The 120,614-nt window shown below is 45.1% G+C and overlaps 1 protein-coding gene across 1 annotated transcript; it reads left to right on the forward strand.

Annotated features, from left to right (window-relative positions):
• The first annotated feature begins 47,325 nt into the window (after positions 1-47,325).
• LOC137374266 (ATP-binding cassette sub-family G member 1) lies at positions 47,326-111,531 on the forward strand. Its single transcript, XM_068040062.1, has 15 exons — positions 47,326-47,343; positions 51,343-51,571; positions 69,485-69,602; positions 70,975-71,107; positions 72,862-72,912; positions 77,105-77,250; positions 79,275-79,398; positions 85,133-85,247; positions 87,300-87,448; positions 88,377-88,478; positions 93,869-94,037; positions 96,555-96,655; positions 97,995-98,153; positions 110,020-110,138; positions 111,303-111,531. The coding sequence occupies exons 2-15, from the start codon at positions 51,352-51,354 to the stop codon at positions 111,529-111,531; spliced, it is 1,935 nt and encodes a 644-aa protein (XP_067896163.1). The 5' UTR covers positions 47,326-47,343; positions 51,343-51,351.
• Positions 111,532-120,614: the final 9,083 nt, after the last annotated feature.

Raw genomic sequence — 120,614 nt, forward strand, 5'->3', positions numbered from 1 at the left:
TTGCGTTGATGTTCAGTGGAACACTGCAGCAATCCCAGGATAGAGATGTGAGCATGAGAGCAGGGGGGAGTGTTGAAATGGCAAGCAACCAGAAGCTCAGGGTCCTGCTTGCGGACTGAGCAGAGGTGTTCAGCAAAGTGGTCACCCAGTCTGCATTTGGTCTCCCCAATGTAGAGGAGACCACATTGTGAGCAGCGAATACAGTATACTACATTGAAGGAAGTACAAGTAAATCGCTGCTTCACCTGAAAGGAGTGTTTGGGGCCTGGGATAGTGAGGAGAGAGAAGGTAAATGGGCAGGTATTACACCTCCTGCAATTGCAGGGTAAGGTGCCATGGGACAGGGACAAGGTGGTGGGGGTAATGGAGGAGTGGACCAGGGTGTCGCGGAGGGAACGATCCCTTCGGAATGCTGACAGGGGAAGGGAGGGGAAGATGCATTTGGTGGTGGCATCACGCTGGAGGTGGTGGAAATGGCGGAGGATGATCCTTTGGATATGGAGGCTGATGGGGTGGAAAGTGAGGACAAGGGGAACCCTGTCACGGTTCTGGGAGGGAGGAGAAGGGGTGAGGGTAGAGGTGCAGGAAATGGGCCGGACACGGTTGAGGGCCCTGTGAACAACAGTGGGGGGATTCCTTGGTTGAGGAAAAAAGAGGTCATATCAGAATTATATTAGCACAGTAATGTTGCGTTTATTATATCTCAACAATAGGCTTCATCCTGATCTTCTGCTGCAGCAGTCTGTAATTTTCTGCATCATAGAATTATAGAATGGTTGCATCACAGATGGAGGCTATTCAGCCCATCGAGCCCTTGCCAGCTCTTTGCAAAAGCAACTCAGCTAGTCCTACTCACCTGCTCTTTCCCCATACCCTGCATTCTTTTTTCCTTTCAGGTGCTTATCTAATTTCCTTTTGAAAGCCATAATTGAATCTGCCTCCACCATCGTTTCAGGCAGTGCCTTCCCGATCCTAACCACTCGCTGCATAAAAAAAGCTTTTCCTCGTGTCACCTTGGTTCTTTTTCCAAACCCATTTCAATTTGTGTCGTCTGTTTCTCGACTATTTTGCCAATGGAAACAGTTTCCCTCCACCTGCTCTGTCTAGACCTCTGATGATTTTGAACACCACTACCAAATTTCGTCTCAACCCTCTCTTCTCCTAGGAGAACAGCCCCAGCTTCTCCAATCGGTGCAAATAACTGTGAGATCTCTCAGTCAATTTAATGCCAACCATTGACAAAATCAGGCCAGTTTTGTGCAGTAGACACATGCTTATTGGACCGAACCTCAGTTCACTCCTGACCCCCAAGGCTGGCAGAATGAGGAGACAGCGGCCACAACAGTTTGCACAGAATTCAAACAAACATACCACTGTATTATCCGGTCATTTAGAGCTAGTTTTCAAAGAGAGATTCTACAATATTTAAGAGTATAGTTCCACATCATTTGTGGACCAGTTTGGCTCAGTTGACAGCATTCTTTGGATTAGATGGGCTTGGAATGTATGCTCACATTTTGGGCTCATCATTTAAAGTAATGCTTCAATGCAGTAATAATGGAGTACTACATTGCCAGAGGTGCTGTTTTTCAGATGAGTTAAACAGAGGTTTCATCTATATGTCAGGTTTCAGGTCAGTGCTAGAGATACCGTTAGTTTGATGAAGACCAGGGACTATATCTGTTGTTTTGGCCAACATTTCTCTCCAACCAACACCACCCAAAAACAGAACTGGTCTTTTATCCCATTGCTTTGTGTGGATCTTGTTGCATGCAAAATGGCTGCTATGTGTCACTATATAACCACAGTCATTGCACTTCATTATATCTGAAACGGTTTAAGGTTATGATAAAGTGTGTTATGAATAATATACGTTCAGCTGTAAGAAGGAGCTAGTTATAACACTTTCTCCTGAGCTCATTGCATGCAACGCCACTTACTGGCTGTCTTATTCATCGACAGATATTCTGATGTAAAAGCCTTTATTTTAGCAGTAGAGATTAATGTTTCCAGAAAAAGAATGTTATTTACCTTGGTTCCTGCCTCAAATTGGTCAATAAAGGTTGTGAGCCCGAAGTTAAAAAGTCTGCAATGTAGAACCCTTGATGGCTTAGTGGAGGACTACGCTATCTGCTAACTTCCATTGACTGGACAGGTCGAAGCTTCCACCATACCCATCTGCCCGCCGCCCCCAGGATGTGTGAAATGCTGGCTTTAGGGATGGGGAAAATAAGCCTGAGTTCGTGCTCCTAATCAATATCCTGTAACCCCAGTGACAACTGTTTTCTTGTATGAGAATCAATATGTATAATGTCCTTAGTGCTATTTTTAATGCAGTGGCTTTGTATGTCCTGTCATTATGAAAGGTTCTGTATAATACCAGTTCTTTCAACAGCATATTATTTGTAAACATAACCCGGTCATCATCCACTTGAATAACTAGTTTTGTAACAATCCTCCTAAGAGTCACCAGATGGCATCAAGTGGAGAAAATATGTAACTTCGAAATTATGTATTAATACATAAACAATGACTTTTAAAATACACTTTTGATACACGCGTCACTTGTCAACTTCCACCCACTGAAGGCATTTCAAAATTCTTCAATGCCGACAATAATTTTTTCCTAAATCAACATTGCTCGAAGGAAATCTCCAATCAGAAGGATATAGGCTCATTGTAATTGGAGTTGAAAAGTCCCAACATGTACAGACCCTCCTCCTGCTGGCACATGTGCCTGACAAAACAACAGCAACCTGCATGTGTATAGTGATTGCTGTTTGTGGGATCATTCAATGCACAAAATGGCTTCTATATTAGCCTACATCCATTGTGTTTCAAAAGTAATACAGTCTGTTTCAAGCACCTTGAAATGATTCTGCTCAATCTGCAGCCAATCTGTTAACAATTCACTTCGTTATGCATGTAAAGCAGTCAAGATGTTCTCTCGGTGAAAATCTGTCTCCGTAGGTGAATAGGATGTTTGTAGTACCAGTTTTGTGTTATATTGCCTGACAACCTTACAAATTCCTCATTCTGATAGGGCCGGGGGTGGAAATCATGTGAATCACAAATGGTGTGGGGCCACGATTTCGGCTGGAATCAGGATCTGCTGCGTTTCAAGTTCAAGTCCAGGATCGGGATGGGAATCTACACCTTCGGCAGCAAAGAAGGGACACAAGAAAATGGGCCCATATGCGATGAATTTCCTTGGGGAGTACGTTAATCGACTGCTGTAACTGCACAGTTGGTGGAGTTCCTGTTTACATGTCTATCCAAAGTTTCTGAGAAAGTTATAGTGACCATTTGGGACAATATCTAAGGAAATTCCTGGAGAATGTTTTTCATGTATGTGAAGAGGCACTAGACCTGTCAGTTTTAGTCCTCAGGCTAGAATTAAACCAAGATGTTCAACCATTTAAAGCTTGAGGCAGAAAAATCAACATTATGCAACTCAGCAAATGCAGTGTAAAGACCTAATTACTCTAATTATACCAACTGTCATGCAAGATGTTTGTTTGACATTTAGCTATAAATGTGGCTTTTGAAATACTTGAAATCTCTCATTCCCATATCTATATGTCACCACACACACAAACACACACATTCCTCTTCCGTTTTGTGGTGTAATATTAACCTTTGGCAATAGTGTAAAATAAGCAATATTGGGTTGGCCGCCTATTATGTGCAGTGCCTAATTTTCCCTTCCCATTGACAATATCGAGCATGGCGTATAATCGATGGCTGATTTGATATCTCCCGCTTGACGCCATTGCTCAAAGTTAAAATTACTGCCCACACCCCACCAACCCCTCACTCTCCCAAAACACCCCCTCCCACCCCCACCCCTGCCCCAGCCTCTGCTGACCCACTGTCTCATTCCCATCTCACATTGATAGCACTATTGCCAGCAGGTAATAGGTTCTCCTCCAGGTTTCACACTACATCGCAGTATTGAGAGAGTGCTACACTTTCAGAGGTGCTATTTTCAGACAAGACGTTAAAGTAAAGCACCATCTGCCTGATTCCAGAAGTTCGTGTGGTTGATAGAGTTCCCACGTAACTATTTGAAGAACAGAAGAAAGTGAAGTCGCATGGGGTCCAGGGTGTACTAGCCAGATGGATAAAGAACTGGCTGGGCAACAGGAGACAGAGAGTAGCAGTGGAAGGGAGTTTCTCAAAATGGAGACGTGTGACCAGTGGTGTTCCACAGGGATCCGTGCTGGGACCACTGTTGTTTGTGATATACATAAATGATTTGGAGGAAAGTATAGGTGGTCTGATTAGCAAGTTTGCAGATGACACTAAGATTGGTGCAGTAGCAGATAGTGAAGGGGACTGTCAGAGAATACAGCAAAATATAGATAGATTGGAGAGTTGGGCAGAGAAATGGCAGATGGAGTTCAATCAAGGCAAATGCGAGGTGATGCATTTTGGAAGATCCAATTCAAGAGTGAACTATACAGTAAATGGAAAAGTCCTGGGGAAAATTGATGTACAGAGAGATTTGGGTGTTCAGGTCCATTGTTCCCTGAAGGTGGCAACGCAGGTCAATAGAGTGGTCAAGAAGGCATACGGCATGCTTTCCTTCATCGGACGGGGTATTGAGTACAAGGGTTGGCAGGTCATGTTACAGTTGTATAAGACTTTGGTTCGGCCACATTTGGAATACTGCATGCAGTTCTGGTCGCCACATTACCAAAAGGATGTAGATGCTTTAGAGAGGGTGCAGAGGAAGTTCACCAGGATGTTGCCTGGTATGGAGGGCGCTAGCTATGAAGAGAGGTTGAGTAGATTAGGATTATTTTCATTAGAAAGACAGAGGTTGAGGGGGGACCTGATTGAGGTGTACAAAATCATGAGAGGTATAGACAGGGTGGATAGCAAGAAGCTTTTTCCCAGAGTGGGGGATTCAATTACTAGGGGTCACGAGTTCAAAGTGAAAGGGGAAAAGTTTAGGGGGGATATGCATGGAAAGTTCTTTACGCAGAGGGTGGTGGGTGCCTGGAACGCGTTGCCAGTGGAGGTGGTAGACGCGGGCACGATAGCGTCTTTTAAGATGTATCTAGACAGATACATGAATGGGCAGGAAGCAAAGAGATACAGACCCTTAGAAAATAGGCGACATGTTTAGATAGAGGATCTGGATCGGCGCAGGCTTGGAGAGTCGAAGGGCCTGTTCCTGTGCTGTAGTTTTCTTTGTTCTTTGTTCTAGTGGGGAATTCGCTCAGTGTCCTAGGCAATGCACTTGTCTCAACCAACACCACAAGAAATAAAAGCAAAATACTGCAGATGCTGGAAATCTGAAATAAAAACTGAAATAAATGTTGGAAATACTCAGCAGGTCTGGCAGCATCTGTGGAGAGAGAAGCAGAGTTAACGTTTCAGGTCAGTGACCCTTCTTCAGAACTGGCAAATATTAGAAATGTGAAAGGTTATAAGCAAGTAAGGCGGGGGTGGGGCAAGAGATAACAAAAGAGGTGCAGATCGGACAAGGTCACAGAATAGCTCAACAGAAGGTCATGGAGCAAAGGCAAACAATATGTTCATGGTGTGTTGAAAGTCAAAGCATTAGTACAGATAGGGTGTTCACGGACTGTAAATTGAACAGCCGCAAGTACAAACATTAAAAAATTCACTCCGATGATGAAGAGTTCATTTTGATTGTGTCAAGATTTACTGATGATTGACTGATGTTTCTGACTAGTCCTGTGGAAAATGGAAGAATAAACTTACCTTTCTCAGTCTCTGAGTTAGCTGCTGTGTTTGCCGACAAGCCAACAGTCATGGGACTTCAAAAATAATTCAGCAGTGTAGTATTTTGTGACATCTTAAAGATGTGAAAAGCACTATATAAATGCAAGTCCTTCCCCCCCCCCCCCCCCCCCACTTTGTTCCTAACAACATACAGTCTTTTAAAACATCAGCTTGTTGATACCTAAGCATTACTCTGCCTTCCATTTTTCTCCCTCTTCTTATCAAACCTGGTGAAGAGTTGCTTGCTGCATTAGGTATCAGTCATGGCTCAGTTGCTTAGGGACTTACTTCTGGATTAGAAGATTGTGGGCTCAAATCCCATTCTGGGAAGCTTGAATATAAAGTCTAGGTTGATGCTCCAGTACAGTATTAAGGGATTGTTGGAATGTATTGTACAGTTCAGCCATTAAACTGAGGCCCTCTCTGCTCTTTCACGTGGTATAAAAGATCCCATGGCATTATTTTGAAGAAGAGCAGGGGAGTTCACCTTGGTATCCCAGCCAATATTAATCTCTCAACCATCATTAAAAAAAAACAGGTGATCTGCTCATTGTCATGTTGCTGTTTGTGGGGGCTTGCTGTGTGTAAATTGGCTGCTGCTTTTCCAACATTGCAACAGTGACTACACTTCAAAAGTCGTTCATTGGCTGCAGAGTGTACAGAAGTTGTGAAAGGTGCTATGGAAATGCAAGTCTTTCTTTTCTTTACATGTCCTGGCCCTTCACCTAAGTTTCTTAATGTAAAAAAAAGAACACTGTTATGAAATATGAAATTGCCTGGTAAAATATGTGGTAAACTATTACATAGACTGGTGCACTGGATGTACAAACCAATACATGAAAATATGTGTGAGGGTCAGGGTGGTAAGGAGGGGGAAATCGGGAATGGAATAAATAGAATAAATCTTTCTGCATAAATTGTTGAGTCATGGAGAGTTGCTGATCCAAAAAGGAGAGCTATAACTTAATAAGTGTTTATTATAACAATATTGTACAGGATATAATGAGGACATCTGACCTACCTTCAACCAACTATAACAATGGCACATTGTATTTCATTAAGGAAAACTTAACTCACTATCAAAAAAGCACTAAAGTATGTTTCAACTGATTTGATCTCAGTCATATAAAATGCCATATCTCACAATTGCATCACTAGTGTCAGTCAATGCACCGCATTTGCATCACTTACCTACCAACAATCTCTATCAATCACAACACATTCCTAACACTTAGCATTGCTGCAAGCCTCAAACCCATATCTCACAGCTGGCACACACTGTCAACTATTCAACCATGACATCATCCAAACAGATTGGACCACACAGAGGGAAGGTAGGGGTAGGACTGGTGGTGAATGGGATATCACAGTTGATAAGGTTTTTAGATTTAGATTTTTAGATTTAGAGATACAGCACTGAAACAGGCCCTTCGGCCCACCGAGTCTGTGACGACCATTAACCACCCATTTATACTAATCCTACACTAATTCCATATTCCTACCACATCCCCACCTGTCCCTATATTTCCCTACCACCTACCTATACTAGGGGCAATTTATAATGGCCAATTAACCTATCAACCTGCAAGTCTTTGGCATGTGGGAGGAAACTGGAGCACCCGGAGGAAACCCACGCAGACACAGGGAGAACTTGCAAACTCCACACAGGCAGTACCCAGAACTGAACCCGGGTCGCTGGAGCTGTGAGGCTGCAGTGCTAACCACTGTGTCGCCCAAAGGTGATCATAGATAGTCCAGCCAGAAAGGGGTTTTGTTGGTGTCTTCTCCTTTCTCCTTCCTCCTCCTCCTCCTCCTGCTCCTCAGCTGGTTGCCATATAGTTGGTGGCAAGGTCTGTGCCCTCATGCTGGTGAGGTTGTGCAGCATACAGCAGATCACCATGAATCTGGACACAGGCTCTGCGAGTATTGCAGGGCTCCTCTAGAGCAGTCCAGGCAGTGAAAGTGCTGTTTCAGCACCACAATAGTCTGCTCCTTCTCACATTTTGTGTAACAGCATGATTCTTGTTTTATGCACACTACCCATGTATGCATGGGTTGTGCCCTGGAGTGGGCACAATGACACATTGAATGATGGGCCATGTGGTCAGCGGAGAGCCCTTGTCACCCAGTAGCCACCTCTGGTTTACTGTGGTGACTCAGATGCAGCTGGGACAACAGACTGCTGGACTACTGCCAGGATATCGGTCATTGACCAGAGTGATTCACTGCCTATGGTCATTGAAGTGTGACCAGTAGGGTAACATTAGCTGATTATTTAGCATTAGGATACGTTAACAGTCTTATGAGGAAGATGGAAGCATTGTAGTTGTGGGGAACCAGGGCATGATGGGATGCGTGGCAATGTTTATGTGAAGCTATACAACTCAGATGTCTATTTGCCTTTACATCTGTGTAAACATGTTGTCGTTGAGTAAAGACTGCAACTGGGGAAGAGACAACATGGGTAATGATTAGTGAGACAATAAACTTCAGCTTATCGATCAAGCTGCAGCTTTGGAATGTCTCGGGGTTTGGGGGGTGGTAGTGTGGACAAATAAATAGTGGTTATTGTATTCTATAAAAGCATGAGATGTGCGCATACACCGCAGAAGCAACTTGGAGCCAAAACGACACTTGTAGTGCTGAAAAACTGGGCGCTATGGAGTTGAATTTCGCTGTCAGTGTTTTCCATAAACGTGCCCAAATATGTTGGGCAAAGCACATGCCCAATTCCTGCTCATTATATCAAGAGCACCATCTAGTGGTGAAAATGAAGCAGGTGGCTGCCGGTTTGATCTCCAGTCTTTGGTGACTTATCTGATCGCAGCTGTGCTGGCTTCAGCACTCTGGAACTAGGAACAGAAGAATAGTCGAGGACGTCCCAAAGTGCTTTATAGCCTATGAAGTACTTTTGAAGTGTAATGAGAGAGATAGGTTTTAAAGAGCATTCTGAAAGAGAGACCTTAAGAGGCAGAGAGGGTTAGGATGGAAATTTCCAAACCTAGGGCCTAGACATCTGAAAGTACAGCCACTAATGGTGGGGTGAAGAAAATCAGGGGTACACAAGAGGTCAGAACTAGAGGAGTGCAGATATCTCAGAGGCTTGTAGGGTGTAGGAGGTTACAGAGAAGGAGGCCATGGAGGGATTTAGAAACAGATTTGAAATGGTGATGAAACTCTAAGACCTTCTTTATGAGACCATCCTCAAGGAAATAGGCCAGGAATTCAAAGTTCAATGCAGAGTGGGTAAGTAGTGAGCCAACAATTCCCTCGTGCCCATTTGTATGTTCCTTACCCACTGAAATTGCAGGATGATACCTAGATTGTATCGTTGGAAATGTTCAGTAAACCTGCAGAGAATGCAGTTGTGCAACAGCACTGAGGTCATAACCATTGCTTTTCTGTGTTCATAACCATTTGTTTTCTGATTTGCCAACCATCCGATCTGAATGGAATGATTCAGTAGGTGCTGCCTGTAGACAGATTTGATAATGGTACAATTACTTCAACCTTTAGCAATGTGCCTCTGCTGCCTCCTTGTGGATTAAAACAAAACTGTTAGCAGAAAATGTAAGTTTGACCTTTCGTGAAAATACTCTTCAATTGAAAATGTTAGATTGCAGTTCAAAATAAACGCTTTGTTAGTAATAAACAAAAAGGCAGGACAACAATGGTAGGAAAATAATTGAAGGAAAAACCCAAGTCAAGGCTCTTCTCTCTCCCCAGTTTCTTCCGTCCTTGCTCTCTTATCTCCTAAGTTCACATCCTGTCATAGGCACGGTTCTAATGAGGACACTCGGCATTGGCTGGTCTCTGATGTTTCACCCAAGCAGCAGCTTAGACAGTCAGGGCTAAACAACAGTGGGGTGCATCACTGTCATATTTAATCCTGTCCTTGTCCAACATATGTGCACTTTTCATTGATCAGGATTGGAAAGGCTGCTGATTTCTTTGTGATATTTAGGGCAGGGTTTTGCTTTTTGGGTTGGGACCCCAAAGTCAGGGTCAGATGGGGATCGGACATGGCACTGTGTCAGGAACAGACACCCAACGATGATTTCCCCTGAATTGGCCAATTAGTGGCCAGAGGGCAGGCTTGCCGTCAAATTAAGGCAGGCGAGCTCTCAAAGCTGAAGGGCCAATAAGTGGCCCTCAAGTGCGGAAGGAGCTGCAGCTGCCATTGCAGGCAAGGGAGACAGAGGGCACCTCATCGTGAGGGGCCCTCTCAGCAACTTTAACAAAATCGAAACAAAAAATGGAATCAGCTGCTCGACCACCATTGTTCAGGGAGAACCCCACTACAGGGCTGCCTGTGGCCGCAGATGTGGACAGGGAGGCAGTGGGGGCCTTAAAGGCATTCTGGAGTCTTTGCCCCTCCCCACACCCCCCCCCCCCCCCCCCCACCGCACCCCCCCCAACCCCCACCAAGTCTGCCACTGGGAGGCTGAGTCCAGGCAGCTGCCTTTCTGCCGATGCTGTGGTGAGCCCACAGGCTAGCTGGAAAATTCCAGTCGACCTCTGAACAATTGCCTTCAACTGGCCTTTAAATGAGCTTAACAAGCTTGTGGAAGGGTAGCTGTTCTGCCCCAAACCAGCCTCCAGCAAAATGGCAGGATATTGCCAGCATGACATCCAGCAACACGAAACTATCAGCCCGCCCGCCTCCAATCTCACCAAAAGTCCTGCCCATAATCTTCCCAAATCCCAGGAGTCAATAATTGCATCCCTACCAGTAGTATAGTGGAGATCAGTTTACTAGGGAAACTCTGCGGATTAGAGCCGTGCCCATCCTGATCTAGCTGGGGATCGAATGTAACTCACTGGTGTTAAAGTCCTTGTCTGCAGCTGGAAGGGTTTCTTGTGAACGACCCACTGAGATTTTCCATACATCCAGGTTCATTGGCATTTTTGTCTTTCACAGAATCATAGAATGGTTGCAGCACAGAAGGAGGCCATTCAGCCCATCATGTATGTGCCAGCTGTCTGCAAGAGCAACTCACCAAGTCCCACTTCCCTTTTTCCCTGTAGCCGTGCAATTTTTTTCTCTTCAGATAATTGTCAAATTCCCATTTGAAGGCTCGATTGAATCTCCCTCCACCGCACGCTCCGGGAGTGCATTCCAGATCCTAAACACTCATTGCTCATAAAAGTTTTTCCTCATGCTGCTCTTGCTTCTTTTGCCAATCATCTTAAACCAGTGTCCTCTGATTCTTCTGCCAAGGGAACAGTTTCTGTCCATCTACTCTGTCCAAGCACTGTATGATTTTGAATACCTCTATCAAATCTTCTCTTAATTTTCTCTTCTCCAAGAAGAACAGTCCCAGCTTCTCCAATCGATCCTCGAAACTGAAGTTCCTCAACCCTGCAACCATTCTTGTGAATCTTTTATTGCACCCTCTCGAAAGCCTTAACATCCTTCTTAAAGTGCGGTGTCCAGAATTGGACACAATAGTCCAGTTGAGCCTGAACCAGTGTTTTATAAGGGGTCACCATAATTTCCTTGCTTTTGTGCTCTGTGCCTCTATTTATCAAGCCCAGTATCCCATAGGCCAGGGATTCTTTAGTGAGAGCTACTTCTGATAAAGGAAAAATATCACCAGCCACCCCCGCCCCACCTCCTCAATTGGCCCCCCTGCTCACTTCGTCCCCACTCCCCTCCTCGCCACTCGCTCCTTCCTCCACTCACTCACCCTCCTCGCCGCTCGCTCCCCCACTCCGCTAGCTCCCCGCCTCCTCGCTGCTCCCACTTCTACTCCACTAACTCCTCCTCTTCACCGCTTGCTCCCCCTCCTCGCTGCTCACTCCCCTTTCCACTCTGCTCATACCTTCCCTCTCCTTGCCGCCCGTTCCCCCTTCACCACCCGCCTCCCCCACTCCTTGCTGCTCACTCCTTCTGCCGCTCACTCCCTCCACTGCTCACTCCCCCTCTTTGCTGCTCCCTCCCTCCTTGCTGCTCGCTCCCTCCCCTCCACTCCACTTGCTTCTCCTCCTCACCGCTCCCTCCCTCCCTCCACTCCACTCCCTCCCCCTTTTCACCATTTGCTGTTCCCGTTGTGACATCAGTGCGTGTGGTGACGTCAGACTGCTTATGCATGGATTAATGTTGCCAGGTTGACGTGGGCGATTGGCCTACGTTGGCAGGAGCTTTATGTGAGATACGCAAAGGCTAATGCGAGCTACAAGCAGTTTGCAATCGATGTGTTGGCGACCCGTGCCATATGTTTTACCAACTACTTTCACAATTTGCCCTGCCAGCATCAATGATTTGTGCAGATATACTCCCAGGCCCCTCTGCTCCTGCACCCCCTTTAGAATTGTATCCTTTATTTTGTATTGCCTCTCCTCATTCTTCCTACCAAATGAATCACTTCACACTTCTCTGCATTAAGTTTCATCTGCCACTTCCATGCGTTTAACATTTCTTTATTATTCATTCACAGGATATGGGTGTCACTGGCAAGTCCAGCATTTATTATACATTCCTAATTGCCCTTGAGAAGATGATGGCAAGCCACCCCCTTAAATATAACTGAGTGGCTTGCTAGACCATTTCAGATCAACCATATTGCTGTGGGTCTGGAGTCACAAGTAGGTCAGACCAGCTAAGGATGGCAGATTTCCTTCCCTAACGGACATTATTGAACAATCTAGTAGTTTCACGGGCACCATTACTGAGACTGGCTTTGTATTCCAGAGGTATTTAATTAATTCCATTTAAAGTCCACAGCTGCCGTGTTGGGATTCGAATATTTTATTAGTGGGATTGTTTGTTAGTCTAGGCCTCTGGATTACTAGTCCAGCAAAATAACCAGTAACCACCTATGCCACTGTTCCCAATACCTCTGTGCAGTTGAGTGTGGCTGATGATGGGGGAGGGCTTGGTACAATGAGATCAGAACTGAAGAGATATGTAAAAGGCAGAAAGAGCAGGTGAGCAAAAGAAATTATTAAAGAAAGTGAGATAGGGAGAGAGAGAGACTCCCCAGTGGTGCAGGGCATGAGTCAGCATGACAAACAGTTCAATATTCAATCTTTCCCACAAGCTTGTGTTGTAGATGGAATATTAAAAACAGATGTTTTATTCTTGAAAGTGTTCAATATCGAGCAGATATGGCATAATTTAGCAGGAATGAATATTGGGGCCAATATTCACTTCATATGATTGCTATTAATGAGGTGGTAATGGCCTCAAAATGGCGTTGACTTTCCTGCATTATAAACCCAGGTGACACAGCAGACTCCAGTTTGAAAGGGGCCCATTGCCAGGTGCCCGTGGCACTTGAATGTTTTAGAAGGTAGGCCCATTTTAATACACAACTCAAGGTCCTAGGACCCCCAAATATCATTTTAAATTGAAACTGGTTAGAACTGGCTTGTCCAATCAAGGGGCGCCTGTCATTTCTTTGCCCTCATCTTCCCCTGTTACCAGGGTTTCTGTTCTATTCTTAAGTCGAGTCATGCGACAACCAGTAAATTGTTGCCAAACCAGTTCTTTCAGTATCCCCTTGAAGTCAAAGAAAGATTTTGATTACAGTGGAATCCACTTTCCTGATTTCTCCCCTTGTCTCATTGCTCTCCTCTAGTGTCTCATTCAGCTTGAGGCTCAACTGATAGGTTCTCTTTATCTGGACCTATTTGTCTGTTCAATCTGATCCTTTAATCAGCCCTATCCAACTTCCCTATTACTGCTAATTATAAGGAGGTGATTGATCTACATGGAAAAGGAGGGTGACGAGAGAAGAAGAAGAAGGAAGGAGAGAAAGAAGAATGAACCTGCATTTATCTAGCACCTTCCACAACCAAGTGCTTCGTAGCTTTTGAAGTATTGTTTTCAGTGTAGTCCCTGTGGTAATTTCAGGGAACACAGCGGCAATGGCCCCCAAAACAGCACCAAGATAAATAAGTTGATAATCAGTTCAAAATGTTGGTTGAGGAATAAATATTGACCAGGACACTGGGTGAGTTCCCTTGCTCTTCTTCAAGTAATGCATTGGGATCTTTTACAACCACCCAATGGGGCTCAAGCCTCTGGGGTGGGCTTTGAACCCACAGTATTCTGGTAAGAGTGCAGCCACATAGCCATGGATGATACCAATTCTGAAGCCACAGGCTGTGTTTATCAAACAAACATCGAGGAAATCAAGATTCTCACCAAGGTTGATTTCTCTCCGGCTTACCAATAGATATGGCTCAATTATAACTGTGTCCATTTTCTGTTTAACACCGAGTAACACACTCAACTGCAGAGTAACCTACACTGCCATCACCTCTTAAAAGAACAAAGAATCAAATCGTATGTAAGTAACATGACTTGAGCCACTGGTAAGTATCAGTTCTGCAGCCTTACTCCCAGTTTCAAACTTAAACAATATTAAGCTTCCAAACCTACCTTTGCATTGGCTGAAGACTCTTTTTAACAGCGTGCATTTCACCCAATGGAAACCCAAGGGGTTATAATTGTGGTGATGCAATGTTACTAATGAGTGTACAAATGCAATCATATGACATTCCTCTGTCTGCAGTTTTGACTGAAGGCATCAAATTACATTTAAAATAATGTGTGTTACCGCATTTAATAGGAGTTTCAGTGTTCCGTTTTAATCCCCAGTTTTAAACACTTGTCTCCTGTCGCCAAGCTGATTGGTAAAAGGTAAGAGACAGAAGAAGTGGGGCAGGGAGGAGGAGGAGGGGAGGAGGAGGAGTGGGCAGGGAGGAAGGATTGGGAAGTGGAGGGGGAGCAGGAAGGGAAGTGGAGTGGGAAGGGGAAGGGGGGGGAATGGGAAGGGGAGCGGGAATGGGAGAGGGAGCGGGAAGGGAGGGAGGAGCGGAAGAGGAAAGTGAAGGAGAGGGAGAGAAAGAAGGGGGGGAGGGAGAGGGAAGGTGTCGAGGAGAGGAAAGGAGTAAGCGGGGGGGGGCAGGGGAGGGGGAGGGGGAAGGGGAGGGGGAAGTGAAGGGGAGGGGGAAAGGAGGTGAGAGGAGGGGAGAGGGAGAAGAGGAGGGTTAAAGGGAGATGGAAGGGGAAGGGAGTGAGGGAGGAGGAAAGAGTGTTTGTCCTGATAGTGTATTTGTTAGTTGTTAAATATATTCATTTTAAATATATTTTGTACTAATCTGTATGTCATCACAGGAAGTGATGCAATATCATGTGATTCAGTTCTCTTGCAGTCTGTTCGCATGTATAAGCTGAAGCAGCGATAAGTCTCCATTAAAGCTTTGCGTTCAAACCTTTATGCCTGCCATTCAGCTTCATTTGCATTCGTCTAGAAAGAGATAATACAATCTGGTGGCAGGAGTAGTGAGTGAACAGCATTAATCAGCAGCTGAAAGCAACAGTTCAAGTCAGAAGCCTTACCTGAAGCACTGTGACTGGATCACAGCTCTCACATCGGGAGAGCAATGATATGAGTAGAGATCAAAGATGATTTGGGCGCACTCCCAGTTTTGCCCTGAGCCAGCAAGACAAAATTATCGGTAGTTTCAGCCACAGAGATCAGTGCAGTGTGGTGTTTTGGTGCGGATCCCTTCCCGCCGTTGCCGCATTCGTGTGCCATTAGCCGACTCCGATGCCAGGGCCCCTCCCACCTACAAGCTCACAAGCCCACGCTGCAGCAGCACTGCTCAGGGCGTGGCTCCTGCTCAGCTCTGCAGACATCGCAACTTGATACAGCTGTTAAAGCAAGGTTTGCTCCTCAGGCAGAGAAAAGAGTAGAAGGCTGAGGAAATGGCAGCCAGATTTCCAGAGATAGACTGGAAAGCATTGGATGTCCCAGGCGAATTCAAACTGTTTAAGCGGAGGATTGAACTGTGCTTCCTAGACCACTAGGTTGTAGACGCAAAGAAACAGATGATAAAACGTAAGATTGCCATAGAAAATGGAGGTCTGTGCAAAATCAATACCTCTGGTTTATCTGATGCTGATCCGAGGATCCATCAAAGCAATGGGCAACATTCGAAAATCAGCTTAGGATTAAAGTAAATTTCAGAGTACACCACCTGGAACTCAAACGGTTATAGACAGAATGCCGAGAGCTTTGACGACTTTGTTAATCGATTCAGAGAGAAAGCAAAAGAATGCAACTCCTTTGATGCTGAACTTTTGGAAAGAATTATGGAGTTAGTGATCACCTCCACTCCCATTGAGGCATTCCAGAAAAACCTCCTGGAAAAGCTGAAGAGACAGAGATAAAAACAGTGTGGAGTGTTTGCTCCAGAACAGATGCAGATATGAGGCAATTATTGCAGGGAGACAGTGTTTGCAAGTTGTAACGACCAAGGTGGGAGTAATGCACTGTTAATTCAGTCCCACTACTCCATAGGTCATAGCATATTAGTAAAGTTTCCTACCTACCAGAAAAATAGCCAAATTAATCACTTTATTTATCCCCAGAACAAAGCAAACATTTTTCTTTAAGCAACAAAATTAACTATTTATTGATAAACCAAATTTTAAATGATAATGAGATGAATCTATATGTATGAAAAGATTTTATAACTCCTAACCCTCATGCACACACATACATTCAATTACCAATATTGACATTACAGCAGTTTCTTAGGAATAAGAAAATAACTGGGTTGTAACTTCTGGTAATATTTTCCGGATCAGTGAGGTGTCCCAGAGTCAAATAGGTAGATGCCACTCGATGTCTCCAGGTGAAATTAATGAACAGTCTGTGGTGGGTAGGCATTCAATGTTGTTTGTCTGCAGCAGGCATTACACAGATCTTTCAGCAACAGGTTGTAGCAACAGGTCTATTTAAATTTTAAAGCAGCAGTCTCACAGTAGAAACTGTCTTGAGGGTTCAGGAACTTCCAAAACACAAAAGTCAATAGGACTTACTCTCAGCAAAGTAGCCTTTTCCACAGAGCACAGCAACTATGGAACTCACTCTTGAGGCAGGGATTCTTGACTAGAGGCAACAGCAACCTGACACACCCGAAACACAGACTTCCTTTCTGCAAAGCAGTGTTTCTTTGGGTCTCTTCCTCTCTTCGGGCATAAACAACAAGGGCTTTAGCTCCCATACATTAGATTTGTGACTCCTTCAAAGTTCTTTTGACTTCATGAAGAGATCAGAATTTTACTCAATACAGGAATTATTTTTCAAGAGAAAGACTTTTCTCTGGGCTGTATTGCTGACCAGTCACCAGCAGTAACTGAACAACCCAAAAGTGACTAGCTTTTCATAAACAATAAGAGTCACAAGACAATCATAAAACCTTCAGGTTGCTTGGATACAGATTGCGCTGTAGGGAGCACTTTTCAAATACTAAGCCTCTGCAGTCTTTGTTCACAGCAAGTCTTATTTATCAGTCTTAAAGGCACACAGACCTCTTAGTTTTTAAAAAAAACATAACTCTTCTGACAAAGCCTTCAAGTCTGAAACGCCTGTCGGCACTATATCCAAGGTAGCCAGGCAGAACAAGATGTGCAGTAACTATAGGCTCTCCCACCAACCACATAGATGCCCAGCAAACACAGACATGTGCAAGGCATGTGGGCTTAGAGGGCACTGGACCAAACTTTGCAGAAGGTCCAGCAGCAGGAACGCAGGGAGAAGCCAGAGCAGGCAACGGTCAAACCACAGAACTATACCACCCAGGGGCAAAGGAAGGCAAGACACTTCCAGGCACCACCAAAAGCATAGAACCATCCACGAAATGGGGGAACTCCTGACCAAAATGGATAAGGTGGATTGAGGTGAAGATACTACAGGTGAACAGATATTTCATACAATCACCTTAGTGGAACAGGTCCATTCCATTAACAAAACGGAAGCTTTCACAAACAATAAGACTGGACGACATCGACTGAGAGTGAATATTGACACAGGGGCAAGTGCCAACACTCTACCTTTCTGTATTCTCAAGGACATTTACCATGAGGCATGGAAGTCTGTGGTCAACCCACAAGCGTTAAGCTTACAGCATACAATGGCTCGTCAATAAAGTGTCAAGGTTCCCTAGACCTGGAATTCAGATACAAAGGGTCAACATGGTCTACTCAGATATTCTACATAGTGGAGGTGTCAGAACCAACAGTAGCAGGGCTGCCGGTGTGCAACAAACTTAATGTAATCACCGTCTATGAGCTAACCCAGTCAGAAGACCACAGCAGTCAAAAGAGGTGCACATACATTAGATCTGTATAAGATTCCCCTATGAAATCTGAGAGTATGGGGAGAGAATCTGATGAAAAAGCCTTAACAATGGACAACCAGCAAGAATCAGATTGTCAATCAGGTTGATCAATTGAGTATCCTGCATCTCACATTCTCAAATGGTACAAATGGAACAGAAGCAAACAAGAGCCTCTCCAACCACGTGACATACCATCATCACCATGGAGAAAGGCAGCAATCGATCTGTGCTCTGTGCAGAAACATCGATGCACATCGAGTACAGCAGTGGCCAACACTATTAGTGCCATCTTTAGTCTTTTTGGTATCCCTGTGGAAGTGGTAGCTGACAACAGGCCACAATACACTGGAAAACTGTTCGAGGATATCTGTGAATGATGGTTCATCAACCATGTCACATCATCGCCCAGATATCCTCGTTTAAACAGGCTGGCTGTAAATATGGTCAGGACAGTCAAATCGCTGATCGAAAAGTGTTCAGAAACCAGGCAGGATATCCAAGTTGCATTATTGCATCTTCACGCAATGCCATTGAACTCTGGATTGCATCACCTACTGAAATTATGTTTGAGAACCACATTACCAAGTTATCATCTTACCAGGTCATCCTTGATCACAGACCAGTTACATCAAAAACAAAATAAGATGAAGGACCTAGATGACGTGCATGTGGGTGCAGAATTGCCGCCACTATACATTGGCCAGAAGGTGAGGGTTCTTCACCCACAAGAACAGACATGGATCCCAGTAGAGATGTCCAAAGTGTGCAAAGAGCCATGTTCATATGAGGTGACAACACCAAAGGGTGCAGTTCTGTGAAGGAATCAATCTCACCTTAGGGGACTCTCTGCTAGCTGTGCACAAGGCAACCAGCCAGCATTGTCTACGTGTACCTGCATATGTTTTGAAGATGAAGAGACAACAAGCAACACACTGATAAGTGAGGACCTAGATGACATGCACGCGGGTGCAGAATTGCTGCCACTAAACATTGGCCAGAAGATGAGTGTTCATCAACCATGTCACATCATCACCATCACCACTCCCAAACACAATTTTCAGGAGGAGAGGATGAACAGTTCAAGAATATATTCACGTCATTGTCACAAGGTCTGGTCAAGTCAGCCGATGACCAGCATGGTTCCAAACGTAGACAACACCTTGAAGAAGAGTGTTCCAAACATTGAACAGTTGAATGTTTGGTGTAAATAGTGTTATAGTTGTCAGATTTCTTATATCACATAAGGGTGGCTTGTTCATATACATATTAATGTTATACTACATGGGGTTGTTATTTAAGGGAAGGGGATTGTGCGATAGTGTATTTGTCAGTATGTTAAATATAATCATTTAAATATATGCATATGCAAATCTGCATGTCATCAGAGGAAGTGATGCAATATCGTGATTCCATTCTCTTGCACAATCAGTTAGCACATGAAAGCTGAAGCAACAACAGGTCTCTATTAAAGCTCTGCATTCAAAACCTTTATGCCTGCCCTTCAGTTTCATTTATATTAATCTAGAAAGAGATAATACAACAGGGTGAAGGGGAGGGGGAAGGGGAGGGGGAAGGGTAGGGAGTAGGGAGAGCACAAAACAAGTGGTAATGATTGGTTGCTTGTATACATGCCATCTGATGTTCTATTCCACTGACCCAAATCACAGCACTCAATGCAGAAATAGTCAGCACTAGGAAGACCTGAATTTCCCAGGATCTGTTGACTGGTTTTGCTGGTGTGAAATGGGCACAATGGATGTTCTTTGGCCTCCTTGTCTCGAGAGACAATGGGTAAACACCTGGAGGTGGTCAGTGGTTTGTGAAGCAGCGCCTGGAGTGGCTATAAAGGCCAATACTAGAGTGACAGACTCTTCCACAGGTGCTGCAGATAAAATTGCTTGTCAGGGCTGTTACACAGTTGGCTTCCTGCCAATAGCTAAATCTCTTTGACTCGCCACTCTTTAGCCCCACATTTATGGCTGCCCGCCAGCATAACTGGCAACTGATTCCCACAACTTGTGATCAATGTCACAGGACTTCATGTCGCGTTTGCAGACGTTTTTAAAGCGGAGACATGGACGGCCGGTGGGTCTGATACCAGTGATGAGCTTGCTGTACAATAAGTCCTTGGGGATCCTGCCATCTTCCATGCGGCTCACATGGCCAAGCCATCTCAAGTGCCGTTGGCTCAGTAGGGTGTATATGCTGGGGCTGTCGGCCGCCTCGAGGACTTCTGCATTGGAGATACGGTCCTGCCACCTGATGCCAAGGATTCTCCGGAGGCAGTGAAGATGGAATGAATTGAGACGTCGCTCTTGGCTGACATACGTTGTCCAGGCCTCGCTGCCATAGAGCAAGGTACTGAGGACACAGGCTTGATACACTCGGACTTCTGTGTTCCGTGTCAGTGCGCCATTTTCCCGCACTGTCTTGGCCAGTTTGGACATAGCAGTGGACGCCTTTCCCATGCGCTTGTTGATTTCTGCATTGAGAGACAGGTTACTGGTGATAGTTGAGCCTAGGTAGGTGAACTCTTGAACCACTTCTAGAGCGTGGTCGCCAATATTGATGGATGGAGCATTTCTGACGTCCTGTCCCATGATGTTCATTTTCTTGACGCTGATGGTTAGGCCAAATTCGTTGCAGGCAGCCACAATCATGTCGATGAGTCTCTGCAGACACTCTTCAGTGTGGGTGTACATTGATGGAAAAGCATTGTATAGCTCAGGTGTCAGGATAATCATCCAAAACCTTTAATGCTTTGCTACGTTAAAGGCACTATATATGCAAGATGTTGTTATTACACAGAAACTAGGGGATGTGTGATTAATTCCAGGGCAACTGCAACATGGGGGTGTTATCCAATTGCTATGTCAAAATTGAAGGGAATTTATTTTTCAGTCTTCTTAGTGTTAGTTGAAAGCAGAAGCTACAAACATTTAAAAATTAAATCAAAGGATTTAACCTCAATGTCCTGGTAGCTAACTCTACATACTGTATAATCACTGCCTACCCATTCTCACCTTTCTACTCCCTACCTGAACTATAACTATATCTCCCCCACCCTGGCCTACATTACTGAGGTCGGCAAACCTACATGTTGGGCCATGCCTTAAAACTGCTGCACCAAAGTAGGAACGGTTGACAGGCCCAGAGGCACTTTACAATGCTTTAAAGATTTCTCTGGGCACCACCATTGGATGCGATGCAATGGGATGCTTACTGGGACCTGTAAAAAAAACAGGCTTGCATTTCTACAGCACCTTTCACAACTTCAGGATCTCCCAAAGTGCTTCAAATCCAATGCAGTACTTTTGAGGGGAGATGGTGGCATAGTGCTAATATCACTGAAATAGTAATCCAGAGTGCAGGTTAATTTCCTGTGAACATGGGGTCAAATCCCACCACAGCAGCTGGTGGAATTTAAATGCAATTAATTAAAACAATTACTTGATTAACAATACTGGGATTGAAAGCTAGTCTCAGTAATAGTGCTATAAACTGTCATTGATTGTTGCAAAATCGGGTTCACTAATGTCCTTATGAAATGTGCTGTCCTTACCTGGTCTGGCCTCCATGTAACTCCAGACCCATAACAATGTGGTTGACTCTTAACTGCCATCTGAATTAGCCCAGCAAGCACTCAGTTAACAAGGGCCATTAGGGATGGGCAACAAATGCTAGCCTTGCCTGTGATGCCCACATCCCATGCAAGAATTTAAAAAAAAGAAATGTGTAGCCAATTTACTCACAGCAAACTCCCACAAATAGCAATGTGATAGTGACCAGATAATCTGTTTTTAGCGATGTTGGTTGAGGGATAAATATCCGGAAGGACACCAGGGAGAACCATGTGATCCTTTGCCAATGGTGCAGCACTGGATTTTGTCATAGTGTGATACAACACTGAAACAGGCCCTTTGGCCTACTGAGTCTGTGCCAACCAACAACCACCCATTTATACTAATCCTACATTAATCCCATATTCCCTTCCACCTACCTACACTAGGGGCAATTTACAATGGCCAATTTATCTATCAACCTGCAAGTCTTTGGCTGTGGGAGGAAACCAGAGGACCCAGCAGAAACCCACACAGTCACAGGGAGAACTTGCAAACTCTGCACAGGCAGTACCCAGAACTGAACCTGGGGTCACTGGAGCTGTGAGGCTGCAGTGCTAATCACTGCGCCGAGGAGCTAGAACCCACAACCTTTTGATTCAAAGGTGAGTGAAAAGGGGATGGTGATGAGGGGGCCACTTACTTGCATCTAATGGCAAGGATTTTTGTAATGAGGCTGTGCCAAGCGATGATATTCCAGATAATCTGCAAGCTGTAAGAGGTTCCTGCTCCCGTTTCCCCCCTTACTGATGGTTCTTGACTTTAGGATTTTATAAAGGACAAATTGCACAGACACAGGGTTGGGCTGAACCACAACCTTGTTTATTAAAACCCTCCTAACACTCTGATATAAAGACCCTCTAAACTAATTTAAAGGACATCACACAACACTTTGATTTGTTAGTCCGATTTAAATCCCTCCATGATTTAACCTCGACTCCCACCCAAACACACAAGTCACCAGGATTTATAAGATAAATCTTTTCAAAAAAAAAACACAGGCAAAACCCCACATTTCTGCCCCAAATTCATTCAATTCAAAACCCAAACCCTCCCAGGATTTGATTGTTACACTTAAACTCTCAGCCCCAAATACCCCTTGGATTTGACTGATAACTTACAATCCTCCATGCAGTTGATCCTTTCGGTGAAAATTTGAGGGTCCATGAGCCAGGTTGACCGTTCCTGACCCTCCTTCTGGACTGCAGTGCCAAACCCTTCAATCTTGTCCTGTTTATGATGATCCTTATCGAAATATCATAAACACATCTCCTGAAGCCATCCTGTTGGATGATCAGCGCTTAGCACCTTTTAATCTCTTTCATCTGTAACCTGCCTGGTCCAGACAGATCCACTCAGTGCTGATGTTATTTCTATGACTGAGAACAATGAACTCCACCAAGGTGAGGCATTCCAGGCTCCAGAGCTGATATACATGAAAAGGTTTTTCTCCTGCATTGACAGGAGTGAATGCTATGGTCTGGGGCTGGTTATTTGTAACAATGGCCTCCCCAGTTACTGAATTGGGTTACTGGATGGCAATTATTCTGTGTCACTGTTTTGATAATATCCCAAATTCCAGTCCTGTAACAGTATCAGTTCTGTTGTGATGTTGGAATGCTTGAAATTGACCCCTTGGAATGCAACCTGCCTCTGTGTGTTTAGTGTTGAGGTTTGGCTTTTATTCACAGTACTATTGTCCGTGGGGGTTTTTCCCCATATTTCATAAAGTCCAGTTTGGTTGGGGGTAAGGAATTCCAATGCCGCATCTCCCCCCTTTAATATCTCGAATACTAGAGATATTACCTCTGATGAAATATTCTGTCACGTTACGGGAATTATGAGCCTCAGCCAAATCACTATCTGCACAATGGAATCCATTATCAAATCCCTTCTTAACCATTTCCCCATGTTTTGTCTTTTGGTTTTTCGTTTCAGTTTACACGACAATCTTAACACATACAATATTATAATCATTTGTACAATCACCAACATGAGCAAAGCAACTTGAATCCAGGAGGGAATTTCAATATTGAAACCAACGGGACATTGACAGGATGCAGAGCTGGGCTGAGAAGTGGCAGATGGAGTTCAACCTGGAAAAATGTGAAGTGATTCATTTTGGAAGGTCGAATTTGAATGCAGAATACAGGCTTAAAGACAGGATTCTTGGTAGTGTGGAGGAACAGAGGTATCTTGGGGTCCATGTCCATAGATTGCTCAAAGTTGCCACCCAAGTTGATAGCGTTGTTAAGAAGGCATATGGTGTGTTGGCTTTCATTAACAGGGGGATTGAGTTTAAGAGCTGCGAGGTTATGCTGCAGCTCTATAAAGCCCTGGTTAGACCACACTTGGAATATTGTGTTCAGTTCTGGTCGCCTCATTATAGGAAGGATGTGGAAGCTTTAGAGAGGGTGCAGAGGAGATTTACAAGGATGGTGCCTGGACTGGAGGGCATGTCTTATGAAGAAAGGTTGAGGGAGCTAGGGCTTTTCTCATTGGAGCGAAGAAGGATGAGAGGTGACTTGATAGAGGGGTACAAGATGATGAGAGGCATAGATAGAGTGGATAGCCAGAGACTTTTTCCCAGGGTGGAAAGGGCTATCACCAGGGGGCATAATTTTAAGGTGATTGGAGGAAGGTTTCGGGGAGATGTCAGAGGTAGGTTCTTTACACAGAGAGTGGTGGGTGCGTGGAATGCACTGCCAGCGGTGGTAGTAGAAGCAGATACATTAGGGACATTTAAGCGACTCTTGGATAGGTACATGGATGATAGTAGAATGAAGGGTATGTAGGTAGTTTGATCTTAGAGTAGGTTAAAGGTTCGGCACAACATCGTGGGCCGAAGGGCCTGTACTGTGCTGTACTGTTCGATGTTCTATGTTCTATCCCACCAGGGTGGGGAGGCTATTTCCCTAATATCATCCCCTGTGTCTCTGTTCCGCTGCTCAGGTATATAATAGTGCTTTTGAGACAGTTCCACCTCCTTCACCAATTTTGTGAGGTGCTCGGGCAGGGATGGAATGTCATCTTCTCCATCTCTGCTGGGCACCGCCAGGGCAGTCGTACCTCCATCAAATTGAGGATGATAGATGCTGTCTTATAGTGCACGTCATAGTACAACACCTTCCCTGTTGGAATAGCACAAATTTGTTTCTGGGTGTTGTTAGGGGACACTTGACTTCTATAACCTGGGTCTTTGGATTCCTGGGTGGGGGCTGTTTTCCAAGTGCTGTCAGTTCGATAGCATAGACGGTGTTTGAGGGATCTGGGACTACGCAAGAGTTTAGACTCTGAGTCCAGTCCAGTCCGGATCCAGAATCCTGCCATTGGCATTTGAAAACAATGGCTGCCCCCTTCTGGCATTTATGTTCTGATTCCCCACACACACACATAAATCCCTTGCTCCTCCTTCCACCACTTGTCCCAACACAATTTCACTCCCCTCTTTGTCCCAGTAACCCGTCTAAATGAGTCTTTTTCCAATCTTTCCCAGTTCTCAAATACATCACCCTTAGCCTGATCGGTCTTTTGCAACCACCACCACCATCCCACTGAGATGCTCCCCTGGCACTCCAGGCACACTTGCCTTCCCTCTTTCACCCGTACCTTGCTGGCTGTAATATTTAATCTTGGGCAGGGCGCTGATACTTCACCGAACTGGTATCTGGTGGAATTGGAGTATTTGGTTGAATTTGACACCAACCAATGCGGCCACTTTCCCTCATGGGAATATATGGTTGCCCCATCTGTGTCCCTTGTCTTGCCCCCCTGTGTTATGATGGGTCCAGCTTCCCCCATACACCCATAGGTGAAAGACATCTCGGTGTCACCCCGATCCATCTGTCCGGCTCTCACCAGGATTGTCATTGCACTCAGCCATGGGGTACGTCCCATCTTGTGCCTTTGGATCTGATTTGCTTCTACAGAAAAGAAGAAAAATAACACTTCTTTGTGAGGGCTCCTCCCTCCACAGGTCAAACTTTGGTTATGTACAAATTTACATGGGGTACCCCAATTACCGTGTCCCCACTTCCTGTCTGTCAGGGTGGGGTCTCTTTTTTTATTTTTTTTTTATTTTAGAGATACAGCACTGAAACAGGCCCTTCGGCCCACCGAGTCTGTGCCAACCATTAACCACCCATTTATACTAATCCTACACTAATCCCATATTCCTACCACATCCCCACCTGTCCCTATATTCTCCTACCACCTACCTATACTAGGGGCAATTTATAATGGCCAATTTACCTATCAACCTGCAAGTCTTTTGGCTGTGGGAGGAAACCGGAGCACCCGGAGGAAACCCACGCAGACGCAGGGAGAACTTGCAAACTCCACACAGGCAGTACCCAGAATTGAACCCGGGTCACTGGAGCTGTGAGGCTGCGGTGCTAACCACTGCGCCACTGTGTCTCTTGCAGCTCGGGGTTGGTGTGCAGGGAGACGTGCAGGGCACCCTGGGTCGTGGTGTTTGACTGCTCCTCCTTACCGCCCTGCTGTCTGGGTCTTGCCTTTAAACAAAGAAAATTCCCTTTCCAAAATTAAAACCTCTTTATTTAAAAAAAACAATTATCCAAATTGCCTTATTTCACCCTATAAATTCCTTTTGTCAAATGATCCTTTGTTCTTCCCAGAGTGTGAGCTTAAAACACACAGTTTGAGTGTGGTTTTTTAAAATTCCAATCCCTAACACGCGTGTGTGAATTTATGTCTGTAATAAAATCGCCACATGTATAACAAAATAAAATTCCATACCAATTGAAATTTTGATCAGAAATTCCAACTCGAATTTATAACTTTGAACATATGCTTATTTCCATTACTGTCCCCCTTTAACTAGGTCACAATTCCCATTGTGAAATCCCCTTTTACCCAAAAGTAGTAAAACTTAAGACTACAAAATCACAATTTCAGAAAACAAACTTAAAACATACATCCTCCACACAAAACCTTTATTACATACATACATTCTCTCACTGGAAGCTTCCCACTTTCATTCTCCATGCACGCACCTTAAACATGATCAACTTAAATCAATTAACATAGCACATGTTTTACAAAGAAACAAAAGAAAATAACTAAAGTTCTGAGTCCTCAGGTTTTCTTTCTTTTTCCTTTCTCGCTCCTTTTTAAGCAACTGTCAGTAGGAACGCAAGAAAAAGGTGAATTTTCACAGTACAACTTCAGACAAAATTTAAACCTAACAGTAACCTCGCACCCCCCTATATCTATTTCTTTCTCAGAACAATGAACACAATCGGTTTTTTTTAACAGTCCAATATCCATGTTATCATAACTTCTTTCTCACTTACACCAATTAAAAAGAAACAGCTCTTGAAACACAGTAAATAACCAACTATTTTAAAATCACATACAAAGACAGACCACAAGCGGTTAAACAACTTTTAAGTGACACAGTGGTTTAAAACCTACCACGTGAATCTTCCGATTAACTTCTCTAACCATTATCTTTCAATTCGAGCACCTTTCCCTGTCCCTTGTCTATAACCTGTTGTAATGCAGTCAGCAGAAGTTTTATTGGGTCAGCTGCACTCTCCTTCTCTGCCTCCCCCTCCTGAGGCTTTGATCCTGGGGAACTCCCGTTTACCTTCTCCTGATCCACCTCTACTTCCCACGGCTTTGGTCCTGAGGAACCCTCCATATTCTGGTTGCCCCCCTTTCAGGAACCTACATTCCCTGAGCCAGTGTCCTGTCCTTCCACAGTTAAAACATGCCCTGTCCCCACTACCCCCTTCTTGCTTCCATTCTCTTCTGCCACCCCTGCTTCCCTTCATCTCATGCACCCTCCCCTTCTGCTTGAGCTCCTTCCCCCAGTCAGCTTTAAACACTAGGGTCAGCTTCCTCAGTACCCCTGCCTCAGTGTTTGTCAGGTCTTCGGGGTCAAACCATGACTCTGCCATCATTCTGATCCATGGCAGGCTGTGGACTACTAGGGTCCTCAGCCAAAGGTTTCTGGAGGCCCCTACCAGTTGTAAACGGCCCTGGTTTCCCTCTGTTGCCTTCAAATTCACCGGCCATAATCTGCCAACAAATGCATCTGGTACCTCACCCGCTAGCTGCCCCGGTCTGCTCGACCTGTAAGAACGGACTGCCCTGACATGTCCCAATGCAATCAATATCTCATCCTTCAGACCATTTACATTGCCCCCTCCCATCTTAGTGGCTGCAGATAAAATTTGGTACACCTTCCCATCCAGAGAGAAGAAGATCAGCTTTTTCACCTCGTCCTCATCAATTGTTGATCCTCCTATCTGCTGTATGCTAGCGAAGTGGACAGAGGTGTCCCCTCCGTGCTTCAGCTTTGGCAAGCCGGCTAGCATTTCCTGTAACTGTAGGGTAGTAGAGGGAACCACATAGTCACTCTGCAATGACGCCGGACAGCCGCCTGCTGGGGGCGGGCCCGAACTTTTGTTGTCGCAGGGGGCACATCGGTCTCCGTGAACCCGGTGCCTCGGGGGCCGGCCGACTCCTGCTGTACTGGATCCTGTTATTGGGCTCTTTCCCCACTTCATCCCAGTCTATACCACCTTCTCCTGGTGCCATGAGACAAGCCATTCCCCTGACCCCTGATAATGCTAGAGCCAGCTTCCAAATCCTTTCTCTACAGGCCCTACAGGTCAACCTCTTCGTATGCCCAACTCTGAGCTACCCTGTAAGCTGCCTTAATGTCTTTTAACTGCCCCTCAGCCTTGCCAGTCCTCTCCAGATTCCTGGCACTTTGTTCATGTTGAGCCTGTCACTCTCTCTAGTCTCCGTAACCTGACACTGTGCTTCTTGAAGTCTCCTCCTCCTGCGCTTTCCTCTCATGCCTTTCACTGCTTAATTCTGCCACTATTTGATCCACCATGGCTTCTCTATCGCCTGCTCTGTTCTCCAACTCAGCCTTTTCCTCCCGTACTGCTTGAGTTTCTCTGTTAAAATCTGAATCTGCCTCTGCATATACAGTAGCCAGAAGGCCTTTTCCTTTGATTTCTTGTGTGCACTACGACCCTCCCATTCCATTGCCTGCTCCTCCGGACAGTCAGCACACATCAGCTCCTGCACCCATGATAAAGAAAAGTTTAACTTGCTTCCCACATACTTGGATACTGTATCCCCCATTGAGGGTTTCTTGCCTTTGGCACCGTCCATAATTTGTCCTTGACGTTAAAGTCCTGCCACAGTCGCCAGATCTGTAAGAGGTTCCCCCTCCCGTTTCCCCCCTTACTGATGGTTTTTGACTTTAGGATTTTATAAAGGACAAATTGCATGGACACAGGGTTGGGCTGAACCACAAACTTGTTTATTAAAACCCTCCTAACACCCTGATATAAAGACTTCTAAACTAATTTTAAGGACATCACATGACACCTTGATTGGATAGTCCAATTTAAATCCCTTTGGCTTTTATTCACAGTACTACTGTCCTTGGAGGTTGGGGTTTTTCCCCCTATTTCATTAGGTCCAATTTTAAAGTCCTGTTGGGGGTGGGCAGAGGGGGAAGGAATTCTGATCCCACAAAGCGAAGGTTTAACAGCTGCAAGTCCTGACCAGAGCCTAGTGCAGAAGCTCGAAAGGATGGCCCAACAGTTAAAAAAGCACAGCCCGAGGTTATGAAAATTAAATAGAATCCAGTGTTGAGCTAAAAGACTTGAATCACTGGCTGCTCATTCTACTCCTGAGAAACCATGTGTACAAAAACCCGGTCTTTAAAAATGATTCAGCTTAAAGTCATTTCATAAATGATTCAAGGGAGCTATTCACATTGACTCTGTCATAACCAGTTCCGTAAAAGAATCGGGTTAAAAAACAGCACAGCGCTTTTCTGTTCAATGGCACCTCTTTAATCAGGTCTTCTTCTTCTTCTTTGGCCTCCTTGTCTCGGGAGACAATGGGTAAGCGCCTAGAGGCGGTCAGTGGTTTGTGAAACAGCGCCTGGAGTGGCTTTAAAGACCAATACTAGAGTGACAGGCTCTTCCACAGGTACTGCAGATAAAATTGGTTGTCAGGGCTGTTTCGCAGTTGGCTCTCCCCTTGCGCTTCTGTCTTTTTTCCTGCCAACTGCTAAGTCTCTTCGACTTGCCACACTTTAGCCCCGCCTTTATGGCTGCCCGCCAGTTCTGGCGATCACTGGCAACTGACTCCCACGACTTGTGATCAATGTCACAGGACTTCATGTCGCGTTTGCAGACGTCTTTAAAGCGGAGACATGGACGGCCGGTGGGTCTGATACCAGTGATGAGCTCACTGTACAATGTGTCCTTGGGGATCCTGCCATCTTCCATGCGGCTCACATGGCTAAGCGGCTGGTGACTTGAGAATAAACATCACAACCAGCAGATTCCTAAACTGGAAAATTTGGTTTTGTCAGCAAGCTGGCTGCTGAAGTTCTCCCACCCTATAGATTGCTCAGTCTGCCTTCATCCCAGGCACAGAGAAACCACTCTGCTGGGTCTCTGTGATAATTTCCATTCTCCACACTAGCTGTCCTGTGGCCTTTGGGTGAGATTATCAATTCATCACCTAGTTAGCAATGATTCAGTGCAGTACCATCACAGGTATTAGGAAGTAGAGACTGCCTAACTGGATTTCACTGACAACCAGGAGATCAAGGAGAATCTCGTAAGAACATCAATACGAACACAATACAATCCATCCAGCTCATCCTAAAAACCTAATCCTCCCAATTGCCCATCTGAGGAAGAGTCATCACCCTGAAATGTAACTCCGTTTTTTACTCCATAGATGTTGCCAGAACTGCTGAGTATTTCCTGCATTTTCTGTTTTTATTTCAAATTTCCAACATCTGCAGTATTTTGCTTTTGCCCACTCTACTCCTTTGGCACACTGCTGGTTTCAATGTTCTATCCACCAATACACTCATATGCTGGGATCTACAGTTTGGAGACTTTTAGTTTACATTTCCACTGTTATATTCATTCCTTTAGTACCTTACAATTTCCTTTGGGACACCAAAGAACTTTGCAGCCAATGAAGTTACTTTTGAAGTGCAGTCACTGTTGTAATGTAGGAATCGCGGCAGACAAGTTGCACACAGTAAGCTCCCACAAACAGCAATGTGTTAATGACCAGATAATCTGTTTTAGTTGGTCAGAGGAAAAATATTGGCAAGAACTAACTTGCTGTTTTTCAAAATGGTGTCATGGGACCTTTTATGTCCACTTGAGAGGCAGACGGGGTTTAATGCTTCATCCAAAAGACAGGACCTCCAGCAGTGTAGCACTCCCTCAGTACTGGCACTGGGAGTATCAGCCTGTTACAACTCAGATAGCCGGGCAGTGAAGAATGGAACTTGAATATAGTCTTTGTACACTTACAAACTTTTATTTACAGAAACAATGATTGCAAATCATAAATCTCCAATCCAACCACCACAGTTTCAGCCTGTCCCGATATATTGAGCACAGGTGAGTCCCCAGTGAATGCCCATTTACATGAATACAATTAAACACCAAACTGATATACAATTAACAAACCAAGATTACGTGCTCAAGTTTCTAGCGTGGGATTGAGCGCACACACAACCTTCTGACTCTCAGACAAGAGTGATATCACTGAGACATGGTTGACACTCTCACACGAAGTAACATTTTTCTGCCCGTTTTCCCAGCAAATTGATTATTTGGATTTATTTGCCTGCTCCCTATTTTTGAAACCTTTCCCCTCAATCTGAAAATGTAGACACCTTTGTCTCTATCACCAGCCCCAAATCGCTTATGTGTACAGTAAACTGCAATGGCACCATATCTGAATGCAGTGACACCCAACTAATGACTCCTTGCCACATCACCACAGCTCCATTCCTACCCACTCTCTGCTTTATCTGGTTTAATATATTGCAAACCACCTCAGAGTCTGCCTCCTACTCCATTCCTTGAAACTTTATGGAATAAAATACCATACCTTCAGCTGCCTAGGTCCTAAGCTCTGGAATTCCCTCTTGAAACCTCTCTCTCCTCCTTTAAGAAGCTCTTTAAAACCTCCTTCTTTCTCCAAGCTTTTGGTCACCTGTCCTAATTTCTCTTTACTTGCTCAGTGTCAAATTTTTGTCTGATTATATTCCTGTGAAGCACCTTGGGGTGTTTTACTGTATTATAAACAATATATAAATACAACTGTTGAGTGATCATGCAGAAATCTAAAAGTGCAATGCCCAGGGAATTTCTATCATCAAGGTCTGTTGTTTCCTTAGAAGTACAATAACAGGCATTAGGCTTCCCTCCCATAATTTCTTTTCCCCAAAAATAGACTTTATTCATAAAAAACTGGAAAAAAAATTTCCAAACAGTTCAAAACAGCACCAAGTTTCCAGAAAGTGCAAAGGAAATCAGTTTTCTTCAATACAGGAGTGAGTTGCCTCACAACCCTTCCATTTCATTTTACATACAATGTACATTTTGCAGCAAAACCATATTTGGTGTATATAGCCCGAGGGGTTTCCCTTGGGTCCAGCCCCTCAGTTCACTATGATGGGAGAAACTTACACAGTGGTCTTTCTCCATTGAACCTTTGCGGCGGCTGCCCCAAGCTTTAGTGCGTCCCTCAGCACATAGTCCTGGACCTTGGAATGTGCCAGTCTGCAACATTCGGTCGTGGACAACTTTTGCACTGGAAGACCAGCAGGTTTCGGGCAGACCAAAGAGTGTCTTTCACCGAACTTATGGTCCTCCAGCAGCAGTTGATGTTTATCTCGATGTGCGTCCCTGGGGACAGCCCGTAGAGCACAGACTCCTGGGTTACAGAGCTGCTTGGGAAGAACCTCGACAAAAACCACTGCATCTCTTTCCATACCTGCTTTGCAAAGACACATTCCAGAAGTAGGTGGGCAGCAGTCTCTTCCCAACCACAGCCACCTCGAGGGCAGCGTGTGGAGGGGGCGAGACTCCGGGCCTGCAGGAAGGATCTGATGGGGAGGGCCCTTGTCACCACCAGCCAAGCTACATCTTGGTGCTTGTTTGAAAGTTCTGGTGATGAGGCATTCTGCCAAATGACTTTGGCAGTCTGCGCAGGGAACCATCCGACAGGATCCACCATCTCCTTTGCCCCTAGTGCCTTGAGGACATTCCGTGCAGGCCACTGCCTGATGGATTGGTGGTCAAAGGTGTTTTTCTGCATAAGCTTTTCCATGAAGGATAGGTGGTATGGCACGGTCCAACTGGATGGAGCGTTGCGTGGCAATGGGGCCAGACCCATCCTTCACAACACCAGGGACAGATAAAACCTCAGCACTTGGTGTTTGTGTACTGGGCCTTTATGCACAGCTTGATGCAGCTGCAAAGATAGGTGGTCATCAGGATGAGGGCGACATTGGGTACATTTTTTCACCTTCATCCAGAGGTTTGAACATCGTGTCCCACCGGACCCGGTCCATTTTGCATCTCCAGATAAAGCGTATAATGGCTCGGGTGACCGCCACGGCGCAGGAGTGGGGTATAGGCCAGACCTGCGCCATATACAGCAACAACGTGAGCGGCTCGCACCTGATAACCTGGTTCTTACCCACAATGGAGAGAGAACGCTGCTCCCACATGCTCAGTTTATGGTGTACCATGGCCATTCAGTCCTTCCAGGTTTTGGCGCGCGCCCCGGCCCTTCCGAAGCATATCCCTAGCACCTTCAGTTTGTCTAACCTGACGGTGAAGGGGACAAGGGATCGGTCAGCCCAGTTCCCAAAGAACATAGCCTTGCGCTTGCTGTGATTTACTTTGGCTCCCGAGGCCAGTTCGAACTGGTCGCAGATGCTCATCAGTCTGCGAAAGGACATCAGTTTAGTTTAGTTTAGAGATACAGCACTGAAACAGGTCCTTCGGCCCACCGAGTCTGTACCGATCATCAACCACCCATTTATACTAATCCTACACTAATTCCATATTCCTACCACATCCCCACCTGTCCATATATTTCCCTACCACCTACCTATACTAGGGGCAATTTATAATGACCAATTTACCTATCAACCTGCAAGTCTTTGGCATGTGGGAGGAAACTGGAGCACCCGGAGAAAACCCATGCAGACACAGGGAGAACTTGCAAACTCCACACAGGCAGTACCCAGAATTGAACCCAGGTCACTGGAGCTGTGAGGCTGCGGTGCTAACCACTGCGCCACTGTGCCGCCCTGAGCAAAATACAGTGAAGTCGTCCATGTACAGGGAGGCTTTGACCTGAGTGCCTCCGCTGCCTGGGATTGTTACCCCTCTTATGCCCACATCCTTCGTAATGGACTCAGCAAAGGATTTGATACAGCAAACAAACAAGACAGGAGAGAGAGGACAGCCCTGTCTGACTCCAGATTTGATCGGGAAACGTTCTGATTCCCACCCATTGATTGAGAGTGCGCTACTTATGTCCGTGTAGAGCAGTTTGATCCAATTGCAGATTCCCTCCCCAAACTCCATTTTGGAGAGCACATTCACCATGTAGCTGTGCGATATCCTGTCCAAAGCCATCTCCTGGTCCAAGCTGATGAGGCAGGTGTCCATTCCCCTGTCCCGTACATAGGCGATTGTATCCCTGAGTAGCGCGAGACTATAAGAGGTCTTCCTGCAGGTACAGTACAGGTCTGGTCAGGGTGAATCACCAACTCCAGAGCAGACTTGACCTGACTGGTGATGACTTTGGACAGAATCTTGTAGTCAGCATTAAGCAGTGAGATGGGCCGCTAATTTCTGATTTCCGCCCACTCTCCCTTCCACTTGTAGATGAGGGTGATGATGCCTTTCCTCATGGATTCTGACACGCTGCCGGCCACAAGCATACTCTCATACACTTCCAGCAGGTCTGGGCCGATCCAGTCTCACAGAGTGGAATACAACTCAACTGGCAAGCCATCGCTTCCGGGAGTTTTACTCGTCTCAAAGGACCCGACGGCCTTTGTCAGCTCGTCCAGAGTTAGCGGTTTGTCCAGAACATCCCGCATGCTGTCATCTAAGACCTCCATGATAGATGACAGGAAGGACTGGGAGGCCATGCTGTCCATGGGCTTCACATCATACAGCCCAGCATAAAAGGATTTGCTGATGCTTAGTATGTCGGACTGCAAAGACATTACCGAGCCGTCCTCTTCCTTCAGGCTGCTGATCACAGAATACCTATGCACCTTTTGGAAGAAGTAACACGAGCACATCGCTTCCTGCTCAACGGAACAGAGTCTGAACCGGAAAATGATCTTGGAGGCCTCCGTGGCAAAGAGCAAGGCCTGCTGGCTCTTCACCTCTTGGAGATCCTCCTTGACCACGACCTCCATCAACTGCAGTCGGAGCAGATTTTGCATACTTTTCTGGAGTCGGGACATTTCTCTCTGTCTCTTTCTCACCCTCTGAACACCTTTGAAGATAAAGAACCTCTGATGTTCTCCTTGATCGCATCCCACCAGTGCACCGGAGACTTAGAGAGGCTTTTCACAGTTCTCCAACCTTTGTAATCCCTTTTGAGTTCCTCAATGCACATAAATGCACGCTGACTCCTTCGTTACCATACTGATCTAGGTATTTCATTATTCCCTGTGCTCACAGTTTAAGTTAAATGCTCTGCCTGTTCTCAGTGCAGCAGTCAACATTTTACAAAATATGCATTGTGTCCCTGCTCCATCTTTTTGCAAGTGGAGGCCAATCATTTCTGTCAGCAACCTGCTTGAAACATAAGGGAACATTGTTTATTTTGCAAATACTTTTCCTGTGATTCTAAATCAAGCCTCAGCAGACTCTAATTTTCATAATTCAGACATAATTTGCATAATTATTAAGCAATCATATTACACGCTAAGTACTGTAACCTTATTCTAGGAACATAGAACAGCAGTAGCCCATTCAACCCCTCAAACCTGTAACGTCATTTAATTAGGTCACAGCCGATCTGTACCTCAACCCCAATTGCCTGCCTTTGATCCAAATGATGGCTTTGCCATTTTTGCAAATAAAAACCTTTAACAGGGTAAGGAGCATATCACAAAGCTGAAGCTCCCAGAAGACCAAGTGCTTACCCATAACACCTGCATGTCTAACAGTCCTGATAAGTGAGAGCTATGGCCCAGTGGGAGAAAACGTGCCTCCGAGTCAGAAAGTTTTAGGTTTAAGCCTCAATCCTGGGAATTATGCACAAAATCTAGGGTAACACCCCAGTACAATATTGAGGGAGTGCTGCACCATCAGAGATGCTGTCTTTTGGATGAGATGTTAAACTGAAAAGAGCAATCATAATATGATGAATTTCACACTGCGTTTGAGAGTGACGTGCATAAGTCAGAAACTGGAGTATTGAACTTAAATAAAGCCAATTGCATAGGTATGAGAAGTGAGTTGGCTAAGGTAGATTGGGAAATTAGATTAAAAGATATGACTACAGATGAGCAATCACAAATATTTGAAGAAATACTTAATAATTGTCAACAAATCTACATTCCATTAAGAAATAAAAACTCCAAAGGAAAAGAAATTTATTTATGGCCAACTCCAGGATAAGGATAAGAGTAGTCCTCAGGTAAAGGTGCTAAATTGGGGGAAGGCTAATTATAACAACATTAGGCAAGAACTGAAGAATTTAGATTGGGGGCGGCTGTTTGAGGGTAAATCAACATCTGACATGTGGGAGTCTTTGAAACATCAGCTGATTAGAATCCAGGACCAGCATGTTCCTGTGAGGAAGAAAGACAAGTTTGGCAAGTTTCGGAAAGCTTGGATAACGCGGGATATTATGAGCCTAGTCAAAAAGAAAAAGGAAGCATTCGTAAGGGCTGGAAGGCGAGGAACAGATGAAGCACTTGAGGAATATAAAGACAGTAGGAAGGAATTTAAGCAAGGAGTCAGGAGGGTAAAAGGGGTCATGAAAAGTCATTGGCAAACAGGATTAAGGAAAATCCCAAGGCTTTTTATACGTATAAAGAGCAAGAGGGTAACCAGGGAAAGGGTTGGCCCACTCAAGGACAGAGATGGGAATCTATGTGTGGAGCCAGAGGAAACGGGCGAGGTGCTAAATGAGTACTTTGCATCAGTATTCACCAAAGAGAAGGACTTGGTGGATGATGAGCCGAGGGAAGGGAGTCCAGGTTAATAGGGCTGTTAAGAAGGCATATGGTGTGTTAGCTTTTATTAGTAGGGGGATCGAGTTTCGGAGCCACGAGGTCATGCTGTAGCTGTACAAAACTCTGGTGCGGCCGCACCTGGAGTATTGCGTGCAGTTCTGGTCACCGCATTATAGGAAGGATGTGGAAGCTTTGGAAAGGGTGCAGAGGAGATTTACTAAGATGTTGCCTGGTATGGAGGGAAGGTCTTACGAGGAAAGGCTGAGGGACTTGAGGTTGTTTTCGTTAGAGAGAAGGAGGAGGAGAGGTGACTTAATAGAGACATATAAGATAATCAGAGGGTTAGATAGGGTGGATAGTGAGAGTCTTTTTCCTCGGATGGTGATGGCAAACACGAGGGGACATCGCTTTAAGTTGAGGGGTGATAGATATAGGACAGATGTCAGAGGTAGTTTCTTTACTCAGAGAGTAGTAGGGGCGTGGAACGCCCTGCCTGCAACAGTAGTAGACTCGCCAACTTTAAGGGCATTTAAGTGGTCATTGGATAGACATATGGATGAAAATGGAATAGTGTAGGTCAGATGGTTTCACAGGTCGGCGCAACATCGAGGGCCGAAGGGCCTGTACTGCGCTGTAATGTTCTATGTTCTATGTTCTATAGTCTCAGTCATCTCATTATCAAAAAGGAGGAGGTGTTGGGTGTCTTGCAAAGCATTAAGGTGGATAAGTCCCCAGGGCCTGATGGGATCTACCCTAGAATACTGAGGGAGGCAAGGGAGGAACTTGCTGGGGCCTTGACAGAAATCTTTGCATCCTCATTGGCTACAGGTGAGGTCCCAGAGGACTGGAGAATAGCCAATGTTGTTCCTTTGTTTAAGAAGGGTGGCAAGGATAATCCAGGAAATTATAGGCTGGTGAGCCTTACGTCAGTGGTAGGGAAACTATTAGAGAGGATTATTCGGGACAGGATTTACTCCCATTTGGAAACAAACGAACTTATTAGCGAGAGACAGCATGGTTTTGTGAAGGGGAGGTCGTGTCTTACTAATTTGATTGAGTTTTTTGAGGAAGTGACGAAGATGATTGATGAAGGAAGGGCAGTGGATGTTATCTATATGGACTTTAGTAAAGCCTTTGACAAGGTCCCGCATGGCAGACTGGTACAAAAGGTGAAGTCACACAGGATCAGAGGTGAGCTGGCAAGATGGATACAGAACTGGCTCGGTCATAGAAGACAGAGGGTATCAGTGGATGGGTGTTTTTCTGAATGGAGGGATGTGACTAGTGCTGTTCCACAGGGATCAGTGCTGGGACCTTTGCTGTTTCTAGTATATATAAATGATTTGGAGGAAAATGTAGCTGGTCTGATTAGTAAGTTTGCGGACGACACAAAGGTTGGTGGAGTTGCGGATAGTGTTGAGGATTGTCAGAGGATACAGCAGGATGTAGATCGGTTGGAGACTTGGGCGGAGAAATGGTAGATGCAGTTTAATCCGGACAAATGTGAGGTAATGCATTTTGGAAGGTCTAATGCAGGTGGGAGGTATACAGTAAATGGCAGAACCCTTAGGAGTATTGACTGGCAGAGAGATCTGGCCGTACAGGTCCACAGGTCACTGAAAGTGGCAACGCAGGTGGATAAGGTAATCAAGAAGGCATACGGCATGCTTGCCTTCATCGGTCAGGGCATAGCGTATAAAAATTGGCAAGTCATGCTGCAGCTGTACAGAACCTTAGTTAGGTCACACTTAGAATATTGCGTGCAATTCTGGTCGCCACACTACCAGAAGGACGTGGAGGCTTTGGAGAGGATACAGAGGAGGTTTACCAGGATGTTGCATGGTCTGGAGGGCATTAGCTATGAGGAGAGGTTGGATAAACTCGGATTGTTTTCACTGGAACGACGGAGGTGGAGGGGCGACATGATAGAGGTTTACAAAGTTATGAGCGGCATGGACAGAGTGGATAGTCAGAAGCTTTTTCCCAGGGTGGAAGAGTCAGTTACCAGGGGACATGGGTTTAAGGTGCAAGGGGAAATGTTTAGAGGGGATGTGTGAGGCAAGCTTTTTACACAGAGGGTGGTGAGTGCCTGGAACTTGCTGCCAGGGGAGGTGGTGGAAGCAGATAGCGACGTTTAAGAGACATCTTGACAAATACATGAATAGGAAGGGGATAGAGGGATATGGGCCCCGGAAGTGCAGAAGGTGTTAGTTTAGGCAGGCATCAAGATCGGCGCAGGCTTGGAGGGCCGAATGACCTGTTCCTGTGCTGTACTGTTCTTTGTTCTTTGTTCTTCACACAGAGCTTAAGGATAGTATTAGATTAAAAGAATAGGCTTATAATGTTGCCAAGAAGAGTAGTAAGCCTGAGGATTGAGAGAGTTTTAGATACCAGCAAAGGAAGACCAAAAATTGATAAAGAAGGAGAAAATAGTATATGACAGTAAACTAACAAGAAATATAAAAACAGGTTGTAAGATCTTCTAGAGGTATGGAAATTGGAAGAGAATAGTGAAAGTAAACATGCATCCCTTAGAGACTGAGACAAGGGAAATTATAATGGGGAGTAAGGAAATGGCAGGGATGGTAAAAAAATATTTTGTGTCTTTCAGAGGGGTTTCCTTTCATTCCAAGGGATCTAACAGCTTTGGCCGTCATTATTTATCATTTGTATCAACACCTCTGGCGGCGTTGATGTTGAGGCGCCTTTGCCGTCCCTAACCTGCCTCAGCAGCACCTTTCCCAGTGGGGCTGCCGAGGCTCCAGAGCTGCCGGCCCTTTTATTTGGTGCCAGCATCAAGAACCCACCCAATGTCCTCCATAGGGCCGTGAACACAGAGGCAGCCAATTAGGAGGCCACATCCCGGAAGATTGCGCCATTGGGTGCACTGCCTACAGTAAAGTCCATTCCAAAGAGTCTGCAAAGGGATATAAATAGGTTAACTGAGTGGACAAGAAGAAGGCAGATGGAGTATAATATGGGGAAATTTGAAGTTCCTTACTTTGGTAGGTTGAATAGAAAAACAGAATTTTTTTAAAATTGCGAGCACCTATTAAACAAAGGTGCTCAGGGCGATTTGAGTGTCCTTGTGCAAGAAACACAGCAAGTTAACACGCAGTTAGGAAGGCGAATGGCATGTTGGCCTTTATTGCAAGGGGGTTGGAGTACAAGAATAAGGAAGTCTTGCTGCAACTGTGCAGGGCTTTGGTGAGATCCCACCTGGAGTACTTGGACTGTTTTGGTCTCTTTACCTAAGGAAGGGTATACTCGCTTTAGAAGTGGTGCAGCAGTGGTTTACTAGAATGATTCCTGGGATGAGAGGGTTATGCTATGAGGAGAGATTGTGTAGAATGAGCCTATACCTTCTGCATTTTAGAAGAATGAGAGGTGATCTCATTGAAACATATAATATTCTGAGTTGGCTTGACAGGTTAATGATGAGTGACTGTTTCCTCTGACTGGAGAATCTAGAACTAGGGGCCACAGTCTCAGGGTAAGGGGATAGCCATTTTGGATTGAGATGAAGAGAAATGTCTTCACTCAGAGTGTTGTGAATCATTGGAATTCTCTAATCCAGAAGATTATGGATGCTCAGTTGTTGAGTATAATGAAGGTTGAGATCACTAGTTTTTTGACTCTCAGGGAATCAGGAATTGGGGGAATGGGCGGGGAAAATGGCGTTGAGGTTGAGGATCAACCATGATCTTACTAAACGACAGAGCGGGCTCAAGGGGCCGAATGGCCTACTCCTGATCCTATTTTTACGTCCTTATGCTCTTATGCTAAACCAACATCTAAAAACAAATATGTGGACATTCGCACATTGCTATTTGTGGGATGTTGCTGTGTGCAAACTATGGTTCCTACAACAATATAAATCTGTCAAAAGCTGAACCAGATCATTTGGTCATTATCACACTGTAGTTTGTTGGACCTTCATTTCCTACATCAAAACAGTGACTACACTTCAAAGGTACTTAACTAGCTGTGAAGCGCTTTGGGCCATCCTGAGGTTGTGAAAGCTGCTGTGTAAATGCAATTTTTCTTTTTATGAGAGTGCTGTACTCTAAACTATTTTCATACTGAATATTTACCATAGGCAAACTCCTTCTCTTCCAAACTTCAGTGATATCACTCCGGTTATCAACAAATTGACAACTAAAAGGCAATGAAAAAATGATGGGAGCTTAAAAAGATTAGAGAATGGTTCAGCAACAAAGTTGTTGTGTGGTACTGACCCATGCAACTCTTGGGGGAGCTTTGAGATTTAACCCTTGCTGAGTGAGTTGATCTTAGCCCAAGCTGTAGCTGTTAAAATCACCCTGGGAAGGGGAAAGTTTAGTCAGCATTCTTGTGCCTATTTCATAACCCATGAGAAAAATAAGTTCTGAGAAGGTTTTTATTTTTCAGAATGTAGGTATTACTGGCAAGGCCAGTATTCATTGCATCATTAGTTGCCCTGAACACACCCTGAATGGTGTCCTAGGCCATTTCCGAGGGCAGTTAAGAGTCAACCATGTTGGTGTTACATAGAAGCTAGACTGGGAAAGGCTGGTCTGCTGCCTTCCGCAAAGGATATTATTGAATAAGTTGGGTTTTTACGGCAATCCAGCAGCTTCATGGCTCGTTCCATTGATACCAATAAACATTTTTAATTTTCAGTTTCTTTTAACTTAATTCAAATTCCCAGACTAGCATGGAATTTGAACACACATTGTATTATTGGATTAGGCCTCTGGATTGCTAGTTGGAGAGTCATAGAAGCAGACAGGGCAGAAGGAGGCCATTTGGCCCATCGTACCTGTGCTGGCTGTTTTGAATTAGGGGAATTAGTCTCATTCCCCTGCTCTTTCCCAATTTCTTTCATTTTCAAATATATATGTAATTCCCTCTGGAAAGTTACCATTGCATCTGCTTCCACCACCCTCTCAGGTATTGCATTCCAAATCATAACATTTCACCACATAAAAATATTAAACTCCCCTGGTTATTTTGGGAATTATCTTCAATCTGTGTCCTCCTGTTACCAACTCTCCTGCCAGTGGAAACAGTTTCTCCTTATTTATTCTCTCAAAACCCTGCATACTTTTTATCCTTCCTAAAGTGTAATGCTCAGAATTGGATACGATACTCCAGCTAAGGCCTAAAAGGCCCAGTGAGTTATGAAGTTTTAGCATAACCACTATGTTACTGCACCCTTTGGGTGAGGACAGAACCATTGTCCCTCAGGGCAAATGTGTTTGGATATGAAGAGTGCCACTGGGGTGGGTCACCTCTGTCAGAAAAGGTGAGTAGGAAACTGGAAGGACAGATGTAGATTTGATCAATTAATGATGGGCAATAAATGTTGCCTTGCAAGTGATGCTCACATCCCAAGAATGAGTAGAATTAGAATTAGAATTAGAACATTACAGCGCAGTACAGGCCCTTCGGCCCTCGATGTTGCGCCGACCTGTGAAACCATCTGACCAACACTATTCCATTTTCATCCATATGTCTATCCAATGACCACTTAAATGCCCTTAAAGTTGGCGAGTCTACTACTGCTGCAGGCAGGGCGTTCCACGCCCCTACTACTCTCTGAGTAAAGAAACTACCTCTAACATCTGTCCTATATCTATCACCCCTCAACTTAAAGCTATGTCCCCTCGTGTTTGCCATCACCATCCGAGGAAAAAGACTCTCACTATCCACCCTATCTAACCTTCTGATTATCTTATATGTCTCTATTAAGTCACCTCTCCTCCTCCTTCTCTCCAAAGAAAACAACCTCAAGTCCCTCAGCCTTTCCTCGTAAGACCTTCCCTCCATACCAGGCAACATCCTAGTAAATCTCCTCTGCACCCTTTCCAAAGCTTCCACATCCTTCCTATAATGCGGTGACCAGAACTGCACGCAATACTCCAGGTGCGGCCTCACCAGAGTTTTGTACAGCTGCAGCATGACCTCGTGGCTCCGAAACTCGATCCCCCTACTAATAAAAGCTAACACACCATATGCCTTCTTAACAGCCCCATTAACCTGGGTAGCAACTTTCAGGGATTTATGCACCTGGACACCAAGATCTCTCTGTTCATCTACACTACCAAGAATCTTCCCATTAGCCCAGTGCTCTGCATTCCTGTTACTCCTTCCAAAGTGAATCACCTCACACTTTTCCGCATTAAACTCCATTTGCCATCTCTCAGCCCAGCTCTGCAGCCTATCTATGTCCCTCTGTACCCTACAATATCCTTCGGCACTATCCACAACTCCACCGACCTTAGTGTCATCCGCAAATTTACTAACCCACCCTTCTACACCCTCTTCCAGGTCATTTATAAAAATGACAAACAGCAGTGGCCCCAAAACAGATCCTTGCGGTACACCACTAGTAACTAAACTCCAGGATGAACATTTGCCATCAACCACCACCTTCTTTCAGCTAGCCAATTTCTGATCCAAAGCTCTAAATCACCTTCAACCCCATACTTCCGTATTTTCTGCAATAGCCTACCGTGGGGAACCTTATCAAACGCCTTACTGAAATCCATATACACCACATCCACTGCTTTACCCTCATCCACCTGTTTGGTCACCTTCTCAAAAAACTCAATAAGGTTTGTGAGGTGAAGCATGGGGCTAGTGACATGGCTTAGCATCAGCCTAACCTTTGGGCCTTGGTTGTGCAAGGGACTGTCCACTAATCGATCGTTCAGGTTACGCTTTTTGTATTTCAATGACTCGTTCATGACTACAAGCCCCATTTGACAGTATTCCCCCATTGCATTGCTGATTTACACCAGAAACTATCAAAATGCCTTCTTACTGAATCAGTAACCTGTTCAGATGGTTCAGGGAAATGGTTTTCACTCACTGGCAAATAAATTAGCTTGAATAATCCACAGGTTGGATTTTATTTTAATTAACGGATTGGTGGTAGCTGGACAAACAATTACAAATCAAACTAACAGCGGATCAGTCTGCTGCCGGAAACTGCAGGGACCATAGGCCAGAGTTAGTTGATGATGTCATGCAGGGGAAGCTGCAAAATATTCAATCGCTTTACACAGGTTTATATTGAAATGCTATCACTCCCTTTCCTCCAGTGAGAATTCAGTTCTAATTTTGGAAAATTAGCTGATTTTCCTGGAAGAGGTTCCACAGAAATCACAGCAACTTTGTAGCAGAAAGGATCCTGATCTCTGAAGGCCCGCAGTGGTGTTGTCACTTGCCTGAGAATCATGGCCACAGGCTGTCTGACTGGGGAGAGCTTCCGAGGCTGTCTGGTTGAGAAATAATTTCCCACTATTAAATCCCACACCAGCACCACTCTTCAGTCTAAAGAGGTGAGTTTTCCCAGGCTTTTCCCATGATCTCGTGGGATCGTTCAGGTGTAAGCTCCTACCAACAGAAATCAAAAATGTTTGGATGGATCCCCCACATGTGAATTGATTGTAATACTGTAGCCTCCACTTTTCCAATCACAGAGAGCAGTCTTCCGAAGCCATAAGAGCTCCACTTCTGCACTTGTTGGTCCAAGCAGACATGAAACTTACCACCAGGCCTTTGCGATGTAATAATGCCTGATGGTGGATTGGAAATATTACCTAACCAGGTGGGCTCTGCTGACCTGTCAATCATACATACCTGCACATGCTGGATTTCCGAGAGCCAGAGCTGCTGGGCGATGACGGTGGGGTCTGATAGGACCAGCTGTAGTCAGAGCCCTTCAGGTCCTTAATCACCTGCATGAGAAACACAGCAGGGTTACATCTGAGAATAAATGACAAATTAGGTCTTAAAGGGAAGGAGAGTCCAGGCAAATTACCTTTTATTCCAGCATTTGAAAACATCTTTTTTTTAAAAAAAAAGACAAAAATATCTTTCAGAGGCTTTTTATTAAAAAACCCATGACTATCCATTCTGAACAGAAACCCACCACATCACAGATATATGATATATCAAGAATAAATATGATAGGGTTGCCAACTTCTGTCTCCAACCACCACCACCACCACCCCACCCCCCACACTTCTTCCATTGGTCACTCAACATGCCTATCCTCTCAGTGCACTGGCTTCACATACCAATTGGAAAACGAATAGACTCTTCACTACCGAATGGATGATTCTTGGCTATCAGTCAAATAGCCTCATTCTCCCCACTGTCCAACATTTTTAACTGATGAACAAACAGTTCAATTTTTTTAAAGTATTGTTTAAAATGCCCCTATGATTTTTCTCTTGGGTTCTTCGCAGCAGTGCTCTGAAGATTAACCCTTAATTCTTGGATATTCCAGGGTACAAAAATAAGTAAAACAGGCAGGAAACTGAAGAGTGGTAAAAGAGGTAACAGATGAGGAAAACAAGAGAGACAGAAATAAGAAAATAAAAGAGAAAGGAATTAAAACCAAAATCAAAACTAGGGAGACAGTAAAAGAAAAATGGGATGAGGGAGGGGAAAACAGGGGAGAAAGAGGAAGGAGGGAGAAGATAAATTTAAGAATGGGAAGATAGAAAGGAGAGAATGAGAGGAAGGAAAGGAAAGTGGGGGAAGAGAAGAATCTTCTTTGGCCTCCTTATCTCGAGAGACAATGGGTAAGCGCCTGGAGGTTGTCAGTGGTGTGTGGAGCAGCGCCTGGAGTGGCTATAAAGGCCAATTCTAGAGTGACAGGCTCTGCCACAGGTGCTGCAGAAAAATTTGTTTGTCGGGGCTGTTACACAGTTGGGTCTCCCCTTGCGCTTCTGTCTTTTTTCCTGCCAACTGCTAAGTCTCTTCGACTCTCCACAGTTTAGCCCCGCCTTTATGGCTGCCCGCCAGCTCTGGCGAACGCTGGCAACTGACTCCCACGACTTGTGCTCAATGTCACAGGACTTCATGTTGCATTTGCAGACGTCTTTAAAGCAGAGACATGGACGGCCGGTGGGTCTGATACCAGTGGCGAGCTCGCTGTACAATGTGTCTTTGGGGATCCTGCCATCTTCCATGCGGCTCACATGGCCAAGCCATCTCAAGCGCCACTGACTCAGCAGTGTGTATAAGCTGGGAATGTTGGTCGCCTCGAGGACTTCCATGTTGGAGATGCGGTCCTGCCACCTGATCCAAGTATTCTCCAGAGGCAGCGAAGATGGAATGAATTAAGACATCGCTCTTGGCTGACATACGTTGTCCAGGCCTCGCTGCCATAGAGCAAGGTACTGAGGACACAGGCTTGATACACTCGGACTTTTGTGTTCTGTGTCAGTGCGCCATTTTCCCACACTCTCTTGGCCAGTCTGGACATAGCAGTGGAAGCCTTTCCCATGCGCTTGTTGATTTCTGCATCTAGAGACAGGTTACTGGTGATAGTTGAGCCTAGGTAGGTGAACTCTTGAACCACTTCCACAGCGTGGTCGCCAATATTGATGGATGGAGCATTTCTGACGTGCTGTCCCATGATGTTTGTTTTCTTGAGGCTGATGGTTAGGCCAAATTCGTTGCAGGCAGCCGCAAACCTGTCGATGAGACTCTGCAGATACTCTTCAGTGTGAGATGTCAAAGCAGCATCGTCAGCAAAGAGGAGTTCCCTGATGAGGACTTTCCGTACTTTGGACTTCGCTCTTAGACGGGCAAGGTTGAACAACCTGCCCCCTAATCTTGTGTGGAGGAAAATTCCTTCTTCTGAAGACTTGAACGCATGTGGGGGCAGCAGGGAGAAAAAAATCCCAAGAAGTGTGGGTGTGAGAACACAGCCCTGTTTCACGCCACTCAGGATAGGAAAGGGGTCTGATGAGGCGCTGCTATGCTGAATTGTGCCTTTTATATTGTCATGAAATGAGGTGATGATACTTAGTAGCTTTGGTGGACATCCAATCTTTTCTAGTAGTCTGAAGAGACCACATCTGCTGACGAGGTCAAAGGCTTTGGTGAGATCAATAAAAGCAATGTAGAGGGGGATCTGTTGTTCACGGCATTTCTCCTGTATCTGACGAAGGGAGAACAGCATGTCAATGGTCGATCTCTCTGCTCGAAAGCCACACTGTGCCTCAGGGTAGACGCGCTCGGCCAGCTTCTGGAGCCTGTTTAAAGCGACTCGAGCAAAGACTTTCCCCACTATGCTGAGCAGGGAGATTACACGGTAGTTGTTGCAGTCACTGTGGTCACCTTTGTTTTTATAGAGGATAATGATATTGGCATCGCGCATGTCCTGTGGTACTGCTCCCTCGTCCAAGCACAGGCACAGCAGTTCATGTAGTGCTGAGAGTATAGCAAGCTTGGCACTCTTGATTATTTCAGGGGTAATGCTGTCCTTCCCAGGGGCTTTTCCACTGGCTAGAGAATCAATGGCATCACTGAGTTCTGATTTGGTTGGCTGTATGTCCAGCTCATCCATGACTGATAGAGGCTGGGCTGCATTGAGGGCAGTCTCAGTGACAGCATTCTCCCTGGAGTACAGTTCTAGGTAGTGCTCAACCCAGCGGTCCATTTGCTTGCATTGGTCAGTGATTATGTCCCCTGATTTAGATTTGAGGGGGATGATCTTCTTGATGGTTGGCCCAAAAGCTCTCTTAATGCCATCATACATTCCTCTGATGTTTCCGGTGTCTGAGGCCAGCTGAATATGACTGCATAGGTGTTGCCAGTAGTCATTTGCGCAGTGCCTGGCTGCTCTTTGTGCATTGCTTCTGGCTGCTTTAAGTGCTATGGATGTTAACTCACTGGGGGCTTTCTTGTAGTTTAACAGTGCAATGCGCTTCGCGGCGATGACAAGTTCCAGCTCTTCATTATGAGATTGAAACCAGTCTGCATTCCTCTTCGCACGTTTGCCGTAGGTGGTCAAAGCTGACTCATAGATGGCGTCTCTGATGTGGGCCCACTTGGTCTCAGCATCCCCTGTGGGACTGTTTTGAAGGGCTGTTACAAGTGAATTTAGAAATTTTTGTAACAGCTGTGGATGAGAAATTCTGCTCGTGTTGATGCACGGGTGGCCCTTCTGCTTGGAATGATGCAACTTCTTTGGTCTGAGTCTAACCTTGCTGCACACCAGGGAGTGGTCAGTGTCGTAGTCCGCACTTTGGAAGCTGCGTGTGATTTGAACACTGTTTAAGGCGGCTCGCCTTGTGACAGTGAGGTCTAGCTGGTGCCAATGACGTGATCTTGGGTGCCTCCATGAAACCCGGTGACAGGGTTTAGTGTGAAAGAACGAGTTGGTGATGCAGAGGTTATGATAGGTACACAACTCAAGCAGTCTCTGCCCGTTCTCATTCATCCTTCCAACGCCATAGCGCCCAAGGCAGGAGGGCCATGAGTCATGGTCGGCCCCAACCCTGGCATTAAAGTCCCCCAGCAGGAATAGGTGTTTGGTGTTGGGGATGCTGCTAATGATGTTATGGAGTTCCTCGTAGAACTGGTCTTTAGCTTCAGGTGGGGAGCAGAGTGTTGGAGCATAGATGCTGAGTAGGTGTACTAGACCAGAGGCGGTGAACAGTCGGATGGACAGTATGCGTTCCGAGCCATTTGAGGGAGGCTCTATCATGCTGAGCAAGGAGTTTCTGATGGCGAAGCCCACTCCATGCTGTCTTGGTTCTTCAGGATCCCTACCCTGCCAGAAGAAGTTATAGTCTTGCTCTGTTAGAGATCCGCTCACAGGGAGGCGAGTCTCCTGAAGTGCTGCGATGTCTACATTGAGTCTGCTGAGCTCGTTGTTAATGATGGCGGTCTTCCGAGAATCATTGATTTGTGTAAGGTCTTCCGGCAGGCCAGGACAGATAGTTCTGACGTTCCAGCTTGCAAAACGAAGGGCTGGTACCTTCTTTCCTTTTTTCATGTTGTTTGGTGCGGTGTTGCAGTCCACTTTTCGGGCAATGACCCTGAGCTCCAAGCACCCATTGAAGCAGGTGGACTGTGGCGGGACAGAACCTTATTGACCGGGGGCTGCCCGGTTTGAGGCGGGCGGTAGCTGTCCAGTGAGGTGCGATGACCTCTCCCACCGACAAAGGCAACCCGTGGCGCCCAATCTCTACGCCAATTGAGCTGGACTTATAACCTGTAACTGCTGCCTTCCGTGTTGTTTCAGTCGCTGTGAGGCGACTATGGAGTGACCTCTCCAAGGCGCGTGCCTGGGCGAATGTATAGAGGTTGTGAGTTGCCCAAACGTCAAAACCCCCCTATCGGCCTTTCTGGTGGGATCCAAAGGAGTGCAAAGCACGACGTTTGGCACCGGTATGGCTGCAGGAACTGCCGGAAACATGCCAAAAGTGACACATGACCGCCTATGGTGTTCCGCTCCGGATTTTCTGTTAGGGTTTACTCTCTTAGCCTTGGTCTCTCCTGAGACGCCCACAAGACAGTGGGGTTGTTAGGGCCCCTACACAGGTGTAGGAGGATGCCGGTGGGAGGAGGGGGTGCGAGGGGGAGGGGTGGAAGAAAGGGGGTGCGAGGGGGAGCTGGGAAGGGGGTGTGAGGGGGGGGAGGGGTGCGGGGGGTGGTGGGGTTGGGTGAGCTGAGAGAGTGGAGCTGGGAAGGGGAAGGGGGGGAAAGGGGATGCAGGTAATAAGCCATTTCCTCAAAGAGCAGAATAGAAACAAGGAAATGAGAGTAATTAGGAAGGTGTTTGTCTCCGCCCCTTTTACCCACTGCTTCGACTGAATGCGGTGGTACCGGGGACCTGCGAGTGTGGGAGCTGCAAAGCAGTTAACAAAAGCAGACAGAGCAGAGAGAGAGAGGGAGAGGGAGTCAGGCATTGGGTACCAGTCCCGTCCGCAGCTCCCTTCATCCCAAACCCAGCTGAGATTCTGGACACCAGCAACATCCCTGCACAAGTCAGCGCTGCCGACACGCTCATTTATCGCTGCAGGGGCAGAGCGCACCTTGTAAAACGCTCTAACCATTTTTGCTTGAAATTCATTAACATACTTGAACTATTTTTGAAAAAAAAAGGCATAAGGTTGCAATCGGATCTGAAACGACTTCGGGTGAGTTTTGCAATCAGTTTTTTAACAGTTCAAGTATTAAGATGTTTAAAAAATAGCATTGTGTAATATTAGTATTGCAGATGTGTTTCAACTTGAGCGAAGTACTTGTCAGGAGACAGCAATTTAAAACGTCGGGATGGGTTGCAAATGTTGCAAGGGACAGTTTTAACTATGCTTTAACAATGTGACGCATCAAAGAGCCTGCGTTTGAGATTAGATCACTGCTCAATATTCCGGAGCTAATGTTGATTTCAGTAGTTGCTGAAAGTTCCCTAACGATGATGAAACAGTGAAAATAAAATTGCATATTTTGAATAAGAATAGCTTTGTCAGCAACTGGGAGATTTTGAGGTCTTTATATGTATCACCAGTATGGAAACAGACTATTAATAGATCCGGTTGCATTCCATCTTTATTTAAATGAATTATTATTTGTTTTAAATTAATAAATTTGTGTAATCCATTTTTTAATAAAATGAAACATTACTCTGCATTGATGGATATGGGCTCATTTGTTTAAAGTGTTTCCATTTAATACAAGAATAATGACTGAATACATTGCTGCATCTTTTAAAAATATTGCGATTATTAGTAATCGGATAGAAGGCTTCCTCTGTTATTATGCTTCTTTCATCCCTGCTGTTTACATCCCGTGAAGATTCATCCTGAGCTGCTTTGACCGATAGTAACCCGGCTCTTGTTTGCTTTCCAGTTGATGAGAGAGGATTGTTATTGCTATTTTTTTCACAAGGAGGCAGAAGTGAGGAATTCACACCTCACTGCAAGTGAGACTGCAATAGTTGGTGGACAAGACGTAATGGTTCCAACATGTATTAAATGAAGAGTGATTTTGCAGTACAATATTTGGTATTATTTACCAGTGTACTGAACGTAACTTTTTAAGTAACTTTTTAACTTTTGGAAGTAATAACGACAGAGCAGTGAATCCACACTTCAAGTCTTTTTATAATCATTATTTTAAAAAAATAATTTTAAAATAAACATTATTGCTAGTTATGATTCTCAACTGTGATACAAATTCTGCCAGGAAAAAGGTAGGTGGGACTTCTAAGGCTTCCTAAAGTGTGGGTTGATATAAAAAGGACATTGCCTTAGGCGGTTTGGTGATGCAAGCATATCTATCGAGTAGGGTGCTGCCCTGTAAATTGTTGAGGCATCTCCCAACCCCCACCCACTTGGACTAGTTTCTGTCCCATCACTCCACAGAGCAAGATCCCACTGTCTGCTAAGGTGTCTGTGGGGAGAGGTGGAATGGTGAGAGGACTGGGTTCTTTCTGTAGGGAAGGAGGGGCAATTGAGTCACTAGTCAACTCCTCTTGAGTGCACTTCTATGCTTGGTTCAAAAGTGCAGATGGATCAAAGGTTCCTAAGGTTCAGGAATGGGAAGGAATGACTTACTAGTGAACCCTGGACTATTAATCCAAGAGATGTGAATTGAAATCCCACCATGGCAGCTTGGGAATTTCGATTCACTTATCTAAATAAATCTAGTAATGGTGAACATGAAACTACTGAATTGATGTTAAAAATGCTATCTGGTTCACTAATGCCCTTTCGGGAAGGAAATCTTCACTTCTTAACCTGGTCTGGCTTACATGTGACTCTATACCCACAGGAATATGGTTGATTCTTAACTACCCTCTGAAATGACCTAGCAAGCTACTCAGTTGTTACCACCACCTTCTTGAGGGCAATTAGGAACGGGCTCGTGACACCTGCTTCCCATGAATAATAAAAAAGTACATGGAAAATAAAAAAGTCATCTTTTATAAAATATTTATTCTGATTAAGTGTCATCTTGCTGTTGTTCCAGAACGCTATCTAGTCAGAATCCATGGCGGACCCCAAGTCAGTCTGCGTCTCGGTTGATGAAGTGGTCTCTAATGGGATGACTGCCCAACATGCCCCCATGTTTCAGATGCACTTAAAGAAAGTCGAGAACGGGGTGTCAGAGGCCCACCGCTTCTCCTACTTGCCGCGACGGCTTGCTGTCACTATTGAGTTCAAAGACCTCTCATACTCCGTCTCCGAGGGCCCATGGTGGAGGAAGAAGGGTAAGAAACATTTAGTGAAGGGTTCCACATTGGAGGAAAGCTACACACCGATGGAAATTAAACGTTGTTGGCTACATTGAATTATAATGAGTCTGTGTTTATGCTAAAGTGCTCACATCTGTATCGAAAATATGTAAGTGTTTATATGAGAGTGTATATATCTAGTATATATAGCAGTCCTGCGTCTATATATATATAGTATATATAACAGCCCTGGCTCAAACTCTCATACTGTTTCCCAATTTCATAACTAGCTTTGATGGCACTTGCAATTATCCTATCACACCCTCAGGACCTCCCAAAAATACTTCACAATTGGTTAATTATTCCTGAGGTGTAATGACTGTTGTTATGTCGCCAAACATGCAGCAAAGCCTCACAAACAGCAAATGCGAACGATGACTAATCAGTTAATATGGTTTTGGTTGAAAAAACAGTGTTGGTCAAGCGAGCTGCCAGCTCTTCATCCACTAGTAACAAAGGATTTTATGTGTTTTTGCCCACCTCAATAGGGGGCCCTTTTAATGTCTCACTCAAAAGAATGCACCTCCTCAGTAGCGCACAGGAGCGTACCCTAGACCACAAGTGTGAGTTGTACTTCATGCCTGCAAATTTGCCCAGTGGAATGTCAGCCGGCTGTGATGTTGGGAGAGGCCTCGCAGGGAGGTGCTGGAAGGGTCGGGTTTGAGGTGAGGGAGAGGCCCCGCAGTATTTTGTGGTGCTAGGTAGATATTCCTGCTCCTCCTTGCTTAACAAAAAAAAAATCACGTTTTTTTTCTGGCTGTTTCCTGATCAGAATGCCAGCTTGCAATGCGAGCACATAAAACATATCCCTTAAAATTATAATCTGGATCCTAACTACATCTGTAGGACCACTATTTGCATGGGCAAGAGGCTGATCACTTGCTTCAGGCAGGTGGTTTGTTTGCTCAGTAGTAAGCCTCCTGTAAAAGTTACAGTGGGTTGATTGTCCAGGTTAATGAGGCAGTAAGGCTGCTGACTCCACTTTTCGGCCCTTAACGTCGAGTTAGCATTGACCTTCTAGAGTGAAAATTGGCTCCTTCACTGTCTGCTCCCCCACACCCCCTCCTCCCCAATATCTGTAAATCATGGAGTGGAGCTTAGAATCCACAGTCTAATGATCTGAGAGATAAGAATGCTACCTAATGAGTTAAGCAGTGATGAAAGAAAGGATATGCACTGATTTCACATCTATCACAACCTCAGGCCTTCCAAAATGCTTCACAGCGAGTGAAAGATTTTTTGTGCAGTCACTGTTGTAATGTAGGGAAACGTGGATCGTTATAAGTAAAATCAGAAAGTCACATTTCTGAACCTCTCCTCAGACCTCTAAGTGCCGTGGCCCGCTCCTGTTTCTAAGGCGGGATTATTTCTAGGGCAAATCCATGAGGTTGGCCTGGAGTTGTGCCTCACTGATTCTAATGTATGGAAGATCTGTGGGAGCTACAGATCCCCACACGCCTGAAATCCCAGTTTGTGGTCTTGTTAGGGAAAACGCTGGGATCGTGTGTGACACTGATTTCATTCCCTGTCTGAGTTTACCCTCCGTTGAAATCAGCAGAAAGGAATACTGGGTGGAGTGTAAAATCGACATTCCACCTGATCCTGTGGCTTTCCTGCCCGGTGAGCTAGGTTGAAATGAGCTCCCATATTGAGAATTAAACCATTTCTTGTTTTGGCCGTTCACACACTTTGCATTTTGGAACCACAGAAACTTGCAGCACAGAAGGAGGCCGTTTGGATCATTGTGCATGCACTGGCTCTTTGAAAGAGCAGTTGTGATTAGTCCTGCAGACCCGCCTTTTGGCAGTAAACCCTACAAGTTTCACATTCTCAAGTACCTGTTCAAAAGTATTTATGGAATCAGCTTCCACCACCTTTTCAGGTACAGCTTTCCAGATTCCGAACACTCTGCGTAAAGGCATAGCCCATCGAGTCATGTCGGCTCTCCATGGAGCAATCCTGTACTCGATCCCCGTAGCCTTGCAAGTTTATTTCTTTCATCTCATCTCCCCTCTAGATCTTTTGCCAATGATTTTGAATCAATGTCCTCTTTTTTTTATTATTCATTCATGGGATGTGGGCGTCACTGGTTATGCCAGCATTTATTGACTCACTTGCCAGAGGGATTAGTTTTTCTCTATCTACTCTATCAAACCTCTCATCATCTTGAAAACCTCTATTAAGTCACCTCATAACCTTCTCTGTTCCAAGGAAAACAGTCCTAACTTTTCCAACCTCTCCTCATAACTGAACTCCCTCATCCCTGGTACTATCCCGGTCAACCTCCTCTGTACTCTTCCCAAGGCCTTTGCACCTTTCCTGACGTGTGGTGCCCAGAATTGCCCACAATACTCCAGCTCAGGCCCAGCCAATAATTGTAAAGTTCTAGCATGATCTCTTTGCTTTTATATTCTATCCCTGTATTTATCAAGCCAAGAAATCCATATTCATTTTTAACCACCTTATCAATTTGCAGTTTAAGGATTTGTGTATATGGATACCAAAGCCTCTTTCTGCCACAGTGAAACAATTACATATGGCTTCTGCAAGTTTTTTTGCTTTACAGCTATGTATAATTTCATTGAAAAAAATCTTGCAGAAACATCCTAAAATATGGGGAGAAATTGTGCTTTAACGAGGTACAATGCACCATAATGCAACATAGCAGCTTTTATTGCTGGTTACTGTCGGTTGTTGACCGAGAGTAACCTCCAGCTGAAGCTTGGCAAGCAGTCAGGAGCTGATTGGCTGCTGCTGCACTGTTGCCGGGGAGAAAGAGAAGCTAGGATGATATCACGAGGGATGGGATTTTTTCTAAAAAGTGCTTGGATTCATGAGCTGGTGTTTTTATTTGCAGTGAAAAAATAAAATTATGCATTGTGGCCAAAATACAAATCTAACGTCAAGGCGTCATCATCTGGGAGGGAAGAAGAAACATACTGCTGTATAGAAGGAGAGAGGGATGTGGAAAGGGGGGGCAGAAACATGCTACATTTGACTTTGAGGATCAATGGGACTCAGTGTCTGCACCTGTCAATAGTAGCACAACCCCATTTCCATGATAGAGGCTGAGGTCAGGCAAGCCGTGAGTTTATTTAAGCTCATTATTGTGAGTCTCTGTACTTGACCACAGATTATTTCTGGTGTGCGAATGGCCATCTGAATGAAGTCTGGTGTAAAGAAGAATGTTGCAATGTTAGTGTCACACTCCTACCCTTAAGGCTGACTTCTTTCATTCGGATTATTATTTATTTTAGCACTAAATTTCTACTTCACTTAAATTGAATATCTTTGAATTGCTGGAAAATTAATTAATTTTGGGTGCAAAAAGTCTGACGTTATCTGGAGTAAACTCGTTTGTATAATTGCTGCAAAGGCAGTGAAGTTAAGTATCCCTTTATTTGATATCTTTCAAAGAAGATAAACAGTTCAGTCACCTTAGATGCCTCAGCCTGCTCTGGGTATAATATTCCGCTGGTTTGAAGGATTTGTTGGATTTTTTTGAACCTATCTGCCAGATTTCCCTCAAGATGTTCCAGATCCAGCTTTTCTTGGATTCAAGCGAATATTTGCTTTGAGTGGAGAGGTAAAAAACACAGATTATCTAAGATGCACAACATGTCACAATGGTAACTTCACTTTACTTCACCTACACTTTTTGATTTTGCCATTTTTTCTCTCCAATTTTTTCTCATTTCATCCCTTGCCTCTGTACTGACTTCTTGCTGGGCTATGGTTTCACAGGACAACTGTAGCAACTACCCTAGTGACCATCCTTCAGGTGTGAACTGAGACAGTGATTGTTGGTGGGATTTCCAGTCAAGAAGGAAACATCACTGTCCAATCCTGTCTTTGTGCCCACACTCACACACAAATGCACTCACGCTTACATGTCATGCCACACATGCACTGCTGACGTATCAATACACACACCCTCACACGCACACACCCACACGTGCGTATGCAAACACTCTCATGCACACACATTAGCACAAACGCAGAGAGAATTGCTCACACATACACACACACAATACACACTCATGCAACAACAACTTGTATTAATATGGCACCTTTAATGTAATAAAATGTCCCAAAGCATGTCACAGGAGCGTTATAATACAAAATGTGACACATGAATGCTCACACACTTTGCAGCAGGGTTCACTGAATAGCAATTATACAGTGATCATATGTTGCATTGTGTTGGCGTGTTGGAGACAGTCACTCTGGATCACATTGAGAAGGTTATCTCTGGCCATCCCAGACTTATCCAATCTAAAATATACCATGACAGCGATAACTGTAAAGAGCTAGACATGTGCTTTGCGGTGGTTCAGTATTTTTTTTACTGTTTTCCCCTTTGTCTCCTCTTCCAGTGTCTCGTCCAAAACAGGCTATTCTTCATATGTGAGCCACACAGTGAGTGTCACACAAAGGGTAGTGGAAACCTGGAACTCAGTTCCCCAGAAATCTGTGGATCAAGACTGAAATCAACACATTTTTTTCATTCTGTCAGAGTATGAAAAACAATAACTTGCATTTATATAGTGCCTTTAATGTAGTAAAAAGTTCCAAGGCACTTCACAGGAATGTTATCAAACAAAATTTGACACTGAGCCAGGTAAGAAGATAGTAGGGCAGATGAACAAAAACTTGGCTAAAGAGATGTGTTTCAAGGAGCGTCTTAAAGGAGGAAAGAGAGGTAGCGATTCACAGGATATGACAGGATGTCAGCTGCACTAACTCATGTGTCCTGTCCCTTTTATCTGTTCGGTTTTGGGGGATTCCTGGTGTTGCAAATCAGATATTTTTTCTTCCAAGTGTAGAGAATGAAAAAGTCTTTTTTGACTGCTCTGCTGCTGAGTTATAATAACAGATTAGGGAAATAATCTTCCTTTAACTTTAGACAGAGATGAAAAGTACACCCCTTTGTAACCTTTAAATTATAGACTTTAAAGGACAGCAGATGAGACTCAGTTTCTTGATTTTATTTTTTAAAAGGCCCTAATTTTGCTATGCTACTATCAAGTTAAAATTCTTTTACACTGTAGATAACAATATTGGAAGTCTGAAATAAAACCACAAAATTGTGGAAATACACAACAGAACCCTAAGAATATTTTAAACTATCTATTTTGAATGTCATCCTTTGACAAAACTGAGAACTGTGCAGTTAATTAAGTCCCCTAATGGAGTTACATGAAAAGATGGGGGACAAGCAGATATAAAAAGGGAGTGACAGAGTGATATGAGTTGGTGAACAGGGTAGGTTTACGCACACTGTCTGTTTTCCACTGTTGCTGACTCAGTACAGTGACCATCTTTGTCTACTCCTCTCTCTTTATAACTTTCCAGTCATGAGCCAGTAGTCTGGGCACAGTTACGCAATGCGTGGACCTGAGGGGGCGACTCCACTCTCGCCCCCGAGTGCGTACGGGGAATCAAGGGCTGCGTGCCTGCATTAGTTTTAGTTTAGAGATACAGCACTGAAACAGGCCCTTCGGCCCACCGGGTCTGTGCCAACCATCAACCACCCATTTATACTAATCCTACACTAATTCCATATTCCTACCACATCCCCACCTGTCCCTATATTCCCCTACCACCTACCTATACTAGGGGCAATTTATAATGACCAATTAACCTATCAACCTGCAAGTCTTTTGGCATGTGGGAGGAAACCGGAGCACCCGGAGGAAACCCACGCAGACACAGGGACAACTTGCAAACTCCACACAGGCAGTACCCAGAATTGAACCCGGGTCGCTGGAGCTGTGAGGCTGCGGTGCTAACAACTGTGCCACTGTGCCGCCCTGTGTCTGCTTCCTGTAAGCACTTCCCTGTCCCCATCCCCTCTGGGCATGCCCCCCCCCCCCACCAAGCCCATGCCCAGCACACCAACACAGCTGGGCATCCAAGAATTCGGAATCAAGTTTGAATGCTGGGACCAGCTCCGAGTATTTGCCTTATAACGACAGAACATTTCTGTGGGTCTACAATGCTGCTGATTCCCTAAACATTACATTGCACTACAGAGAGCAGAACGAGACCCACACTCTGTTGGCACGCACTCCTATATAATAAAGCAAACCTTCATTTTAACTGCATTGTTAAGAGTAATCATTAAAATCATAGCAGTGCAAATGAGAGGGATCTGTAAGACAGAATGTCGTCCTTGAGTTTGTAATGGGTGTCTGCCCACACTCCAACCAACCATCTGCCTTCATTTTATCTCTAACTCGAGCTCCTGAGACCACAGCCCATCCATTATCCTTCATCGTTTTTGTCTTGCCCTCGGGTGCATTATTGCCACAGCTTGTTAGAAATGACTTTCAGCTGCATCTGCTCGTGGGGTGACATGGCAGCTGACAGACAGGCAACCACTCTGTGTGACCATCTTGCTGAACATAGGAACAGGAGTCGGCCATTCTGCCCCTCAAGCCTACCCTGCCAGTCAATTAGATCATGGCTGATCTGTATTTACACCGCATTTCGTCATACACTTTACTTAAAAATCTATCGATCTCAAAGCTCCAATGCATTAGAGAATGGCTCGCCAGCAAGAAGGTAAGTGGCAGGAAGGAGGGGGTTTTTCTTGGAAGGTCTCACGGGATGCAAAGGTGTGGGAGTGGGGCAGTTACTGAATGTTTCTTGTGGGGCACTTCTGCTCCTCTTGGCCCAACAGATTTAAGTGGCTTCCAGATACTTTTCTTGTTGTTTTCAGCTGACAGTAAAGTCACAGTGACATCTCCGCGCAGGCCACAGGTAAAATTGGAGCTGGCTTGTATGGTGGAAAGATGTCATTGGACCCTGATCGCCATAGTTGAAGGAGAATTCATTAACCCATTCTAAACCAATACTGCTGTCAATACCACAGGCCCATAACAAGTCATTGTTGCTTTTTTCACCCTTGGATTGGCCTTTTAATGGAAATGGCAAAATACTGCAGATGCTGGAAATCTGAAATATAAACAGAAAACGCTGGAAATATTCAGTTGGTCAAGGAGCTTCTGTGAAGAGAGAAAGAGAGTAATATTTCAAGCCAACGACCTTTCATCAGATCCTTTTATTGGCTATGTTGGAAGGAAAAAGTCACCCTTTGAGATTGGGGAGGGTGTTGGGGGGGGTGGGTGCGGGGTGGGGGCTGGGAGGGTTGTCTGCTGCAAGGCCCTTTGTCAAGAGCTGTTGGACGTCTTGCTCAGATGCTGCAGCTTCATTGTGGATGGACCCCTCTCCAACTCATTTAAATACAAACTAGGGCCATAACGAGCATAATACAGGTGTCCTGGCCTCTAGTGCTTTGCAGTCATTATCAGGCAGAAAGGGCTATTAAGCAGGCCTTAGGATAAAGCATGTGTGGAGTTGGGGCCCTGATATGCTTCAGCACGAGTGCCAAGTGTCACATTGCGACCCCCTGCAATAAAGCTATTACTGCGCATGGGGCTGCTATGCAAATAGGGCACTGTCCACCTCATCCGTCATGTATAACATAGTCCTGTGGAAGGGTAACATATGCTCCAGCCCTGCTAAACTGCCAGAAATATAGGTTTAATTACCATCTGTTCAACCCTGGTTCAAAACCACTTCAACTGTCGCCAAGTTACCAGGCAGTGTGTCAAATCTGATTAATTAAATCTGAAGAACCTATTCAGACCCAGCGTGGGCCACTACACAACAGTAGGCTTAAAAGAAGGAGCAAGAGGGATGTGTAGCCTTGTTTAATGTGGGTCGCAAAATTAGCATATAAAGCACTAAGACTGTGCTGGAGCAGCTGAAAGAAGGGAATGAAAAGGCCATTCACGCTGATCTGTGTTCATGAAACATTGATTGTTTACAATAAAGAAATGGGCAGGTAACAGGCCCTAAAACCCCAGGACACCCAGGGGAAAACTGTGACAATGCGGTTATCTCACTCCTGCCTCTTTAAAGGGATGTGCCCATCCTTGGCAAATGCTGTTGTGTAACTGATTCAGATAGACCAGAAGGTCTCAAGATTTGATCCTTGTGAGATAACTGTCTGGAACTGAGGTATTGCAATTGGCAACACCACCCAAGGAGGAGAAAATATATCAGCCCAAGATCCCTTCTCCTGATCCCTGCCGAGTAGCTTCTGCTGGGAAAGGATGAGTGTGGACATTGGGTGCAAACGGCTCTATGTTGGGTTGTGATGCTCCCCAAGGTGGAAATGCTTGCTGGCACTGTCAGACTCTCAGTTGAAGAAAGGTCACTCAGTTGAAGTTCTGGAGGGAGACCAGTGCTTGTGAAGCCATAACAAAGCTCACATCGGCCTTCAGCAGAGATGGGGGTGAAACGGGCACGTACCATCATCTGTATAAAAATAAAGAACAACTTGCATTTATATAGCTCCTTTTCATAATCTCTGGACCTCCCAAAGTGCTTTACAGCCAATTAAGTACTTCTGAAGTGCAGTTACAAATGTAATGTCGGGAACATATCTTTCGGATGAGACAGTCACTTGAGACCCTGTTTGCTGTCAGGTGAACGTATACAGTACAACTTTGAAGAAGAGCAGGGGAGTTCTCCCAGTGTCCTGGCCAATACTTATCCCTCAATCAACATTACTAAAAAAGTGCACAAAGTGGTAGTTATCATATCGCTGATTGTGGGAGCTTGCTGTTACATATGCTACGACAGTGACGGCACTTCAAAAAGGTTCTTAATGATCTGTAAAACACTTTGGAACATCCAGAGGTTGTGAAAGGTGCTATATAAATGCAAATTTCTCTTTCTTTAGAAGAGCTGATTATACAAGCCAGTATTGATCCTCAGAGTATTTAGTGGGCCATTTGCAATTTTCAGAAATCCAGTGCAGCCAAATTTCCGATATCTGCTGACAGCCAATGTGATTCTGTTCCACAAATCATAGGCAATTCATGTCCGAATTTCCAACAGGTGAAATGCTGAAACCCTGGACGTGCTCTGGAATCTGACTCTACCAGAGATTTCCCACCATACAATGACAAAGTCCTGTTGTTTCAATGTGTGTGTGTGTGTGCTTGTATGTAACCGATTAGGTTAGTAATCTTTATATGGACTCCTTGCGGGCCAGGAGTGCTCTCCCAACTCCCAGGGCCATTCAAGGATACCTTGGTCCTCTCCTGCCCCAGACTTCTCTCCCAATTCACCCACTACCCTCTTCAACTGCGATTGTTCCCGATGCCCCACTTTGCTCACTTGCCTCATCAGTGAATAATTCCCGTGGGTCCCCCATGGTGGCCTGACCTTCCATCACTTTCCTCTGTTGCTCTGATGGCATTTGACATCATTCCTGTCAGAATCAGACAGAAGTCAGGTTCGGGGGCAATTGTGGGGGCTGGGGGGTGGTGGGTGGCTTGGGGGCTGGCGGGTGGGTGGAATTCAAATGAGGCCTGGAGTTAAAATCTTCCAGGACTCACACCCTGGGTGGCCATTGGGGCCCACACCCCTAACTCTTGCCCCCAAGTTAAAATTGACTCCAATGAATCGGAAGCAGCCTCAATCCATTTTCTAGTGAATGTAATTGCACAGCACAACCAGGTATTAAAATTGCAATGTCATGGAGAGGTCATATAGAGAGTGGTGTGAGAATTAGGAAGGTGTCACTGGTACAAGAAGGAGTGCTGATATGAGGTTGGGAATTCAGTGCATTATTGTGGCAAAGTAGAGGGAACTTATACTCTGGAATCGGACTCTGCTGGACCTGGCCTGTGAGTGCTTGATGGTGACACTAGGGTCTGGATCTTTGGCTCCCACCGGGGCTGGGTTTGGAGGGGGGGGGGGCGGGGCTGAAAATTAGCCCATCTGGTCAGCTTGCCGGTTCACCGGCTCCATCATTCTTCCGAGTCATTTTTGCAGAGGTGGGATTGGGGCTGGCAGGACTACTGGCCCACGCGTGGCGAGTAGCCAATTAGACTTGTTAAGGCCCTAATTAAGTCCAATTAAAGGAGGCTGAGTGGGATTTTCAGTCGGCCTCCCGTTTCCCTCACTGGGGGGGAGCCAGTTTAGGATCGTGGAGGCGGGCACCCAGCAGCAGGCTGGGGAACAGCACCCCAGGCAGGTGCTCTGATGAAAGGTCACAGACCTGAAACATTAACTCTGTTTCTGTCTCCACAGATGCCGCCTTACCTGCTGACTATTTTCAGCACTTTCTGTTTTTATTTCAGATTTCCGGCATCCGCAGTATTTTGCTTTTATATTAGCCTAGAGGCCCTTCCTGTCTCCTTGGGTGCAAGTAACATTCATGCCACACAAGTGCCAAGCTATGACCATCTCAAACAAGAGAGAATCTAACCATCTCCCCTTGATGTTCAATGGCATTACCATCGCTGAATGCCCCACTGTCAACGTCCTGGGGGTCACCATTGACCAGAACATAAACTAGAGCAGCCACAAAAATGCTGTGGCTACAAGAGCAGGTCAGAAGCTGGGAATTCTGCAGCGTGTAACTCACCTCCTGACTCCCCAGTGCCTGTCCACCATCTACAATGCACAAGTCAGGAATACTCTCCACTTGCCTGGATGGGTCCAGCTCCAACAACACTCAAGAAGCTCAACACCATCCAGGACAAAGCAGCCCGCTTGATTGGCACCCCATCTACAAACATTCGCTCCCTCCACCACTGACGCACAGTGGCAGCAGTGTGTACCATCTACAAGATGCACTGCAGCAACTCACCAAGGCTCCTTTGACAGCACCTTCCAAACCTGCAACTCTACCACCTAGAAGGTCAAGGGAAGCAGATGCATGGGCACACCACCACCTGCATGTTCCCCTCCAAGCCACACAGCATCCTGACTTGGAACTATATCGCCGTTCATTCACTGTCGCTGGGTCAAAATGCTGGAATTCCCTTCCTAACAGTACTGTTGGTGTATCTACATCCCAAGGAGTGCAGCAGTTCAAGCAGGCAGCTCACCACCACCTTCTCTAGGGCAATTAGGGATGGGCAATAAATGCTGGCCTAGCAAGCGACGCCCACATCCCACAAACGAATAAATAAAAAGAGCAGCCACAGGCTGCCCTGTAAAGGGATTCCCCCACCACAGTGGTTGCTGAATCTATTTTTGATTGAAGATGTAAAACAGTTGGAGAGAGGCGCCTCCATGTTGAAGTGACCTCTCTGTTACCTACCTTCCATTATAGCCTGAGTTCCTCTCAAGCTGGAAGGCCTCTGATTGGCCCTCCAGCTTCGAGAGCCTACCCACAACCCTTAATTGGACAGAAAACCTATCTCCATTGCCAATTAAAGGGGCACCCCTGTGAAAATTCCAATCAGTTTCTGTTCCCCCCTGCCCCCACACTTCCCACCAACCGGGGGTGGGTTTGGGACCTGGAAACAAGCCCGACTGCTGTTTCCCACCCCGGAGGGAAATTCCAGCCTCAGGTGCCTGAAATGGAAAGTATTTTGTGCCTCTGTACTAATGCCCTGCATACTGTAGATTGTTAATATTCATTAGAAAATAATATATAATTATTAACAGATGTCCTGTGGCATTGCTCACAGTAAATCTGTGTATCTTAATGACAGGATGGAGGCTCAGCAAAGGGGCTTTCTACAGAATGTGTGCAGGAGCATGCAGAAATAATTAAAATATGGGATGGAACAAAGGATTCCTCCAGAAGTACACAATGATGGTATCAGTTGAAATCCAAAGTCCATTTTCTTTTTCCCTAGACATTTCCACCAGTTATTCCCTGGGGATGTTGATTCCTTGCTGGGGCACCATGTCACGGATCCTGGTCTTCCCCCAAGTAACTGTGAGTCTTGAATGTGAGTGGCTGGCTGTTTGACTAAGGGGGCCATCACAACAGAGCCTGCTCTTTCCCTCAGCTAACATCCACATGTTTATCCTTCCAGCAGGAGGGGGAGATTGCTGGTCTGTTTCCTCTTCCATAACTGAGGCAAGCTGAGGCAATTGTTTTGTTGCGCCCTCACCTCTGCCCTCAACTGGGAACAGCCAACTAAAACAAACTGAAGATTAATCTGGGACTTTCTTAAAATATATAGTGTGAAAACTCACTGTGTAAACTGTTTGAGTCACTGAGCCATCCCTTTATACAGTTCAGTGTGAACAAGGTAGTACACAGGCTGTGCTGAAAACAAACAGGTCAGTAAACTGTAGTAAGCCTGTAGCTGCCTGGCTGAGGCCTGGAGATTAAAAGGATGTTATGGCTTAATGGGATTTTTCATTATAATTTACAGCCTAGGCTACCCATATCTTAACTGTTGGGCATCCCTGGCTGCTGGAAGGGTTCTATGACAATGTTTTTTATTGTTCCCACAAGACTGCCAAAATTGTGTCTGTAGCTTCTTCATGTTCCTCAAACTCCTTCCTCTAACACCAAATGGCCTTTGGCTGTGGAGAACCTGGGCTTTTTATTTTTCCTTCTCATCTCCAGATGAAAACTGTATTGTGAAGAATTTCAAAGATGTGGTGTTGTTATGGCTATAAGGTGATATTGTTGATGAGTAGTGATCTGCAATGGCATGGACTCCTGAATGACAAAACAAGTCTTTCATTTATATAGTATCTTTCATGACCTCAGAACGTCCTAAAGCACTTTGCAGCCAATAAAGTACAAGAACACAAGGGGTAGGTTGTATTATCCACCTAACATCTCTCATAAGCACACTTTCTCTTCTTCACCTTAATCTCTCTCTCTTTCAACATCCAGGGGGCTCTGGATTTGTTTGCCCTACCTTTTCCCTTCGTGGGAATATACCTTGACTGTGCCTGAACTATCTCTTCTTTAAAGGCAGCCCATTGTTCAGTTACCATTTTGCCTGCCAACCTTTGATTCCAATTTCTGATGAAGGCTCACTGACCTGAAGCATTAACTCTGCTTCTCTCTCCACAGATGCTGCCAGACCTGCTGAGCATTTCCAACATTTCTTGTTTTTATTTGAGATTTCCAGCATCTGCATTAATTTGCTTTTATTTGATTCCAATTTATCTGGGTCAGATCCATTCCTACCCCACTGAAGTTGGCTTTCTCCCAGTTAATTATTCTTACTCTAGATTGTTCTTTGTCCTTTTCTATAGCCAACCTAAACCATATGATACAATGATCACTATCCCCTAAATGTTCCCTTACTGACACTTGATCCACTTGGCCCACCTCATTCCCAAGAACCAGGCCTAACAGTGCCTCCTTTCTTGTTGGACTGGAAACGTACTGGTGTAGAAAATTCTCCTGAACACTTTCTAGGAACTCTTGCCTCTCTCTGCCTTTTACACTACTACCTTCCTTTCCTTTTGGCCTCCTTGTCTCGAGAAACAATGGGTAAGCGCCTGGAGGTGTTCAGTGGTTTGTGGAGCAGCGGCTGGAGTGGCTATAAAGGCCGATTCTAGAGTGACAGACTCTTCCACAGGTGCTGCAGGTAAAGTTGGCTGTCGGGGCTGTTACACAGTTGGCTCTCTCCTTACAGTGCTGTCTCTTTTCCTGCCAACTGCTGAGTCTCTTCGACTCGCCTCTCTTCTGCCCCACCTTTATAGCTGTCCGCCAGCTCTGATGATGGCTTGCTCCACCCAGCGGTCCATTTGCTTGTTTTGGTCAGTGATCGTTTCTCCTGATTTAGACATGATGGTTGGCCCAAAGGCTCTCTTAATGGCCTCAGACATTCCTCTGATGTTTCCGGTGTCAGAGGCCAGCTGAATACGACTGCATAGGTGTTGCCAGTAGTCATTTGCACAGCGCCTGGCTGTACTTTGCATGGTGCTTCTGACGGCTTTAAGTGCTAAGGACGTTAACTCACTGGGGGCTTTCTTGTAGTTCAGCAGTGCAGTGTGCTTAGTGGTTATGACTTCAAAGTGAGATTGAAACCAGTCTGCATTCTGCTTCTCACATTTGCCAAAAGTGGTTATTGCTGAGTCATAGATGGTGTCTCTGATATGGGCCCACTTGGTCTCTGCATCCCCTGCAGGAGTGTTTTGAAGGGCTTTTTAAAGTGAATTAAAAAACTTGTGTGACAACTATGGGTAAGAAATTCTGTTAGTATTGATGCGCAGGCGGCCATTCTGCTTGGAGTGATGTAGCTTCTTTGGTTTGAATCTAACTTTGCTGCACACCAGGGAGTGGTCGGTGTCGTAGTCCGCACTGTGGAAGCTGCGTGTGATTTGAACACTATTTTTGGAGGCTTGCCTTGTGACGATGGGGTCCAGCTGGTGCCAACTATCTTGGGTGTCTCCAGGAAACCTGGTAACAGGATTTAGTTTGAAAGAACGAGTTGGGGGTGCAGAGGTTGTGGTAGTTACACAGCTCCAGTAGTCTCTGTTCATTCTCATTCACCCTTCCAATGCCATAGCGCCTGAGGCAGGAGGACCATGAGTCATGGTTGGCCCCAACCCTGGCGTTAAGGTCCCCCAGCAGGAACAAATGTTCAGTATTAGGAATGCTACTAATGATATTATGGAGTTCCTCGTAGAACTGGTCTTTAACTTCAGGTGGGGAGCAGAGTGTTGGAACATAGATGCTGAGTAGGTGTACTGGACCAGAGGTGTTCTGAGCCATTTGTAGGTGGCTCTATCATGCTGAACAAAGAGTTTCTGATGGCGATGCCCACTTCATGCTGTCTTGGTCCTTCTAGATCCCTACCCTGCAAATAGAAGGTGTCGTCTTGCTCCCTTAGTAATCCGTTCGCAGGGAGGCGTGTCTCCTGAAGTGCTGCAATGTCTACATTGAGTCTACTGAGCTCATTGTTAATGATGGCGGTCTTCCAAGAGTCATTGACTTGTGTAAGATCTTCCGACAAATGCAAGTCTTCTTGCCATTTTGGTTTTGTTATGCAATGGTGACCTGCTTGAAAAGGAATAAGTTTAAGATCTGTGAGCTGTATGACTTTTGGTGAAAGGTCATTCACCTGAAACGTTAACTCTGTTCCTCTCTCCACAGATGCTGTCTGACCTGCTGAGTATTTGCCAGCAGGGGAGGTGGTGGTGAAGTGATAATGTCACTGGACTAGTAATCCAGAGCCCAGGCTAATGCTCTGGGGACATGGATTCAAATCACACCACAGCAGATGGTGAAATTTGAATTCAATTAATAAATCTGGAATTGAAAATCTAGTTCAATGATGACCATAAAACCACCATCTGGTTCACAAATGCCCAATAGGAAAGGAAATCTGTCATCCTTACCTGGTCTGGCCTACATGTGACTTCAGTCCCACAGCAATGTGGTTGACTCTTAACTGCCCTCTGCAATGGCCTAGCAATTTACTCAGTTGTCAAGGGCAATTAGAGATAGGCAATAAATGCTGGCTGTGCCAGTGATGCCCACAAATAAAAAAAGGATTGTATTTTAGATCTCCAGAATCTGGTTTGCTACACATAATGCATTCTTGCCCTCTATTGGGGTAGAGGAAGGGAGAGATTTACTCTTTGATGGCTAGTGGGGGTTGGAGAGAAATTTTCCAGATATTTTCCACCTTTAAGTGTCATGGATTTTTATATGCTTTCATGCCTCTCCCAGGAGATTACATGGCTGCAGGGAGTCGGGATTGACAGAGTCTATTCATGATGTGCCAGGCAGCATGAGTGTGGGGCAAGCTCGATAAACCAACTGGTCTCTTCGTACCTACCATTTTCATATATTTGTACTTTGCAGTGACCTCTGCTCTACCTGACTTGAAAGTGCTTGAGACTGACACAGGGGGCTGGATTTTTAGACCCTGCTGGGGCCGGCTCGGAGATAGGTGTGGAATTTCATGCCACTGGTCTCTGACAGTGGCATGAAATGCTGCTTTAACATCTCACACTGAAGAATGCCTGCAGAGTCTCATCGACAGGTTTGCGTCTGCCTGCAATGAATTTGGCCTAACCATCAGCCTCAAGAAAACGAACATCATGGGGCAGGATGTCAGAAATGCTCCATCCATCAATATTGGCGACCACGCTCTGGAAGTGGTTCAAGAGTTCACCTACCTAGGCTCAACTATCACCAGTAACCTGTCTCTAGATGCAGAAATCAACAAGCGCATGGGTAAGGCTTCCACTGCTATGTCCAGACTGGCCAAGAGAGTGTGGGAAAATGGCGCACTGACACGGAACACAAAAGTCCGAGTGTATCAGGCCTGTGTCCTCAGTACCTTGCTCTACGGCAGCGAGGCCTGGACAACGTATGCCAGCCAAGAGCGACGTCTCAATTCATTCCATCTTCGCTGCCTTCGGAGAATACTTGGCATCAGGTGGCAGGACTATATCTCCAACACAGAAGTCCTTGAAGCGGCCAACACCCCCAGCTTATACACACTACTGAGTCAGCGGCGCTTGAGATGGCTTGGCCATGTGAGCCGCATGGAAGATGGCAGGATCCCCAAAGACACATTGTACAGCGAGCTCGCCACTGGTATCAGACCCACCGGCCGTCCATGTCTCCGTTATAAAGACGTCTGCAAACGCGACATGAAATCGTGTGACATTGATCACAAGTCGTGGGAGTCAGTTGCCAGCATTCGCCAGAGCTGGCGGGCAGCCATAAAGACAGGGCTAAATTGTGGCGAGTCGAAGAGACTTAGTAGTTGGCAGGAAAAAAGACAGAGGCGCAAGGGGAGAGCCAACTGTGCAACAGCCCCAACAAACAAATTTCTCTGCAGCACCTGTGGAAGAGCCTGTCACTCCAGAATTGGCCTTTATAGCCACTCCAGGCACTGCTTCACAAACCACTGACCACCTCCAGGCGCGTATCCATTGTCTCTCGAGATAAGGAGGCCCAAAAGAAGGAAAGAAAAGGTCTCTGACAGGCCCTTCAGCTTCGAGGGCCCGCCTGCTGTCCTTAATTGGACAGCGAGCACGCTTTCTGGCCATTAATTGGCCGTTCTGGGGAAAATCACATTGAGGGCTGGATTTTGTTCTCCTCCAGGTGTCTTGTTCTGTGACGGGGGTGGGGGGGGGGGGGGGGGTTCCTGAAGATGCCTCTGCGAGAGGACCGCCGCACACTCCAGGAGGGCCCGGCTCGATATTACCATAAGCGGCGAGGCCTCACGCCGGCTCCTCCGCTGCTCGGCGGTGGGACCCCAACTTGAATATTTAAATAAATTAAAATGAATGAATTAATGAGACTCACATCACTGCCTGACGTGCCGCTGCGATCTTCGGCCCGTTGGCCGGCACTCCTGCACCTTCGGATCCCCATCCGGGGAAACAAGGCACGACAGTGGTGGGGAGTGGGTAGAAGGTACGTCTATCAGTGAGGGAGTGGTGGGGGAACGGGGTCAAATTAACATCATGGGTGTAGGGAATGGTGGGAAGGGTTGGAGTTGAAAGTTTGTGCAATTTGGGTGGGGAAGGTCAGATGGTCAAGGGAAGTGTTTTGTGGGGAGGAAGGGCAAATAATTAATTATTATTTGGGTGGGGGGTGAGAGGGGGGCAAAAGAAATGTATTTATTTCACTTTTAAATATTTAATTTTCCCAGTAGGGCTAACAGCCCTTTAAAAATGGCACCAGCTCCTGCGCACAGGCAGCTGACGCCATTGCTGTGGATGGAAAGCCCGCCCCCTCCATGTGATCGGGAGGGGGGGGGGGGGGTGGGGAGTGGCCACCCCAGCTATTTAAATGAGCCACCACACAGAAGATCGCGGCAGCTCCGCGATATGCGGTCTGCACGCGCAGGCCACTGTTTCTTTCGCTCACCGCTGAAATCGATGAGCACATAAAATTCAGCCCTGAGTAACTGTTTCCCACACAGTGCAAGCTTCTGACCCCCATTTGAGCCTGATGGCAGGGTTCAAAAGCCCGCAGGGAAAACCCTGCCCTGGGTGTCAAACATAGAAAAGTGTTCCATTCGCCAATATTAACATCGATCATCTTGATAAGGAAAGAATTAACCAATTTTTTAAAAAGTATTTAAGTATATTAACATTACTGTTCCATATATTTTTTCTCAATAGGTTACAAGACTTTATTGAAAGGCATCTCGGGCAAGTTTAGCAGTGGAGAGCTCATAGCTATCCTGGGTCCCTCGGGAGCTGGAAAGTCAACGCTCATGAATATTCTGGCAGGGTACAGGTAAGAAGAAGCTAGGCCAGCCAAAATGTATTGATGAGAAGCCCGGCAACTATCTCAACATTAAACTACCGTATTTTCCTTAAAATATGCAGTGCACTGAAAACCTGTATATCCTGATGACTATCCAGTAATCCTGCTGGAATGTGCACCTGCCAACCCTCTCACTCTCTGGGCTCACACATCAGGAATAACCACTTAGCTGAGGAGCCCCAAGGACTGTCAGCATTTGTGATGGCTGCACAGCAAAAGGAAGCAGTGCTTTCAAAAGAGGAAGAAAATGAACAAAGGCGTGGGGTTGTCCAGGGGTGCTAGTGATGACACCACATTATTGGACAGAACACGGCTTGTATTAAAATGCATTAAAAATACTATTGCTGTGAAAAGTATGTGGATCCAGAAACTCTCATGCATGAATTTTGTTTACAATAGACAATTCTAGTTCAATTTGCTTTCCAATTTGGCCGACATAAAATATCCCTATATTTATAAGTGGATAAATAAAACACTTCGGGAGGTGTGACTTACTACATTTTACAGTAGGTGCATCTGTAATATTGGTTAGTAGTTGTGTTAATGTTGTGGGGTTGGCTGATGCGTTGAGCTATTCCACTGGCCTTTCATCTCTGGGATGAAGGTCTCCTGTCTCTGCTGAAATGGGGTTAGACGACATCCATCCAGCTCCGAATGGGTATAGGCATCAAATTGCCACTGCTTACCAATCTCAGAGAGGCCACAGTGATGGCTGGAGTAGGAGGTGGAGATGTTACATTGGTGTAGTGGGTTGAGTTGCCAACTCTGGTTCAATATATTCCAAGACGTTTCAACATATGACCTCCCTTCTTCAGTCACCCTGCCCCGTGCTCACTCCATTGGTACATCACCCAACACATCAGTCCTCACGGCCATGACCAATCGAAAAGTGAACAGAGTCTTTGGTTGGTACTTGGCTGTCAGTCAGCCATTTTCCCCATCTCCTTTTCAGAACTAATGAACAAAAGTTCAAAGAATTTTTTTTTTTTAATGCCCCTCTGATTTTTCTCCTGGGTTTTGCTTGCAGCAGTATCTAGGAGATTAATCCGGGACAATCCTGGAGGGTTGACAACCCTAGCATTCAGCAGGGTGAGGCGGAGTTCTCTTCTGAAGTTAAGAATTCAGGCACTTCGTGGGAAGAAAGTAGAGGGAGCATTATTCTGCATTTAATCACTGCTGTTCCTGACCTGGGATGCAGATGTGGAAGAGCATTTTGTTTCCAGCATTGACTTTCCTTGTTTTGATGAGATTAGAAATCCTGTGAGAAAAGATATTTATTGAAAATTATAATTCCTCAGTGGCTATTCTTTACTGATCTACCTTGTTTTTGTGATTAATTTAGGGAAACCGGAATGAAAGGCCAGCTCTTGATTAATGGACACCCTCGGGATCTTCGGTCCTTCCGGAAAGTGTCATGTTACATCATGCAGGATGACATGCTGCTGCCTCACCTCACTGTTCAGGAGGCAATGATGGTAGGTTTATGATGCGGTGGCTCTGTACAACAGCAACAACAGAAATGACACCACGTTGCATTTATACATTGCCTTTAATGCAATAACACATCCCAAGGTGCTATCAGACAAAATTTGGCACTGAGTCACATGATAAGTGAGATATGCATGAGATAAATTCTGGCCTTGCCAGCGACACACACATCCCTTGGTCAAAGATGTAGGTTTTAAAGAGGATCTAAAAGGAAGAGGTAGATACAGAGGCGAAGAGGTTTAATGAGGAAATTCCACAGCTTAAGGCCTAGCGAGCTGAAGGCCTGGCTACTAATGGAAAACAGGTCCCATATAGAAGCAGAGGAAAGTCAGAACGAGTAAAACTACCACAGCTGAGCCAGCTCTACCCATTATAGCGATCCCTCCAGTTCTTTTGCGTCTCCGCACTCCCCTAAGCTTTACTCCTTTGCTTCCCACCGACTATGGAATTGTAATTATTCAATGCTTTCACAGAGTCTGTTGAATTTTTTTTTTGTTTTATTTGAGACCAAAGGTGCAGGAGCTACCAAGACTGAAACCTGCACATAGGAAGCAGAGTAGGCCATTCATCCCCTCAATCCTGATGGGACCTGTTTTCAAATCCCTTCATGGGGTCACCCCTCCCTAACTCTAACTTCCTCCAGCCCTACAACCCTCTGATATTTCTATGCTCCTCCAATTCTGGCCTTTTGCACATCCCCAATATTAATCGCTCCACCACTGGCGGCCATGCCTAGGGCCTAAGCTCAGGAATTCCGCCACTCAACCTCTTTGTCTCTCTATCTCTCTCTCTTCTTAAAATCCACCTCTTTGACCAAGTTTTAGGTCACCTGTTTTAATTTCTTTTCACTCGTTCATGGGATGTGAGCGTCACTCGCAAGACCAGCATTTAACGCATGTATATCTTATATATCATGTGACTCAGTGTCAAATTTTGTCTGATAACGTACCTGCAAAATGCCTTGTGTTTTGTATCCCTTGATACCTTTACAGAATAACAATTTATCCATATCAGTCTTGAAAATTTCAGTTGTCTCCCAGAAACCACAGACTTTTGGGGGAGCGAGTTCTAAATTTACAATAACCTTTATGTCAAAAAAGTGCTTCCTGATTTCAATTCTGAATGGCCCAGCTCTAATTTTAAGAATTTGCCTGCATGGATTTCCCCACGTGAGGATATGGTTTCTCTGGGGCTAAAATTGGGCCGCCTCCTAAGGCCCTAAAATGGCAGGCAGGAGGAGCGTGCACTCTTAGGACCCCAAGTGTGCTGGACATATCAGAAAAGGACAAACAAGAGGCGTCCTTTACCCATGCCTGAAGCAGATATTAGGCCATTTGCATATGCAAATAAGCATCTAATCCTGTTTCAGGTCCCTGCTGCAATATTGTTTTTTTCCCGAGGCAGCCATGGGACTTTTTTTTTTACATTGAAGGCTCGAAATAATTGTTGACCCTCATTCCTTTTATTTTTTGCTTTACAACATATTGTTTCTAAGATTGCAGTTATACTGCCACTTTTGCATTGAAATGGAAAGGTATCTGGTGTGGATTGGTGCATTTGAGCACTCTAATGATAAGCTGTGTGACGTACCGTCAGGGCGCTGTCTCATACTGGCTTGAGCTTGCACCCTCTACAGTAAAGCTTCAGTCTGCTGGCTCGGTACTGCTCCCTACAGATGCTGATCTCAGAACAATGTGTGTTGTCTTCGTCTTACTGCAATTTTGTGTTTATCGTCTTTCAGGTCTCAGCTAACCTGAAGCTCCAGGAGAAAGACGAAGGTCGAAAAGAAATGGTGAGTCCTGTCAGAGATTTTGAAGCAGGTTCTCTGAGTGCTTTCATTTCTTTGTTATTTTGATGACCTTGTACAGGACACATTGTAAACCTGCCAACAAAGCAGCAGATTTACTGCGAAGGTGAAAGAACAGAAGAAAAGGGTCAAAGATAAAGGAAACGACATTTGGCCCATCATAGCTTACCCCTGCAGTACTCCATGTCAGTCAGGCTAGCATTCTGCCACATTCTGAACATACTTGTTGACCTAGCAGGAAATATTAAACAGGTACGGGTAGGCGGTGGCGTAGTGGTATTATCACTGGACTAGTAACCCATGTAACTAGAAATACTAGGGTATTTCTCTGGGGACATGGGTTCGAATCCCACAACAGCAGAAGGTGGAATTTGAATTTAATTAATAAAAATCTGGAATTAAAAGCTAGTCTAATGATGGCCATGAAACCATTGTCGATTGTTGTAAAAATCCATCTGGTTCACTAATGTCCTTTAGGGAAGGAAATCTGCTGTCCTTACCTGGTCTGGCCTACATGTGACTCCAGACCCACAGCAATGTGGTTAACTCTTACATGCCCTCTGAAATGGCCTAGCAAGCCACTCAGTTGTACCTAACCGCTACGAAGTCAAAAAAAAAGGAATGAAACTGGACGGATCACCCTGCATCGACCTAGGCACCGGAAGACAACAGCAAACCCAGCCCTGTCGACCCTGCAAAGTCCTCCTTACTAACATCTGGGGCTTGTGCCAAAGTTGGGAGAGCTGTCCCACAGACTAGTCAAGCAACAGCCTGACATAGTCATACTCACAGAATCATACCTTACAGACAATGTCCCAGACGCTGCCATCACCATCCCCGGGTATGTCCTGTCCCACCAGCAGGTCAGACCCACCAGAGGTGGTGGCACAGTGGTATACAGTAGGGAGGGAGTTGCCCAGGGAGTCCTCAACATCGACTCCGGACCCCATGAAGTCTTATGGCATCAGGTCAAACATGGACAAGGTAACCTCCTACTGATTTCCACCTACCGCCCTCCCTCAGCTGATGACTCAGTACTCCTCCATGTTGAACACCACTTGGAGGAAGCACTGAAGGTGGCAAGGGCACAAAATGTACTCTGGGTGGAGGACTTCAATGTCCATCACCAAGAGTGGTTGGGTAGCACCACTACTGATTGAGCTGGCAGAGTCCTAAAGGACATAGCTGCTAGACTGGGTCTGTGGCAGGTGGTGGCGGAACCAACACGAGGGATAAACATACTTGACCTTGTTCTCACCAATCTGCCTGCCGCAGATGCTTCTGTCCATGACAGTATCGGTAGGAGTGACCACCGCACAGTCCTTGTGGAGACAAAATCCCGCCTTCACATTGAGGATACCCTCCATCGTGTTGTGTGGCACTATCACCAGGCTAAATGGGATAGATTTCGAACCGATCTAGCAATGCAAAACTGGGCATCCATGAGGCGCTGTGGGCCATCAGCAGCAGCAGAATTGTACTCAACCACAATCTGTAACCTCATGGCCCGACATATCCCCCACTCTACCATTACCATCAAGCCAGGAGACCAACCCTGGTTCAATGAAGAGTGCAGGAGGGCATGCCAGGAGCAGCACCAGGCATACCTCAAAATGAGGTGTCAACCTGGTGAAGCTACAACCCAGGACTACCTGCATGCCAAACTGCGTAAGCAGCATGCGATAGACAGAGCTAAGTGATACCATAATAAACGAATCAGATCTAAGCTCTGCAGTCCTGCCGCATCCAGCCGTAAATGGTGGTGGACAATTAAACAACTGGAGGAGGTGGCTCCACAAATATCCCCATCCTCGATGATGGGGGCGCGCAGCACATCAGTGCGAAAGATAAGGCTGAAGCATTTGCAACAATCTTCAGCCAGAAGTGCCGAGTTGATGATCCATCTCAGCCTCCTCCTGAAGTCCCCAGCATCACAGATGCCAGACTTCAGCCAATTCGATTCACTCCGCATGATATCAAGAAACGACTGAAGGCACTGGATACTGCAAAAGCTATGGGCCCTGACAATATTCCGGCAATAGTGCTGAAGACCTGTGCTCCAGAACTTGCCGTGCCCCTAGCAAAGCTGTTCCAGTACAGCTACAACACTGGCATCTACCCTGCAATGTGGAAAATTGCCCAGGTATGTCCTGTACACAAAAAGCAGGACATGTCCAACCCGGCCAATTACCGCCCCATCAGCCTACTCTCAATCATCAGTAAATTGATGGAAGGTCTCATCAACATTGCCATCAAGCGGCACTTGCTTAGCAATAACCTGCTTAGTGACGCTCAGTTTGGGTTCCGCCAGGGCCACTCAGCTCCTAACCTCATTACAGCCTTGGTTCAAACATGGACAAAAGAGCTGAACTCAGGAGGTGAGGTGAGAGTGACTGCCTTTGACATCAATGCAGCATTTGACCGAGTATGGCATCAAGGAGCCCTCGAAAAACTGAGGTCAATGGGAATCATGGGGAAAACCCTACGCTGGCTGGAGTCCTACCTAGCACAAAGGGAGATGGTTGTGGTTGTTGGAGGTTAATCATCCCAACTCCAGGACATCACTGTAGGAGTTCCTCAGGGTAGTGTCCTAGGCCCAACCATCTTCAGCTGCTTCATCAATGACCTTCCTTCAATCATAAAGTCAGAAGTGGGGATGTTCGCTGATGATTGCACAATGTTCAACACCGTTCGTGACTCCTCAGATACTGAAGCAGTCCGTGTAGAAATGCAGCAAGACCTGGACAATATCTAGGCTTGGGCTGATAAGTGGCAAGTAACATTTGCGCCACACAAGTGCCAGGCAATGACCATCTCCAACAAGAGAGAATCTAACCATCTCCCCTTGACATTCAACGGCATTACCATCGCTGAATCCCCCACTATCAACATCCTAGGGGCTACCATTGACCAGAAACTGAACTGGAGTAGCCATATAAATACCGTGGCTACAAGAGCAGGTCAGAGGCTAGGAATCCTGAGGCGAGTAACTCACCTCCTGACTCCCCAAAGCCTGTCCACTATCTACAAGGCACAAATCAGGAGTGTGATGGAATACTCTCCACTTGCCTGGATGGGTCCAGCTCCAACAACACTCAAGAATCTCAACACCATCCAGGACAAAGCAGCCCGCTTGATTGGCACCCCATCTGCAAACATTCACTCCCTCCACCACCGACGCACAGTGGCAGCAGTGTGTACCATCTACAAGATGCACTGCGGCAATGCACCAAGGCTCCTTAGACAGCACCTTCCAAACCCGTGACCTCTACCAACTAGAAGGACAAGGGCAGCAAATACATGGGAACACCACCACCTGAAAGTTCCCCTCCAAGTCACACACCATCCTGACTTGGAACTATATCGCCGTTCCTTCACTGTCGCTGGATCAAAATCCTGGAACTCCCTTCCTAACAGCACTGTGGGTGTACCTATCCCAAATGGATTGCAGCGGTTCAAGAAGGCAGCTCACCACCACCTCCTCAAGGGCAATTGGGGATGGGCAATAAATGCTGGCCTGGCCAGCGACTCCCACATCCCCTGAATGAATTTTAAAAAACAGGCTGGGCTGTCTTCTCTAGAAAAGAGAAGGTGACCTCATAGAGGGCTTTAAGATTCTGAAAAGGGTTGATGGGGTAGACATAGAGAAGATCTTTCTAGTTGTAACAAACTCTAAAAATAGAGGCAATCAACATAAGATAACGAATGGGAAACTCAGGAGAAATTTCTTTATCCAGAGAGTGGAACTTAATATCACATTCGTACTTGAAGCAAATAGCATAGTTGCATTTAAGTGGAAGTGAGATAAATGTATGAGAGAGAAAGGAATAGAAGGATATGCTGATGGGTTAGATGAAGAGGGGGTGGAAGGAGGCTCATGTGGAGCATAAACACCAGTATGGAATAGCTGGGCCAAATGGCCTCCTTATGTGCTGTAATTCTATGTAGTGGTTCCACTATCCTACTTGACAGATTGCTCAAAAATGTTTACCAAGATTTTTTTTTCGATGCCTCACTTTGTCATGAAGTTCTCCCTTCATGCACCATCTAGCCTAGTTAAAACTGGCCTTCCTCCTCTGTCCTTAGCTTATGATCTTGTTTTCAAAATTGGCATTGAAGATGCGAACAGCTGACCTCGTGATCTGACCTCTTGTGATATCATATCTGTTCTTGACAGGTGAAAGAGATTCTAACAGCCCTTGGTCTGCTGGAATGTGCTAACACTCGGACTGGCAGCCTCTCTGGAGGCCAGCGGAAGCGTCTTGCCATTGCCCTCGAGCTGGTGAACAACCCTCCTGTCATGTTTTTTGATGAGCCTACCAGGTACCTTTGCGATTTTCAAATTTTAAAACAAGGGCCTGGAGCACTCGAACAGTTTAACAAGTGTGTAAACCGGCATTTTTGGACCGGTGTTAATTTGCAGTCATTACGTTAACACCGATTCTGAAAATCCAAGCTATGGTCCAAATACAACCATGAAAGAAATTGGTAGACGCTGATGTGGAGAAGCGCTTTGAGCTGAATGGCACATCTACCAGTGCCCAGTATTCTTCACAGTGGTCAACGTTATGAAAATAATTTGGTTAACTGATCATTCATTTCATTGCTGTCTGTGGGACTTCCAGATATGTAAAATGGCTGCTGTGATTAGCAATAAAACAATTCACTTGGATGCAAAGTGCTTTGGGACCACTGAGAGATGTAATAAGGTGCTAACATTTCATTTACAAAGAAAAGGGCTAAATGTAGCAAAATGAGTAACTAATGAAATACTTGGAGTTATTAATGTAAAGATGAGACTCCTTATAGGCATACTTAAAGAAAACTTGTTCGAGATATTCCTGATATGACAGGTAGGGCAGGATTTTACCATGGGCTTCAGGACCCCGATGTCAGGACCACAAGGGGTCGGGAGCCCGCACTTGCTAGAAGCGTGCCCTCTGGCGCAGTCTTCCTGGTGGTGGCCTCCTAATTAGCCAGCTCCGTGCTCGCTGTTCTATTAAGGATGACGGGCAGACTCTCGATGCTGCCAGCCCAACCAGAGGAACGGCAGCTCTGGAGCCTTGGAAACCCCACCGGGAGAGGTGGAGTCCTCCCCCTTTACATCGGGGACCTGGAGTGGAGGGTGCTGCGCAGGGCAGTCCCGTGCAGTAGGCTTTTAAGCAGGTGCACGGACTCCCAGGCCGCCTGTAATTTCTGCGGCCTGGACAAGGCTGTGTTCCATGTATATATGGAGTGTGCGAGGTTTCAGCTCCTCTTTGAGTATTTGAAGGGGCTGATCCTCAGGTTTTGGTTTCACTTCAGCCCCACGCTCCTGATCTTTGGGCATGTGGTGCGGAGAGGCGTGGGACGGGAGGAGGATCTCCTCGTCGGTCTGCTCCTGGGCCTGGCCAAGGTGGCAATTCACAGGTCCAGGCTGTGGGCTGTCAGGGGGGGTCTGTGTTCCCTGATTGCCTGCCCTTCTTCCGAGGTTACGTTTGCGCCAGGGTGTCCCTGCAGAAGGAACATGCGGTATCCGTCGGCACACTTGAGGCCTTCCGCCACCGGTGGGCACCGCAGGGGCTGGACTGCATCATTGACGCCAAGAATGGCATTTTAATTTGAGTCTTTGGTTTATTTATTTGATTTTAATAAAGGTATTTTAAAAATGTATATAAAGGGAGCCTGAGGAATAAAGGCCCCCTCGACATAACATACATAAAAGACGCCTGGGGTATAAAGGCCATCTTCAAAGAAAAAGAAGAAAGGAAAAAAGGGCACCTCAACGTGAGGGCGCCCTTGGAAGTGTGAAAATAAACAATTATCAGAGGGGAGAGGGCAGTAGGCCCCTCAGATCGGAGGAAAGCCCCTCTGCTTGGATCATTAGGGCCACGGTGGCCTCTCTTTGGGGGATGGAGCCTTTGGCGCCAATGGCCCACTGGACTGCTGTAGTGAAGCCACCTCTATTAAACCACATTGCCACTGGAAAAATGGCCTCCAATTGGGACTTTAATTATGTAAATTGTCTGCCTGTCTCTGTGGTGCGAGCAGCTGATCAGAATTCCTACCCATCCCGGGAAACCTAGCTGATGGTGGGAATGCGTCGGGGAGCTGTTCCAACAGTGCTCCCCCCTAATTTCCATTGTCCCACTGCCCCCGCCACCCCCACCCCCCCCCCCCCCCCAACACCTCCAAGCCCAACATCGTGGTGCTGGAAAACTTCTGCCCGTGGTGACCCAGAATGGTGGATAGTGGGTTCCTACCTGGGATGTTCCATTGTGGGGCACTGCACACAGTTCTTTCAAAGAGATAGTCCAATGTTTACCCTGTCGCTTGAATAATTTCATCATCCATTCCTTTGCTTGCAGTGGCCTGGACAGTTCATCCTGTTTCCAGGTAGTTTCTCAGATGAAATCCTTGGCTCAGGGTGGGAGAACTGTCATCTGCACCATACACCAGCCCAGTGCCAAACTTTTCGAGCTGTTTGACAAGGTAAGAAATGTACTTTCCCTCCTTTATTTGACAGAGGAGTTACAGTGGTTTTATCCGAGCATTTTATGTGACTCATTGTCACTTGCTAACTTCTATTGGGAATGGCACTCATCCAATTTACATTAAAACACTTGAGAAGTGATTTGAATTTTCTCTGCTCCTCCAATTTTCTCAACTTGTGCCATGAAGGTGCTGAATTGTGCTGTGGTAAGTATTTGGTAATATGGCCATTTTTCCTGTGTGAGCCTTGTCCTTGTGTGGGAACAGGCTATTTGACTGTGTAGGCCCGTTCTTCCCTAACAGTGTACCCAAGCTTATGCTTTCAGCAGGAGTCACTGGAGGAATGGGAATCCTGGCCAATTCCTAATGAATTTGCTTCAACTATGCCTTCAGGAAGTGCGTTCGGATCATAACTACTTGCTGCATAAAGATATTCCTCTTCATCTCCCTGCTTGTGTTTTTTGCCAATCATCTTAAATCTTCTTGATCTGGTTACCACTCTACCCTATCAAAAGTCTTCATAAATTTGAACACTTGGATTTAAATCTCCTCTTAACTTTAACTGCTCAAAGGAGAACAATCCCAGCTTGTTTTTTATTTATTCAGAGCTACAGCACTGAAACAGGCCCTTCGGCCCACCGAGTCTGTGCTGACCATCAACCACCCATTTATACTAATCCTACACTAATCCCATATTGCTACCACATCCCCAACTTTCCTATATTCCCCTACCACCTATCTACACTAGGGGCAATTTATAATGGCCAATTTACCTATCAACCTGCAAGTCTTTGGCTGTGGGAGGAAACCGGAGCACCCGGCGAAAACCCACGCAGACACAGGGAGAACTTGCAAACTCCGCACAGGCAGTACCCAGAATTGTGATCTTGCTTGTCTAGGAACATGGTTTTGTCTCCCCGTCAGTCAGAAATCACCTGACATGTGCTCACGTCAGCTGAAAATCACGGACCTGCCACAGTCTGCAATATGGAGTCCACGTCACTGCCTTGCTACACCCATCCTAGGATTAACTGTATCTGCAGATGCTATTATTATTATGCCAGTGATAATCTTGCTTGTGACACGTGTATCTGCATCTTACGAAGGTGGCATCACCCTTTAAAAGAATGGGGATGACCATGTACATTACTGTCGCCTTGTCTGCCAAAGTTGAGCAAACCTGCACGAGAACTGGGGTCCTTTCCAGGGGCAAGTGAGGGACAGGTGTCACCTTATACAAGCTTTTGAGTTATCACACTCCCAAAACAAAACCTCTGCCTCTGCAGATGCTGCTTACTGACTCATCATCTTTACTTACAGGAGAGCAAGGACTCATAGAGTTATACAGCACAGAACCAGGCTCTTCGGCCCATCGTGTCCATGCCGGCCAGCAAGCACCGATCTATTCTAATCCCATTTTCCAGCACTTGGCCCGTAGCCTTATATGCTGTGGCGTTTCAAGTGCTCATCTAAATACTTCTTAAATGTTGTGAGGGTTCCTGCCTCTACCACCCCTTCAGGCAGTGTGTTCCAGATTCCAACCACCCTCTGGGTGGTTTCCCTCTAAACCTCCTGCCACCTTAAATCTATGCCCCCTGGTTATTGACACCTCCGCTAAGGGAAAAAGTTTCTTCCTATCTATCCTATCTATACCCTTCATAATTTTGTATACCTCAATCAGGTCCCCCCTCAGCCTTCTCATTCTAAGGAAAACTACCCTCACCTATCCAGTCTCTCTTCACAGCTGAAATGCTCCAGCCCAGGCAACATCCTGGTGAATCTCCTCTGCACCCTCTCCAGTGTAATCACATCTTTCCTATAGTGTGGCAACCAGAACTGTACACAGTGCTCCAGCTGTGGCCTAAGTAGCGTTTTATACAGCTCCATCATAAACTCCCTGCTCTTATATTCTGTGCCTCGGCTAATAAAGGCAAGTATCCCATATGCCTTCCTGATCACTTTATCTATCTGTGCTGTTGCCTTCAGTGATCCATGGACAAGTACACCAAGGTCCCTCTGACACTCTGTATTTCCTAGGGTCCTACTATCCTTTGTGTATTCCCTTGCCACGTTAGTCCTCCCGAAATGTATCACCTCACACTGTTCAGGATTAAATTCCATTTGCCACTGCTCTGTCCATCTTACAAGCCTGTCTATATCGTCCTGTAATCTAAGGCTTTCCTCCTCACTATTTACAACACCATCAATTTTCATGTCATCTGCGAACTTACTGATCATACCTCCTATATTCATGTCTAAATCATTAATATACACTACAAACAGCAAGGGTCCCAGCACTGATCCCTGTGGTACACCACTGGTCACAGGCTTCCAATCGCAAAAACAACCCTCGACCATCACCTTCTGCCTCCTACCACTAAGCTAATTTTGGATCCAATTTGCCAAATTGCCCTGGATCCCATGGGCTCTTACCTTCTTAACTGATGTCCCATGTGGGACCTTATCAAAAGCCTTACTGAAGTCCCTGTAGACTACATCAACTGCATTACCCTCATCTAAACACCCGGTCTCCTCAAAAAATTTAATCAAGTTTGTTGGACATGATCTCCCCCTGACAAAGCCATGCTGACTATCCTTGATTAGTCCCTGCCTCTCCAAGTGGAGATTAATCCTGTCCCTCAGAATTTTTTCCAATAGTTTCCTGACCACTGATGTTAGATGTAATAACCTGTTTTATCCCTACTACTCTTCTTTATTAATGGTACCACATTCGCTATCCTCCAGTCCTCTGGCACCTCTCCTGTGGCCAGAGAGGATTTGAAAATTTGTGTCAGAGGCCCTGCAATCTTGTCCCTTGCCTCACATAACAGATTGGGATATATCTCATCTGGGCCTGGGGATTTATCCACTTTTAAGCCTGCTAAAACAGCTAATACTTCCACCCTTTCAATACTAATATGTTCTAGTATATCACAATCCCCCTCCCTTATCTCTACACCTACATTGTCCTTCTCCATAGTGAACATTGATGAAAAATAATCATTTAAAACCTCATCTACGTCCTCCAGCTCCACACAGAGATTGCCACTTTGCTCCCTAATGGGTCCTACTCTTTCCCTGGTTATTCTCGTGCCCTTAATATACTTATAAAACACCTTGGAATTTTCCTTTAACTTGCCCTCCAGTGTTTTTTCATGCCCCCTCTTCACTCTCCTAATTACTTTTTTAAGTACCCACCTACACTTTCTATACTCCTCTAGGTACTCTGCTGTTTTCAGCCCTCGGAATCTGCCATAAGCCTCTTTTTTTCCTTAGCCAATCCTCTATATCCCTTGACATCCAGGGTTCCCTGGACTTATTGGTCCTACCCTTCACCTTTACGGGTACATGTTGGCCCTGAACTCTCACTACTTCCTTTTTGAATGACTCCCACTGGTCTGATGTAGACTTTCCTACATCAGTCCACTCCCAGTCCACTTTGGCCAGATCCTGTTTTATCATATTGAAATCAGCCTTCCCTCAATTCTGTACTTTGATTTCTGATTTCCATAACTACCTTAAATCTTACAGAGTTGTGGTCACTATCCCTGAAATGTTCCCCCATTGACACTTCTATCACTTGTCTGGCTTCATTCCCTATGATTAGGTCCAGTACCACTGCTTCTCTTGTAGGACTTTCTACGTGCTGGCTCAAAAACCTCTCCTGTGTGCACTTTAAGAATTCCGCCCCCTTTAAGCTTTTTACACAAAGACTATCCCTGATAATATTGGGGAAGTTGAAATCCCTTTCTATTATTACCCTATTATTTTTACACCTCTCTGAGATTTGGCTACATATCTGCTCCTCTATCTCTCCCTGACTGTTTGGAGGCCTGTAGTACACTCCCAGCCAAGTGATCGCCCCCTTTTTGTTTTTAACTTCTACCCATATGGCCTCATTTGAGGAACTTTCTAAAATATCATCCCTCCTTACTGCAGTAATTGACTCCTTGATCAATAGTGCAATGCCACCTCCTCTTTTACACCCCCCAGGCACACCTGAAGATTCTATATCCTGGAATATTGAGCTGCCAGTCCTGCCCTTCCCTCAACTATGTCTCTGTGAGAGCAATAATATCATATTCCCATGTGTTAATCAATGCCCTCAATTTATCTGCCTTACTCTTTGCGTTAAAATAGATGCAATCCAGCCTTGCATTATTCGTTTGTGCCTTAACAGGTCTATATTTGCTCTGCCTTCCAGACTGACTTAATTTCTCTTCTATATTTGGCTGTGCTTCACCCCCTACTGTACCTCCACTCTGTATCCCATCCCCCTGCCAAATTAATTTAACCCCTCACCCCAAACAGCACTAGCAAACCGCCCAGCAAGGATGTTGGTCCCGTTCCGGTTCAAGGTGCAACCCATCCAACTTGTACAGGTCCCATCTTCGGCAGAAACAGACCCAGTGATCCAGGAAACTAAAGCCCTCCCTCCTGCACCATGTTTTCAGCCACACATTCATCTGCTGTATCCTCCACACACACTGAATTTGATGAGCTAAGTACTTATGCTTTAAATGCAGTTCCTGGCTTGATTCCCTGATTCACTGCCAGGGTTGATGCCAGCGAAAGGAGATGCATGCTGGTTTCACAGGTGACGCCTACCTACTGAATCTCAACACTGTGTCTCAGTGTCTCATGCCTTTTTGGAATAACAAGTCACTGCAATTTGGCAATTGCTTCTCCTTAATTGAGAAAGCTAGATGAAGACCTAGTTTCAGGACACCCGGCGGGTTTAGAAGGAGTAGAGGAGAGAAGATCAGGAAAATCAGAGAGTGGATCCCAGGATTGGGTTTAAAATGCCTGAAGGTCATAGAAAGTAAAGGAAGGCTGAGAGAGGGAAGGATTTCGACTGGATTGAGGAACCAGGAAAGAATGAGTTAGATTAAGCATGAGACCAGTTCTTGTGATTGGCCATTCTGCACCAATATCTGGAGAACTAGAGACAGCATTAAATGGAAAACACAGCAGGTAAGAAGATTTAAACCCTAGGTAAATGATATTGTGATGCCTTGTGGGTCCTTTTTGCATGGATATCACTGGCTGGAATCTTGTTCTGAAGACCACCCTTAATAATTGGATGGTAGAAGTTACTGGACTGTGCCTTCAGATTGGAGGATCTGCACAGGGAGAGGAAGCACCTTCCTCAGACCACTATTGAGGTAATTTGGTTGCCTTTGCAGACAGCAGTCGCCAGGCCAGAATTACACTCAGAATTTATTCTGCTACTGACCAGAGTGCAAACAACCTGACCCCACCCTGTGCACCCTCCTGCCACCTTCTGAACAAGTGCCACTGACAGAGCTGCCCAGTACGTGCAAAGTGGCTGAACAAGCCAAACAGTTCAGGCGGAGGTCATGTTGAGAGTGTGCAAAGAGTGCACCCTTTGAATTCTGTTGAGATGACATGGACGGAGGAATATTGTGGCTGGAAAGTTTAGTGTCTTGTATCCACTCACAAATGTTCCTCATGGAAAGGATTACATTGGTCTGTTGATTATGTGCTGTTCATGGGTTACTGGAATGGAACTGTCAACTGATGGAGAATTGTAGGATAATCATGAGCTGCAAAACCAACACAGATCGTGTACTGTTTGAGATATGTGGAGTGAGGCGGAACAAAATAGGTTGTACATCTTATACCAAACTGAATAATGAGCAGTCCTAGTGACTGAGACTTGGCAGGGTGGATGATGCTGTTATTCATGTGTTGTTCTTTTGTTTTTATTCAGCTCTACGTCCTAAGCCAAGGACAGTGCATCTACCGTGGAAATGTTTGTAGCCTCGTCCCATATCTCAAAGAGATTGGCCTGCATTGTCCGACCTACCACAATCCTGCTGACTTTGGTATGAACTGATGTTGCACACAGTATATGATGATTTTCTTCATTATAGTGCAGTGAGATGTTTTACGCTCACCTGAGGTTGCAGACGAGACCGTGGTTTAACATCCAAAAATTGGAACCTCCAAGATGGTCCTCCCCCAGTACTGCACTGAAGTGTCAGCCTAGACTTTGTGCTCAAATCTCTGAAGTGGGACTTAAACCACAACCTTCCGACTTAGAGATACTGAGTCATAGCTGGACTCGTAGGCATTGATATTAAATCAGACTCTCCTCCCTCCATCCACCCAAGATGGACAGGAGAGGGTCCGAGGTGGGGGACTACTTAAACAGGTAAATATGCAGAACGTGACCCCAATATGTTGTTGGATATCAGCGCAATGAGAGTGTCCCACCTCTCCACAATGGAATTAACATATTTAAATCAGGCTCCCACAGTGCAGTGGGAACTCAATTTAAAATTATCTGTTGCTGCACAGATTTCCCATGTCCCACCTCGTGTTGCTGTTCGTCCTCTGCCTGCCAGTCCCAATATTAAACCTTCACCACCACCCCCCCCGCCTCAACCTCCAATCTTCACACTCCCCCCAACACCCCCCAAGCACAAATCTCCAACCTTCACCCTCCCGAACCAGCTACAATTACAAACTCTGTCCTGATCATGGCCTTTCTCTCTCCCTCCCAATCAAGACCTCTCTCCCCATCCCAATTACCCAGGACCATCCTCAAGGGACCCCCAACCCAGCCTCTCTTCCCGCTCGTAGCCCCTCTCTTTCTCCCTCCTGATTGCAGCCTCTCTTTCTCTCTCCTGATCGCAGCCTCTCTCTCTCCCTCCTGATTGCAGCCCCTCTCCCTCTATCTCCTGATCGCAGCCCCTCTCTCTCCCTCCTGATTGAAGCCCCTCTCTCTCCCTCCTGATCGCAGCCCCTCTCTCTCCCTCCTGATCGCAGCCCCTCTCCCTCTACCTCCTGATTGCAGCCCCTCTCTCTCCCTCCTGATCACAGCTGCTCTACCTCTACCTCCTGATCGCAGCCCCTCTCTCTCCCTCTCCCTCCTGATCTCAGCCCCTCTCTCTCCCTCTCCCTCCTGATCGCAGCCCCTCTCTCTCCCTCCTGATCACAGCCCCTCTCTCTCCCTCCTGATCACAGCCCCCCTCCCTCTACCACCTGATCGCAGCCTCTCTCTCTCCCTCCTGATCACAGCTCCTCTCTCTCGCTCCTTATTGCAGCCCCTCTCTCTCCCTCCTGATCGCAGCCCCTTTCTCTCCCTCTCCCTCCTGATCGCAGCCCCTCTCTCTCCCTCCTGATCACAGCCCCTCTCCCTCTACCTCCTGATCGCAGCCCCTCTCTCTCCCTCTCCCTCCTGATCGCAGCCTCTCTCTCTCCCTCCTGATCACAGTCTCTCTCTCTCCCTCCTGATTACAGCCTCTCTCCTTCCCTCCTGATTACAGCCTCTCTCTCTCCCTCCCTCCTGATCACAGCCTCTCTCTCGCCCCCTCCCAATCGCAGATCGCAGTCTCTCTGTTTCCCTCCTGATCACAACCTCTTCTCTCAATCGCAGCCTCTCTCTCACTCCTGATTACCGAGGACAGTCCTCAAGATTCCCTGATGCGGCCTCTCTCCTCTGTATTCCCTTCTCGCCACCAGTCAAACTGTCCAGCTGCTGGCAAGAGCTCCCCATCCCTGGCCTTGCCGGGTTCTTCGGCTGGTTTTGTCCTTCTCTCACACCCTCCCATCTCACCATAATTATTGGGCTCTGGTGTTCATAAGGATTGTGGCGGGAAGGAGTCGCAGAGGTGATTCCTAGGTCGAGAGAGAGCCCAGCAAACCCAGCTTTAGCCAGATTTAGAAAACAAATCCCACTTAGTTCACGTGATGGTTTTTTGACTAAAGTTACTAACAGGAAGAATTTAACCTCCAGAAAAAATAATTGAGGTTCCTGGCACTAGAAGCTTCATAGCTGCCTCTCCACTGCTGCAGCAGCTGTAAACGTAATTAATTCTCTCACGTGAGATGTGAGTGCGTCAGGTGCTAATGCATGACGCTTGTTTCCATAGTGATGGAGATCGCATCTGGTGAGTATGGGGAGCAGAACCCCAGACTGGTGAAAGCAGTGCAGGATGGGAGGTGCGATACCGACTGCAAGTCACCTGAAAATGAAGACAAGGAGCTGAACCCTTTCCTCTGGCACAGGCCATCTGTTGAGGTAATGTAATCACTAATAGTGAAGCATTTATTACTAGAAAGGTTTCATTATAATTGTAACTCTATCCTTTACTCTTCTGGTCTCCTACCACACCTCCACCCCACCACTCCTCCCCTGGCAGATCCTCAGTCAGTTGGCCTTCAATTATTTCTTGCCCTGAGCCTAGGCCTCTATCAGTATTTGCTTAGTGATGATGTGAGGAAGGAAGTGAGGACTGTCGCCTGCTTTCTTGCAGCCGAGAACACCCTGCCTCCCCTTGGCAATTAAATTTCCGTGTAACTTCACTATACCTGCGATGCCCTAATCAGAGGGACCTGATTGAGCCCTCAGTCTCAAGTGAGGAATAAAGAGACGAGGGGAAAAAAAATTATACGACCAATAATTCTATTAAATCGAGTCGATTGCTGCTTATGAGTGTTGCATGAGAGAATTGGATCAGGTGTGATTTAGTTCCTAGTGAGCATGAGTCCACACTGTAAAAATGCTCCCGACTTCACTCCAACTCAGTGAGTCACAATCTCAATCAGAGAGGATACCTGGTGTGAGAATTGAGAGGAACAATACGAATAGTGTCGAGGGAGCTGCCCTGGTGTTGGGACTGAGGCACATTGTGGGGGCAGAATTTACATTATAATCAACTTCCTTTACTCATTGACCTTGAGATTTATTTTTATTGCTTAGAAACTGGCATTTTCACTGTGTTGGACTGATTGGACCCAGACAGTATTGGTGGTAAATAACGCAAGACCGATCTCTGTACCTGACCTGGGGATGTTTGATGGTGGGGACTGAAGGGGATGCCATTTCTGAGCCGTGTCATCCTGTGTCTTGATAAACAGTCCCCTTTCTAATGAAGGGTTGAAACCAAGGATCGTGTGGCAGGGAATAATAGTGAAACATAGCTGAGGTTCTTTTTTCTGTTCCACAGGATCCGTCTCCCTCAGAAGGTTGCCACAGTTTCTCTGCCAGCTGCCTGACCCAATTCTGCATTCTCTTCAAAAGGACCTTCCTCAGCATCATGAGAGACTCGGTAATAATAGTGCTTTCACTTACTGGGTGATAACAGTGCTCAAAGTTACTGGATAATAACTGTGCCTTCTGTTACCCAGTAACAGCAACACTCTCAGATACCCAATAACAGCGGTGCTCTGAGATGCTAGATAATAACAGCAGTCTCAGTTACTCAATAATAATGTTACTAGTTAATAACAACACTCATTTACATAGGAAATGGAGTAGGCCATTCAGTCCCTCGAGCCTGTTCTGTCATCTAATTAGATCATGGCTGATCTGTATCTTAATCCATCTATCTACCTGCCTTAGTACCCTTGCCGAACAAAAATCTATCAATCGCAGTTTAGAAATTTTCAATTGACCCCCGCCATCAACAGCTTTTTGGGGGGGAGAGTTCCAGATTTCCACAACCCTTTGTGTGAAGAAGTGCTTCCTGTCATCACCCCTGAATGGACTGGCTCTAATTTTAAGGTTGTGTCCCCCGCCTTGTTCTGGACTCCCCCACCAGAGGAAATAGTTCCTCTCTATCTACTCAATCAGCTTCTTTGATCATCTCAAACACTTCAGTTAGATCACTGCTCAATCTACTATATTCAGGACAGTACAAGTCTAATCTATACAATCTGTTTTTGTAATTTAACCCTTTTAGCCCTGGTATCATTCTGGTGAACCTGCTTCAAGATCAGTATATCCTTCCTGAGATTTAGTGCACAGAACTGAATGCACTGCTCTAAATATGGTCTAGCTGGAGCTCTGTACAGCTATAACATAATTGAATCCTTTGTATTCCTCTTGAGATAAAGATTGACATTCCATGAGCCTTTGTAATAATTTTTTGAATCTGTCCACTCGCTTTTAGAGATTTCTGTACTTGGACCCTTAAACCTTTCGGCTCATCCACAGTTTTTAGCTTCTCGCAACTTAGAAATACTCCGATTTGTTTATCTGAAGTCCAAAGTGAATGACCTCACAGTGTCCCATATTGAACTCCATCTGCCACAGTTTTGCTCGCTCACTAATCTGTCAATGTCCCTTTGCAACTTTTTGCTTCTGTTTGCATTACGTCCTTTGCCACCTAAACAGTGTCATCAGTAAACTTGAATATAAGGTTTTCTTTTTTAAAAATTCTTTCATGGGATGTGGGCGTCGCTGGCCAGGCCAGTATTTATTGCCCATCCCTAATTGCCCTTGAGAAGGTGGTGGTGAGTCACCTTCTTGAACCGCTGCAGTCCATGTGGGGTAGGTACACCCACAGTGCTGTTAGGAAGGAAGTTCCAGGATTTTGACCCAGTGACAGTGAAGGAATGGTGATATAGTTCCAAGTCAGGATGGTGTGTGACTTGGAGGGGAACTTGCAGGTGGTGGTGTTCCCATGCATTTGCTGACCTTGTCCTTCTAGTTGGTAGAGGTCACGGGTTTGTAAGGTGCTGTCTAAGGAGCCATGGTGCGTTGCTGCAGTGCATCTTGTAGATGGTATACACTGCTGCCACTGTGCATCGGTGGTGCAGGGAGTGAATGTTTGTGGATGGAGTGCCAGTCAAGCGGGCTGCTTTGTCCTGGATGGTGTTGAGCTTCTTGAGTGTTGTTGGAGCTGCACCCATCCAGGTAAGTGGAGAGTATTCCATCACACTCCTGACTTGTGCCTTGTAGATGGTGGACAGGCTTTGGGGAGTCAGGAGGTGAGTTACTCGCTGCAGAATTCCTCGCCTCTATTCCTTCATCCAAGTCATTTACAAATATGGTGAAAAGCTGAAGCTCCTGTAAAGACCCCTGGGGGACACCAGTAGTTACATTGTGCCAATTGAAGAGTATTCCCATTATCCTTACTCTCTGTCTCCTACCTCCTAACCAAATCCCTAACCAGGCTAATAGGTTGCCTTCATTTCCATGTCTCCTCATTTTGTTATTTTATATGGATCCTTGTTAACTGCCTTCTGGGAGTCTATATAAACAACATCCATCGACACTCCCTTATCTACCATGTTTGTTACCTCCTCAAAAAATACAAGTTTTGCTAGACATCTTATCCTTTACATATCCGTGCTAGATCTCTCATCAGCTCATATTTGACCAAATGCTCAAGTTACTGGATAATAATAAATAATCTCAATTACTTGATAATAACGGGGCCCTCAGTTTCTACTGAAGAACAACAGTCTAAGTTGCTGGGTAATGTTAGGCTTAATATTCAAATTTTACTCTTTGCTTGCCGTTTTCTCTGGGTGGGTTAGAAGGAAAAAAGAACTTGCATCGAAAAAGCACATTTCCCAAATACATTGATTTCAAAATCCCTTGTTGTCAAATCCCACCTCCATGATTGCCTCACTCACTTCTTCCTCTTCTTTCTCTGTATCCTAGCTTGAACCCTTTACTCTCTTGAGGACTCCCGTTTGCCTCCCTTTTTCTGCTCCACTATCAGTTAAAAAGCCATCCAGCCATCATGATTCCATGCTTGTTTTCTCAGCCCCTCAATCTGACAACCTCTCTCCCCAACCTCAAAGATGTCCTCAAAACCTGTAAAAGAAACGACAGATATCATAAATCTGAAAACAAAATCAGAAAACAGTGGAAACACTCAGTAGGTCAGGCAGTGATTTTAGTGAACAGAGATAAATTAACATGTTGAGTACATGTCTACTAGGTCGATAAGGTGCCACATAAAAGATTAATTGGCAAGATAAAGGCTCATGGTGTTGGGGGTAATATATTAGCGTGGATAGAGGATTGGTTAACAGACAGGAAGCAGAGAGTGGGCATAAATGGGGCATTTTCAAGTTGGCAGGCAGTGAATAGTGGGGTGTCGCAAGGATCAGTGCTGTGGCCTCAGCTATTTACACTCTATATTAATAATTTGGATGAAGAGACAGAGAGTAATGTATCTAAGTTTGCTGATGATACAAAGCTCGGTGAAAAGGTAAGCTGTGGGGAGGACACAGAGGGGCTACAAAGAGATATAGACAGTTTAAGTGAGTGGGCAACAAGATGGCAAATGGAGTATAATGTGGAGAAGTGTGAAGTTGTTCACTTTGGTCGTAAAAATAGAAAAGCAGAATATTTTTTAAAAGGTGTGAAACTGGTAAGTGTTATTGTTCAGAGAGACTTGGGTGTCCTCTTACAAGGAATGCACAAAGTTAATATGCAGGTGCAGCTGGCTATTAGGAAGGCAAATGGCATGTTGTCCTTTATTGCAAGGGGATTGGAGTACAGGAATAAAGAAGTCTTACTAAAATTGTACAGGGCTTTGGTGAGACTACACCTGGAATACTGTGTGCAGTTTTGGTCTCCACATTTAAGAAAAGATATACTTGCACTGGAGGCAGTGCAGTGAAGATTTACTAAATTGGTCCCTGGGATGAGGGAGTTGGCCTATGATGAGAGGCTAAGTAAATTGGGCCAATATTCTCTGGAGTTTTGAAGAATGAGAGGCGATCTGATTGAGCCATGCAAGATTCTGAAAGGGCTTGATATGGTAGAAGCTGAGAGATTGTTCCCACTGGTCGGGGAATTTAGAACGCGGGGGGAAAGTCTAAGGATAAGGGGCTGATCATTCAGGACTGAGATGAGGAGAAATTACTACACTCAAAGGGTTGTGAATCTTGGGAATTCTCAAGCCCAGAGGGTTGTGGATGCTTCATCGTTGAATACATTTAAGGCATTCAGATAGATTTTTGGTCTCGCAGGGAAGTGAGGAATTTAGGGAGCTGGCAGGAAAGTGAAATTGAAGCTCAAGATCAGCCATGATCGTACTGAATGGCAGAGCTGGCTCAATGGGCCATATGGTCTACTTCTGCTCCTATTTCTTGTGTTCTTGTGCACTACTTGACTGAGATGATCTGCTACATCACACCAGTTGTGATTCCTCCTGTCTGATTTTTGCACATACAACTAATTGATCTCCCATTGACGTTCACATGGGTAATCAAGGCCAATATAAAGTCTTCTGATGAAGCAGGCTTAGAGGGTGGTTAGGGAGAGGCAAATAGGAGGAGGAGAAGGGGACGTGAGAAAGGAGAGTGAGGTAGGAACATTGGGAAGTAGGCAACACATTTTATCCAATCTTTTTAGTCAAGAGGTTTGTTCATTTGAAGAGTTAAAAGGATTTCTGCTATGTGGCATAGGGTTGTGACAAGTAAAACTCACAAATGTAACTTGCAATAAAGGAACTAGCTGTGATTGGTCTTCTCAGTGATAATCCCATTAAGGAGAGTCAGGGAGGCCTGAACACACAATAGAAACACTGTGTATAGTTTGTCAACAAACCATATAAATAAGCTGGAAAAGATTCGCTATTTGGCAACCATCACTGACCCAGCCGAAGTGTTACGGGTTGTGAGTATATGTTGCTTGAAACTTGAAATTGGTGTTGGAGCATTCTGACCAACCTATAACTGTAACACTAGGGGCAGGATTTTCCCCGTGGGCTTTAGGACCCTGACGTCAGGGTCAGATGGAGGTCAGAAGCCAGCACTGTGTGTGGAACAGTCACCCCGCCAATTGGCCAGTTAATGGCCAGAGGGCTGACTTGCCATCCAATTAAGGGCGGCAGGTAGGCTCTTGAAGCTGGAGGGACAGTTGGAGGCCATCTTTTCAAGTAAATGAGAGAGAGGTGCCCTGTCTCCAACTTTTTAAAAGGTTAAATAAAAAATGTATTTCACAACTGGGCCACCATTGTGGAGGGGGAAACTCTCCCACAGGGTGGCCTGTGGCTACAGCTGAAGCCAGGCAGGTGTGGAGGTCCTCACATCCTGTGTGGAGCACTGCACACCACCCCCGCCTCCCCACCAAATCCCAACTCCCTGGTCTGCCACCAGGAGGCTGCCTCCAGGCAGCTGGGCTGATCCCCGATGCCTTTGGGTGCTCGGAGGCCAACTGGAAAATACCAATCAGCCTCTGACAATAGGACTTTCAGCAGCCCTGCCGCCCCCATCCCACCTCCGGGAAAATAGCCCGAGGGCGGGATGGTGCTGGAGAACTGGCATGCAGGCTGGTGGCGTGATATTCTGCGCCTGTTCGCCCCCATGCTTGTCCCGATTGGGGCCTAAAAATTCAGCCCTAGGTCTTTCTGCACTTTGGACTAATTAAGTTGTACCTTATACTGCATCTGTGAGATCCCTGCCTAGAGTTATTCTGGTCAACAAGGAGGAAAGTAGGGGAGGTGGGAGAAGAGAGGAGGGGAAGAGGAGGCTACCCAATGACTTTAGTAAGGGATTGTTTCTACACATTTCTTCAAGCATTGATCCAAATTGCACTCTTTCAACACATTGTAACTTGAGAGTTACAGTCATGAAATTGGGACTAAATCTTGTTCAGAGATCATAACATCACTGGAACTTTTTATGATGGTAGAAGCTATGCTATGTTTTATTTTTTAAAATGGGCCTATAGCACATTCTTTATTCTCACCAGGTTCTGACTCACCTACGCATCACATCACACATTGGTATTGGATTGCTGATAGGCTTGCTGTACCTGGGCATTGGGAACGAGGCGAAGAAGGTGCTGAGCAACTCGGGCTTCCTCTTCTTCTCCATGCTGTTCCTGATGTTTGCAGCACTCATGCCGACTGTCCTTACCTGTAAGTATCTCTTCACTGAGGGCATGGTCACTTAAGCTGAGTGAGAATTCCTAAGGCTCGTGCTACCCTTTTATAGCCATTCATGGAATTTGGGCATTCCTGGCAATTCATTGCCCGTCCCTGTACAACTGAGTGGTTTACAGGGCCATTTCGTAGGGAGTTAAGAGGCAACCACATTGCTGTGGATCTGGAGTCACATAGGTCAGACTGGTTAATGATGGAAGATTTCCTTCCCTAAAGGATATTAGTGAATCAGATGGATATTTACAATCATCTGGTTGTTTTATGGACACCATTACTAATATTATCTTTTGCATTTAATTCCAGGTTTATTTACTTAAATTTAATTTAAATTCCCCAGCTGCCATGGTGGGTTCTGAACTCATGAGCTGAATTTTCGAGCAGACAGTGGGTCCCTGATGTCAGGACCATACACGGGTCCTGACCCCGATGGTCCGAGTCTTGTCCACCTGAGCAATTTTCCCGGAGTGACCAATTAATAGGCTGCCTCTGGGAGCCCCATTCACTTACGAAGAGTAGGCGGCCTGCACATGCAGGAGGCCAGGTTGGCCGACACAAGGCCTGTGGGAGGCTGGCAGCCTACAGAAAGAGAGAGGTGGGCACTGCCGATGAACTTTGCAGCCATGAGGGTGCCTCAAAATGGAGATGCTGCCGAAGTCTTGTAAAGTTTTTAAAATATGTGAAGCCATAGCTGCCAGGCCATCATTGTGGAGCAGGACCCGCTCCATAGGATTAGATTAGATTAGATTAGAGATACAGCACTGAAACAGGCCCTTTAGCCCACCGAGTCTGTGCCGACCATCAACCACTCATTTATACTAATCCTACACTAATCCCATATTCCTACCAAACATCCCCACCTGTCCCTATATTTCCCTACCACCTACCTATACTAGTGACAATTTATAATGGCCAATTTACCTATCAACCTGCAAGTCTTTTGGCTTGTGGGAGGAAACCGGAGCACCCGGAGAAAACCCACGCAGACACAGGGGCAACTTGCAAACTCCACACAGGCACTACCCAGAATCGAACCCGGGTCCCTGGAGCTGTGAGGCTGCAGTGCTAACCACTGCGCCACTGCGCCGCCTGTAGCTATGGCTCAGAAAGGGTTCGAGGGAAGATTTAAAGGAGGCCCCGCTAGCATCATCCCCAACTCCCCACATCTAAGCCTACAGTTGGGAGGCCGCCTCCAGGCAGCGTCTAGTCTGCAGCTTCAGCGGGGGGCATGCGCACCATTGGAAAAATTACACATATGAGGAAACAGACCACTCAATTAGATTAATAATGAGGCTAATAGATGTGCTACCACTTCCTAGCCCTCCTCCCCAAGATGTCGCCTCCAGAACAAATGTGCAGAGGCAGCAACCATCGAGCATCAGCACGCCGCACTCCTGTGTAAAATAGTCAACACACCTGCCGCCTAACCTGCCTCTTTGGCAAAATCCAGCCCCATGTCTCCGCCTCATTAAACTAGGCCTCTGGATTGTTTGTCCTGTAACATAAACACTTATCTGCCGTTCCCCATACCTCCTGATTAGCTATAAAATGCACACCAGTTAAAAAAAGATTTATCTAAGATTTATATAAAAAATTACAACATTTCTACAAGGGGAATGGGGACTGAAGGCTGAATTATCTCATCACTTTTATTGCAATCCAGAGGCACAGCTCACAGATGTGATAAGGTCACAAGGTCACAAGAACTAGGAGCAGGAGTAGGCAATTCAGCCCCTCGAGCCTGCTCCACCATTCAATACGATCATGGCTGATCTCATCTCGGCCTCAACTCCACTTTCCTGCTCGTTCTCCATAACCCTTTACTGATTAAAAATCTGTCTACTCCTTAAATTTACTCAATGTCGCGGCATCCACTGCACTCTGGGTTAGTGAATTCCACAGACTCACGACTCTTTGAGAGAAGTAATTTCTCCTCATCTCTGTTTTAAATCTGCTACCCCTTATCCTAAGACTATGACTTCTCGTTCTAGATTGCCCCACCAGAGGAAACATCCTCTCTACGTCTACTTCGTCAATCCCCTTAATCATCTTGTATACCTCAATTAGATCTCCTCTCATTCTTCTGAACTCGAGAGAGTAAAGGCCTAAACTGCTCAATCTCTCTTCATAAGACAAGCCCCCCCCATCCCTGGAATCAATCTAGCGATACTCCATTTTCAAAACTTACATCTATCCTGGGGTGAGGGAATTGCTGAAATTCTTCTTCCAACAATCAGTGGAGATAATGCCTGTTTTCTCCACAATTAACAACGGGCTAATGAAATCGTAAAGGTGTGCATTCTGCTGGTTACATTAACCCGTCACTATCTATGAAGTAAAAGAGAGAATTTCCACAGCCCAGAGACTCAAGGTGATGCCAAATCAGCCAAAGATCACAGGTGAAGGGTCAGTGCGCTGGTGGTCCCTGAGCCTATAGGCAGCACCGGGGTCAATCTCAACTCTCTTCCTGATTGTGGTGCTGTTCGTTTTTTGTAGTTCCGCTGGAGATGGGAGTATTTCTTCGGGAGCATCTGAACTACTGGTACAGCCTAAAGGCCTACTATTTGGCTAAGACAATGGCGGATGTTCCCTTCCAGGTGAGAAATGAGGCATTGGTCCTTGGTGAAACCCATTTCTCCGATGGCATGAATGTTCACCGGATTACCAGTCCAATTACATAAACATTACACGGCTGTACCCTCCTGCTCCTCTCTACTTGTCTCATCCTTTCATAATTTGAAACACTTCTATCATATTGCCCCATAATCTGTGCTATTCTCATGAAAAAGAACCCAATTTTTTTGTCTTTCTTTATATTTATATTTTTTCATACCAGGCAGCATCCTAATGAATCCTCTCTAAAATCTTAAAATCCTTCCGATAGCATGGAGCCAAATGAGGTCATTTTAAGATGTTATATAAGCTTATCATTACCACTTGGTTTTTATATTCTATACCTCTTGAGATAAATCTAGAATTGTGTTAGCCTTTTTATAGCCATGCGCCAAGTAAACAGCAGGTATGTTGTGGCACTGGCACACTTCTCGGAAAGATCCCAGATTTGATCCCAGATCTCTGTGCAGTTGGCTGATCTCAGTCAGGACAGTGGTGGGGGCATTACAAGGGATAAATGGGTTAGATTACATGTGGCAAATCACTGTCCAGCCAAATGTGAAGAGTGGTCACTTGGGCAAAGTGCCAGAAAATACCTGGAGAGGAAAGGTGTGAACATTACTGAATATGATAGAGTAAATCATCAAAGTACAGCTCCAGAGAATGACAGGACGTGGGGCTTGTGCCCATCATCCTCCATTGCTGAGTTGATGGATCACAAATGTTAAACCAGTGGTCAAGGTAGGAAAAAAAACAAGAGCGAGCATGCTGTATCTCTTAGTTTTCAAAGCACAGATGTGATGAATAAGCAGGAATGTAGCCCATCTTTGCTCATTAATCATTGAAGGAACCCACAGTCCTCTCACCATAGCAGCCAGCTGTTTCTTAAATGAGTCCCACTGCACCATCCAGGAATCATTCTGCACATTCATCACACTTTGTTGAAAAACTTCCAGATTTTACTTTTTTGCTCATTTGAACCTGTTCCCCCCTCGTTCTAGTCAGTCTATTTTGAAGCAGTGCTCCAAATTTACCTTTTCTCTATTGTTTGATAACATCTACACCTCTGTAAAGGCACTTCCTTTGAAGGCTGAGTAGGCCATTTTTCTCTTGTTTATCCTTGTAACTCACTCCTCTGCTTCTCATGTCTCCTCTCTACCCCCTCTCAACTGGAATAATGCCAAGTCTCATTGGAAGTGGAGAGAAGAAATAATGGGGTGGGAGGAATGAGTGGAGTTCTTAACCCTGCCTAAAAGCTAACGACAAAGAGACTAACTCATGCCAATGGAATAATGTTGAAAATTGATTTTGTTTTGTGTGTAGGTAATGTTTCCAGTAGCCTACTGTAGCATTGTTTACTGGATGACGTCTCAACCGTGCGATGCTCTCCGCTTCGTTCTGTTTGCAGCTTTGGGAACGATGACGTCACTGGTTGCGCAATCTTTGGGTCTCCTGATAGGAGCAGCATCCACATCTCTCCAGGTCAGAGATCGCAGTTTGTTCCCGAATTTTTTCAATTGTACTGTTCTCTTTTGATTTTTGAAGATTCTTTCTACCTATCTATCTATCTATTTGTCTATCCTCTGTCTAACAATGCATCTATCCAAGTATGCATCCATCGATCTATCAATGTCTCTAATATAAGATGCTGGACATACTCAGCAGGTCAGGCAGTGTGTATCACTCTACCTCTCTATCATATATTATCAATGTCTTGCATTTAGCACATATCCGTCGCATGAGTCGGACCTCACAAAATAGATGTGATATACCAGGCATCATAATCTAGATACGGCCACACTTCAAAATATCACATTGTTGGAGATGAAGGAAAGAAAGCCAATCGTTGACCCAGAGTTTGAAATAGTTGCTCTCTGCCCCTAACAGTGCATAAATTCCCTTCAAACGGCAGTGACCTTAAAGGTATAGGCTAGCAGATAACCATCACTATCATGCTCGAAATATCCAAACTATCTCCTACCTAATGTAACGGGGATCTGGTGGAGAGTTGAAGCTGTTCGGAGAGAAAGTTCCAGACCTTAGAATGTTAACAGCTGAAGACATGGCCATCAATGTTGGGGAGAAGCAAGTGGGGGTTCCCAAGAGGCCAAAGTTGGAGGAACACAGAGTTAGAGGAGGGTTGTAGGACTGGATGAGGTTACAACGATAGTGGGGGGGGGGGGGGGGGGAATGTGAGGTTATGGAAGAATTTACTCAGAAAACAGCTACCTCCATTCAGTAACCAAGGAAGCACTCACAATGATTAAAAAAACACTTGCACACTCTGTTTTCTGTCTTGCCATTTTACTAACAAACCCACTAAAAGGTTAAAGTGCACACCCATACACCATGAGAATATGAGTATTAAACTCAATGACAGTGTCTGTTAGTTATTCTTATTCTTAAATCAGAAATGCAATGAGCAACATCTGGATTCCTAGTTAGGCAGCTGTGAGGAGGATGTACAGAGGCTGTAAAGGAATATAGTCCAGTTAAGTGATTGGGCAAGAAGGTGACAGATGCAGTATAATGTGAATTGTGAAATTATTGACTTTAGTAGGAAGAATGGAAATGCAGAATATTTTGTAGAAGGTGAGAGACTAGTGAATGTTGGTATTTAGAGAAATTTGGGTCCCTTGTATGCGAATGTATACATGGAAAGTTAACATGCAGGTACAACAAGTAATTAGGAAGGTAAATGGTATGTTTGCCTTTGTTCAAAGCTGGTTTGGAGTATAAGAGTAAGGAAACCATCCAAATCCAACATCAACAAGACAGAGAGAACAGTACTCAATGACCTGCATTCAGATGCCTCAACTCACTGCCAACAAGGGAAATGCCACCATTACCATGGATCAATAAGATTCAACACCTCCTCAAAACAGACACCTGCAAGAAACTCCCCAGGGACCCTACCCCAACCATTGAGAGGAAGATCAACAGCAAGACACTCTCTCTCTACACAGGGACAATGCTCTACCCAAGCCTTTGTATCATAAACTCTGCACCACTTCCTCTTCCTGTCTGAATAAAATCAGACAACTCAAAATCCACAAACCAGATGCTCTGTCATAATCCATCTCAACCAAAAGCTCGCCAACATACAAGACTTTCCAACACTTAGCCAAGATTCTCCAACCACTAATGGGGAAATCGACGTCACCAACTCCAAACACTCCATCGAGAGGATACAACAAACCACAATCAACCCATCAGATATAATTGTCAGTTTTGATGTTGAGTAACTGTTTACCAGTATACCTGTCCCGGAAGCCTGTCTGATCATCAAACAACCCATAAAAGATGATACCTCTTTGCACGACAGAATTGTGATGACACCGGACCAGATTTAAAATCTTCTACTCATGTGCCTTAACTCAACATGATTCCAATGGTGAGATTCCTATTTCAAACAAATAAATGGAGCTGCTATGGGATCTCCACTGTCACCAATCGTCGCCAACATTCATGGAAGAGTTTGAACAAGCAGCACTTCAATCAGCTACTCTTCGACCTAAATTCTGGCTCTTATACATCAATGACACTTAAGTCAAATGGCAACATGATAGAGATCTTCACAGCTTCCTACAACTTCTTAACAACCAACACCCAAGCATCAACTTTACCATGGAGATGGAACAACAACTATCCATATCATTTCTTGATGTCCTCATCACCAAATCTCACAATGGCACACCAGCATACCAAGTCTACTGCAAGCCCAATCACACTGACAGATATCTGAACTACTGTTCTTTCCATCACACCTCAACCCTCCAATCGGTCTCCAACACTTTCATCACAGGAGCCTACTCCATCAGTGACAAGAAACATCTACAAGAAGGAGGATTGGTTAACAGGCAGAAAACAGAGAGTAGGAATAAACGGGTCATTCTCACGTTGGCAGGCTGTGACTAGTGGGGCACCACAGGGATCAGTGCTTGAGCCCCAGCTGTTCACTATATATATCAATGATTTGGATGTGGGGACCAAATGTAGTATTTCCAAATTTGCGGATGGCATAAAACTAGGTGGGAATCTATGTTGTGAGGAAGATGCAAAGCTGCTTCAAGGGGATTTGGAAAGACTTAGTGAGTGGGCAAGAACGTGGCAGATAGAATATACTGTGGAAAAATGTGAGGTTATTCACTTTGGTAGGAGGATTAGATGAGCAGAGTATTTCTTAAATGGTAAGAGATTAGAAAGTGTAGATGTACAAAGGGACCTGGTGTCTTTGTCAATATGTCACTGAAAGTTAACATGCAGGTGTAGCAAGCAATTAAGAAGGCTAATGGTATGTTAGCCTTTATCGCAAGAGGTTTTGAATACAGGAGTAGTGAAGTTTTGCTTCAATTGTGTAGAACCTTGGTTAAACCGCACCTGGAGTATTGTGTGCAGCTTTGGTTCCCTTACCTTAGGAAGGATATTATTGCCATAGAGGGAGTGCAACGAAGTTTCACCAGACTTGTTCCTGGGATGGTGGGACTGTCCTACAAAGAGAGATTGGAGAAACTGGGCCTGTATTCTCTACAGTTTTTAAGAGTGAGAGGTGATCTCATTGAAACCTACAAAGTACTTAAAAGGGATAGACAGGGTAGATACAGGTAAGATGTTTCCCCTGGTTGGGGAGTCTAGAACCAAGGGACATAATTTCAAAATAAGGGGGAAGCCACTTAGGTCAGAGATGAGGAGAAATTTCTTTACTCAAAGGGTTGTGAGTCTTTGGAATTCTCTATCCGAGAGGGCTGTGGAAGCTCAGTCATTGAGTATGTTTAAAGCAGAGACTGACAGATTTCTAAATACAAATGACATAAGGGAATATGAGGATAGTGTGGGGAAAAAGGCATTGAAGTGGAAGATCAGCCATGATTGTATTGAATGGCAGATCAGGCTCGATGGATTGAATGGGCTACTTCTGCTGCTATGTTCCTAAGAACTTTTCCATATCAATTCTACAATTCAACTGAATGGATTTCCTTCCCACAAGATCAACACACAACCACCTGTTATTCACACTGGTACAACTACCTCAACTAAGACAAGAGTACATTGGCTCCGCCTCGCACAGACTAGAGTGTATACTCAAGTCAGCAGACATAGAAGTCTGACACAAGTCTGACACTAGATTGATTCCAGAGATGGTGGGGGGATTTATCTTATGAAGAGAGATTGAGCAGTTTAGGCCTTTACTCTCTGGAGTTTAGAAGAATGAGAGGAGATCTAAAATAAGGTATATAAGATGATTAAGGGGATTGACAAAGTAGACATAGAGAGGTTGTTTCCTCTTGTGAGGCAATCTAGAACGAGAGGTAATAGTTTTAGGATAAGGGGTAGCAGATTTAAAACAGTGATGAGGAGAAATCACTTCTCTCAAAGGGTCGTGAATCTGTGGAATTCACTATCCCAGCATGTGGTGGATGCCGGGACATTTAAATTTAAGGAGGAGATAGACAGATTTTTAATTAGAAATGGGTTGAAGGGTTATGGACAATGAGCAGGAAAGTGGAGTTGAGGCCAAGGTGAGATCAGCCATGATCATATTGAATGGCGGAGCAGGCTCGAGGGGCTGAATTGCCTACTCCTGGTTCTTACGTTCTTACAAGTCATCCAAGAAGCTCCATTTTATCCTCCACACCCACAAAGACAAGAAATCATCTTGCAATAAACAAGGAATTTACAATATACCATGCGACTGTGGACTCATCTACATCGGGGAAATAGGCCTCAGCCGACATATCAGACACAAGGAACACCAAGCCTGCTTCAAACACAGAGAATGGACAAGTTAGCTATCATCAAGCACGCTCCACAACCACTGCATCGAATGGTCCAACTCCAAACTCATTTCAAAATCACATGCTGACATACTAGACACGTGAGGGAGGCCATGGGGATCTAGCAAAACCACACTGTCCCCCAAGACAGTGGCCTACTCATCAATGACATCTGGCTACCCCTACTTAAGAATCATACCACCATCCACTCTGCAGCCAACGTACCGAAGTGCAACAAACTTACAACCAAACACACTCAAGATCCACCACACAGCAGAAACATTAGCATGTACTGACCTATCACAGGTTAGATTAGCCAACCAATCATGAACAAGAACAATAGCATATACTGACCAATCATGGAACACAATAGTCAACCAATCAGCAGCAAGAACAATAACATGTGCCAACCTATCGCAGATACACTAAGCCTGACCAATCAGCTGCAAGATCCCGCCCACAGCACCCCCCTCCCCCATCATCCACCACATATAAACCCACCTCTTTCACAGATCCAGTCTTTTCTCCAGAAGACAGACAGAGTATGTTGCCCAAAATGTTGAGTTCTAACAGTTCTTCTAAGAACTTTTCTTTCAAGAAAACAGCTGCTCTTTTCTGAGCAATTCACATGGTGTAAATCGTAAATCGTCTTATTCAGCCTTAAGAATAAGAAAGTCATGCTACAAATATGTCGGGCTTTATTGAGTCCTCACCTGGACAACTGTGTATGCTTCTGGTCTCCTTACCTAAGGAAGGTTCACTAGATTGATTCCAAGGCTTGAGAGAGGCTGCCTTATGAGGAGTGATTGAGTAGAATGGGCCTATATTCTCTGGTATTTAGAAGAATGAGAGGCAATTTCATTGAAACATATAATATTCTTAAAGGCTTTTCAGGGTAGATGCTGAGACCTTGTTTCCCCTGGCTAGAGTGCCTAAAACTAGGGATCATAGTCTCAGGATAAGGGGTCAGCCATTTAGAACTGAGATAAGGAGACATTCACACAGAATCTTTGGAATTCTCTATGCCAGACAGCTGTAGATGCTCAGTCACTGAGTATATTCAAGACTGAGATCTATAGATTTTTGGGCACTAAAGGAATCAAGAGATTATGGGGATAGGGTGAGAAAGCGTTGAAGTAGAAGATCAGCCATGATCTTATTGAATGGCAGAGCAGGCTCATGGGCCATATGGCCTACTACTGTCCTATATCTTATGTTCTTATGTGGCTAGTGGCTAATATATTAGAACATCACCTGAGGTAGTAGTAAGGACTGTAGTAGTAAGCTTGACTAAAAATTGACCTGCTTTGTTACCTGGATTAATGTAGTGGACCTAAGCCACGTGCAACCTTCCTGTTAAAATTACAAATAGTAGCTAAAGCACTTATGGGCCTAGTTGGAATGAGCCATGTCTGGAACTGGAGAAACAACAGTTGTTCTGGGCCTATGCTGGGAGGTTCTTTTGACAGAAGATCTCATAGGGTTGCCAACACTCCAGGATTAGCTTGGAGTTGCCAGGAATTTAAGGTGTACCTCCAGGACACTGCTGCGAACAATCCGGGAGAAAAATCATCAGAGCTTTAAAAAACTGTGTTTTATTTTTTATTTTCTTTGAACATTTTCTCTTATTAGTTGTAAAGGTATTGGAGATGTACAGTGCAAGAGTTTATCAGGGCAATATCCTAGACGCAACCATCTTCAGCTTCTTCAGCAATGACTTTCCCTCCAACATAAAGTCAGAAGTGGGGATGCTTGCTGAAGATTTCACAGTGTTCAGTACCATTTGCAACTCCTCAGATATTGAAACAGTCCATGCCCGTATGCAGCAAGACCTGAACAACATTCAGACTTGGGCAGATAAGTGGCAGGTAACATTTGTGCCAGGCAATTACCATCTCCCTTTGACATTCAGTCCCCCACCATCAATATACTGGGGGTTACTATTGATTAGAAACTTAACTGGAAAAGCCATATAATTCTATTGGCTTACAAGAGTAGGTCAAAGGCTAGAAATTCTGTGGTGAGTAACTCATCTCCTGACTCAAAACCTGTCTACAAGGTACAATTCAGGAGTGTGATGGAATACTCTTCACTTGCCTGGAGTGCAGCTCCAAGAACACCCAAAACTTTCGACACCATCCAGGACAAATCAGCCCGCTTAATCGACACCCCATCTACCACAGGTGCAGCAGTGTGGACTATCTACAAGATGCACTGCAGCAACACACCAAGGTTCCTTAGAAAGCATCTTCCAAACCCGTGACCTCTACCACCTAGAAGGTCAAGGGCAGCAAATGCATGTGAACACCACCACTTGCAAGTTCCTCTCTAAGCCACACACCATCCTGACTTGGAGCTATATTGCCACTTCTTCATTGTTGCTGGGTCAAAATCCTGGAACTCCCTCCCTAACAGCACTCTGGGTGTATCTACACGACATGGACTGCAGCGGTTCAGGAAGGCAGCTCACCAACACTTTCTCAAGGGCAATTAGGATGGGCAATAAATGCTGGCCTAGCCAGCGTGGCCACCTCCAGCGAGCAAATTTTTAAAAATGGCTGTTTGACTGAGAGTCAACAATCATCCAGTTAGGCAACGGTGTCTGGTTGTTTCCGAATTGTCCTGGGAAGGCAGTGCACTATGATAATGGCCTTGTTAGGTGACCCAGAACGGACAAGCTAGGCGGATGGAGACAGAAGGCCATGTGGTAAAGCCTCCAGGAATACATCCAACATCCAAGTCCTCCCAGTAAGAGAAAAGTAGTTTGGCACAGTGATGGAGTGGCAGAAAAAGAACACGATAAGGACCACAACCAATGAAGCATTACTCAGTCAGGTCTCCTGGTCCAACTAAATCCAGGGCTAAGGTCAAGCCAATTGTTAAAACATTCGAAAAAATAGCAAGAGTTTTAGAGCATAGAAGGTTAAGGGATGATTTGATGCTGCGATCAGTGTCCTGGCGAAGCGTATAACTAGGGTTGCAGATAGGACTTTAAACTAATTAGTTGGGGGGGAGGGTTCAATTGAAGGGAAGTATAAAAAATCAAAAAGAAACGAGAGAGCAGAGGTGCAGGGTAGTGAAGAGGTGAACAGTAATCAAAGTGAGACAGGAAGGGGCAGAAAATATAAGCAGAAGAGTGCAGCAGAAATTAGAACCAGAATAAGTAATATTGGTAAAAAGTCAAAGCTTAAGGCTCTTTATCTGAATGCAGGCAGCATTTGTACTAAGAAAGCTGAGTTGATGGCACAAATAGAAATAAATGAATATGACTTGATAGCTATTACAGAGATGTAGTTGCAGGGTGACCAAGACTGGGAACTCAATATTCAAGGGTATTTGACGTTCTGGAAAAATAGGCAAAAAGGAAAAGGGGTACCTTTGTTAATGAAGGAAGGTGTCAGTGTGGTGGTGAGTAGTGATATAGGTGCAATAGATCGTGATGTGGAATCAGCTTGGGTGGAAATAAGGAATAACAAGGGGAAGAAGTCACAGGTGGGAGTCGTCTTTGGGCCCCTGAAGAGTTGCCTCATTGTAGGACAAAGTATAAATTGGGAAATAATGGAGGCATGTAAGAAGGGCGCGACAATTATCATGGGTGATTTTAATCTGCATATTGACTGGACAAATCAGATTGGCAGAGATAACATGGAAGACGAATTTGTCGAGTGCCTTAGAGTACTTAGAGCAATACGTTGCAGAACCTACCCGGGAACAGGCTATTTTAGATTTAGTAAAGTGTAGTGAGGTAGGATTAATAAGAGATATCGTAGTTAAGGGTCCTCTAGGGGGTAGCGATCACAACATGGTAGAATTTCAAGTTCAGTTTGAGGGTGAGCAACTCGGGTCTCAAACCAGTGTCCTCAACTTAAACAAGGGCAATTACAGAGTTATGAAGAAAGAGTTGTCTAAAGCGGGCTGGGAAAATAGACTATGGGGAAGTCAGTGGATGAGCAGTGGCAGACATTTAAGCAGATATTTCATAACACTCAGCAAAAAGTTATCCCGGTCAAAAAGAAGGACTCGATGAGAAGGATGAACCACCCATGGTTAACAAAGGTGGTCAAGGAGAGTATCCAATCAAAAACTAAGGCATACAAAGGGACGAAAACTAGTGATAGGCCGGAGAATTGGGAGTTTTTTAAGAACCAGCAGCGGATGATTAAAAAGCTAATAAAGACGGAGAAAATTGATTATGAAAGAAAATTGGCAAGAAATATAAAAACAAACAGCAAGAGCTTCTACGGGTATATAAAAAGAGAGTAGCTAAAGTGAATGTGGGACCCATGGAGGATGTGACTGGAGAATTGATAATGGGGAACAGGAAAGTGGCAGATAATTTAAACCAATATTTTGCATCAGTCTTCATGGTGGAGGACGCTATAAACATCCGACAGATATCAGATAAGCAAGGAGCAAAAGGGAGGAAAGATCTTGTAACAGTCCCTGTCATGAGGGACAAAGTATTTGACAAACTAATGGGACTAAAGGCAGACAAGTCGCCAGGACCTGATGGCCTGCATCCAAGGGTTTTAAAGGATGTGGCTGCAGAGATAGTGGATGCATTAGTCGAAATATTCCAGAACTCATTGGATTCCGGGAGGGTCCCAGCGGATTGGAAAAGTGCTAATGTGACATCCCTGTTCAAGAAGGGAGGGAGACTAAAAGTAGGAAACTATAGGCCAATCAGCCTAACATCAGTCATTGGGAGAATGCTAGAGTCCATTATTAAGGAAGAAATAGCAGGACATTTAGAAAAGCTTAATGCAATCAGAGTCAACATGGTTTTGCGAAAGGGAAATCATGTTTGACAAATTTGCTAGAGTTCTTTGAGGAATAAACAAGCAGAGTTGATAAAGGGGAACTGGTAAATGTGATGTATTTGGATTTCCAGAAGTCATTCGAAAAGGTGCCATATAAAAGATTATTTCACAAGACAGGAGCTCACGGTATTGGGGGTAATATTATTAGCATGGATTGAGGATTGGTTAACTCACAGAAGACAGTCGGGATTAATGGGTCTTTTTCAGGTTGCAAAATCGTAACTAGTGGAGTGCCACAAGGATCAGTCCTAAGGCCTCAATTATTTACAATCTATATTTATGACTTGGAGGAGGGGGCAAAGTGTAATATATCCAAATTTGCTGATGATACAAAAACAGGTGGGAGGGCATTTTGTGATGCGAACATAAGGAATCTGCAAGGGGATATAGGTCGGTTGAGTGAGTGGGCAAAAACCTGGCAGATGGAGGAAGAATCAAAAGGCAGACTATTATTTAAATGGAGAGAGACTCCAAAAAAGTGCAGCACAGAGGGATCTGGGTGTTCTTGTGCATGAAACACCAAAAGTTAGCATGCAGGTGCAGCAAGTAATTAAGAAAGCAAATGGAATTTTGGTCTTTATTGGCTAGGGGGTTGGAGTTTAAAAATAGGGAAGTCTTGTTACAATTGAACAGGGTGTTGGTGAGGCCGTACCTGGAGTATGTGTACAGTTTTGGTCCCCGTATTTCAGAAAGGATATACTAGCATTGGAGGCAGTTCAAAAGAGATTTACTAGGCTGATTCCTGGGATGAAGGGGTTGACTTATCAAGAACGGCTAACAGGTTAGGCCTTTATTCATTAGAGTTTAGACGAAATAAGGTTGATCTTATTGAAATGTACAAAATTCTGAGGGGGCTTGACAGGGTAGATGTTGAGAAGATGTTTCCAGTAGTGGGGGAATTTCAAACCAGGGCACATAGTTACAGAATAAGGGGGCACTCATTTAAAACTGAGATGCTAGGAATTTCTTCTCTCAGAGGGTAGTGATTGTCTGGAATTCTCTACCCCAGAGAGTTGTGGAGGCTAGATCACTGAAAGTATTTAAAGAAGAGGTAGATAGATTTTTGAAATATCGGGGAGTTGAGGGCTATGAGGAGCTGGCATGAAAGAGGAGTTGAGGTCTGGGCAGATCAGTCACGATCTTATTGAATGGCAGGGGCAGGCTTGAGGGGCCGAATGGCCTACTCCTGCTCCTATTTCTTATGTTCTTATGTTATGATAGAGGTGTTCAAAACTATGTGGAAGAGATTGAATAGGGGGAGTCAATAACCAGTGGACATAGACATACTTAAGATATTTGACAAAAAAATCCAAATGGGAAATGAGGATTTTTTTTTTACACAGCGAATTGTTGTGATCTGGAATACACGGCCTGAAAGGGTGGTGGAAGCAGATGCAATAGTAATTTTCAAAGGGGAATTGGATATGTACTTGAAAATTTGCTGGGCTATGTGGTGAGAGTGAGGCAGTGGGACTAATTGGATAGATTTTACAAAGTGCCAGCACAGGCACAGAGGATTGGTTAGCTAACAGGAAACCGAGAGTGGGGATAAATTGATAATTTTCGGGTTGGCAAGCTGTGACTAGTGGAGTGCCACAGGGATCAGTGCTGGGGCCTCAGCTATTTACAATTTATATCAATGATTTTGCTGACGACACAAAGATCGGTAGAAGAGTAAGTTTGAAGAGGACATAAAGAGACTGCAAAGGGATATAGATAGGTTAAGTGAGTGGGCAAAAATTTGGCAGATGGAGTATAGTGTGAGAAAATGTGAACTTGTCCACTTTGGTAGGAAGAATAAAAAAGCAGTCTATTATTTAAATGGAGAGATTGCAGAACTCTGCGGTACAGAGGGATCTGGGTGTCCTGGTATATGAATCACAAATAGTTAGTATGCAGATACAGCAAGTGATTAGGAAGGCAAATGGAATGTTGTTGTTTATTGCAAGGGGAATGGAATATAAAAGTAAGGAAATTTTGCTACAGTTGTACAGGGTGCAGGTGAGACCACATCTGGAGTACTGTCTACAGTTCTGGTCTCCTTACTTAAGAAAGGATATAATTGCATTGGAAGCAGTTCAGAGAAGGTTCACTCTACTGATTCCTGAGATGAAGGCATTATCTTATGAGGAAAGGTTATACAGGTTGGGCCTGAAACGTATAAGATTCTGAGGGGACTTGACAGGGTGGATGCTGAGAGGATGTTTCCCCTTGTGGGAGAGACTAGAACTAGGGGACACAGTTTAAATATAAGAGGCTTACCAGAATTCTATCACAGTAGACTTATTTGAGAGTCTCCCATTTAATATGGAGATGAAGAGAAACTTTTTGTCTCAGAGGGTTGTTAGTCTGTGAAATTCTCTTCCCCAGTGAGCAGTGTAGGCAGGATCATTGAATATTTTTAAGGCTGAGTTAGATAGATTCTTGATTGACAAGGGGGTCAAAGGGTATAGGGGGTAGACAGGAAAGTAGAATTGAGGCCAGAATCAGATCAGCCATGATCTTATCAAATGGTGGAGCAGGCTTGAAGGGCCGAATGGCCTACTCCTGCTCCTAATTTGAATGTTCGTAGGCACAATGGGCCAAGTAGCCTCATTCTGTGCTAGAAATTCTATAATAGGTTGCTTTCATTTTTTATTGGCTCCATCATGTTTGCATTTGCCACGCAATCAGATCTCTGTTGGTATTCCCTGTAGGTGGTGAATATTGCCCCACTGCATCAATGTAAATTGACCTTTTTCTTTCTGTCTACAGGTGGCGACATTTGTAGGTCCAGTTACTGCCATTCCAGTGCTGCTGTTTTCCGGATTCTTTGTCAGTTTTGACACTATTCCCAAGTACCTCCAGTGGATGTCATATATATCTTACGTCAGGTAACCCAAACATTTTAATGCAGAGTGGGGCTTTCCATAGAAAAGGATGAATATCATCAGCAGCACTGCTTTTAAAAACCAAACAGCTGAAGGCATAGTAGACTTATTTAAGAGTCCTGTGTAAAACTTTGGGTAGTTGAGTTTGGTTATGTGCGATGGGAAGATTCCCTCTGTAGAAGGGGTCTTGACAGTTAAAACATGAGTCCTAATGATGAGCTAAGATGGGCCCTAGTGCTGAGACCATCTATTAGAGGAGCCCTATTGTACGATTGTCACTATAAGGGGGCTTGAATGATGAGAGTGCTCTATAAATAGGATGCTAATAGTGAGATGTTATCTGTAAATATCTGGTTAGGAAAGGGACTGGTGCTTATAGGGCCAGGTAGAGTTTGAGATGATCAAATACGTCACAGGATGCAATGTTTCCTCTGCTGCTTGAGGAGGACAACAGGCTAAAGTTGAACATTGGAGATGTAAAGATAGACAAATATTCTGCAATTTCACTCGATTACCCTTGTGATCAGGAGAGTTTGACTTGGTTACTCAAGAACTCAATTTGGTGGGATAGGATTTATTATAGTGGTGTCATGGTAGTGTATCAGCCATGGCTCAGTGATTGTGTACTTGCCTTCTGAGTCATAAGGTTGTGGGTTCAACTCCCATATCAGGGACATGAGCACATAATCTAAACTGGCACTCCCAGCAGACTACTGAGGGAGTGCTGCAGTGTCAGCTGCTATCTTTTGGATGAGATGTTAAATTGAGGCCCCATCTGCCCTCTCAGCTGGATGTAAAAGATCCGATGAAACTACTTCAAAGAAGAGCAGGTGAGTTCTTCCCGGTGTTCTGGTAACTATCTATCTTTCACTCAACAACACTGAGACAAATTATCTGGTCGTTATCACATTGCTGTTTGTGGGACCTTGCTGCCTCATTTCCTACATTATAGCAATGACTACTCTTTGAAAAGTACTTCATTGGTGGTACAGTGCGTTGAGACATCCTGAGGTTATAAAAAGTGATATTTAGGCTAGATTCCACATGATGTGTTGAAGGAGTAGACTTGATGGGCCGAATGGCCATTTCCCATCCCATTACTTTTGCTAAGTTCTTGCATTGCCTCCATTCACCTAGACACTGACAGAAACCATTGTCTCCCCACAGATACGGCTTTGAAGGGGTCATCCTGTCCATCTACGGTCTTGACCGTGAAGATCTCTACTGCGAGAAAGATGAAACGTGCCACTTCCAGAAGTCGCAGGCCATTTTGAAAGAGCTCGATGTAGAGCACGGCAAACTCTACCTGGACTTCATTGTCCTTGGGATCTTCTTTGTCTCCTTGCGCCTCATAGCCTATTTTGTATTAAGGTATAAGATCCGGGCCGAGAGGTAAACTAGGGCGATGCAACTGGACGCCAGTGTCGGGCAGTTCAGGTTGTCTCACTGCAGTAAATTTGCAGCTCAGGGAAACTCCGCCATAGAATTAAATGGCTAAAACCCCTCTGGTACTGAACTCTCGACAGATCCCAGTTTTGGGTCTGGTTACCTGATCATTTCCACAGTCAAAAAACAAAAGAAAAACATGCAGGTGACCAAAGTCCTGTTATCAAATGTCTGATTTTTGATGATGTGCCAGATGTTCTCTGCACATTATATGGTCCAGCAGTTGGCCCCTTGGTCACATCGGTACAACTGCAGCTGCACGAGAGCATCCAACAATATCGATACATGTTTCTGGATATCGAGAGCAAAATTGTCTTTCTTTTGTTGACCTGTCAGGGAAAAAGCAGAGGTCAGGAGAAAAGCTGCTGGCCAGCTTTACTTCATGGGAAGTGGGTGGGTCCATTCAGAAGTCATCCTCTTGCTTTATAATAATGGCAGCTTACATTATGAATGTAACTGCACACAACCCTCGGCTGTGAGTTGGCTCTCTCTGCAGCTTTCTACGAGTGTGCTAAGGTCTCCACCATTTTGGACTTGGCAATCACTAGTGAGCCTACTTAGAATTTGTTCGGAGCAAGCACAGAGATTGAACTCAGCCCATGAGAGGATTGGATTATCCCAAGTCGAGAATTCTCCACCTGCATTTCCCATTGTGTAACTGCAGGATATGAAGTCTGTGGAGAGTAGGAGAGTAATACCGGGCAGCTGATCCGATCACTCTGGTTTCCCACTTTGTTAAAATTACCCGCTGGATTCCACAGCTCCCAAAGGAGGTGTGTGGTGAAGTGTCTATCAATTTCTGTATCTGTTTAAACCTCAGCTTGATACCTTCTGTATTCAAAAGGGTTTCATCAGGCTGCACATTGGGAAATGCTGTAGATTCTTCATGGTCTCTGGAAGGCGTAGGCTGAATGACCTTTACTCTTTCCACTTGACTTGGAGCTGAACATTTTAGTTTCCTGCTGGGCGGGTTAGATTAAAATTACACCCCACCATCCTCCCCCACTTCTTTCCCTGCAGCACACACTAATTTTTCAGTCCAACAAAATCTTGATGTGATGGGAAGGCAGGGTTCTGTGTTTTCTGTTCTCAATAGTTTTTTTTGCTAATTTGATGAGACAGCCAACCTCAACCTTGGCCCAAAAGGGATTCAGCAAGTAATGGGCTACGGGACAGGGGTAGATATATAGTTCCTCAAATGGACTCAAATTCAATCAAAACATTGTTAAGCCTACAAGGTAATCCCCTAATGGGTAGGGTTGACCTACTTGGACAAGCAGTGGGAACCTTAGAAGGGTTTTGTGTTGGTAAATGATGTGGTTTTTACCTGGTCAAACTCGAGGGGTAACTACTCTCCATATTTGGATGCCCTTATGCCAACCTGTACTGAGACTCTCTAGACTTGAGTAAATGAGCACCTCCTGAGGAGGTCAATTCTTGACCAGTAAGAGGTGGGGAGCATGGGGGTTGGGGTGCAAATGGGGTGATAGTCCGGAATAGATTTTTCAATTGAAATTTGAAAGGCTCTCTTCGCAGTACTGACCTCACCAGACCCTGCTTGTTCTTAACATTCCGATAATAGGCACAATCTCCATTTCCACTGAGCTAAGCTGTTTGGTTTATTTCGAATTTTGCAGACCTGCACTTGAGAGAATTGACGTTTTGCTTTCAAAAGCATTTGGTCAAACTGAGCAGCGGCCATTTTAACTCGGCGCTGGTGTAAAATGGGCCATATCTGAGGGGCTGTCTGTGGGACACACTCAAAACCCTCATCCCACCCCCACCTCACCCCCACCCGTAGGTTCCACTCTGTGCTTATTTGTGTTAGACAAGGGTATTGTGGGTTATGAAACCAAGGCAGCAAGATGGATTTAAGATCTCATTGAATGACAGAACAGGCTTGAGGGGCTGAACGACCTACTCCTCTTCCTATGTTCCATACATGAGAATAAATCGAACTTAGGGGGGAGGTGAGGGTTCCTAAACCTTTGCTCTTGCCAAGTTCCCCAGCCTTAGGTAGCTTTGAGAGAAAACATGGAAGTATCTACAGGCAGTATTACTGCACAATGGGTTAACGCCATTGTTAATATAGCGGTGAGAGGAATTTTGGACAAGCAAATTTATACAATAAAGTGGCTGTTATTTTCGCTAGCCTTAGGTCAGGTAAATGGAAACCATATTTTTGTGAGTTTACCGAGCTTAGTTCAGAGACTCTGAAAGATGGTGATGAGTTTGCTGACCAAAAAAAATAATGTGCACACCGAGGTGTCCCCAAATCCACCAGATGGAGTAACTCAGGGTGTCTGTCACAATATTAACAGCGGCTGCTATATATTCGATGTGGTGCTTCAAATGGGAACCTGGAAGTCTGTCTGTGCTAAAGCAGGTCACTGTTATGGGCCAGGTTCAATGTCCATGGATCACCAGTGCGGGAGGAAAGAGTCAGTAAATTGTTACCTCTTGTTAAGTAGCGAGGGGTAGCTGGGACCCTTAATTCTATTCCAGCCCCAATTAGATTGAATTAAAATCACCTCATTCTCTTAGGGCCCTTAGCCAAATGAGTCTGAGCCAGAGTAAACCTGCAGCACAAGAATGACCACACTGAGGAACTAAATTGTCCGTTCCACCCAGGATGTCAGTAATAAAAAATAAGAACAGTGGGTGGAATTTAATGGGCCCCCAGGAGACAGTCTGGGAGGCAGTTGGGGCGGGGGGGTGCATAGAAATGCGACAGAAGGTGCTGGGGTGGAGGGCCCGTCACTTTCCCATTGCATCTTAATAAAGTCAGGGGTGGGAAAGGCCAGAGATGGCCTTCTGCTCAGAGGCCTGCCAATTGAGGTCCGTAAGTGGCCAATCTTCCTGCCACCGCTGGAATTAAAACAGCGGTGGGAGGGGAGTGAGGGACGGTACTCCGCCACGCAGCCAGGCCACCCAGTAAAACTAGGTGACCTCCCTGTGGGATTGGTGGGGGAGGGGCCCTCCTCTGTGGGCAATCTGTGGCCCACGGAGGGCTCCTGGCGGCAAAGGCTGCCCCTCTGTTAACACCCCCGACTCCCGTCCCATAAAGCCCACCCTCCCCCCCACAGGGCCTGCCGGACTGGCCCCTGCTACCCTGCCTCACTTACCTGGGGGTCTAGGGTTGCAGCGCCTTTTGCAGTACCAGCAATGGCTACCGTTCCTAGTGGCACTGCCAGTACTACTGAGCTGCCGGCTTTCTGATTGGCTGGCAGCCCTTGGAGGTGGGATCTAAAGAGGCGAGAGCCCGAGTGCTATTGAATTGTGCCAAGGTCGGGGGCTCCGAAGGGCCGAGGCAGGGTTCCCCTCACTTTGTCGGCCCAGTGCTGGGACCACCCCCTGCCCCACCTTACCAGCACGAATAAATCAAGCCCAATATTTCTGAATTAAAAACAGAAAATGTTGGAAATACATATTGGCATCTAAAAAGAAAAAGAGAACCATGAATGTTTTGGGTATCGTGTCAGTTTGGCTTCAGTGATAATACCTCATGCTTCTGTCTTAGAAGATTATAGTCTCAAGCCCTGCTCCAGGATGTGATCACATAATCTAGGCTGGTATTTCAGTGCAGTACTCAGGGAATGCTGCACTGCTGGAGATGCTGCTCGTTGAATGAAATATTAAGCTGAAGTCTGTTTGAGTGGATGTTGAAGGTCCCCTGGCATTACGTGAAGAGCAAGGAACATTCTCCCAGTGTCCTGACCAAAGATTCCTCCCTTAACCAATTTCAAAAACTGCTCATTTGCTCGTTGGTGTTCTTGTTGGCAAAATGGCTGCCTACAAAATGATACAAAATATTTAATTGACAGTGGACCTCTTGAGAATACAAAAGTTGCGATATAAATGTAAGTTCTTTCTTTGGATCTTTGAGGAAGGGGATATGTGAATTTCCCGCATCTCCTGTGCTTTTTTTTTTTACTTTTTTGCTCAGAAATGCCATGGGATCAGCTTGTGTATGAAGTGGGAGATCACAGTGCATTGAGGGCACTGCTGTCTGTTTAGCATTGAGGATGATTCCTGGGCCAATGCACTCCACACTTATCTCAGCCCTAGGAGTGATTGAAGCTGACCCTGGCCTCCCTCACCTTTAAGGCAGGGCAATGGAGAGGCGAGATTAATTTCTGGATTGCCATAGCAAAGAACCAGCGTGGACACACCGAGCTGGATGGCATCCTATTGCGCTGGAAACTTCTGTGGTTCTTCAAAAATATTACATAGAATTCACAGCACAGAAACAGGCCCAACTGGTCTATGCCAGTATTTATGCTCCACGTGAGCCTCCTCCCAGCCTACCCTATCTTAACAGCTAAGCTGCAGAAATGGAACCAAATGGATAAGCCTGGTTTGGAAAAAAAAAATCCCTTGCACAGAGTGCTGAGAAAGCATCAGTTACACTTAAAAGATCAAGTTATAGTGGGACTGGGGAATAGCTATAGTGCATACCCATAATACAGAGCAGCCATACTCCATCTGCTTTCGGCCAGTCTGTCATCAGTGCTCATGTGAAACCTTGTCTAAGAATGGCTAACGGTGAGACACAAGCAAAATCAATGCAAGGAAAACATTTATTTAAAGTGAAATGTACTTTGTATTTTTCATGACTAGAGTGATATTACAGAAATATTCTTTGTCATGCCCCTCCCCTTTGAGAAGGAGGGGCACTATTACATTATTGTAAGTAGTTTAGGTACTTAGAATGCAACATATGTTACTTGAATCTCATTGCACGTTACAATGCAGTCTCTTGTCAGAAGCTTGCTGTCTTGTCTCAAGATGATGTCCCACCTGCTCAGGTTGAATGTATTGTGAGACTAAGTTGGAGGGGAAGAGGGTGATGAGTGTAGTCATGTCACTAGTTACCCCCAGATAGGCTACAGGATAAAGCCTTCGTGAATATTACTGCCGTATCTATGCGGAGATGTGGTGTCTTCACATAGGCCTTCCAGGAGCAAAGGATTTAACCAACTAGAGTTTGCTAAGTCAGATTTTTATGCTACACAATGATCACTTGCCATGTAACAACCTCCATCCCCTCCTCTTGGGTGCCACAATGCTCAGTCACTGCAGTGTTTGATTGATCAGGGTTTGATTGTATTAGTCTGTCCACTGATCAGTGACATCGTTGGACCACTATCTAATCGACATCAATTGGTGGCCAGATAGAGTCGAAGTCAGGCAAGTAGCGAGCACCATCTTCAACAGGGCAATGCTCTTGGAACTAAGAACATGCCACGAATGGCTCCTGGACCCGCATCCTCAGGGGATTACCTCACAGTTTAAGATACTATTATTTATAAAATGTGCTCTCTTGGACAACGGTTAAATGGTTACTGTCTTTGTTTAAAAAAAAACATAAAAAGTGTTTGCCAAACCTTTCCGTAGACTCTGAATATACTTAAACTTTAGAAGAACCTTGTGCTCTTTTTGTCACGAAGGTGTGAAGTGTGAGTGACGCAGTGATTTGCTTCACATTATTGTGCTGGAAAACAAAAAAAAAAGGTTTGCCATCATTTTTTCTCATGTAAATAGTGCTGCCTTTAATCAGCTGAAGGTACAACTTGCACATGAAACCAGGGTCTAGTTCTGTCCTTCAGCACTTTGTTTATTCGGGTTTATGTTATCGATGCATGTGGCATATTGTCATGAAGAAATAAATGTATTATTTTACTAGTTAAAAATACAAAGAGTTCTCCACATAAGAAAACTAGAGAGAGTTAGTGTTGCCAACTCTGGCTGAATGTATTCCTGGAGGTTTCATCATTTGACCTCCTGCCTCCAATTGCCCCCCCCCCCAAATCCTCCCATCGATTGCCTAAAATGCCCATCCTCGCAGTTTCTGCACCAATTGAAAGGCAAACAAACTCTTCATTACCTGATTGGATAATTATTGGTTGCCTGTTAAACAGCCTTTCTTTTTCCAATTGTGAATATTTTTATAACTAATAAAGAAAAGCATGAAAAGAAAACATTTTTAAAGGCCCTGATAATTTTTTTCTCCTCATAGCAGTGTTCTGAAGATCAATCTTCCTGGAAACTCTTGGAGAATTGGTAACCTTAGATTGTACATGAATGTTCAAAGGCATTTTGGGCCCAGTGCTGTTTGGTCAATTCAGGCTACAAATATTGTCACGGCAGCAGCATAACCCAATGAAAGGCAGTATTCCTTCTCTAGGTCTTCACTTATATTGGCCAGATGAACAACAGCCCTCACTCACGGGACCTACATTGAAGTCACTCACAATATTTGTTGGGAAATGGGGGAGGGCCGCTTGGGCAGTATTGCGAGCCATGTGCTTGCTTCTTTCGAAGTAATTCAATTCTTACTTACCCAGGCTCTTCAGAAAGCTTCAGCCATTTAGATCCCCCATCTGTTAACTTTAAAATTTATATTGTTTTGCTGAACAGCTAGAACAGACATGGCGATAAAACTGTCCCTACTTTTAGACACCCGTGTGAACAATTTTAGTACGAAATGCTTTTTGAGATGTCAAGTGTATCTCAGTACTCAATTTATATGTTCTGATCAAGGTCTGGGGAATGGATATATATGCTGATGTTGGCCAGTTGATCATCTTTGTTTGCTTAAAATGGGAATGATTAAATAAAAGTCAATATTTTTAAGAAAGTTATCTTTTATTTTCCTTTGAAAAAATTTCTCATCTTTTATGATACTCTTCAGCACTGGCTTCCTGCTCACTTGTTATATAGTCTGCTCTGCCAAGAATCAAGACCATTAGATATGAAGTTTTAACAACCGAAATACCAACCCAAATTTTCTCTTTTTCCAGATGCTCCCAGATCTGTGTATGCCCAGAATGTTATGTGTATTTCAGATTTTGAGCATTTTTCACTTTTTTTTTCTCTCTATCGCCACTGGCTCTCTGACTATCTTTGAGTAGTCTGAACATGTGCAATATACCCACGCTCCCAGCATGTATTGTACTATTTAGTCAGAGAAATACTGAAATATTTTTCACCTAGCATTTTCTGTTCAGTTGCTTTGAAGGGCAACTTTATTCAAGTAAAAGTTTATATTGAGTGTTTTTTTTTCAGAGGCTATTGTACCTGGGAAGAGGAAATTCAGTTCTGTGGAGAGACTAGAGAAGCTGGATTTGTTCTCCTTTGAGAGGTTTAAGAGTTTTAATAGAGGTGTTCAATGTGAAGGGTTTTGATAGAGTAAATAAGATGAAACTATTTTTACTGGCAGGAGGTTAAGTAAACAGAAGACACAGATCAAAAATAATTAGCAAATAATCCAGGCGAGCAAGTATTTTTACTCTGTGATGATCTGGAATGCATTACTTGAATGGGTGGTGGAAGCAAATTCTGTAATAACGTTGAAAAGGGAAGTGGGTACAAAATTAAAAGTAAAAATTTACAGGGTTATGATAAAAGACCAGGGGAGCGGGATTAATTGGCAGCTCTTTCCAAGAGTCAGCACAGGTACGATGAGCTGAATGACCTCCTTCTGTGCTGCATGATTCTATATATAGATGTGTGTGTGTGTGTGTGATTACACAACTGTTGTAGTTTTTGTTTTTTGGACATATTAAGCTGAGAGGAAGACAGTGTATCTTTCCTCATCTTAATTTGTTTTTTCTTCCCATGCATAATACTTTGCACCTACATTAATAGCAGAGCTTCATACAAAGTAAGGATAGTGATAAATGATACAGGGAATACAGAATATTCATGCTAAGTATGAATAGTAATAAACTAACATCACATCAGAGTCAGTAGAATTGTGAAGATTACTAGCTGTACACAGGGTGAGATTTAATTGTAATTCATGAGGAACACTTGAAAGAGCAAGCAAGCAACATGACTCCATTTAGTTTTAGGAAGATATGAAAGGTGCACAGCAAATTAGACCTGTAAGTCTAAATTTGCATCTATGGAAAAGCAGTAACATTTCAGCAATAAAGTTTTTTTAATGAGGCAAAAAATGCAGGAGCTTTGCATAAGCAATAGCATTAGTTATAGTAAGTCAGCGAATGTGCTAGCTCAAATGGGTCGAGTGTTATTCCATGTAATATACATTAGCTTTGAAATTCATTTATGCAGGCCTGTTCTCCAGGCAAGAAACAGATGCTGAATGATCCAACATGGCATACATTGTGCCCAAGCTCAGTCCGCGCCACATGTGTGACACATGCCATGTTGGTTAGGGAGTCCTGTAGCTGTTCTCCTAAGTCCTGGCTTAGAACTGTGGCCTAAACAAATCTCAGGCCTAATGCCTGTTAGAGGCCCCTTTCTTAAATGGGTATGTGAGGACTGCAGCATGTGCCATATGATTTTGTCAGACGTGCAGCAGCCAAATCAGCAGTCCTTAAAGGGACAGGCAGAAATTTGATCATGCCAGAACAGTCTGAGTGCAGGACCAGCAGCCTGGCTTCAGGCCTAATTTAAACTAGAGCTGCAGATGCTTGCTACTCTGACCCATGTCCCTTCTGTCACATTGATAGCTTAACTCTACATGACATTGTGGCACAACTGTGACATTGTTTCCTCCACGCCTGCTTCAGCCTATATGCTGCTGAAACTCTCATCCATCCTGTTGTCACTTAGAGACTCAATTATTCCAGTGCTTTCCTAAACAACTTTCCATACTCCATCCTCCTAAGACTTCAGCTCATCCAAATCGGTGCAGCCAGATTCCACGAGATAAATGCAAGTTGTTGTTCATTACCTGTATGAGATTTCTTTTTATTCATTGGCTTTCAAGGTTGTAAAGCTAAATTTTCTTCAGTCTCTCTTCATAACTGAGTCAACTTAGGCTCATGATCAGTCTTGTAGCTCTACTCTATCTTCAAGTCTTTTGGCATTGAAGTGCCAAAGCTGAACACAGCATTCAACCTGAGCCCTATACAGTTTATCAAAGAACTTGCATTGATATAGCACTTTCACAACCTCAGGGCATTCATGTGAGAGGGCAAACAGAGTCTCTGTTTAATGGCTCATCTGAAAGACAGGACCTCTGACAGTGTAGCACTCCCACAGTAATGCATTGAAGTGCCA

The sequence above is a fragment of the Heterodontus francisci genome, chromosome 10 (genome assembly GCF_036365525.1).
Source record: "Heterodontus francisci isolate sHetFra1 chromosome 10, sHetFra1.hap1, whole genome shotgun sequence".
NCBI lineage: Eukaryota > Metazoa > Chordata > Chondrichthyes > Heterodontiformes > Heterodontidae > Heterodontus > Heterodontus francisci.

Bases quoted from the DNA above. Each gene is read 5' to 3' on its own strand.
- LOC137374266 (XM_068040062.1), top strand. From the start codon at position 51,352: ATGGCGGACCCCAAGTCAGTCTGCGTCTCGGTTGATGAAGTGGTCTCT. The intron at 51,572-69,484 runs GTAAGAAACATT...TTTTCTCAATAG, and splicing joins CCCATGGTGGAGGAAGAAGG to GTTACAAGACTTTATTGAAA. The intron at 98,154-110,019 runs GTCAGAGATCGC...TTCTGTCTACAG, and splicing joins CAGCATCCACATCTCTCCAG to GTGGCGACATTTGTAGGTCC.